Source organism: Leptosomus discolor, chromosome 1 (genome assembly GCF_034619465.1).
Source record: "Leptosomus discolor isolate bLepDis1 chromosome 1, bLepDis1.hap2, whole genome shotgun sequence".
NCBI lineage: Eukaryota > Metazoa > Chordata > Aves > Leptosomiformes > Leptosomidae > Leptosomus > Leptosomus discolor.
Window position 1 is genome coordinate 186,280,819 of NC_141391.1, and position 144,179 is coordinate 186,424,997.

At 40.2% G+C, this 144,179-nt stretch overlaps 2 protein-coding genes across 2 annotated transcripts; both read left to right on the forward strand.

Annotated features, from left to right (window-relative positions):
• The first annotated feature begins 327 nt into the window (after positions 1–327).
• YAF2 (YY1 associated factor 2) lies at positions 328–27,974 on the forward strand. Its single transcript, XM_086472475.1, has 4 exons — positions 328–375; positions 550–675; positions 24,432–24,584; positions 27,189–27,974. Exons 1-4 carry the CDS (start codon positions 350–352, stop codon positions 27,424–27,426), a joined length of 543 nt encoding a protein of 180 aa, XP_086328601.1. The 5' UTR covers positions 328–349; the 3' UTR covers positions 27,427–27,974.
• Positions 27,975–43,806: 15,832 nt separating this feature from the next.
• Positions 43,807–77,301, forward strand: GXYLT1 (glucoside xylosyltransferase 1). Its single transcript, XM_086472487.1, has 8 exons — positions 43,807–44,000; positions 53,521–53,613; positions 62,830–63,004; positions 63,985–64,110; positions 65,486–65,737; positions 75,034–75,157; positions 75,459–75,631; positions 77,140–77,301. Exons 1-8 carry the CDS (start codon positions 43,807–43,809, stop codon positions 77,299–77,301), a joined length of 1,299 nt encoding a protein of 432 aa, XP_086328613.1.
• The last annotated feature ends 66,878 nt before the right edge of the window (positions 77,302–144,179 follow it).

Below are 144,179 nucleotides of genomic sequence, written 5' to 3' on the forward strand. Positions count from 1 at the left end.
CGCCCCGCCCCGCCCCTCCCGCCGCCCCCAGCAGCCCCCGCGGCGCCCCGGCCCCGCCGCTGCCCGGCTTGCAGCGCCCGAGCCGCCGGCGGTTGCGAACCTGCCGCCGTGCGCGGCCCGCCGGGCGCCGCGGCCTGCGGGCGGCCGCTGGTTGGCGCCGGGGGGACACGTGAGGGGGGAGGGGGCAGTGGCGGCGGCGGCAGGAGTTTCCCCGACAGCTGGAGGTTGCGGCGGCGGCTCCTCCTCCCTGGGTCCCCGTTAGAGCCGAGAGACCCCCCGCGCTCCTCCTTATTGACAAACACACAAAGGGCCGCGCCGGGGCCGGGCCGGGGACGCGTCTGGAGCCGGCATGGGAGACAAGAAGAGCCCGACCAGGTAGGGGCAGCGGCGGCGGCGGCGGCGCCTTCCTCCTTTCCCCGGGCCCTCTCCGCGGCGGCCGGGTGCGCGGAGCCGGCGGCGATGGCGGCCGGCGGGGCGCCCCCGGGGGGGAGGCGGCGGCGTGAGGGCGTCGCGCCCGGTGTTGCCCCTGGCGCGCGTGTGTCTCCGCAGGCCGAAGCGGCAGCCGAAACCCTCCTCGGACGAGGGCTACTGGGACTGCAGCGTCTGCACCTTCCGCAACAGCGCCGAGGCCTTCAAGTGCATGATGTGCGACGTGAGGAAGGGCACCTCCACACGGTGGGTCGCCGGCGGCGGCTGAAGGGGAAGCGGGGGCGGGGTGGTGGTGGTGATGGGGGAGCCGTAGGGCGGCCTCCCGCCGCCCCGGGGTGTGAGGGAGGGCGGCTGTGACAGGGCTCGGGTCCGGGGGGAGCCGTAGGGCGGCCTCCCGCCGCCCCGGGGTGTGAGGGAGGGCGGCTATGACAGGGCTCGGGTCACGTTTACCGGGGAGCCCCGGTAAACGTGACCCAAGCCGCGGAGCCGTGTGCCGGCCTGTGTGGAAGCAGAAATAATAAATACCAGGAAGGGCATAATTGCCTGCACAGCCTAACCCCGTGCCCCTCGCAGGAAGAAGAGCTGTCCCTTGGGCCGTGCCTGCTAAGACACTCACCCTTTAATGTTTGTTGTTTTTTTTTTTTTTTTCTCTTAAACTCATTTTTGTGATGAGTTTAACTTTGCCTTATAAATGCCCCTGTTTTTAAATTATTATTTTTTTAGTTCACTTTTCATCACAGAGCATCACCGTGCAGGTTTCTGGGGGCTGTAGGGGTGGATAATAACCCTTTGCTGTTTAGGGAGGAATTGTTGATAAGCTGAATTGCGCCGTATGGAAGTGCCACCCTGCGTATCTGTGAGTTCCCCGGAGGACCTTTTCTCTGTGCGCCCATCGGAAAGCCTGCCGTCACTTACCTGTTTGCTGCATCTGTCAGGGTTTTTCCAGTATCGCGGCCGAAATATACGTGCTTGGGGAACGGAGGCTTTTTATAAAACAAACAGGAGAGCACTTGTAGCTGTTGCAGGCTAACCAAAGAGAATACTGCTAAAGAATTCTCTGTTACAGTTATTATACCTGTAGGTTAATCTCCTCAGCACGAGGCGTTTAAGTGGCAATAAAAGTTGCAATCCTATCCAAAGCAGCAATTACATTCTAAATATCGGTCAAGGCAGTGCTGAACATGACTTGCAACCAACGTTGCATCTTTGAAATTGTACAGGCAAGGTTGGGTCCAATTACTTGACAAAAAAGATTCGTCTTTATTTCTAGAGTTGATTTCCTAGATTTCTGAAAACCGGAATGAATGTTCAAAGGACTTCTCGTAACTTCGGTTTGAATACTAGTTGTTTTTTGTTTTGGGTTTTTTTTTAAATTTTTTTAACCGAGGAAATCAGTGAGGTAAATGCGCTGAGAGGAATTGCATCTGCCTTGTATAGTGTGGTTTCCAGTTGTCACAATGGTGTTGTGTTCCCATCACAGATAGATGCGTACAGATCGGTAATATTCAGCAAAGTAGTACTGCGGAAATAATGAATGCACAAATCTTTGAAACAGCAGGAATAAAGCCTCTTTAAACTCGGGTCAGTTTCATAGGCAAAGTCAGTTTAAAATTATGTTTTGTTGCATTGGAAACTCAGTTGGATAAAAGCACTAAAACTTACCAAAAAACCCTAACCAAAACGAAAGAAGAGAGAGTGGAAAAAATAAACAGTCCTGAAAAATAAGTATTATCATTGCCTTCTTTTTTCCCTGCTTGAATATTTTGTAATTTTTTAATGTTTTAGCAACAAAATGTCTCTTTTTGTTGTTGTTTGTTGTTGTTGTTGTTTCCACTTTCCCACAGTGGTCTGGTACGCAGAACTTCAGTTGATACATTGATTTTTGTTTCTCTACTTAAACTCTGGAACAATGTGTAGCTGAGCAGGTTTATGGGTGTTTTTTCCACAAGGTTTAGAGGGGTTGTGTTTTCACATGTTTGCGAAGTCCAGGATTTACACGTGGCATGAGATAAATACAGGTTGAGGTTTTAGGCCAGGCAGTTTTACGCTCCGATTCTGAAATTAAATTTGAGCTAGTAAGTAGACCTTTGTGTCTATGGAGAGAATCATTAGGGTGCTAAAGAGACATAAAAGGCCATTTGGGTGGATTTTTAAAAAAAAAAAATTTAAGGAGCTGGAGTCCAAGTCACCAAATTGGGGCATTTTTAAAACATTTGCTGGTACTGCCTATACAACAAAATGTTTTTCATGAGTGTTGGTCAGAATAACAATACTATGGTGTTTTGGTGACACTGTGAATGCATTATTATTTTATTATTTTCTTTTTAGTCTTCCATTTTGAAGCTTAATGTTAGATTAAGCTGATTCCTCAGCATGGTTCTTGGTGTGCAATGGTTCTTACCTCAAAATTTATACTGTGTTTTTTTTACTGATGAGAGCTTTGTCTGTAAGATGCTGGAAAGCACCAGGGTTTGTTTAGTTCAGAGAAATCTGTTTCTTTGTGGTGGACAGTTTAGCATCTGCTTCTGCATGTTAAAATTCACTAAATGTGACCAGATTTGCAGATGGAAAAACAGGCAATCAAAGTCAGGTTTAGTGGTTTTGAAGGCCACTGGAAATTAGGTGCAAAGTTGATTACAACAGTTGTATTTTTTCTTTTTTTTTATACTAATCATGTAAATTAACTTTACAGAAACATTTTCAGGGTTTATGGGTGTTTTCACTGTTGAATCATTTCTTCTCTCTGAAAGAGTTACCTTTTATGCCAGAGCATAGAGATTGATTATGATCTTTAACAACTGGTGGAATTGTTAAGATGAGTGGAAATAATTCCTATGACTTCTTGATTATATTGTAATATACTTCTAGACTGGATTTTCAAAGTAGATTGCATCATGGAGTTAAATTAACTTTGTCTGTGTCAGTATCGCCTTGAATGGTTAAACTGAGCTGTGCTTGGATAGGAGATGTCCAAGAGAAGTCCTGGATGCTGCAGGAAGTTATGGTACTGATTCCCAAGGTGATGCTTTTCTTTGGGTTAGTACTAAATGGGTGCCTCAGTGTGGTGCCGGTGTGATGTGCCGTGAGTCAGATGTAAACCTAAGATCCTGTCTGCCAGTTGGAAATCCCTGAACTTTTTACTGTAGAACCTGTGCCAGACTTTAACCTGGTAATGTCACTGAGGATCTAAATTCTCCCCATAGACATGGTTTCTTATTTACTGTCTAACCTAAATTGTTCTGTATTGTTGCGTGGGTACTGAGAAATTACTGTGTTCCTCTTGATAGGAGACTGTACTGAATATAGTAATTTTCTATATGTGACCTTTAAAACATTTTGAAATCTTTCTAGATGAAAGACTCTGTATAAATGTAAGGAACCTAGAGCTGTAATAATCATTCCTTACTTGGACAAATCTCCTGCTGAAGTTCATTAGAAGCATGAGTAAGGAATGCTGAACAGAACCCTAACGTGCTGTGTTATAGAGGGAACTGGTAACAAACTCTATATTTAGGTTGCCTAATAGTTTCCATTATAAAGAAATTGTATGATCTCTTTGAGAAGCTCTATTGTTTGCAAAAGCCATTGAAGTTTGGCAAGAGGAAGAGTCCTTAAGCTAAGTAAGTGGTTTGATTTCCTTGCCCCGTGAAATTAAGTTTTGCTGAGACATAAAACTTGAAAGTCATCATTCCCCCTCTGTCACTCGTGTTGTACAGAAAAGTAAAGTAATTGCCCAGACTGGCATCACTGTAAAAGCCACAGTGGCAGCAATACTATGCTGAAAACCTGGAAGAGAATTACTTGGCTCCTGGGGAGGTTACAGTGGGGTTGATGAGTTTGGTCTGGCTCTCACTGCTTTGCCAAAAGAAAGTTGCCTCCATGACCCCACTACCGTTTCTTTTCTTTCTTTCCTTTGGTTCTTCATGGCACTGTGTGAATCAGGAGTGCAGCGACAGTGGTTGACCTTCAAGAATTGGGTTGGATCCTTGGACAGACCTTACTGCAGCAAGTATTTGCTCCCAGTTTGTCTGTCCTCCAATAGGTGTTTGGTTTGGGGTTTTTTAGGGGTTGTTTTTTTGGCAAGAAAAAGATCTTGCCAGCTAACCCAGTCATTGTAATTTAGGCGCATTGTAAAGCTGAACATTAAGAATTCCAGTGTTGCTGGGAAGAAGTATGCAAGAGGATTAGCATTGTCTCTGAAGAGATGTATGTTTGCTATTCCCCTCTGCCTTCTAGGAGGCTGCGTTACTTACTGCTCCATAACCTCTCTGCTCCATCTTCCTCAGATCGTATTAATGCCCTTGTTATTCAGTTAGTGACAGCATCCAGATTTAAAATTACCTGTCACTTTGCTTTTCTTAATGTGGTTTTTATGCATGCGTATGGTGGTCTGGTGTCTAGTTACAGGATCCCGTTCTTTTTTATATGCTGTGACAAACTGCTTCTCTGTTCAGTATGAAGGATGAGCATCCCAGGGAGTGCGGTGAGAGCTACAGGAGGAACTGCACATCCAGCTTTTTAAACTTCGAAATGCTTGGCATGATACTCTGCTGTGTAAATAAAGGAGAAAAGGGGGACAGGGATATGTGATCCATTTCCCCTTTCCAGAGTCAATAGCATTCTGTGATTTTTATATTAGGAAAAAGGGCAGAATTCCAAAGGATATTTTCACTAGTAGTATTCTCTTAGCTAATAGTAGGAGAAGGTTTGTTGTACAAAGATGTAACTACTTTATGCTTGTTATGGTTTTATTTCATGTTATTTTTAGAACTACTTTTATTGCTTACTTTGAATTCGGTAAAAACTTAATCTGACCTACGAGTCTGTGAGACTTGGTGCACACTATTCAACCCCAAAGGATTTTTCTTTTGGCAGGGGAAAGAAGGAGGGAGAATAAGGAGATAAAACAGGTACGAGTGACTTACTGTGAAGTGGTTTGTGTTTTTGTTGGTGGAGTTTGGTGGGGTTTTTTTGGTATTCCTCTTGGTTACACACGTTGGGCGAGCTGCTATCTGCTATACATTTACATAAAATAGCCCCTGAAATTTGTAGCCAGTGAGAAAGTAGTCTCAAGTCAGGATGAATTTCTGTGGATTTTGGATCTATACCCCTTAACATCCTGTACTACTGAAGTAGAGACATATATAACCAGCTGAATGGAGGCATGGCTTCCGTGTCCTATGCTCTATTGATCTCCATTACTGAATTGTTCCTTTTCTCCCAGCCTAAGGTATGAAAAGCCAAGGTTAAATCGTAGCAGATAGAAGAGTCTGAGGTATAAGGAGCTGGGATGGCATCTTTGTACATTTGCTTGATATTTGGTCTGTGCACCTTGATTGTGCCTCAGAGTGTGGCCATTCAATATGTGCATGTATTTTGTCTGACAGTCTCCTAAATATGAGATACAGGTCTCTACTTGAAACTGTTATGGGTTTGTTTTATGCTTTGAGAAGCATAAATAAAATGTTTAATTTTTTAACTTGGATATCAAGGTCACTTTTCTCCAGAAAATATGTGCAATTTGTTTAGTCATATACCATCTGGATGTTTATAAGCACAAATCAGTTACATTTAACCAAATCTGGTATTTGTGTTTCTGTTGAAATGCAGTGCTGCTTGGGACAGAGAGTTGGTACTTACCTTGTATATCTGGTTTAGCATGCCTGTTTTACAACAGCTTGCTAAGGACTCTCTCTTCTGCCTTCCAGTATGCAGCCTCTGTGTGCGCGCATGCGCATGCGTGTGTCAGGGGGAAGGTTGTGAAGGAGAAAAAGAGGAAGAACCGCCTGTCATGCCGATTTTACAAATACGTGACTGAATCAAGCTTAACAGACTGAAGAGCTATTTGTTACTTGTGGTAGTTTGGAGAAGGAAATATTTGCAGGAAAGAAGTCAGTGGAACAGTCGTATATAATCCATATTTTACCAAGCTCTATAATACAAGTTTTATGTTTAAATATTGAATTATGAAGAAGAGAATGAATTAATAGTTCTCTTTTTCTCTGTAGATAGCCATCGGATAATCGTCATTCTGGACTTCCAGTCTGATTTTTAAAAAGAGTTTTTAAAAGTAACCTTTGGAATTATTTAGGAATTTACTTAGGAATTGTTTTCCCTGAAAAATACAGTGAAACTCGAGAATTTTGCACGCATGAACTTGAATGAGGTTTTGTTTTTCCATATAAACCAATGAACTAATTTTTATGGGTTGGGGTGGCTCTGTTAGATGCTGTTGATAGGCGTAGCTTGTATGGGCAATGGAGAATGCAATGGGCAGCCAATCAAAAGAAGATAAAGCTTCTATTTTAGAAAGACTACGTAAGTAGTTGGTTTTGGGGTTTGGATTTTGTTTGTTGGGGTTTTTTTAAGGTTAATTCTGTTTAATTTTTGTAGTTTTGAATCTGACAGATACCGTAATCCATTGCTCTAAACAGCTCATGAAAAAAATTGACTTCTTTTTTAAGCATGAGCTTGGTATTTTTGGTTTCATGTTTGTTTGGGTTTTTTTCTCTAACTCTTTCCTGATGTCTGTTATAGCTTGGGCTTTTTTTTTTTTCCCCTTCCCTTTTTTAATGCAATCTCCCCAGAATGAAATGAACAGTATTTCACTTGATATTGGGCTAAGACCTGTTAGGGCCTGTTTGATCCAACTTTGATAGCTGATTTAAACCTAGTTTAGTGTTTGGGGGTTTTTTTCCGCATCATATTGAAAATAGTAGTTATATCAGCAGTCATTTTTGGGCAGAAATTTAGGTAGCTGTCATTGTGACTTGGCCTTCTATGTGTATATACCTTATGTAATTAAAGAAGCAAAGATGGAGCAGAAAGAAAGCTATCACTTTCTATAAACTTTCTCTTTTCCCCTCCTATAATAACTAATGATGTCAGAGCTGCCGAACAGGAAGAAGAACTTCTTAGCCCTCTGTTTCCAAGATCTCGGATCTGATAATGGATTTAGGAGATATGCTCTCTAGAAGACCAGCTTTGTTAATGGGCACTGCAGGGTCAGAAGTATATTCTGCCAGTCAAGAACAGTTTGTTCAGCTGAATTGTACTAAAGCCAAGCAAAATAGATTAGCATTTGTTTTCCACAGTTACTAAGGTAGTAAAAGCTTTGAATACATTTGGGTTCATTATAGGGTTGGTTCTAAGGAGGCTAACATGTCTTATTTGGCTTATCCATGTTGCCCTAGGAACTCAGGATGGAAAAGGTCTTCCAGTGTTGAAAGAGGATCAGTAAACCTGGGCAACTTCTAACATAATCTTTGTTCTAGCAAGTTGCCAGCGAGGGAGACTGTAACCCCTTTCCACAGCTTGCTTATAGAGCTTTTTACCCTTGATGTTTTTCCAGAAATCGAACCTTTCTGTTCGGTAAGATACATTGATTTATACTCCCCCTATCCCCAGTGAATTACCCACTATATTTGTGGTTCTTTTGTTATTGGGTTATGATTTCCATGTTCACCCATTTTCTCTAAGTCTTTCTTACAGAAGCAAAATTTCAGCAGCCCTTTCTTGTAGGTGACAGTTTTCTTCAGTTTATATCGTGATTCTTTATTCTTGACTCTTCATGTGACACCTCTGTTTCTTACCGTAGTAGCCCAGAATGAGGGCATACCTTCCGCTGAGTCATTTCTAGTGTAAGGTTTAGTGGGACTGTGCCTTTCCAGAATTCTGCTAAACTATGATGTCTGAAGCTGGTACTTCCCTGAATGAGGATTTTCCTTTTGTGCAATGGTATCGTGATGTTGGCTTCTCCATGGCCTGTGATCTACTTGATCCACTACAGTCTGGTGTCCTTTTGTGTCTCATTGTTCTCTAAGTAGGGCTTTTTTATGCAATCATGGGGCCTGTGGTGCTTTATCCTGTCTTCCTTTGATTTCATCATTTTGATTTTTGAGTCATCTTAATTCAGGATGGTATGAGCAGATGGTTCTCACCACCTTTCAGCTTTGTGCTGTTTGCTTGTTCTATTCCTTATTCCTTTGTGCAAAGCATGATTAAGACTATTAAATAGTGCATCTGTAGAACCTCACCATAAATGCTATCCTACATCTACAGCTGGTGGTTGAGAACTATCAAACAAACTCTAATTTTGACCTTCGTTCTGCACAGCTTTGTCCCAGTCATAGTCTAGGTTGAGTAGGAGAATGTGTTTTTGATTGTGCCCCAAGTTAAGACTTGGGATGTGTATTGCTTTTCTCCCAGTCACTAGGACAATTAGTCTATTAGAGAGAGAAAGCAGACTGTGTCAAGCTAATTGGCTTTATCCTTTATTTTTCCCAATTGGTAATAGTTTTGTTCTGAAACTTGATTTAAGCCAAGTCATCTACTATTTTCTGCATCTTTATTTGCCCATCTTATGATTTCTCTTTTACTTTTTGTTTTTTCTCTTCTGCAGTACTTGATTACTTCTTCCCTCTTCCTGTAGTTCTCAAAACAAAATTCCGAGAGTGAATTTCACTAGATGCTGTTGACTGCTATATAACATTGAGTAGCCTGGCCTGTTTCTTTTTCTAACTTGTACTCTTATACCCTTGTTTAGTTTGGTTATAGGGAATTAAACTTTTGTGTTGGAGACTGAAGCAGAGAAGCCTTTATACCATCTGGTATTGGCTTTCTTTCCATGTTTGATAATGGATGTACTTCTTTCTTTCCATTTCCATGATTAAGTACTTTCCTTTAGAGCATAAGTAGTGCATGTTTCAATGTGTTTAGCTTTTTTTTTAGTGGAAATGTCATTTTTCTTTTTAATGCCACCTGTGGTTTTCTTGCTCACTGTGTCTTTTTGAGGGAAAATAATTATCTGTCCTGGACTAAAAGCTACTGGGATTTGGATAAACACCTACGACAAGATTAAGTATGCTGGTAAGAAGAAAGCTCTTGTATCACCTGTGGAGTGATGAGAAGTTGCATTTTTCTGCCCCATGACGTTTTATAGCAATTTTTCCTTTACTGTTGTGACAGCCCACTATGCCTATTCCTGTTTAAAACTTGATAGAAGTGTCTGTACTTTTCATCTTGAAAGTCAGGTTAGGACAGTATGCTTTGCAGAAAATTTTGTCAGTATCAGATGATGTCTTGTCTTGTTGGCTGATACAGTCAACTACAAAATACTTTCAAAGTAGGCTAGTGGAACAAAATACTAAGTGTTCATTTTTTGTGCTGTCATGCAATAGCTTATCCTGGTTTAAGTAGGACAGAGATCCTGAGGGTTGTCTGTTCTCTCTGAAGTGCGTTCCACTTGGTGTGTGGCACATTGATAATGCAGGCTTGAACTTGGCAGAGTTCAGCTGCAGAATGTTGTTGGTAGGCTTTCGGCTGCAAACTTGCCATCAGAAGTCAGATTGAAGACTACAAGATATGACCTTGACATCTGCCACAAGTGGGGTTTGTTTTTTGTTTTCTTAGGAGTTGGGAGGTGGGGAGGAAATGAACAATTGAAAATTTTCACATTCTAACTTAACTGGAAGTTTGGGACTGATCTTTAAACTTTTCCATAATGCTTGAATAGGCTTTATCTGAACTGCAGAGTTCAAATGACGGTGCTTGGTAGAAAAAAAATGTGTGAATGAGTGGGGGGTTTTAAAATTTGCTTTAAAAATAGAGTTCCTAACTCTGAAAGCTGAAAAAAGTTGGTTTGACACGTTCAGCGAAAGGAAAGTTGTTTCTTAGAGATAACATTGAATTCTGTGATTAGGGTCGTGAGCTAGAAGTTCTGCAATTGAATAAGGAGGGAAAAAGAAAAGGTATGGGCTGATGATTGTGCGGTATCTTTTTCTATTAATATTCATCTTTTCTGAAGAGCATTATGGAGACTTGATTTTTATTTTTTTTTTTTAGGGAAAGTGTGTAGTCTTTTCCCCTACTTAAGGTGGACATCTTTGTGGGGCTGGCTCTGAGTGGATGAAGTTTCTAGAATGCTGCAACCTTCTGGGAAGATCACACCCACAGTGCAGAATAAATACGATAGGTCAGAAGCAAGCTCCTTTCTGCTTGGTGGCAAACCTAGGTGTGCCAACTGTTCGCTCTTTTGTGCAACAGTAACTGTGCTGCTGCGTCAGTATGGACCTCATGTCTTGCGTGTGTTTTTTTGCATAGGTGCAAGAAGCATCACAGTTTCTGCAGGAAGGGGACAGAGGAGCAGCCTGGAGGATCCAATCCTTTGTGGGATTGGAAGTTGGGAGAGGTCACTTCCCCATGAATCCCAAGGATCTAGGGGTCTAAAAGACTGTAACCACTGCCTTCTCTGCAGACTCCCAAATACTGCCTCCTCAGGGAATGTTGTTAAGGAAATCGAGCTTCCTGACCCCTGCTCATATGTAGCACATTGTCATCTAGGAAACATAAATTGGTTGATACCCATATGTTTCTCAAACAGGATATTTTCAATATAGCTGTCAAACCGAGCATCGGTGAACCACAGTTTGTGGCATATGGGGAAAAATTTCTTGAACAGTGTGCGTGAGTTTGAAGCCTTAAAATTGGTTGTTGGAAAAGTAACATTTGATGGCTGCTTTAAAAACTATCCATGAAGATGAATTTGGGCTTTCTAAAGGTTCTGATATGGGTTTTTCTTCTTAGGGCAGACTGTTTTGCAACATACCAGTTGTCTTTAGGAGACTTGCTAGCCTCATCTGTTAACTGTCATCTGGAAAATAGGGCATTCCCTTTAAGGGAATGATTAAATAGGGACACTGCCCCAAGGGGTGGTTTTCTGCACATTTATACAGTGACTGATAAAACCATATGGGTCTTGTAAGTCTATTCTAATTGAATCAGCTTTTATTGAAAGACAGAATTGCTAGAAATGCACTGAATGGATGAATTCCAAGTAAACGATTCACGCTGTAAAACAGCTAGCAATATAAAAGCACTAGAAATCAGAGCCGGCTGAAAGTTAGAATTCAAATATACATAGGATGTGTAGAAATTGCGTTGTTACTCTGCAATATGCGTATGGGTCTATATTATGTTTTCCCATACAGACCACTAGCCCCATTGTTTGCGCTGCCATAATTATTCAGTTGTATTATTTGCAGAGGCAGTGTACTGTACTGTTAACACTCTAGGATATGACAAAAGCGATGGTAATGAGAAAAAATAATTTTGAGTATCAGCGTAAATTATCGTGTTGAAGATGCATTTAATCATGAACTGCTTCAATGTAGAAATAAAGACTAGTTTCTCACAAGATGGCTTTGTGTGGTGATTAGTGTGAGCATATTCATGTGACACGGCAAGCTAAACATAGTTTAATCTGATAGTTTTTATTCTATGAATAGCTTAATAGAGTACTGATGTCTGAGGGAGGGTGAGCTGATCTGTGTCAGAATCCAAAGGCTGCTTCTTCTCCTGCCAGTAATTTAATTGCTGGCAACTATTGTACTTGCATTACAAGAACTGGTAATAGGAAATATTTTTTGCTTTTCGTAATGTAACTTCAACTGCTAAAAAGCAGGAGTGGCATTGTTACATGAACTGCTAGCTGCTGTGTAGACCACAGTTTGCAAGATCTAATTGGCCACAGTGTTTGCAATACTACTTAGTATACACAGTGTTCCTGATGATTTCCCATGTGCTTTAAGTAATACCACTGATGTGCTTATGCAGAGATTTTTTTTCTTTTTCTTTTTTTTCTTCCTTTGGTATTAGGAGGTAAGTTCTGGTCTGGTTGTGCTTGATCACAAAAATCGGCAATGGTAATGGAACAAATGTTTGTGCTGGGTTTTTACTGAAGTTGAAAAAGCAGTTTCCTTTGTTCTGAAATATTGTTTCCTCAGTATTTTGGCAGAGCCTAGAAGTTCTTGTTGTACAAGGTGCTGCACAAAGAGCTTGTGGGGTAGATGTGATAGGCCGTTAAAAGAGAACTGTGATTTAAAAAAATGTAAATTCGGCTTATGTATCAAATCTAGAAAAAAAAAAAGTTAAATTAGTTGAAAAATTGCCTGATGAAGAAACTAAAGTCTCAGAACATTGTATCTATTAATCTGCATATATGTGGAAGGATGTGTTAAAAGCTGTTGTGTGTTTTGTGTACAGAAATGTGTGACAATTCTAATTGTTTGGGAATGAGTGTTTTGTATTTGACAAAAATAGTAATCTGCTGTTGAAGTTTGAAAAATATTTAATGCTTTAAATTTTTAGTGTCAAACTAGCACTTGAAAAACTCATTGCCACCTTGAGGCGCAAAGAAAGATCAGTAAAAAAGATAGGGAAATTGATAGGGTAAAGATAGAGAATTTTTTTCTTGGCTGCTGTACAACCAGATTGCATGCACTTATACCTTAATGATACAGGTTTGTGCATGAACTGGAATGAATGGCCTAAAACATAAGACTTAAACCTTTGCCTTCTCACTTAAAGTTTAGTGAGATTTTGCCATTCACTATGTGTTAAATTGGCTGTTGAGTGTCTGCATTATTACATGAGGACAGTTACTGCAGTGACTTAATGTGTGTGTATCAGTTCTGTTGATTTCTTTCTATATCATAAAGAACTTCAATAACAATTTCTTGACTCTTACGGAATTCTTCACCTGTGCATTTGTAAGCTATGATAACAGGAATATGATGCTAAATTAAATTTGGTTCCATTTTATTTAAAGCTGTCAACACCACTGCAAAGTCTATATAAATACAGGCCTCGACCTTCCAGCATTTTTCATAGATTCCTAGTCTTCAAAACAAAAAAAAAAAAGAGCAGCAATGTCTTTGAAGTTAAGCTCTTTGCAGGCAGAAGTCAGTCAAAACTGGAAGACTGGGGTAGCTGTGTGTACATTTATTTTTTCCCTCTGTTTAGGTGAAGTTCCTTACATTTGGTGTTATTAAAGCCAGTTACAGTGGGAGGGAAAAGAGACTCTGGAAAGGGCATAGATGCAAAATCCACTAGTGTCATTGTAACTTGTTTTGCAGAAAGACTTCTGGAAAAGAGAAAAAACATGCCTCAGGAAGTGGGAATGTTAATTACTTGATATTTGTAAAGTAACTCGTTATCGTATATGAGAGTGGGGGGAGGGATATAACTGTATTAAAAGGAATTGACTAGTGGCTGGGAGTAAAGTTTATTTACTTGGTAGTAACTTCTTCAAGGTACTGTGTTACTTGTTGCAGAAACTGAATTTGAAACATATATTTAATTCTGGAGCCATTTAGACCTTCTGGTGTCTAAATCTACATTGTCAGTCCATCATGGAAATGTCGCATTCCAAAGCTGCTGGTTGTAACCTGTCCTGTGATCTTCAGAGTAAAAAGCTGTCTAAGCTCTATTACAAAGTTACAGTTAGAACTATGTGTAGTTAATGTCTTTTTGAAAACATGCAGGAAGCGTATAGCACTGCAATATTTAACTATAGCTGTACCCTGTAAAAGTTTCTGAAATAAATGCTGTTAAGAATTGCTCAAAACATTCATACCTAAGTGAAGGTATTCTCCTAATAGTATGTGTTACAGGAGTAGCCTTTCACTTAGGAAATACTCTACCTAAACCCACTTTTTTCTGTTTGTTTAAAACGCTGTTTGCTGTAAAATCACTCATCTCTCCAGCTGACTCTCTGTATACATCTGCTTGCTTTGGAAATTAGGAAAACCTTTTTATTTTTAAGTTAATTGCTCTAATTACTGTGTAAAGATATATTTAAGAATGTGGACCTTAGTTGTTAGAGAACTGAGGACATGTGGAGAAGGAGATTTGATTAGGGACTAGCAAGAATATGATGATGAAGTAGAAAGTATGCAAGATAAGCTTTTCTTGAGATTTCAGTAATGACTGTGGACTAGAAAAATGGAGGTTAGAGTATTACTGTGGATATCAGATTTCTATTAGCTTCTTGAGACATTAATATTTAGGATAGACGTGAGTGGAAAATGATCTTCAAATAAATTATAAGATATTTAAAGCCCTGTACATTTGTATTGGGAAATGATCCAGCCTAGTAATGAGAGAACAGAGTAGGGTTTGAATGATTCAACTTTGTTCTTAACAAGATGTTCATGCACTTAACTATATTCTGTTTAGACTTTTAAAAAAGACGTGTATGATACAAACATCAGCAAAACCAGATTTTCAGTAGGGCTTGGTTAAACCTAACCTTATTTCTTCTGATAGTTTTGTTTAGTTCACAATAGCGTATTGTTAATTGAGTTACTTAAAGTGGAATTATTTAAGAAAGAGCTAACAAGTACTGTAGTATTAGATTTACAGGAGTTTGTCTTTTTGGTTTTGGTGACAGTTCCAAGAAGTGTTGAGCAGGGTGGTCTGTGGGCTTGTTAGATGCACGGCTCTGGAATTAGCATGTGTGGTTTTTCTTGGTGAGTTGGTACATCAGGTCTCGTACAGTCTTGCAAATGCATTCTGAAATCACTTGTGGAAGTGTTTTAAACTGTTTCAATTGTTTTTAGTGTAGTTTTGAAGAATTTAAGACTAGCCAATATATGAGTCTTTTAACAGCTTTGTGAAATTATCCAGCCAAATGATATTCATGAAGATACATTTACAAAACTATTTGATTAGGTATCTAATGGTAAGATTAGATACGATTTAGATGAAGAGACAGTCATAATCATCATGGGGTTGGCATTGTTTGTGTTGTCTGGAGGTGAGCAATAGCATGGTAAGACATAAAAATAAAGCAGCAAATGAGTGATACAGAATATAGTGTCACAACAATGTGCATTTCTAAGTAGATATCTGAAATACAGGCGTGTATTCAAGATGCAGTACTGAAATTATGCTATGAATTTTCCACAACATATTGACTTGTCTGAAGTAAAATACACTTTTGCTGTTAGCAAATGAGTAGCATGCTTTAAAAAATGGTTGTTGGAAATGGCCCCCATCCTGTTATTTTCTGCATAAAGGCTGAAGCTATAAGGAGGAGATGACTAAATTTAATTGATTCCAAGGTCTGTCCTTGTTTATCAGGGATTACTCCTATTTCCAGTGGCAATGCAATAGAAAATACAGACAACTAAAGGCTTTCAGTAACCTTCTGTCACAAGAATTAAATTTGCCACCAAATTCTAAAAGAATTGGAGGTTGAAAAAACTCAGGCATGGTAACAAGGCATTTCTGAAACCTCTCTAGATGAGGGAATAGCAAAAGCTGGTGGAGGAAGAGTACTAGTACAGGACTGAAATTAGAATTCCATTTGACAAAAATGTGGAGTATCTTAGCTCAGTCAGAAACAAACAGAAGCCCCACAGTAGCAGGTGGAAAGGAGAAGCACAAGTCTGCAAGGCACTAGAGAGAGGAATATAATTTTTTTCGTAACTATGTAAATCTGTGGTACCTTCTAGGTGAACAAAATACACACCGCTTTTGTAGGTTTGCTATGAAGTGAGAAATTTTAAATATGGTGCAGAGTAAGCTTAGAAGAGTTTGACAGTGGCTTCTAAAAGCCTGCTTTTCAAAAAGAAGACAGACTCCCCCAAAAGAGAGGTGGGTTGGAGGGAGGCCAACAAGGTGCGATTAAAGTAGAAATTAGTTGTGTCATGGTAATAGTCTTTTTCTAACATGGTATGTGTTACTGTAAGCTCTGTGCTGTTTTCAGGTATCAACACTTTTATCAGTCTTGTAGGCAGTGTAAACCTATATTTGATGTGTCTGAACCTTCTAGCATGGTTGAATACCTTAAAAATTGGATGTTACCATACTGGGGATAGTACAGAAGAACGTATACTTTTGGGCAAAACCAAGGAGACTTTGAGTACTAGTGGACATAGTGGGTTTGTGAAAAACATAGGAAGAGCAATTAATCTTTGAATATAATTACTTGACTAGAAGTAATTAGGCCAACCTGTGTGGAAGGTACTAGTTTTTAATTTGGGAAGAATGTGTTCAATTCTTTCCTTGCATTTGGCAGTGATTTTGAAAAGTGTCTTAAATTTTAATGCTGTTTGAATTGTTACAGTACTAGAACATGTTCCTGTGCATCACCTTGTCAGAACTGCCTGCAGCAAGGCTCCACAGTAAAGCTGTTTTCTGTCCAAAGTTACTGAGCATTTGCAGTGGCTTAAGAGTGCACATAGCTGGTTACTGCATATCAGCTTATCCATGATACTTTGTTTATATTTCTGTAGATCCATGGGACACATTTTGTATGGAAGTCAGGGGACAACAGAGCTGTCAAAAGAAGCAAGCAGTGTAATTATAGGTAAATGAAATAAAAGCTTCTGTAATTAAAGTAATTAAAGGATGAGTGCTTGAACAAAATTTTCTAGCTATCCAAATAGAAACCAGCTGAATTTCTCCATGACTTAAAAGTAGAAGTTGCATAAGCTTGTATATATAGGATAATTATGATAGAAGGAAAACTCAAAGGGGTGTTAATCAGACAGAAAGTGGAGGCATTGTCGTGATGATACTCCCGTAGTTGAATATCTTTGCAACTGTCAGAAGTGTATGATTTTTGAGAAGGTTGCTTTTTCAGCAGTTGTCCTTCATAAGTAGTAAAGGAAGAAGGTGGTGGAATACAGGAAAACTTGCAGTGGTTTGAGGAGCTGGCTGACTTTCTCTGATGATTAGTAATTAGATCTAGGTGTTTTTCCCAGAAGCTGACTGAGCTTGTTCTCTTTTGCTTTGCCTGAAGGTACTTATTTGGGAATGCCCGCTTTTGATTTTAGAGTTTCTACTATGTTAGTCAGAACCATGACAAGCATTCTGGGTTTAATCCATTGTGCATCAACATACCCTGTGTTTATAATGCAGCTTTTGGAATAAACTCCCAAGAGTTTCCCAAGGAGACATCATAAAACAAAAGAACCTGTGTGGATTTTGCAAAGGCCAAAGCATTTTTTTTTTTTTTTGTACTGATCCTTTTCTTTAGCAATCAGCTTTGCAAGTTTGACCAACGATCACTTGTATAAATGGATCAGTACTGCTCGTAAGGCCCTTTGGCAATAGTGATTTTGATAATTTTTGAAAAACCCCAGAGAGTGAAATTCAGGGTACTGATTGACTGGATAACTGGTTTACAAAGAATGAGTTCTGCCGTGCTTTGCTGGTGGGACAGAACAGTTTGCAGAAGTGTGAATGAAGCTGAGGTTCAAAAACGTGCTGGACTCAATACTTGAGTCCTGTGCAGCAAGAGCCTTGAAGCAACAAGGAGTAGAAGACTTGGGAACTTATATTAACTTGGAAGCATTTCTTCTGTCCTCCTGAATCATCTGAAAGGAAAGAATACCTTATATTTAAAGAATAATGTGGATTTTTCATTTTTGAGGAAAGGATTCTCTGACCAAGGGCAAGACAAAATCAGTGATGTTTCTGTTCCAGATGCTTCTAACCTCTCTTTCTTGAGGGATGAATCTACTGTATTGAACAAAAGGTCAGTGTCTCCCTGCAGGGAAGAGAAGTTTAGATAGGTGGTACTGCTTGAGAATTAGGGATGCCTTTGAATAAAACCTCTTTAAGTCACTGAAACCTGGTTGTTGTTTTTTTTTAAGAAGTTACAGTGGTTTTTACAGTGGAGAAAAGGAGAAAATTTGTCTGCAAAGTTGAAATTATGGAATGTATGAGATGCTGTATAGAGATTCTACATAAAAGCAGGTGAAGAATTTTGAAGAAATACCACAGGCTTTGTTTTGCTCAGGAGGTGGTCTTTTCTGGGAATGAAAATGTGATAGGAGACAAGATATTGCTGAGCAGCCTGAAAGATCAAAGTGTTCTGATAAATAAGTGATTCCTGGTATATAATGTTACCTATTCTGTTTGGTAGTACGAACATCTTACCTGTTCCATTGAATCCTTCTGTCATTTCAAAAGGTAGGTTCTTAAACCAAAAATAGATCAAGACCATATTGGGCAGCCACGACATAACATCCCTCTGTAGGAATAGTATTTCACAGGCAATTCCTTCCTGATTTCTAGGATGGGGCAAGATGTGTATAATTTCATAGGAAACTAGGGAGTAAGAGGAATTGGAAAACAGAATTGTATCAGCTCATTGATAGGCAAGTAAATCTGGACCAGTTACTGGAGGAAAAGTGTGGCAGGTAGAGTGACCAGAGCTCAATAGCAGCCTTAAATATCTGGCTTAATACGTGTCTTTAGATACGTTGCACGTGGCACTTTCTTTACAAAATAGATAATTTCTACTCCAGACAGGATAAGCCTCCAGCAAGGCTTTTTGTCTGAGTTGAAGCCAGGAGGTAGATGGACTTGAGAAGAAGAAAGGGAAGGAAAGGTTCATATTAGAATGGAAGCTCTGCTTAGAAGATACTATTCTGGATCCAGGGTGTCTGTTGAAGAACATCTTTCAGCTTGAATGAAAACTGAGGTGACAGCATTTCCTTAGTTTAGACCTGTTCTGTTAAGACTGGGAAATCATCATTTTCACAGAATCACAGAATGGTGGGAGTTGGAAGGGACCTCTGGTGGTCACATAGCCAACTGCCCTGCTAAAGCAGGTTAGCCTAGAGCAGATTGCAGAGGACTGCATCCAGGTGGGTTCTGAATACCTCCGGGGACAGAGACTCCACAACATCAATGGGCAGCCTGTTCCATAATACTCTTAATACTTTTGCAGTAGTGAAATATACCAAGCAGTACTTCGAGGGGGCCTACAGGAAAGGTGAGGAGGGACTCTTTATCAGGAAGTGTAGGGATAGGACGAGGGGTAACAGTTTCAAACTGAAAGAGGGGAGATTTAGATTAGATACTGGGAAGAAATTCTTTACTTTGAGGGTGGTGGGGCACTGGAACAGGTTGCCCAGAGAAGCTGTGGCTGCCCCCTCCCTGGCAGTGTTCAAGGCCAAACTGGATGGGGCTTTGAGCTACCTGCTCTAGTGGAAGGTGTCCCTGCCCATGGCAGGGGGCTTGGAACTAGATGATCTTTTTCAAGTCCCTTCCAACCCAAACGATTCTGTGATTCTATGATTTAGCTTCAAGGAAGAGTGTGCCTTTGAGTATATCGCCTATTCTTCAGAATATCTGAACTCTCTAAACTGCGCATTATAGATGATGATACGCTTTTCCCAGAAAAGGTTGAAAAGGTGTATGTATTCAGCACTGAGATTCAATTAAAGCATCTAGCTTTCTGTATAGAAAAGCATATGTTATGTTCTGAGATCTGTGGATACTGGGAGGATAGGGGTCCTGGTTCTGTGTGGACAAGTCCGAGTCCAGCATGACTCACAATGAGTCAAAGCTAAGGTGTTGGACTGTTGATGTCTCTGCGCTGTGCTTCTCAGCAGTCTTATTTGCTTGGCTGCACTGTGTGCTGCTTGGCAGTCTTACTTGGTTGGCTCTGCGTGTTCAGGATGTGTAGCACCAAATGGATGAATCTTCTCTGAACTCTGCACACAGGGGTGCATTGTGCCGACGCAGAACTCACTTGAGATGTAGGTAGATTTGGGGTTGGTTCATGGGAAAACTGTCACAGTTGCCCACGTCATGCTCTTTGTTTCCAGACTGTAGCAAATGGACCCTAGAGCTCGTTTGACAGATAAGTAGCTCAGGTCTGTCAGAATTTGAGCTTATACTGTGAGTAGCGCAGGAGACATTAGACTGCTCTATGGACTTGTGATGGCTGTAGAAGCAGCACTGTGCAAATGTAGTTGTGCTCGATATAAATTAAATAAATTCAGCCAGATCCCAAGATGCCTCAGAATGAATCCAGTTTGGTTGTCTTCATGTTTGATGTGCGACTTGGGTGACTGAGAGTTCACTGTACTTTTGCTGCATGTGTTGGTTGTTAATATTGTACATGGATTTTTTTTGTTTATTTCTGTTTTCAAAACGGACCTGCTTTGTTGTAGTGAGACCAAGTTATTCACCATATCGATTTGGTCAACATTCTTTGTATGTAGTTTATTGGTGAATACCAGGTGAGGGAAATTAAGGAAGCCTGTACTGCTGCGAGGTGTCCAAAATGAATTACGAGCAGGAAGGTATTGTGTTGAGCTCTGGGAGAGGGAAATCACTTAGGACAGAAGTTCCAGGTACCATTTGGTCTAGTGCACTGTGTGTATTCTTGAATGAGTATTTTTCATGTCTAGGCAGGTAAATTGCTATACCATAAAGCTGTTTTTTTTTTTTTTTTTTTAAGAATGCCAACAACAAAAACTAGTCCATCCTTCTCAGTGTTAAATGTTTGCTTCTTTTGAGAGCATCAGTGTCGAATGAGTTTCTGCACACAAAACCTAACTAGACAAGTCTCTGCAGCTGCTGTAAATACACATCTAAACCCGCAGCTAGATCAAATCCTGTAAGATAAAATATAGTCACATCCTGCCACAAGAAGAATAGAGTTAAAATGGTGACGTCCTTGTTGTTTAGCATTAACAGGAATTGTAGGAAAGAAAAAAACCTGTATCCTTCGACATTTGTATTGCTGTCTGTTGGCTTTTTAAAAACCAAAAATGTTAGTATTCCTCTTTTTTTAAAAATTGTTATGAAGTGTGTATTTCACATGCAGGACCTTGAAAGCATCACTGGAATTAGATAGTTAATAAAACCATAATGAAGGAGGTTGGAGTAGAAATGTAGGTACAAGTATGGCTGATGTTAACTTGGAAGAAAGATAACACTGGCTGAAAAGGAAAACTAAGTGATAGGAGAGAAGTAATACTCAGAACTGTGATGTTCAGTGATCTCTTGGAAGCTCAGTAAATCTGTTGGTACGGCTGCAGTGCTTAGGCCCTAAACCATAAAGTTCGCCTCTGTTGGAAAGAATTGATAGCTCTTATCTTTTGCCATAGTGTCTGCCTCTCGTGATTAGTGTTCCACTTAAAATGACTGAAGTGAAATTATTAGATAAAAATGCATAGTTTTGAGGGGCTAAGCAATATGTATTGTATTTATGAACATTTCTGCCTGTAGTTCTGGATTGTTTGGTTGTAAAGTCACTCCCAGTGGTAGAGGCAAAAATGCTTGTAATCACAAAGCAGAAGTTTATAGAGTTCCTTTCTAAACACCAGTTAGCTCAGGTGCTCTTGGATATGCTCAAAAAGCAAATTACCCTAAATATACTGATGAAATAAAAGGCAGTGTTAATGTTGTCTGTATCTACTTAATCTGTAGCGGACTATTACAAGGAGTCTTTAACTAACAGGTTTTGAAAAACAGTAATTTAAAATGTCGTATTTTGGCAAATCATCAAATCATTTTCCTGTTACGGGAATAGTTATCTTCTCTGTGAGAAAGCCTTCTCTGTGTGAATTGCTTCATGCTTGAATGACATAATTCGGCTACCGCTAAATCACAAATGATTCTATCAGGTTAAAGCTTCATGAGTGGTAAAGTTATCTGCTGAAGCCTGCATGGCTTGCAAAGTGCTTGGTTGCAGTTCAATAGCTCCTTTTGGGTACCTTGGGGAAAAAAAAAATTGAATGCTTGAAAGACACTCTCCGTGTTGAGAGATGTGAATTTTTTTTTTTTTTAATTTTTTTGATACAAAGACATTGAATACCTTACTGAAGAAATATGGAAGGGACAAAACAGATAATAAATTTTGGAATATAGATATAGCTGATAGACAGCTATAGAAATAATTGACAACAAAAAGATGGATGTTTAATTTGGAGGAATAAAATAACTGAGTGGAATTCCTTGTCACAGCGAAACCACATAGAACCTCTTGATTCACTTTTAGTGCATCTTCCCAAACATGATTTCTCTGTGAGCTATTTTTGTCTTAACTGACTTCTGTTCCTTGTGGCAAGGATCTTTTTTGTCAGTCTCATTTGTTTTATGGTACTAGAAAAAGAAGTTCTAAACCTAGGACTTAGAACTAAGCTTAATTTCCCAGCTGTACTCTAATAGAAATTATCTAGTTTGCCCTCAGGAGCTGAGATGGTTGCAAATTGAGAACTCCTAAAATAGTTGGCTAAGAATTTTTTCCCCTCCCTACCCCTTTTTAACAAGTTTCCATGATCATAGTGTTGTCCACAGCCCTGGGCCATAATTAGTTCTGTGTTGAGAAGTTCAGTACTGTCTTACTTCACAAGTAACATCTCAGATTGTTCTCTCAGGTCACTATGTAGTAATGATGGGATTGTCACTTGGCTGTCACTTGGATTATTAACCCCCTGTATCCCTATTCCCTGGAGCAATCTTCAGTTCAAGACGGACTATTAGTTTTGTTTCTATATCACATAGATGCCTGAAATTATAAGCTTGTGCATCTATTACACCTTGTTGGTTCTTGCTTTGTTATGAACTACTATGACAGAAGGTCAAATCAGTTCTGAGACAAGTTTTCTTAAAAATGTCCAATGTACTCTGCTAATGTAATGTAGTGTAAACACACTCTATGCTGTGTGTTTTCCAAGGCCCTAGTTGCAGTGCTCTCTTGAAAAGCTTGTAGTCCTATTTGCCGGTCAATATAAGCTGGGTAGTTTTCACTAAGTGATCTGTTGCTGATCACTTCGTCTCTCTGTGAGTTAGCGTGGGCTTAGTTCATGAATGGGTATGTGGTAGTCTAGTTTTTACCCCAAAGTTCTATTGTGTTGACATTTTAAATAGTCTTTATTTTTACTTTAATTTGTAAGAACTTGCTGTGAAGACTCATGAAATTTCAGCTGGTTTATGTTAACGGCCTTTTCCATGCTTTATGGATTCTTATAACTTGGCTTTCACTCTGTAACATGAGCTATTGCAATCATTACTGAAAATACAACTTGCTAATGGGAGCTGCCTTGAATTTCTGCTTTTGTTAGTTTACTTGTCACTTTACCTAAGCGAGAAGTGCCGGTAGCGTGATCCTGTGGGTTGGAATAAATAAATATGCCTAAGAACTGATAGCTTCTGTTGCTTTGATAACTGCTTTGTATTTTCGGAGTATCGTAGTGCATATAATCTGCGCTTTTTCTATTTTAAAAAAAACCAAACAACCCAACACCACACAATAGCAAAATCCAAGAGCTTGGCAGGGTAAACATTCTTTTGGAGAAGACATTTGCATCTTCAAAGTCGTAATAGAATCACAGAACCTTCCTTTTTATATGTCATGACTTGAAATTTCTTAATTCCACAATCTCAAAATAAAGAAATACCCTTGCATTGGAAAGAGTAAAATCATAGAATCAGAGAATAGTTTGGGCTGGAAGGGACCTTTAAATGTCATCTAGTCCAACCCCCCTGCAGTGAGAAGGGACATCTTCAACTAGGTCACATTGCTTACAGACCTGTCCAACCTGGCCTTGAATGTTTCATTTCACATTAGAATCCTTGTATTCCAATACAAAATAAAATAAAAATGAAGCTCTCTCAAAATAATATTTCCATAAATGTAAAAGTAATAAACTGTTGAAGTTCTTTTGCCTGCTATTCCTCTTCTCACCCTGGTTTTTAGTTTGGATCAAAAGTTGGAAATAAAAACTGCGCTGTGTATACTGATGGAATGTGCTCAGAAGTTTCTGTCGCCAACTCTTAAAGTATATATGTTCTGACAGCTGTATCCTGCTATTATTAGTGCAGTATGTTTTTTTTTTTCCCAGTGAACAACTTGGTAAAAATGATACCAAACTTAACAGGATTTGTCATTGTTTTCAATGAATTTTTTTGAGCTGAAGACGCTAAAGTTTTACTCTATAAGGCCAACAGTAGCTTTAGCTCTGGTACCTGAAAGGTCAGCTTTTTCCTTTCTGTGATGTGGATTGTATACTTAAGTATTGGAGTACACTCAAACCAGACCCCTTCCTCATTTGAAGGGGCTGGGATTGGATGGTAAAGTATTCTGTCTGGAAGCTTCATCTTTTGGAGTTCACTCAGTGTAATTCTCTGTCTGGATATGACAAAACTGGCAGAAAAGAGCACATGGCAAAGTCTTGTCTCTAAATCCTTAAAAAAAAGAAAAAGCTCATTTGTTGATAATACAAGTGAAACAAAAGGCTGTAATGGGTTTAAATTTGATATGCTATTTTAATGAAGTGTTAGCAGCGTGATAAGTTTGAGCTGTTTCTTTTTATGGTGATTGCTAATGTCAATAACTGAAGTGTAGAGTGTTTGAGACTTGTTGTAAAGTCTAAGCATTATGCGTGTCTATATATATGTGCACACAGGAAACCTCGACCTGTCTCTCAGCTGGTTGCACAACAGGTTCCTCAGCAATTCGTGCCCCCTACACAATCAAAGAAAGAGAAAAAAGACAAAGTAGAAAAGGAAAAAAGTGAAAAGGAAGCAACAAGCAAAAAGAACAGTCATAAGAAAACCAGGTAAAAATTTCAGAAACTTTTGCAGTATTGGTAACACATAATTTAGAAAAGCAAATAAGAAAATGTTATGCAGTTTTGCTGCTTTGTAAGTGCTGTGGGCAAACTCTTTCAACAGTAAGGCTAAATACTTGTGCGTGAGGTTTCATTGGTTTAGGATGCCTGTTAAATGTGAAGAAAACCTGCAGTTTGTAGTTTTGACCAGAAGATGGCGACCAGCTGAATATAGAAAGACTTGGGTGTTTTTGTTAAGGGTTACAGATGTATTTCTCACACTGAGAGAAAAAGTGGAAAAGAGAGGGGACAGGAGTGACTAGTTTTCATGCAAAATAATAGGAGACAGAGAGAGAACCAGTACCAGACTGCAGAAGAATGGGAAAGTAACATGGTTATTGCTGTCCTTGCAGAACTGGAATAAATTTTGAAGGGCTGAACTAGGGTATAAATTAATGTCACAGGATAAGGCATGTATATTACCTAGTGATAAAAATCTCTATGCTACATCTGGGATGCTGAAGGAAACCTTGGACTCTTAGAATTGAGAACATGAAATATTACAGTGCAGAGAAGCAGCTGTAAAAGCCTTGATCTTGCTGTAAGACCAGGTGGAAGGAGGGTGCAAACTGCAAAACAAAAGCAGCAAGTTTAACCCCTAAATCATCACAGTCTAAGACTGAAATTATTGTGGCAAGAATGCTGTGCCAAAAAAGCTGAGAAGTATACAAGACGTAGTCTAATCAAACGTGGGAGGAACTATTGATTTTTATTTTTTTTTTGGAAGCACTCCACAGTAGTCCAGCCAAGGAAGATCCTTTGGGATTAGTTGTGCGGAGAAGTAGCAGATGCTTTTCTTGTGCCTGAAATAGGATCATTGGGATCAGAACCAGGGAGAGATTGAGAGTCAGGAGAGAACAGCCATTAAGAAAGTCATGGTTAGGATTAAGGACACAGAGATGTTCCTTCCTCTTCCTCTTTTTTTTTTTTCTTTTTTCTTTAATACACAAATTTCCTCATTTACCTCATGCAGCTGAAGTACTTCAGTTACAAAGTATTTGAAGTTAACATAGTGAGTTTTAATTAAGACAATTAAATATTATAAATTGAAATATTGATGGTTGGATTGCAATAGTACATTAAAAATGCAAAAGAGAAGTAGGGAAAGAGGGAGAACATTTAAAAAAAAATAACTAAAATAAAAATCTTGGACTGAAATACCAGTATTGAGATGTGTATTAAGAATTGCTGTTTGAAATAACTAGACTACTTTTTTTTTTTTTAATGCTTCAAACAGTTCAATTTTTTACAGAATTGATTCACTAGGTAGGATAGCAAGTTAAGAATGCTTTTTTAGTTTAAGCAGATTTCTTCAGTATTCTTTGGGAAAAGGATATCCTTTTCTCTTTGCCTTAGAACTTGCACATTATTGCTGGAAATGACCATAAATATCTGCATGCACACTATATGTGATTAATAAGCTCCAGGCATGGCATTTACGCAGGTTGACAATGCTGAATTTTTCTTTCCATTCCCATGTTACAGAGCAGCAGATTTTCAGTTTTCTCTTAAATTCTTCAGTCATGCTACTTCAGCCTCAGGGGAACAAGATGTCAAAGCCTATCTCTATTCTAGTGGAGCAAAGGCATGAGGTGTTTCAGCTGAAGTGACTGGGAACCAATTCTACTTCAATCAAAGTCGGATGATAGTAAAGGTTAGGGCTTTGCTCTTAGCGCACCTGCTAACATGTGGTGTCATTAACTTATTTTATTGCAACTTGAGCTAGTGAAAGCTGTGGAGTCAGTTACATGGATAAAGCTATGCTGTTCATAACCACTTGTATAAGTTCAGCTGTCTGGTGACAGTTTTTCATGGTAGTCAAAGGCAAGTAGTAAATTCAAAGTACTTTATGCTTGTCACTAGCAGAAATACGATGGCAAAATATAAGTCAAAGTGTTCTTTGGTTCTTTTTGTTGTGAAAATCAAACAATTGAAAGATTAGATGAAGAGACTTACCCTATCAACACTGTGTGTAATACTCAGCCCTGTGCATAATTTAAATCGCAGCGTATGCCAGGAATACCAGAGTATACAGAGAACACAGAAATTCAGTTCAAATAGTATTCTAGCAGTCCTAGTGGGGTTTTCAAAAGAAGTAATACCTGCTGTAAGTTAACACTGTCTGTGCTGTTGAATTCAAGAGACAGACACCAACATCTTCATTATTGAGCATTATTCTCTACTTACAATTATTGCTTAAGGCTGCTGCAGAGATGGATGCTTCTCTAGATCAAATGTATAATTTTCTATAGCCACAATAAAGAAAGACTTTTTTTTTAAATTAAAAACCTTCACATGTCCAACACGTCCATATCACTACATTATTCATAAGATCAACTTTTAATGTGTCATGTTCAGCTATTTAATATAAAACATATTAGGAAACACTCCACCATAAATGCTTGTGGTATGTTATTTTCCTATATGGAAAATAGGTTGCACATAGCAGTCTTATGTACACACATATGTTCTCCGGAGCTCATAAATAGTAGGAGGAAGACAAGATAATAAGATGGTGCGTGTGCTTTTAATATAATTATTTGCTTTATTTAGGCCAAGGTTGAAAAATGTGGATCGAAGTAGCGCTCAGCATTTGGAAGTTACCGTTGGAGATCTGACAGTCATAATTACAGACTTTAAGGAGAAAACTAAGTCACCACCTGCTTCCAGTGCTGCTTCTGCAGATCAACACAGTCAGAGTGGTTCTAGCTCTGACAACACAGAGAGGGGAATGTCCAGGTCGTCTTCACCCAGAGGAGAAGCGTCATCACTGAATGGGGAATCTCATTAAAGTTTATTTCCTCCAGTTTCTTTAGTCTCTCCTCTTCAAAACATGCAAATACAGAACTTCTGTCACCTGTTACCACATTTTCATGACAGATTATTTATGCACAATTGGTATGTTGACTGGAACATAATTTATGCAGTTTCAAAAAAAAAAAAAAAAGAAGAAAGTGCAGTGGTAGAAACAATAATTTAAATGCACTCTACAAATGCTTACAAAGCATTTTCAGACCAACTTTTTAATCTTCATGTGTAAAGGTGCCATGAAAATGTGGTTTGAATGTTCATTATGCAGTGTTATTGGTAAGTCCATGTTCACTTTTAGTTTAGTGAATTCTAACACAACTCTTGGAGTCTCTACTATTGGCATGTACTGAATTTAAATTTTTATAACATAGTTCAAGCTGCCTAAATATGTATTATTTGAGAATTGTGAAACATAGTTATATGTATGCAAGTCAAAGATCAACTTAATCAACTATTGCTGCAACAGAATTTTCATAATAATTATCTTAAAAACACCTGCTGGTACTTGGTGTGGTTAAATAGGAAAAATGTTATTAAATAAAACATTTGTATGAATTTTTGCCAATGTTTGACACATTTTACTAGATTACTGTTACTGAATTATGTTGAAGGTTTTACCAATATTTTTTCACACTTAAAACACTTATTGTAATGTTTACAAGCAAAATAGAAAGCACGTTCTAAGCATTGATTGGTTAACCTTACAATTCAGGTGAAGTACTACGTTGTCACTGTACACTGGTATTCTATGTTTTTAACAAATATTGAACCTGAGATGATGATGCATTTGGCAGAAACTAACATTTGGAAATATGAAAGTTTGGAAAAGCTTTAAAAATAACAGAAGTGCAGTTCTCATTTCTGTTTAGTGCTGTTTCCTTGCCCCAAATTTATCTAGTGTCATATAGTCACTTCATTTCGTTACTGGAATATCAGGTGTTGCACAAGAATAAGGAAATAACAATACGATTATTTTTTTTGTTCCTGAATCAACTTCTTAAATATTGATTTGGCCTATTAGAATATATTATGTCATAAATCATATGAAAAAACTCAGTACCCTACTTTATGGCATAAACTGTCAACATTTACGCACTTAGCAATATACTGATATGGAGCAGAACTATTTACAATCCCATCTGGTATTATGTAAAATTAACAATAAAATATTTTTGTGACTACAGATTTTGCATTTTTGTTTACAACCAATAAGTGTTTTGATACACACGTACAGTCTATGTATAGATTTTAAATTATAGATTCGGGTTCAGTACAAAAGTCCATTTAGCTCGTTTTAGTGAGGTAGTCCACTTACACTCCTGTGAGTCTTTTCTTTTTCATTCAAAGTAAATATATTTTTAAGCCCATGTAACAGTTGGATGGACCTTCTTGGTAGTGAATCCAGCCCCAAATTATTACCAACGTATATGTCTTCTTAACAGCTAAAACAATGGATTTTTGTAGCCCCTAACAATTGTGATGTTTGGTGGTTTCTTGTAGTAATGTATTTTTCTGTTTTAAATGCAGTACTTCTACAGGCACAATGGTACTGTTCTATTTTGTAAGATGCTAGTTGTGAAATACAGTTAGTTGCATAAAATGAAAGTCTGATGTGATATCTGAGAACATACATACCTCATTCCTTGGTGTTGCTGTTGAAACTTTTTAGACATCAAATGTTAATTATAGGCTATTTCAGATGGATAACTACTGACCTGTTTATTATGTATTCTGCTTTATCTTACTAAATAGGATGTCTGTTCATTGCCGTTACCTGGCCAAATCTTAATATCTGTAAAAACAATGCATTTTAAGGTTCTTACATGTTTTTTGGGGCTGGGCTGGTGTTCAGAATAACGTACACTAGTTTTTAAAAGAAAAATACATGCTTCTCAACTTTATTTTTTTATATTTTGTTTTTAGGTGGGACTATTTGCAGAATATACTGATTTAATGGATTACAAGAGAGCTCAAACTCTTTAAAGTAAGCAGTTTAATGATAGCAAATCTCATTGCAAGATGTTTTATGAAATGTGTTTCTAATTTAAAGTGTAATGAATGCTAACACATTTCAGAATTCCTTGCAAACAAATAATAATCTATTACCAGTAGTTCACTAAATGGGAAACGTATTTTCATTTAACCTTATGTGAATAAACCACCCAGCATTGACATACAAAGAGGTCTCTTTGTATCTTCGGAAATAAGTAGCCATTTGGTTTGGAAGGAAGGGAGGATGGAGTGGATTTTACTATGATTCAACTGTCTCTAGAGAATAATCTCAAAAGTGTGGCACAGCTATGGTTATAATCAAAAAGAATGCAGAAAAGTCTCACTGCTCTTTATGGAATGAGACATAGAAAAGCAATCTCTAACTACAGATACAACACAAGTCAGCTAGGATCTAAAAACTGAGCTGTGGTGGTTTTAGCCGAACTATTATGTTGCCAGTGTTTACATTGCAATGATGCCTGTTGGCATTAAATGAAGTTCAGATAATTTTGGCTGTTTGTGGTTAAAGGGATGTGATAATACAGACAGCAGAGTAGACAAATTCTGAGTAGAATATGGCATTTGACTCTGTTCATAATGTTATAATTTCTAAGTAATTTTGACTTGTAGTAATCCTTTTTCTAACTGTAAATATATTTAAAAGCATCTTTACTCCATTTATAAAAAGTGAAAATTTAATGTTGTAATGTGTTTTGATTAGCTATTTTTCTCTGTGACTGCTCTCTGCATAAGAACTGTTATTTGTTAAATCTATATATGCACCAGTCTTCAACAGCCATACATCCTGGGTCGTTCATGAAATGGTGACCCAACAAAAACAAGTGTGATAGTGTTCCATGTAAATGAGTTCCTTAATGTGCTGATTGATTGTCCGGTTTCGGAAAGGCGAAGGGGGGAGAAATGGGGGAAAATGAAGTACAAATAGTTCATTGATAAAGTGTATAGTAATTCAGTCTCTTACCTTCCTAACTTCGCCACTAATATGGTGGTATACGGAAAAGAACAAATACACAGTTGTAGACTATGATCCTTTTTTTTTCCCCTGAATTTAACTCTACATATTGGAGATAAAAACAAAAGTTGTTCTACTTTGTAGCAAGTTAAATTATGCCATATAAAAACCTTGATTCTAACAGAAGTGGTAATAAAAAAAATAATTACATTAAAAAATTTTAAATTCTTGGTATTAAAAGTCTTGAGATTAAGACTATGACTGAAGTTTTAACCCATTACGTGTTTCTCTAGGTATTTGATGTTTTGAGGCGTAGATTGCAAAATCTCGAAAATTATTTGTTTATATAATTTGTGCACTTTTTAAATATTATAGATAGCACATTTTTAAATAGCTGTGTAAGATAGAATACTTTCTATAATTTGTTTCCACCAGTTCACTGTAGTGTTCAGGCAGGTCTTCTAAACTTGACACAAGTGTACGGTGTGGCTCTGCATCTTAGATTCTTTAATTTTTCTCTCCTTTCAAAAGCCTGACAGTTTCCCACATTAGGCTGATTGATTATACTTTTGTTATACAGGATGGATTTGGCATGGAACTGTCTATTGTGTACTTCCTGTGTACATCCAAGGTTCTTTAACTGCTTCTGCTTGTTTTTTTCTGTCACATGCCTTTATTTGACTCTGCTCCCTACTAGGGAGTCTGGGTAATTCTTCCTTTCAAATATCAGAAACTATATGGAAATAGAATGCAATTTAATTTAATTTCTTCAAAGGCAGGAGCAAGTGCTATACTTGCAGTAAATTTGGCCTGTGCTTACTCAGGAATAAGATAGGTAAGATAAAAAGTTAATGCTGGTTTTGGCCAGTGGACCAGTCAAATATGATATTTTGCAGATGGGTACTTCTATCTTAATGTTAAGATTTGGGTGTGCTGGAAATACAGTTTGAGCTTTTGGAGGTTTTTCTTACACAAAATTATGCCCTGACTTATGTCAAAGCAGTCTCAATTTGAAAGGGTGTAATTCACAAACTAGAGAAGCTATACAGTAAAATCAGTCAAACTGAGGAAGCTCAGTTGGTTTTCTTCTGTACTGTCAAAGTTTTAACAAGAGGAGAAACTGTTAAAAGAGGCTTAAGAGATTTGTCTAAGACAGCAATCAGATATTGAGCTTATTTTGACTTCTAAGGGAGAACCTATGTTTTAATAAGAATTAACAGGATTTAACTACTAAATTAAAATTGGAAAAGTACTTCAAGTTAATTACAAATTAATGCTTTACAGAAATTATTCTAACTTCTTGTCTAGAGTGGAGTAAATGGCACGACAGCAATGGATAGCTACACACCTGCTAGTAAATGGTATTAACCAACAGCAAGTGATGTTTAAGTGGCTTTCCTAAGACATTACTCCAGGAGATTGTGACATGACTATGAACAAGGCCTAGGAGTTCAGGTGTCCCCCTCTCTGCCTAAGCTATACCATTGGGTTCAAAAGGCAGCAAACAAATAAATTAGTTTCAGGTCCTAGAGTCTTAGTTATGCCGGAGCTGTTTACAGCTTCTGTTTAACTGTATTGGTGAAAATTAAAGTGAACCACTACTGTATAATACTTAATCCCTCAGATGTTTTCGATGCTAATCTTGCCCCTTTTATTATGGGAAACAGATAAAAGTCGTCTGAAAGAACTTGCTCTGTCCACTGACACAGGGGATTTTAAGAGCGGACAGTTTAATGGGCACAGGAAGTTTTAGCTGTACTTTAAAGGAGTTAAACGTGGAGTATGAAGGGCAAAATCATGTTCCATAGCTCAAATAAGTATTACTAAGAATGATCACGAGAGATTGCTGTACCATGTGAGGTTTGTAAAAGACAAAATGGTACCATTACCTAATCACTCCATGTCCCATATGCTTAAAAAGAAAATTACCACCAGAAAAAATACTGTTCTGGTAACAGTACTTTAAAGAATAGTTCCAAAATGTTAGTTGCTTTGTGGAAAGTATGGTGTATCTTGGCAGAGGTAGGAATATCTGAGCAAGAAGCCCTTCAGGACTACATTTGGAAAAGTGTAATCTTTAATTACTCTGTTCTCTGTGTATAAATATTGATCTTGGTCAAAGTGCTTGCAAAGTGAACAAGCTCCCTTAAAATTTAAGTTTTTAAGAAATGTGGCTTTAGACCAGTGGAGCTCTAATTTCCAATGGAATTATTGAGAAGATAACTGAGGAAAAGAGAGTATTAATCTATTTTATGATAACCTCCTAACTATGTACTTGTAATTTTCCTCTTCTGCATGAAGGAGCAAAAGTATACATAAGAAGGAAATATATGTAACCAGGGCTCATGGAATTTGGCTCTTTACTACCTTCCCAAGCTTGCTAGATTCTACAAACTACAAGTTCTCTTTGATTCAAAGGCAGTTGCAGGTAATTTGTCAGTAGAAAAGGATCATTTAGCATCGTTAAGTTAGTTAAGACGAGTGGTCAGGCTGATTCTACTTTCTGAATACCCACTTTGGGAATACAGAGATCTAATTTTCTGTTTATGCATCTAATATATAACTACCATCTATGAATAATCTTTCAAGTTGATCCTTCTTTGCACAGAATAAATCAAAATGCTTCAATGCCAAGCCCAGTTCCTGACAGTACAGATCTCTGAGCAAGAAAATCTGCCATCTGACTGATCATCTCTTACTGCAACAGCCTTCAGCTATGAATTTAATCTCAGCAAGGGAAATCTCTTAAGGTTACCTGTATTTATTATCTTTGCTTCCATCTCTGAAGGAAACATTCTGATTCCTTCTTCTCTCTTTTTTAAAAGTACATCTATAGTATAAGTGGATGCAGTGAGTTTGAAGTAATTTGTTATGGCAGCTTTTGTAAGCAGGGAGTTTGACTGCTGTTCCCAGTTCTTCAGCTATGTCTTGGTTTCTGTGAGACCAACAGTGGTATGTAGCGCTTAGAGGTCATTATCAATTTTGTCACCGTTGTCCTTGTTTCTGTATAATTGACTTACTGAACAGATTCTTGCTGAGCAAACTTACTTACATTGATCCTGTAGCATTCTGGCTGAGGTAGCTGGCATTCTGGGATGCCAATTTACTGGTCTTTGTATCTGCATTTCTGCAAATGGTCTGATTCTGTTGCTGGGAGGCTTCCAGACGTGGAAAAATAAGCAAAATGCTTTCCAACTGATGGAGGCGTAATGTTGCCAAGTAACTTGCAGTACCTGGAGGGTTTTTGAAAGGCACAAGAAAACGCTCTCTGTGCCAGCTGGAGAAGGAGATGTGAGGAGCATGCACAGATACTGAGCTCTTTCTCAGCTTTCCTACGGAAATTCCAAGTAGGCAGCTTCTGTTTCTAAAGTGTCAAACACCTTCAGAAACCCTCAGTCCAACAAAGAGACAGAGGATAGAGGCAGGGCGAGAAAAAGGAAATGTATTTTCAGAATAATACCTAGAAAAGCCACTATATAATGGCTTCTTTGTGTGTTTAGTGTTCCTTTCTCTGTGTGCTGTATTGGAAGTAGGCAGCGTCCCACGCTTCTTATAGGTGTGTGTTGCTTTATAATTCTTGATGCCTGTTGGTTCAGTGACTTTTGACCTAAAGATAGATGTAGGTTTTTGTGAGTTTAATAGTAAATACCATGAACGCTTCACTCTTGGATACAGGATATTCATTGAAAGGGCAGAACTTTTGATTAAAGAGCTCGTCAGGAACAAAATTAATTCTTCTTGTGCATTTAGACATTACCCAATTTTAAAATGTCTGATTCCTGGACTACTAGAAAAAGGATAACTTTATGCTGAAAGTGTAATAAGAACCTAGACTAGAATGGATGTGGCTTCTGAAGAGTTTTGTGGCCAGGCTGTTTTCAGTGATTATTCCACACCTTAGCCCGTTAATCTCAAAGTGTTGGTAGAGCATCCTCACAAACAAATCAAAACTGCCAACAGCACTGTCAGATGCTCTTAAAGTTTACTAAGTGCCTTATACAGAGCATCACTGAGGCAATGGTTCGATTGAAAGGAAGTCTGATAGAAGATTTACTCCTCTGGATGGAGTCACAGGTTATCAGTTGTAACCAAGGTGATGTACCTGGTTATAACAGGCTAGAATCTTGTATTTTGTTGCTGATACAAGTACCTAATAAGAAACAGTCCAGAAGCTTCTGAGGCTTTCAGTTTGTAAAATGTACATTCTTTAGAGATTTTTTTTCTTCTAGTCAGCCGTGATAGCCTACTGGAATATCACAGAAGTGAATAAAACTTCTGAGTATTTCTGGATGCTTTCACACTTCTCGGTTTCTGAGTCAAGGACGGTATTACCTTTCTTGGGAAGGGGTACATAAGTTTGTTTTATTCGTAGGGTTTATGTTTATCCAACAGTAGTTTTAAAGGATTTTATTGTCAGAAAAAGGGCTTGTTATTTTGAAAAGAAAAATCTTACCTGCCAGGTGTCTTCCCCAAAATGAGTAAGTGCCTTTTCTGTTCTGACTCTTAGAAGTGTATTTACTTTGTCAGATTGATTCTAAATGTCCTAGATAAACCAGCTATGTACTGAGTGTTACCAATGGCTTGAAATCCTATCGCTGAAAGAACAAGAGACAGAATGTAAGCCACTTCAATTATTTTGAGACCTGATGTTATCAGTTTTATGACTGCTATGAGTAGTATACTTCTAAGAACAATGTAACTTTTCAGGAACTTGGTATTGATAGGAAATAAATATTTATTAAAAGAAGTATATGAAATAAATATTTATTTACCAATTTAAGTAAGAGAAAACATTACACCCTGGGGGCAACAGTCTTGCTGTTAGCAGTCCTGACTACTTAATGGAAAGTAAAACTGAGGCCCTGAACTCTGACTGTAGAAGAATGTGTGGTGTTCGGTGAGAGATTGGGACTGTGAATCTTAGGTCCACATTCTAATAAAGTAATTCTTCCTACCTAAGTTTTTACCAATTCTCAAGCAGAAAAGAAAGCATGAGCAGATATCAGTAAGAGGCCCTCTGGTTTTATTGGTGCTGCTTCCTATCTCTAGAGGATTTTTTTTTTTAATTTTTTTTTTTAAACTTTGCTCAGGACTGGTACAGCTGAAAGTATATTTTCCCTTCATTCTTAAGCCTAGACTTTGAATGGAGTTTCTCTGAGACACTTTTGTAGTGAAATCGTATTCCCTACAAACATTGAAGACAAAAATAAACATCTCCGTGAACAAAAGATTGTGTGTGGTTGTAATTCTTTCAATATATACAAAATTATTATAAAAAAATTCTAAAGGTACTCTAATAAAAACATAACCAGTATATTGGTCTACACTTGAAAGGTCTATTAGCGGTCAGAAAATACAGTTTGCATCATAAGATGCTACCGATCTTCTGTCTGATAAACTGTGTTCAATTCCAGCTAAGCACTCCTTTATTTAAAGATGACAATACATTGTATTTAGCCAAGTGTATAGTAACCTGTTAGGACACTGCCTTAAACTGACCTCTTCCTGACCTCAATTCAAAGACATTACTGACAATTTGAAATTCTGACAGCTTGGCAGAAAAGCTGAGGGGAAGTGTCTGGAAAGAAACAGTAGGAATCACAGTGCAAAGATACTTTTGCCAGAATAAATGCTACACAGTTAATGATAATGGAGTTGTTTAAAAATGAACAACCCTATACTTATTTCACATTGTTTGATAACATTAAGTTGGTTTCAGATGAGCATAAATAGATGTGTTTGAAGCCCATAATAGAGACCCGTATTGAAATGCCTTCCCCAGCAATAAATTAATACTTCTTGCCTGTGAACAATCCAACAAAAAAGTGTCTTTGAAAACTATTGTGGGTGCATTATATTCAATCTTGACTGGCAGTGGTGATGTTTAGGGTGTGTTATGACAAAATGGTAAATAAAGTTACTGAATTGTTCAGACCCCTTCTCCGAATGTGTTATTTGTACTGTCTAGGAAAAATTGCAAGAAATACAAGTGGGCAATTTGGGGATAAACAGCAGACTTAGGGAATTTGATCTCAAAATGCCAAGAGGCCTTTGCTGATTTATTGGCACAGGTGATTCGCTGCTGCTTTTGGCTATAATGGAAGTTGAGATACTTCTGGGAGTACTGCTTCTGAGGCAAGAACTATGAAAGTGTCCATGCTTGCAATTTAAAGTAACAACTGAGGTAAGAAGCTCGAGAAGAGGCTTGTCTAAGGCTTCATCTCATTGTATGTACACCTCATTGTATATACAACTACTCTTTGGCACTAAAGCAGGTTCTAAAAAATGATCTGTGTGGGTTGTCTCAAGTTACCTTCGAGCTACACACCATTCCAGTGTTCAGTTCTCTGAATTGTCATTTGTGTTGCTTTGCAGTGTGAGGCTAAGATGCTACAAGGCATTCGTGAAAGAAGCTGCTTCCCTTGTGAAGACCATCAGAGTTTCCCATTTGTGTAGCAGGTGACTGAAGGGTTTGGCCATGAGCACGTAAACTCATTCTTACTCCGAGGAGGCAACGTGTGAGGCTGATGCCTCCTCAGGTGCAGAATGCTTTTAATGCCACCCTGTAAGCTTGGGCATCGCTCCCCAGTGCAGGCAGCGAGTGGGAGCAAGAGATAACTACCAAGCTGGTACTCGCAGAAATACTGACTTGTACAGAGACTAAATTGGCATCAGATAACAGAATGGGGCTATTGTCACTAATTAATGGAGTCTAATTTAGTATACTTGCTCATCTATTTTAGAAGAATAGAAGGAATTCAAAAGAGGAGAGCAAGCTGTAAAGCCCTTCTATCACCCTTCTATTGATTTCTTTCCTCTGTTGACTGTTCAGTAAGCCTGCTACACAATTATGGGTCTGAAGATCAAAACAAATTTCTTAAATTCCACACAAATGTTTTGGCAGCTATGGGAGATCACAGCATTCCACTATGGGCCTGCTGCCTGGAGATAGCTTAGGACAGTGTCCAATTTTATTTTACCCTTTCTTGACCTGAAAAAAAATAGAGTAAAAAAAAAAAAAAAGTCAAGAAAAAATACCCTCTTAAGTTAGAGGTAAAAGATGGGTGAAGGCAGACTAGGTAATGTGTAAGTGCAATCATGAGTTAGCAGCCTTGGAGCTATCGTAGATGTTTCAGGCTCAAAGTTCGGTGCAGCACAATATCCCAGCTACTCACTGGCTCTGCTGCCACTCAGACAGTGGAACAGTTTGAGAAGACAATTCTAATGACACCTTAGATAGACGAGTGTAATGCCTGCATGCTCCAGGGAGTGGCATGGGACTGTGCAAGGTAAGCTGACAGCTCACCATGGTTACTTCTGTGAACATCAGACATGACTAAGGCTGTTGACTAAGTGTAAGGATACTTGGCTACCTCAGCCTGTTGGGTACTTTGGGTGTTTGTCTGTTAATGTGGTGGTTCTATTTTCTGGTGGTTCTATTCAGTTTTAAAAGGAGCAGTCAGTACGAAATAAATTATTAATGCCTTATCTCTTCCTGATAATTCAAGCACTAGACGCTTTAAACAGCTAGCACATTTGACTGCTCTAATCCGGGTTTTGAATTAGTAATTATGGAAATAAAGCAACCCTTAGAGACAATGGTGCGGAGAGACAAACATTAGGACTTTATTTCTCCAATCTTGACATCTCTCTATATCAGTTTACAATGTTAAACCCCACTTGAAGAGGACCAGGGAGCAGAAGCAGGGTGCAGATAAACAAAATAAAAAGGTAAAATAGCATGTGGGCTTGCCAGAAATTGGCAAAGTAAATCAACTCTTCACCTGCTCTGACTGACTGACTGCTCTCCAAAACCTTTCCTTACTGAATGACCGTCTGTCATCTTTTCCATTCCAGACTATACTGCTGTTTGGAAATGGGGGCAACTGGCTACCTGGCTCACTGCTCCAGTGTATCACCTGGCTTGCATCTTGCATTGCTGCATGGCTCTCCGAGTCCCTGACAACTCTCCTAAACCTCTCTTTCCTCTTATGAGGGCAGATGGCAGTTGTCATCTAACTTTTTCTTTTTTTTTTTTTTTAGCTCTCTGCTAGATGCAGTTTCAGTCTCCTAGCCATGGGGGCTTTTTGCACTTGGAAATAATAAATACGTAAGAGGCATAACGCTTTTACATCAAATATTTTAAAAAAAAAAAGCAGTGGTTCTCAGTCAGCAGTCTGACGATCTCATGAGCAAATGCGTTCCTTCTAGGGGTCTCCAAAAAAGTGACTAGGATGAGCATGCTTGTTACAAGTGGCGTTAAATTCACTGCATAGAATCTGCACTGTTACCGTGGAGCAGAAAAGGTAGAAAATACCTTACAGGATTACTTTCAGATTATTTGATGCATTTCATCTTAAAAAAATTGAACTTTCAAGCCATAATGCAAAGTTGCTATTGTGTATGATCAGTGTTAGTATCTATTCCATTGCAGGAAAAAAATGATGTACTGTAGAAATTTAAAAACCCTGATCTGGGTGTTGGGGGACTCAAAGCATTTGATGCTGTAGCAGCCAACAGCAGGACAAGATACGGACTTTTAAACTTTAGTTATATATATACACACAGACAAAAAGCCAGGCCTGCTGGCCTTATTTCTGTTTTTTTGTACATGGTACATATTTGCATAAGTAGATAAGTTTGCTCTGACTCCTTCCAGGAGTGCTTTAAACACAAATACGGTCTTTGGAGAATTTTAGATGAGGCAAACAAACAAAAACCCAACACTGAGAATCCCCTTTGGACTGGTGTTTTGGAGCTCCGTATTTAGAAATCTTTACAGAAAAAAAAAATTGGCACACAAATAAAGAAAAAGAGATAAAAAGAAAATTCTCTCTATGCTCTTAGAAATTATTATTCTGCTTTTTTAGTGTAGTAGAGCACTAAAAATTGTGGAAGTTTATATTTATAGATGCATATTTATTTATTTAGGACATGGAGGTTGAACTTTCTTAACAGAAATGATACAAATGGTTGGAAGCTGGGAGAGGGCAGGTTTAGACTAGATACAAGGAAGAAGTTCTTCACCCTGAGGGTGGTGAGACACTGGCACAGGTTGCCCAGAGAAGCTGTGACTGTCCCCTCCCTGGCAGTGTTCGAGGCCAGGCTGGATGGGGCTTGGAGCAACCTGGTCTGGTGGGAGCTGTCCCTGCCCATGGCTGGAGGGTGGGAACTAGGTGATTGTTGAGGTCCCTTCCAACCCAAACCATTCTGTGATAAGTATTTTGACTCTTTAATGACCTTACAATTGTTCCCAGAGGATCCATAAAATAAATTTTGAAGTAAATTGTACTGTTGATGAAGAAATGATTGATTCAAATGAGAAGAAATTAGGAATTTTGTAAAGTATCACACCACTTCCCAAACTGCTTACAATGCAGCTTACTTAATTTTGTGCATTATTTCCCTTAGATGTGTGTATTGCTGATACCAAGAGAAGTGGAAAAATATTGTAAGCTCCTGCTTATAGTCTGAAGAGTTTAAACACACACTGCAATGCAGAACAATGAGAGCTAAAAAGGGAAGGAACAGGGGAAGGCAATAATATTTTGGTCATCGATAACAATTGATTTGGGGAATTTTTATTGACATTTTTGTACATTGGGGGCAGATGTAGGGAAATCTGAAGAACAGATACAATTCGAGTGGAAGGCAGTTGACCAAACCAAGTCGTTGTCTTAAAACTTAATTAGAAGGAAAGAAAAATTCTGTCTGGCAGCAGCAGAAAAGGGACGTTGCACCAAGAAGTCTGATGATACCATATGCACAACACATGGTAGTAAGCAGTTTCCCCTTGCTCACCCAGCCTTGCAATCCATCATAGCAAAGTGCTGACACTGCAGGTTGTACGAAAGGGCACGTGAACATCAAAGAAAATGTCTTTGCCTTTGAAAAACCCTTAACTGGTCTGCACGCGAGGCAGCACCGACACAAATCTGTCAGCGCAAAATCTTATTGCTTTGCCAACTTAACTAATGGTTTAACTCCCTAAAAGAACAAAACCAGAAGGAATGATACAAATGTGTCTGATTAGGGCTGGGGTTTTTAATTAGCAGAAAGCTGGAGTGGAGATTGATTTCTCCCTTTGTTCTCTCTGTTGCATCAGATAATCCCCTTCCATAATTGTGAACAATTTTTTTTTTTTTTTAAGGTGATCTGATTTATCCCTTGATCTAATGAGTTGTTAGAATTTTGGTTTCATTTTCTGGCACACAGTAACTGCTCTTATGACCCTTTAACACACTCACAGAAGTACAAGATGCTGATTCTTTTTAAAAAATCAGTTGTCCCAACTACTTATTTAACGTCTGTCATTCACTAAGATTACTGGTTTCTGGATTTCACCTATTTTCTGGACATAGTAAATAGAATTGAATCCTAAAGATACAAAACTTCCCAAAGGCTAAGTAACTGAATTCCAGTCAAGAAAAGGATTTCAAGATTTAAAATTGGTAATAAATGGAGAGAACTTTGCATCTGATTGTACCTCTTCATGTTTTAAGTTTATTAAAGGCTAGCAAACGTTACAGCATAAAGCGGTATATGTTGTTCATTGACTGTTTATGGTGAGTAATAAAGATACATAATTTTTTCCCTGTAAAGAATTTTTAAAAGCTGAGTTACCTAACTGGATACCATCTGATACTGGTTTTTTCTCAGTGATACAACTTAGGTATGACATTTCAGTCACTTTTGCTTATCTCTGTTATTCGGAAGGCCGAGTTTGTAGTGAGAAGCATTTTACCTTTTATCAGACCAACTGATATTTGCACTAAATGGACAGATTTTACAGTGTGAAAAAAGGCTGGGGTGTGTGTAAGTTTTTCCCAGTTTTTTATCCCCAATAGCATCAGATACCTTAACAAAAGATACTAACTTTCTTTCTGACCTTGCCTCAGTTATATTTTTAGAGCACTGCAGATACATTCTTGCTCATTAATTATTCAGGCATTATTGGACAGCCATGAATGAAGAGAATCCTGTAAATTCCTACTTGGGAAATGATATGATTGATAATAAAAAAAAAAAATTTCTCCCTTTGTCATCTCTTTAGCGCTCCTTGTTTCTTCTTTTCTCATCTAAGAATATACCTTCTTCTTCTGAAGCATGAAAGCGTTATTGCTGCCCAGCTGCCACATTCATTCTCGGTCCCTCTGTGACACCCTTCAGATCTCATTCTCCCTGACTGGAACACTCTTCAGTACAAAAGGCAAGCGTCACACCTCAGCAGGGACTAACTGGCCTTCGCTGCTGTGCTCACTGTCAGCAAATATTCCGTTGTACCTCTCCACTCCGACTCTCGCATTGCGATGTTCCTTGTTCCCTGCCATATCGACGTCGCAGTATATGTGAGGGGTTGCGAAACGGGACAGTGAGCGAGCTCATGCCGCGGGCAGACATGCCGTGAGAGCCGCGAGCCAGGTTGTAAGCGCAAACACGAATTCAGCAGAGCTGAATGACGGGCTCACACGTTGTGGCAGAAAGCACGGAGGAACAGAGAACAGGGGGGGCAGAAAGCCCAGATAAGACTTTGAGTGGCGCTTTGGGAGCTGGTTCTGCCTGTGACATGTGCCAGCACATGGGTCTCACTGACATAAATTTCCTTTACTTCATTAAGCAAACACTTTCTAGAGAGTCCTTTTTACAAATTCTCCCCCATTTCATCTGTGACTCTCCCATCATCGCCCTGCCATCTTTGGCCCTGAATTCTCATCCCTAGTTCCTTACTTCTCTTGAATTCTACTTCTTTTCTCAGCCCCAGTTTCCCCACTTGTATCTCTTAGCAATCATCCTGGTATCTGCACTGCAAACATAGCTGAGTATCTAGTATTTTCTGAGGGCCACTTTTTTTCTTCATTTCTACTTTTGTTTGGAGGAAGAGGCGATGAACAATTTTGGCAGGACAATTTTGGCATTACTTCTCTTCCAGCTACTGGAGTTGCCAGCTGGCATTCTGCTTTCCTCCTTCTTTTAAACACGGCCAAGAGCTGAAGTAAGCTACGGCTCAGGTTTTGTGGGCGTTCACATATGACAGACACCCACAGGCCCCAGAACCTACAATTGAACTATGCCTTTAAGCTTTATTGTAAATCATACTGGCATTTTTCTTAAAATGCAGGGTCCTGGATTTATGCGATTAGGTGGCGATATCATCGCTTATTTTAAAAAAAAATGTTTCCAGTCCGTAGAGAAAATGCAAGCCAAATGCACTGTAAGGACGAAAAAGAAAGCAGAATTCTTTCAAATTTGTCTTTCAACTGACTGATGGCTTTCGAACACCTTGGCAGTAGTGGGTTAGGCTGCTAGGCACTTGCTCAGCAGACTGGGCCAGAGAGATGGGGTGTGATACTGTACTGGATTCAGCTGAAACACAGCCAACATCCCCCTGCCTAGCAGGATGCACACCTATCATTTCTCCTTCTCCAGCGTGCTGCTTCCCAGACCTACCTCCTGCTCGCCAGAAGGCCAGAAGTGTGACTTGGTGAGACAAGATAACCCTTTCTTTGCTGGTGACCACAAACCAATCCTTCAGGCCCAGTTCACCAAGCTCCTCCAGCCCAATGCCCAGCTGGGACCTGCTCCCCGCGCCAGGGTGCTGTGCAGTCACCTGCGTGCCAAGGCCGGAGGAGGGACGGGAGCTGGAGTCCAGAACGGTTTGCACGCTCAGGTGGTGTCTGTACAAGGAGAAAGGTCGCGTGTGTAACCCCAGCTGCCTAACCAAGGCGAGGGAATGTCCTCTTGAAGAGGCAGCTGTGAAGCTTTTACAGAAAGATACCACAGCAGAAGCCCTGAGCGGGGGAAAAGGGTCGTTTTCAGGGGGCTTGGGCCTCACTTTTGCCCTTAACAAGGTGAGACACGAGCCCGTGATCTGGGCCTGCGGACGCTGTGAAGGCTGGTTGCTGCCGCCGCCCGGGACATTTCTTCTCTCAGCTGCTTCCCAGGGACGAGGTCCCGGAGGTCTCACGCTGCCCACGGGGAGCCCCGGCGGAGGCAAGCGGATTCTCCCGAGCTCTCCGCAGGGGACGGGGCCCAGCCGGCACCCCTGAGGGGAGCAGGGCGGCGGCGACCCCCCGGGCCCCCTGCCCGCCCCCGGGCCACTTGCAGCAGGGCAAGGCGACTTCCAGCATTTTTCACGTTCGGGGCAATCAAACGGTGACCTGTGGCCGCCACGGCGGTGCGGCCCCGCCCCCTTAGCTCCGCCCCCTGCGCCCCGCCCCGCCCCGCCGGCGGCACCTGGCTCCCGCCGGGCGCCGCAGGGCTCGCCCGCCCCGTCCCGCCCCCGCTCAGCCCCGCCCCTCGCATGCCGGCGCTCGCGCCGCCGCGTCCGTTGGGGCTCGCGCTGCCGGTTGGGCCCCGGCCGCCACCGGGCGCCGCTGCCGGGGCCGGCGCGGGAGGATGCGGCGGTTCGCGCGGGTGGCGCTGCTGTGCCTGGGCTGCGGCGTCTGCTCGCTGCTGTACGGCTTCAGCCAGCTGGCCCTCTCCCTGGAGCAGGAGCCCGCCGGCAGCCGGGAGCGGCAGGCCCCAGACCCCGCCGCGCCCGGCGCCCGGGCGGCGGGGAGCGCGGGCCGAGGCGAGGCGGGGGCCGGCAGGTACGGGGCGCGGGGGCCGGGGCCCGGCCCGGGCCGGGCGGGGGAGGCGGGGGCGCGGGCGCGGGCGGGCGGTGGTTTCCCCCGCATTCCTACGGGGAGGGCCGGGGAGCCGCGGGAGCGCGCTGGCCGCCCTCCGGCGGGCGGAGCGGGGCTCGGCGCCCGCCCTAACCCCCCCGCCGGTGCCGCGGGCGCCGCCGGGTGCTCGGTGCCGGCCGGCAGCGCTCCGGCGGCCGCTCCGCTTGGGCGGTGGGGCGGAGGCCAGGCTGCAGCCGCGGCGCGGGGCCGGGAAAGCGCTTCGGGAGGGGGCGGTGGCGGTGGTGGTGGTGTGGCCGTGTGCCCCCCTCTCGAGCCGCTCCGGCGTCCAGCGGGCCGGTCACTGCGAAAAGGAGGTTGAAAAAGTCTTAAAACCAAACAAAACTCGGAAAGTTTAAGAAGTGGTGTTGCAGGCCAAGCCGGCGGCCGAAGCCGGCCCCGCCGCGGGAGGGGCTGCGGTGCCCGCGGGCCGTGCCCCGCCTGCGTGCGCCTCGGCCGCGGGGCGGGGTGACATCCAAGCTGGGGGACAGGGAGCGGGCCCGCGGCTTCGCGGCCGTCCCGCGTCAAAACCAGGCTCCTTCCTTGTCGCAACGGGGTGGATGAAGCGAGGAGGGTGCATTTTCTTCTTCCGAGCTGAGCAACTTTCAGGGTGCTACTCAGTTCTGAAACTTGGTAACTTTATGTTTATCAAATATGACCTTATTTAAGCAAAAATACTCATTATGGGATACTTTAATAAAGCCACTCTTCTCACAGGGAACTGTGAGTTCAGCTCTGCAGTTAAAGTGGTGTAAATCTGAACAGCTCGCACTCTGCATAGCTGCATATTTCTGTTGCCTGCCTCCCATCAGCAGGAATTTTGATGTGGTCAAGCGGTGAGTGAGATTATGGAATGAAAAAATGCTAGTTTTCCTTTAGATTATGGTTTCATGATCCTGTTCAGCTGCAGCTACCAGAATGCTAATGTCAGGAAGAGAGGAGTGACAAGAAATCTGTTACTAAAGCTGGAGGAGAAGTTAGGACCAGGCCTTTCTGGGCCAGCCTACCTCTAACTCTTGCTTAGATTGCACGGCAGTTTAAAGCAATGTAAGTTTGATGGTTTGGTGACTGTCCCTCCTTCCCAGTGCTGCACACGCTCTGGCACCCCCCACTTCTTACGCTGCTTGTGCTCCTCCGATCACACGAGTGAGTTGCACTGGCACGCTGACCTGCCTGAAAACTACCCAGTGTGTGGCCAGCTCAGTGCTCTGAATTGGCTCATCATGTAATTACAAAAGTGTGAGTGTCTGGTGCAAAGGAGTTATGGAGGACAGCAGGATGATAGAAGCTCTGACATAAACATCTTAAAATATCATGAAACAGCATTCTGAGTTGCTAGGGGTGGAGTCAGCTGAAATGTGAAACCCAGCTTTTGACTGGAGTAACTACTTCAGAGAATGGTTTTTCCCCCCCCTATGTTTTTGCTGTAGTTGAGATTAGTACAGATTCTGATTTGAAAAAAATGTGGGGATGCTTGTTCCTCACTTCTAGTTCATGATTAAAAACTCATTGTGAGAAGCTGAAATCTACTAGTTCTAAAGAAATAACTGGAATAAGAGTTAATTTTAACACTTACAAAGATTTCGTTGGTTTAATAAATCAGTTTTAAATAGAAATGTGAGCAAAAAAAAATTGTATGTATGATACTCGTTTTACTAGAGAAAATATGCAATTTACTTGAAGAAAACTTTTGTTGGGTAAAAGATGATAACCTAAATAATTTGTATTAGTAAGCATTGAAATTACTTTCAGGTGCATCATGCTCCTGGTTAGCGAAAGAACCACCAAGCTTTTTTTTAAAGCTGTACTTTTTTATTTTCTAGTATTCAAGTTGAAGATACTGGTGGGGGAGAGCCCCAACAAGGTGCAAGATGCTCCTTGCTTGGTGGAATGAGATACAAATCTGCCTTCTGTTGCCATGTGGAAAAGCTTTAAAAAATGAGAAAGTTATTTTCCAAAGGTCTTAAGTGCCATAAATAATTCCTTATGCACACAGTTTTATGGGGGCATATCTCCTTGCAAAATCAGTGTCTGTTTAACAGCTGGGTGTGGGAATTCCTTACCTATAAACTACTATCAGACTGAAAGCTCAGGATGAATAGCATCCTGTTGTAAATCATTGAAGTTTTATGTGCTGTTTGTACAAACAGCATGTGTAAAACTCGGGTGCGAGTCAGTCCCTTAAAACAGTCCCTAAAAGGCTTTCGTTTGGTTAAGGAAAAAAAATCTGTGCTGGGGCGGTTAAAAAATGCCCCCCCCAATGTTCCTTTAGATATGTGCTTCAATTATTCTCAAGTATTAAATCGTGTTACGTTCACTTGTAACTGGTGCACTCATCTTGGTGAATGTGTTGGTGTTTCTCAGTTTCTGTACTTTAGCTGTTTCTTTAGGGGAGACTGAACATGATGGCCACATGGCTGTTTTATGCCCACTTCTGACTATCTTGTGGCCGTGTAATAGCCTGAAGGGTTCAAAACCTTATAGAGTAAGCTGTGTTCAGATAACCTTCTAATCCCCCTTGGACTTTAACGTTTCATATGCATTAATAGTAACTTGCAGTAATGTTTTCACTGATGGCTTTAAAATACAGTTTTGCAAAGCAAATATAATTGCCATCTGAAGGCATTTACACACTCGGCAGTGATGTCCATTCTCTTTAGCCAAGAAGGGTTTTCTTTGCCTCAGTAGTTTGGTATATGACATAAGGGCAGAAAGAGCTCAGTCATACTCTGATGAGGGGCGGGGGGGAAGTTGAGATCTTTGGTAGTTTTCAGAAGCATGCAAACATGAAAACTGCAAGCTTTGAATAAAGCTTAAGCATACCACACCTGGAAGAATTTTGCAATAGTGATGATGCTTTTAAGTAGAAATCTTTAATTAAAAAGGAAGTACCATATTGAAACTAGAATTACAGGTTGAGACAAGGTCCTCCAATAAACATCATAATTCAGGGGAGCTTGTTGGGTAATCGCTTTGGTAAGGAGTTGTTTGTTTCAAAGGCTGCAGTAGCCTGAGGAATGAGATGACTGGAAACTAAAGGCTTGTATCTTGAAACTTGATGTAAATAGCTGAAAAACATTTCAAGAATTAGCTAAATCCTAAGGTTCTGTTTTAGCTGTGAAGAAGGATTAATGTTAAAGGTAAATTGTCCTCCTGATTATTCAGTGAGAAAAGTAGTAGTGAATAGACAGTACTGTCATATATAATAGCTAAATGAAGAACAGATCTGAACTTGGAAAAAAAAAAAAGAAAATATTGAAATATCTACTTCCAGAAGATACAGTCAGGCAAAAGCCAGTCTATGTAGTCAGCCTTTTTTCCTTTGCTAGTGTGATTTATGGATGAAGAAGGCGGCTGTGAAAAAAAAAAATGGAAAAACCAGAGTGAATCTATGCATATTTGCTACATATGTCATTTAATAGTGCTATAATCTGCTGTCTGTGGAGTATCCTTTCAAGTCAGTCTTTCTCCACATGCTTTCAGATCAGATAATTATCAGACTGTGCTTATATGAAGTGAATCTTTAGTTAATTTTACCAACATTGCCACTTCGATTAGGCAGATAATGTTCATCTTTCCATTCCGGTCCACAAAAAATGCTATCCTAATGGCAAGTTTGAGAAGTAGAGCAGGAATCAGTCTGTTGTCAGTTCTGTGAATTCAGTGAGATCAATGAATTTGACCCAATTAAAATGGAAGATTTTTCCTTTATGCTGTAGTTTAGCATTTTTGTGCAGCCAGCCATACTGTTTTGTTACGTGTGACACTGATAGCTGGCTGTATCTGTCTCTTGTGCTCTAACTATCCTGTCAAAGGGAGAGTTAAGTGGATTGTAGTGCATGGAAGAGGGTAGGGAGAATACCCACAAATTTAAGCAGCAGAGGAGGGTGGTTGTAATAGGTAGTTTGTTCTCTCCTTGCATGGTGCGCAGCTGGTTTTGTCTGTGTCAGAACTTAATCAGCAGTTTCATCAAGTATGCTTCTGAGCTACTCTTGTGCCTTAAGCAATTGGTCTAGAAGCTGTCTAAGCATTTCAAAATATGAGTAGAACTTTTAAAAGGATGAAACATTGAACAATTTGAAGTTCAAATTTCGTTTAAAAAAAATCTTCTGAATTTGTCAAGCAGTTGACTAGTGAATGTTATTTTACATAGAAATGTTGTAAATTAATGAAACATTATCAAGATTTTTCCAGTTAAAAAGTTTGTCCTGTGTCAGACATTTAGCATTACATCTGCTGTCTCCTATCTAATAAAGCCATTGCTTCTCTGACAGAATACATCATAACGAATTTGTGATATTGCTGCAAATATTCAGGAAAAGCTATTCAGAAGAATCAGACATTCTCAGTGCATTTGGGAGTTGAATTGAGCATCTCTTATCTTCCCAAATTTTTACTCCTGTGATTATGAGCAGGAAGGAACTAAAAAATACATCCTTCCTATTTTGCTGCATGCTGTGGGTTTTGCTGTAGGAGAGACACCAGCCTGTCTGTCAGTTGATGCTTGCAGTTGACTCAGGTTGTTAATGCAAAACTGACAGGAAGGCAATAGCCATGACTGCAGCCCTTGCCATTTGGACATACTGCTAAATTTGCTGTGAAGTTACTGTAGTAGAAAAGATGGCCACATGGACTGAAAAAGTGTGCTTGAAAACTGTCCTCTCCATCAATTGAGCCCACCAGTGCACTTAACAAAAGGAAGGGGTTTTTTGTTACCACTGGTAGTTGGGTGATTCCTTATGGTTAAAACTTACTTGCCTGAGCACAGGGCCTCAGTCTTCATGAATGTTTTGCATACAAATCTGAAATTGTCCTTAAATTCTGAAAAGTATTCTTCTTTTCAGTCACAGTATAGATACCTTTCCTATGTCTGCAAGACTAAAATTTTTACTGTCCAGTGGCGTTGAAGCTAAATTACCTGATAAAGGTAATTATGAAATGACTGGTTGCCTAAGGGAGAGGAGACCTTGAACTGGCAAACAGATCTTTGAGAATGCTTGTCTGTGATACCAGTGGTTTTTAAAACTGTATTTCTTTGGTTTTATATTTTTGACAGTGGTTGGCATTAGGAGTTGTCCAACCCAGTAGTGTGACAGAGGCAAGGCTGCTGTAGCTCCATGTCCCTGGGTCCAGCCAGTAGCAAAGCTGAGCATTTATTCCCAATGGGCACATATGCCCACAGTGCATACATACATGGCTGGCCACAGAGATCAAGACAGAGAGAACAGCACTTGCACAACCACAAACAATGCAAGTGGCCTGATCCTGTTCCCTTCTCTGGCTGATCAGGGTGAAAGGCTTTTAGTGAAAAATATATTAATGTGTACAGTGTAGATTCCTCCAGTAACTGGCCTTAGACACTTGGTTGATCCAGGAACTGTCTCCTCATCCTCTGGTCTCCTCTGTTGCTGACCTGGCCATGCAAACCTGCGAGGCTTGCAGCCCCAATTCAGCTGCTGGCACTCGGACCCTCTTGGACATGCACACGCATGCACAGATGAATACACTATTGATCCTTCCAGTTACTGGCCTTAGCCTTGTGGCAGTTGGCCATGGGATTGCCTCATGCAAATGGGTCTCTTGAATAGCTGGTCCAGACCTGTGGCCTTAACATTAGCCAAACCTCAAATGCCAAGGCCTCTCTGGTGTCTGGCTTAGACCTTCTGGTCCTTCCACTAGCCATCCCTCAGACCCTAGTCTCTTGTGGCTGGGTTGAGAGCGAATCTTTCAGTAGCTTAGACCGTCTGATCTTGGCAGAGTCTGGCCCAGTCTTATGGCCTGTCTGATACCTGGCTTCCAAGCCTGCTGCTCTACTCGTGGGCTAGTCTGGCTTGATACTTACTAGTGATTAGGTGCACCAACATGCACACCCACACGCTACGTGCACACACGTTTAGTTTCTGGCACTGCAGGCTCATGGGCCCCTATGGTCTTTGGCCATCTTTGGCTGGCAATTTGACCTCTGTGCATGCACACGGAATGGAGCCCCCCATCACCCAGGAAAACAGAAATTGAGTTGAATAAGGAGGCTGGTGATCAGGCACGCAACATGGCCAGCTGTACTGACTGGCAACGTGTTTACATGTGACTGGACCCTCTTATCTTCTCTCATTTTTGCATTCTCATTGCTCCCCAGTCCACCTTGATCCCACAGTGAGCCCCACACCCCAGTAGGCAATCGGTAAGGTGGTCTGGAGACCCTCTCCTCTTGTCTCATCTGCCTGGCCCATGGGCTGACTGCTGTCCTATATTGGGGCTGGGTCAGGGTGCTCCATGTGCCTGGGTTAGGTTGCTGGGTTTCCTTCACCTGACATTATTTTCTGCTTTCTGTTTGTGGAGACTGGCCTTTGATCACATAACCTATAATATAGGTGAGCAAAGTATCCCTCCCTAATGCTGAAGGTGACTGTTCCTGTCTGACTAGTAACCTTGCCCAGTTAACAGTGACTGTGCCTGTTTGATGAACAGCCACAATGCATCTCCCTAGCTTTGAAAAGCGCTTGTGGTACTGTCATTGTTTAGCCCAGCCAGCAACTAAGCACCATGTAGCTGCTTGCTCACTCACTTCTCCCCCCTGCAGTGGGAGGGGAAGGAGAATCAGAAAAAAAAAAGTAAAACTCTTGGGTTGAGATAGGAACAGCTTAATAACTATAACAACATATAATAATAATTGTAATGAAAATGAATATAGCACAAAGAGAGAGAAATAAAAGCGAAGAAAAGACGAGTGATGCTCAGTGCAAATGCCCAGCCAGTCCATGAGCAGCCATCTGGGGCTCCTGGTGGCCAACTCCCCCTAGTTTATATACTGAGTGTGACATTCTGTAGTATGGACTATCCCTTTGGATAGTTTGGGTCAGCTGTCCTGGCCATGCTCCCTCCCAGTTGCTTGTTCACCTCCTTGCTGGCAGAGCATGGGAAACTGAAAAATTCTTAACTTAGGATAAGTGCTACTTAGCAACAGCTAAGACATCAGTGTGTTATCAACATTATTCTCTCACTAAATCCAAAACACACTGCTGTACCAGGTACTAGGGAGAAAATTAACTCTATCCCGTCTGAAACCAGGACAGGTACTTATTTGTGGTCTAAGCTTCCCTGAAGTTGTATTTCAAGTAAAAAAAATACCTTCATGAGCAGCATTTTGAATGATCTTATTGTGAATAACAAGAAGAAAATGCTGTCCAATGATACCAGTCTCTTAATCGTTTGTATGTGAAAGCTTTATGGAATATGGTAGCATTTGGTCAGTTGATAGAGATTTCTGTTGGCAGGAAAAAAAACTTAGTCTAACATTAGGTAAATTACATATGTATGTATCCTAGTAACATTTTTGTTTCAAATATGAAATTTGTGAATGAAATACAAGGCTGACAACGTTGTCATCATGCTAAAACGGATATTGGAAAGGCCTAATGTATCGGAGAAATGACTTGGGCAGTAGTTCAAGCTTTCCTCTTGCCTTGGTAGTCTGGATAGGATAGTGGCTCAAGGCAGCTAAGAAAACACAGCTCTTGACAGACATTACAGGAATGCCCTGTAATAATAGCAAGACAATACTCTTCCAAACTAGAAAACTGTTTTTGAGAGATAGTGTATGAATTTATCCTGAAAGTAATGAGAGACAGTTACTTCAAAAAGGTACACAGTGGAGACTGTAAAGATTGTTCTTCAGATAAGCACAAGGCCTTAATGTGCCTTGAAGTTTTTAAGAAACTTCAAAAGCCACAAAGATTGATGTAAGAGAGTCTGGCAGAGAGAACTTGTGGTTTTATACCATTTACTTTCACAGAATCACAAAATGTTAGGGGTTGGAAGGGATCTCAAAAGATCATCTAGTCCAACCCCCCTGCCAGAGCAGGACCACCTAGAGTAGGTCACACAGGAACGCGTCCAGGTGGGTTTTGAATGTCTCCAGAGAAGGAGACTCCACAACCTCTCTGGGCAGCCTGTTCCAGTGCTCTGTCACCCTCACAGTGAAAAAGTTTTTCCTTATGCTAATGTGGAATTTTCAGCGCTCCAGCTTGCACCCTTTGCCCCCTGTCCTGTCACTGGCCATCACTGAGAAGAGCCCGGCCCCATCCTCCTGACACTTGCCCGTTACATATTTCCTTAGAGGAATGCAGGTATCCCAGTCACAATCTACATTATCCTTTTTTGTTCTTGAATATTTAATTGTGGAGACCATTCTTAAGTCATGAGAGAGAATTACTTGACTAATTCCTGCAAGCATGTGTATCTACAGGATACGAAGATTTCCTGCCATCTCTACCAAAGAGCTGCTCCACCCCCCCAACACTTAATGAGGCTTTGTGAAAAACTGTGTTTATCAGGTCATTTTTCTAAAGTGTTGAAAAAAGAAGAAATTCTAGAGCTTGCCACTTTTGATGCTACATTAATCTATTAAATCTGGTATTTGTGAAACATTGGCCTTTACGGGTACCAGATAACCCTACCAAGATGGTGCTGATTAATTTCAAACTTGCAAAGCCATCTTCCAGTAGAGTTCTGAGCTGTAGTCCTTAAATATCTTTTCATCATCAAGCTTTTGGGTGTGTTTTCTTCTTGCACGTGTCTTTCATTCACAGACCCCAACTTTCAAAGGAGGATAAACAGTTTCTATTGGCATTGTGTCACCAGAGGAAGTCGCTCAGGAGTATACCCCTTGCTTTGCAATATTCTACTTGCTCATTTAAGATTTTAAATCTTGATGTTGATTTTCTCACCAGAACCTTTGAAAATACACTTCTGTTGCTTTTTAAAAATATTTCCTGTATTAATCTTGTATAAAATGTAGTGGTGGGCTAGTAAAACCTGCTTTTTTAGTTGTTAGTGTAGCACAAATCAATAAATTATTAGTCTTGTCATTAGTATAGAGAAGGAAAACTTGCCAGATGTGGTGGTTATTTCTGTATTGCATTAACCTTTTGTTATTAAACAATGGAATTCGTTGGTGCTGCAAAGTCCTTTTGTTAAAACTAATTTTTGCAGGTTTGCACTGAATAGTCATGGATGAATAGGGATTGTATTTAAATGGACCATGTAACTTTTAAAATGCAATGTTCTACTTGCCTCTCTGCTTGAAGTAGACAAAGTTATTGCAAAGGTGAAGGAGTTCTTTCCAGCAGTAAGTGTTGCCATTCACTCTATTTGCTATATTATACTAAGCCAAGAACATAGAATGACCCTAAAAAATCCCAGCCCCTCTGTTTTTCTCACTCTGAAAATACATGGAGAGGAAAGGCTAAAGGATGGGGACCATTCTTCCTTAAAAGAGTCCTGGTTAGCACTTAATACTCCTTTTTGTATTATTTGAGTTCGATTACATAGCCAGTCTTCTGCCAGGTTACTAACTAGTCAAGTTATGTTTGAGCTAGAAACTAATCCATTTAACTTTGCCATAAAATCAGTAACATTTATATAGGTTATTTTTGTCTTATCCTGTTAGGTGTAAGAATTTGTCTGTATCTTTCTGGAATTCCTATTGGATGCTGCCCTCTGATGTTTGTGGAATGAACTGCTTTTGGGAAGCTGCTTTTAGGTAGGATCTATTATTAAATAGTACTTTATTATTTGAATGCAGATAGGTGTAGCTGATAAGTATTTTTTGCTATTTAGCAAGGTGACAAAGCAAAATATTTCAATTGCTTTACATGCATTTCACCTGCTTATATTGTGGTTGCCTTTAGCTGGGCTTTCTCCTGTTCTATTACGCTTTTAAAAATGCAGACTCAAGTGTTATTAGGAAGAGTAGATTTTTTTCAGTTATGTTGCTTCATTAAATAGAGACTTGCTAACGTTGGTAAAAAGTCTATCTGAATATATTCTGAAAAGTTACTGATGAATTAATTAGTTTTGATAAAAAAAACTTGCTGCACAGTAAGACCTGTGATGTAACTCACAGTAAAAATATGCTTAGTACTTTAAGTTTGGAGGTTTTTTTATTCAAGTTATGTGTTTTATAGAATTTGAGGAGGGTACTTCATCCAAAAGCATTGAAACAGCCATTTTAGAATGTGCTTCAAGATGCAGTATGTTAAAGCATAGACAGTGTCCTTAAAGTTGCATCTTTAAAAATAAGTTTAAATGCTTTGATGTGGTTGTTCACATGCTTTAGGCTGTCAGATTACAGAAGTAGTTTGAAAAGAAATGGAAGAAACCTGAAGTTACTTGACAGATATGTTCTCTAATGTGCATAGTTCTCTTCAGTATATAACAAAAGTTGTAAGTCAATTTTTCTTATATTTAAGATTTTACTGACAATCCTTCGATATGGTTATCCCTTCCTCTTAGTCTGAAGTTTGAGTATTTCTAGAGAAGCAAAGGGGGAAAAAAAAAAGTTTAGCTTTACAAGACTTAACGTATTTTTGAAAATTATGGTTGTGGGAAAGACTTTAGATCTGTCCCCTATTCCTCTCACCTTGTGTGCTGGCAGTGCTTTTTAAGCTCATCAGTTGCCAAGAAGTTACTTAAAGAAATGGCTTAGATTGATTTTTAGTCTATTAGTGAAGTGCACCTGTAATTTGGGACTGCTGAGTCTTTCCTGTTGCCCTTGGTAGCTGGGATGTCAATCCATAGGGATTTGTCTGACTTTCTCTTTGGCAGATATAGCTGTCTGAATGGACTCAATTCACTTTATTTTCTTCTTAAAGGTTAGCTTTTGGGAGTTAGGATTTATGAAGTCTAGCACAGGGGGATAAACCAAATGTCACTGCTGTTGTGGTGGGGGGCATAGGGGCTTAGCCTATGCTTGGTGGAGGGACGGGATGTGATTGTAAACTTCATTCACCCACGGACATGTGAGCCATTCTAACAGTCCTGCAGTGCTGAGAGAGGAGAGGGTCTCACTGTCTTCTGACCCCATTCACTGTGATGATGTCCGTGAACTCCCCACAAAACAATGTAATGCACTGAAATCGCAGAAAACTTCCTTTCTGGGCTTTCTGCCAGGCTTAAGGCAAGTGGGACCTTGGAACCAGAAGGAGAGAAACCCCATGCAGTTCCTTTGCACTGCAGTTCCTTAAGCTGTAACTGGTATTATTCTATTAAGAATGCCATATGGGCTGTGAAGACAGGTCTGTTGAAGTATGCATTGATTGTGATGTTACTGGGTGAGAGCAGTTTCTTTCATGGTGAACCCCTGACGTTTGCAAAATTTCATGTTGAAATGAAAAATTACATTTTGAAACTGAAAGAAAAAAAGTTGCTTAAATGTGTAAAGGGGTTGTGGTGTTCAGATAAATAATTTCAGATAGAGTTTGATTATTTTATCGAGATATTATTATAAAATTAATCCCCATATGTTGTGCTGACTCTGGTGCTTGTTGAATTCCTCATTGAGATGCTCTAACTTCAAAGGGGACCGCTTGTCTCGCCCAAACTTTGTTTATTTCTTGCTCTGTTTAGTAACTTCAGTTCGTTTCAGAGAGGTGCAGTTTGTGTTAAGAGGTGGGGAAGACGGCAGAGAGGAGGAGAAAGTGCTCCCTCTTTGGAGAGCAGCAAGCAATTACCATGGCTCAGCATCTGAACCTGCTGCCTAAGCCTCATTTCCTTGTATGTGCTGAAACACAGAAGATAGTTGCAGTTCGGTTTCAGCTTTGGATATGAGTTATAACTTTGTTTAACTCTCAGACCAAGTATGTGCATTGTACTAGGTGCAGTAAGAAGCTGAAGGGTTTAGACCTTTGATATCTTACGCTTGAGACGTGATACTTAGTGGTTGTTCTCAAGTTTGCAGTCAGATTTTTGGAGGAAGAGGTATGAACTTAATTCCATGCAAGTTTATTAACCACAGCAAATGAAGTCTAGCAGTCGTCTTTTCTGAGATCGTATGCATAGCGCCACTCCAAGATTCTTCATGAAGACAAAGCTTCTTGAAAGCTTTTTCTGTGAAGAGGCAACATTGTGGTTCTAAATTTGGTATCTTTTGAAATAGAAGGGAATGAGAGTTCTGCCTAGTGTCCTATTCCAAATAATTTGTTCCTAGGTTGACTAAGCCTTTGTGTTCTTGTTCAGTGCAGTTGTTGTAGTGAGGTGCAGAATAAAGCTGGACTCTGAAGAGACTGGGGTAGGGAGAGGGATATGAGAAAAACCTAAGAGTTGAAATCTTAGGATAGCTAAGTCCACTGCCTATAGATGTGCCAACAAAATAATGGTAATTCCAATGAGTTTGCTTTTAATAGACATCTTGAATCTTCTATTTGTCCTGGTTTAATCCATAAAAAGAGAACAACACTATTTATCCAGAGCGTAAATTAGTTTGTGAATGGAGATTCTGGTGTTCTATTCTTGCTGTTTCAATAAACTAACCAGTTTTTCAGAGGAGCAAATCATATATAGCCAAATTTCTTTGCCAATAGTAGATTTGTAAAGTTTATCTCAATGTTAGAATGTCTCCTTTCCCTTTACCAGTGAAGTTTTTCAAACAGTGGAAGGTAGTCCTTCAGCTTTTGGGTTTTTTAATATTTTCTTCGAAAAAACCCTTGTTTTCTCTCAGTTTCTAACTTGAAATTCCAGTTGGCTTTTTTCTCCTGGATATCAGACCTACAGAGATTTTTTTATCCATGAGAGAAAGAACTTGGCATGGACATTTTTGAAATGCAGCTTGTTACATCATTTCCTCTGAGTAGCTGGAAGTATATAAAGTGTGAAGTGACAACTGATGTTCTGTGGATTTGTAAGACTTGAGTTAGTGTAACAGAAGTGTTGGAGACCTACAGAGGAATCTGGAAATTTTTTAGGAGAGGTGTGTATGTAGACTTCAGTATGACTCATGCTGAGCTAATTCAACATCATTTGAAATCAATCAGCTCTGAGCAGCTGCTGATTCTAATAATGAATAATAAGGATCTTGTTGCTTTAAGTTAATCAGTGTAAGATCTATTGTCTATGCTGTATAAGGGAAGGGTTTTGGAGCTATTCTGCCCTCACATTTTTTGTCACCAGTCTGATTATCGACATTATTGAGGCAGAATGTTATATGTTGTGCTTTTGGTACAGAGTACTTGTTAGCTTTCATGTTGATAAAGGAAGCATGAGATCACTTTTACATACAGCAGTATAGATTTCATCAACAATTTTTAAAATGCTGATAAGGGCTCAGGTTTACTTGCTGACGTGAGTTTCAGGCTTCACGTGATCTAGATGATGTGTATCTTTCCTAGTACACCTTTCAAGATCCTCAAATGTCATCTAGCTTGTGTGGCTGCTTATTTCCTACTGACACTAAGAAGAAATTCTTAGAGGTCATTACTATGGCTATCTGACTTGCCAGATTCCAGTTGTTGGATGTTGCTTCTAAGTGGGTTTTAACTTGCATTGCCTATTAATTAAGTTTCACTACTTTTTGAGTATATTGAGATTCTGGTAGTGTGGATATATTGAGATGAATTGTGACAGTCCTGAAAAACAGGAATTCTTCTCTAAACTGGCTAGCTCACTGGAGGATGGGACTTCAGACATTTATAGTCAATTTTTAAATGACTGATATATTGTAACTTCAAACCTAATCTACTATTTGAGTTTGTAATTGGATAAATGACATTTGAACGTCATACACACTGGTCATTGGCATACTTTTACAAAATAACTCTTATGACCTATTTTTAATTCAGTGCAGTAGTAGAAAGTTAAGAAGCTGAATAAAAACTAGAATTTTCATCACTTCAAAATCCAGATAATTTCTGTAGTCATCTTGATCCTACTTCTAATAAGTGTGGGAATGATTTAACAGTTGCATTTTAATCAGCATAGGCTTTGTTGCCTTCTCACTCTGCCTATTTCCTTTTCTTTTTCTAGTGACCAAAGGCTGCTTGGTTAGGCTCCCTAATGATCGATTGATTTAGATCAAACACAAAGCATTAAAAGAAAAAAGGATGGGATAAGTAAGCCATCTGTATTGTATTTACATATCTACCATTTGGTTTTCTGAGGCACATCATGGTGCCAGGTTTGAAATAATACACGTTGATTATATGAAAATATTTTCCCTCCATATTCTAATGAATATAATTTTCATTTTCCATGCTAATTGTCAAAAAACTTGTATGGGTAAAATATTTGCACTGATAATGTTGTTAGCTTTTTATACTGAAGAAAACACATTTGCAGTAGGCTTCTGTTTGTTCTTTTTGTAAGTGTAAACAACTTTAATGTATCTGAGCCTGGCAACCTAGTCCATTTGGCTATAATATCAAGGAAAGTTAGTTTCATGATGTTGTGACAGGACTGAGAGACTTTATTAAGCAACCTTGTTTAGGAAGCTGAATGTTGCATGCCTCGTACGATACAGACCGTATGGAGAAAAGATCAAAGAAAAGCAAGGCTGTGGCTCAATCAGAACCAGCGTAGGAAAACTTGTTTTGATGTAGAATAATTTTAAAAATGTTTTTTGTAACCTACAAAATAATTCTTGCATCCTTGTGTTACCATTATATAATACAGTGGTGGTTGTGCATAAAAACTAGTGGTGCAAGTTAGGATGACATCAGTTTTCTCAGAAAATTACAAATATTTTTACATTGCTCAAAACTCTTACTGTTTTTTAATATAATTGTATCTCCTCAGTGGGCCAGAGTAAAATTTGAAAGGACAATTGAGGTCAATTTATTGCTTCAGTTATTTGTACCACTCTGTGCTCTCAGTATCTGAATGCTAATCTTTCCTTCCTTGACTTCACCAACCATGTTAAGGCAATAGGAGAGGACGGCTTGATTGTCAGTGAAGTTGAGCACTAGGCATCTTCTTAGTATAGATCAACTCGACTGCACAAAGTTTGTAACACAGAGTTAAGCCTGACAGTGGTTCCTTCATGACTTTCCATAATAACAGTGCCACTATACTTGAATGTGGTGTAAAATAAGGAGAAAAATAAAATTGCCCTTGGTCACACTGACAACTCTTTGGACGGTACCCAGGTCACACTAGATGCTGTAACACTGTGGCCACTCTGGAAGGTTTGGAGCTCGGAAGGCAGTGGTGTGTGCATGCAGCAGAAGAAGCTGTTGTACTGTGACCTCAATGAAGCAGGCTAAGATTGGGACAGGCTTAATGATCACAAATTAGATGGAGTTGTATATGGGATTCCTTATGTCTGTCTGGGTGTTCCTGAGGGTTTGGTACCCTCTCACATGTGCTTTTAATGTGTTATGTAAGAAAAAGGAGAACCCTACCTTAAATGCATGCAGGAGACCCCCCCTGCTGCAGTACCTTGTGCCAAGTTTAGAGGAGGGAGCTAAGATTTTCGTGGAGCTGATGAGTATTTTAGCGACAATATCATTTGGGTTTTGGGTTTTTTGCAAGGAGTTCAACTGGGATGCAGTAGTGGTTCTAGAAGAGTACAACCTGTCAAAACATACCTCTGTAGCTTACTGTCATATTCTTACTTCATAATTTTAATTGACCTAGAAATGCTGATTTTTATATACAGTGTGTCATGGTATAAATCTTTAAACAGAAGGCAGTGTTTTGACAGACAGGCTCTGGAAAATCTTGTTGTAGGAGATTCATTGAGCATATCCAGCTATGTTCCTCTGTACAAGAAATCTGTACTGCTGAAAAATCTTGAGTCATTTGGTCGTGCCAGACCCAGGGCTGTCTAAATGAACAAGGTTTTCCTTTCCCTGCCTTCTGGTGAGGTAGCTGCATGAGTTAACTGCAGTGGAGGAAAGATGGAGAAAAGCATTACAAAGGCTGGAAAATTCAGGAAGGAGAAGTAGAGAGGGGGGGAGCCGTTGAGGGCAGATAATTTTGAAAGGAATTAGAGGAAGGACCAAAGTCATGTAGATATAATATTGAAGAAGGGAGTGAGACAAGTCGTGGCATAGATAACTGACTTGGGGGAGAGGGTGGGCATGTTAGTTTTGAAGGTACTGCAGAGCTCAAGCTGATAAGCTCTGCTGGACAACTTAAACTTTATGCTGCTTCTAGTGGGAGGAGGAGGAAAAAGTGATGAAAGGTTCTGGCAGTGAAGGATTAGCACAAGAGGTGTCCCTGGATGAAAATGGGGCAGTGATTTCCCTCTGGGAGAGGAGAGAGATGTATATGAGGGAAAGGAGCAGCACTGAGGCCTGATAATTAAAAAGGAGGCTGTAATTGCCAGTGGTCTGTATGCAGGGCAGTTAAATGCAGCTTATAATCACTAAATAATGTCTCTTCATAGAGTCTGGAGTAAGAACCACAGTTCTGGAGTCTCATGACTTCTCCTGCCGTAATATGCCGTAATATGAGACCTAATACGTCTCATACTCTTCTTAGTGGATAGTCCACAGAGGGAATGGTGGCCTCTTCTCTCCAATGGCTTCTTGCTCCATCTGCTTTAGGGATAAAGCTTTGTGTTGTGGACCTAATGGATATGAGTCCAGCTGTTTCCCCATAATGTCCAAGCTGAAATTCAATTGTTACTAGCTTTTTCTAAATATTTTTTTGCCTTTTCAAAAAACTGGTTTTAAGCATAGATTTAAAAAAATTGAACTCATGAACTCAGAAACTCATAGAACAGAGATTGTTTGAACAAAGTGACTGTAAAAGCATGGTATGATCAGTCTATTTGTTGTTGTGTGTCTTGAAATGTTCTTTATTCACAGGTGTCACTAGATGTAGAAGTAATAAAATACAGTCTTTAAATGTCAGTGCAATTTAGAGTTGCTTTGGCATAATTTTTGTCATACTTAATTCATGGAAAGCCATGTGTTACATGTGGTTCAGGAACTTGGCTTTCACCTATGCAGTTTGTGTAGGTTGTGCCCTTATTTATCACATGACCTTGCAATATCACTGTAGGCTCTCATGACTTCAGGGCTTAATTATTGTAATTCCTTTTTCAGTGGATTAGTGATGAGGCTAATCTGCTGCTTGCAGCTTGTTCAGACTACAGCAGCGTACGTGTGTGTGGGTTTGAGCTACCCTCATCATATTCAGCTTGCTTTGTTTTTTACGTGAGCGACTTGCTACATAGCTTAATGTTTAAATTAGCTTTATGTATAAAGGTCTGAATGGGCATGCCTTGGTTACATTTAAAGATCCTGTTTTCTATTTTTTTCCTTTTAACCTGAACTAATTTTTCAGGTTTTGCTGCAAGACTTCTGAAAGGTTTTACTCTGTGGATTAGATCATGTCTGCGGATAGGTGTCTATGTCAAGTAGGTCTTAAGCGGTCATTAAAATTGAAAAAGCGTAGAGAATCATCCAGGTGACTAGTCATTAAGTTGCTGAGAAGTAAATGCCTGGTGTTAACTGAAAAGCACTTGGGTATCCTAGTGTCTCCTTAGGACTAGTAGATACAACATGATCTTGGAGACACTCAGTCCTTTTGGACTGGCACCTGGAGGTGGGATATTCTAAAGCTTATTAAATGGCACTATACCTATGTTAAAAAATTGAATCAAGCCCTAGGTATTTACTTTGAAATAAGATGAATTGCTGTCTACGCTCCATACCATGCACACTAGATCTCTATTGGCTTTAGTGAGACTTTGGATACAATCTCGTGTGTCAGCATTCTCATTTAGGTGTCCTATTTTGGATCCAAATCCTACCTATAAGGTCTTTCATCCATTTTTAATAATGCCTCAAACCTTGACTTAAGACTGACTGGATGTTCTAATTAAAATTTTATTAATCTTAAATCCCTGTGATGCTGGAGTTTTTTAGTTCCAGGGCATTAAACTCTTCAAAAACTCAGAATGTTTTTTTTAAATACAGCCGTTATTTATGGCATTAAACTTCAGCAGTTTTACAGTGATATCTTTGCTTGTATTTTGCCTTCTGGAACTCAAAATTACGTGTGTTCCTCTTCCATGCCTTAAAGAAAAAAAGGCATATTTGCATAGTATCTTTTGTCAATTTAAAGGAAAACTTGTATGCATCTAAATGTTTTAGTTACATAAATTGGGTGGAGATTGTGTGCTAAGAATCACATCTGTTAATTTCTGTTTTGAAGTTTTGCTCTGTTTGGCAAGTTTCTAAGAATGGGTGGTATGTTTGCCAAGCATTTCTCTGCTGTTAGCAGTCTGGGAAAGTCTTTTCTAACATCAGATTTATTTTTTTTTTGTCTGCATAACTTGGAATTAAACTTGTAATTTAAACCTTCAGATACTTAGTTCTGTTAGTCCCCCTCCTCCCATAGTCTGTGCGAATAGCTCAAGCGCAGAATATTGTTTTGAAGATTGGCTTTGGGTTGACATATGTTTAAAACCTTTGAAAGCTTTTCTGATTAATTAAATATGTGGAATCTAGGAGAACATGGTTTTAGGTTTAGTATGCCCACTGTGTTTGCCACCAAGCTACTGATATGTACCCAATGATAATTTTAGCCTAATGTATTAGAATAATGAAATAACTTTTATACGTACCCTGTGTAATATGTATCAGGCACTTCTCACCATAACTGTTGGACAGCTGTCTTTAGGAAGGAAGGACTTCCCAGTCTTTGAACATAGCTACTTTGATGGAATTCCTTGCTAGTAATGGATAGTAAGATTACTAAGAAAATAAATGTTTATTTAGTTTCTGTACAGCTCTTCTGAACCTTATTTTTCCCTTATATGCTGGGATGGTGGGAGTGAATATGAGTTCAGGTTAAATGTAAGCCTACATATGAGGTGTAATGCTGTAGTTTGTATGTTCTGTTTGAGTTACCCTTTGCTGGTGCAAGTATGATAAAGGATATTTTGTTAAATTACATGCTGCAGTAAATATTAGAGCTTTTCTTTAAGCCTGTGCTAGAAATAATATCAAATGAAAAAATATTTTTGTATCAGATATGATTATATGAAAACACATCCTTCTGAGAAAATGCATCTAGCAGTGGTTGCCTGTGGTGAAAGACTGGAGGAGACTGTTACTATGTTGAGATCAGCCATTATTTTCAGCATCAAACCTCTCCAGTTTCATATTTTTGCTGAGGACCAATTGCATGACAGTTTCAAAGACATAGTAAGTACCCGAATAATTAATTTAATCAATTTGTAGTACAACTTGAGTAATACATAGAAATTTCTCTGCTTCTTGGGTAGGATTTGTTGGATAGAGTGGCAGAAATGCATGGGTCTAAAAATAAGGTAATATACAAGTCTTAATGTTGGATGGGGATTTTTGAATATTTCTCCTGCGGAAAAATGCCAGCTGCTGCTATCAAAGCTCTTTGCAGAGACAGACAGTGACTTCCTGATTTGTTGCCTTGAATCTGTTAAACACAAATCTGATGTTCTGAACACAAACCATTTATCTTGTGTGAGTTTATTTAAAGTTGGTTTTATAAGAGGAAATAGAGAGCTGTCCTTTTTTGTCCCTGTACTTACAGTATGAGTCAGCCTTATATTGTCTAAACAAAGTGAAACATCAGTCTTTGAAAATGGTACATATGGTTATGTCTAATTTTAGAAAATTCCAGTTAATGAATATAACATTATGACTGGAGTAGAAGTATTATAAGCTGACTAGTATATAGCTCTGGAAGGTTTTACTGGTTTTGTGCTTGAAATGTCATACTAAGTATGACATTAGTGTGTTATATATACTAATATATATACACTAATGTCATGTGAACAGTAACTGTGGCAAAAATTGGGTAAGATTATTTTAAATTGAGAAAGACTTCTTTGGTATTTCTCCCATGGAAGCTAGTTAAGAGGGGAAGAAGTTTTATGTATTTATTTTTTGTAAATACTAATTTATTTTACTTGCTTTTACTTTTGTATATAATCTGATAGGATGTGTTCATAGTGGCCTGCAGGTGCCACTTTTTGTTCCAGTATTTTGAATAGTTGACAGATTCTGGTAGTTCAGGAAGCATTTCTGTTAGGGAAGAGAGGTGTTGCAATTGTGTTCAATTATAAATTTGAATGGGGAATTGATTTCTTTTTTGTAATAGAATTGAACTGAAGAAATTTTTGTGATCTCTTCTTTTCACATAGCTTGATGACTTCCCCTATGGAGGAAAAGTTAATTACACATTATATCCAATAACATTTCCAACTGAGAGTGCAACCGAATGGAAGAAATTGTTTAAACCATGTGCTTCACAAAGGCTGTTCTTGCCAGTAAGTTATTCTGTAATAGGACAATACAGAAGTCTGTTTATGAAGCATCAAGCTGTCCATTTTAATCTAATTTCTGCTTAGTTTTAAATTAAGAACTGCTACAACTTCTAAAAGTTACTTTTATGACATCCTAAAAAACCCTCTGAATTTAACCTTCTTCTGAGGCACTAATACACTATGGAATAAAAGTCCTTTTCTGTCTTGCTACATTATGGCACAGTTTCCTCAGTGAGAGGTACAGGTCATGTCATCCTCTCAGAGGTAAGAAGCATTTATCACAGAATCACAGAATGTTAGGGGTTGGAAGGGACCCCAAAAGATTATCTAGTCCAACCCCCCTGCCAGAGCAGGACCACCTAGAGTAGGTCACACAGGAACGCATCCAGGCGGGTTTTGAATGTCTCCAGAGAAGGAGACTCCACAACCTCTCTGGGCAGCCTGTTCCAGTGCTCTGTCACCCTCACAGTGAAAAAGTTTTTCCTTATGTTAATGTGGAACCTCCTGTGCTCCAGCTTGCCCCTGTTGCCCCCTGTCCTGTCATTGGACATCACTGAGAAGAGCCCGGCTCCATCCTCCTGACACTTGCCCTTTACTTATTTATGAACATTGATGAGGTCACCCCTCAGTCTCATCTTCTCCAAGCTAAAGAGACCCAGCTCCCTCAGCCTTTCATTGTAAGGGAGATTCTCCACCCCCTTGATCATCTTTGTGGCTCTTTCAAGCAGTTCCCCGCCCTTCTTGAACTGAGGGGCCCGGAACTGGACACAATATTCCAGATGCGGTCTCACAGCTCATCTCCTCATTTAGCTGGAAAGTTTCCTGCATGTTTGGGTCTGAGAAGCATTAAGAGAAAATGAAACAAGAAACGGGCTATTGTTGCCAGTGTTTTGTTCAGCCTTTTCTTTGCTCATCTAAGATGCTTCAGAAATCATACTTCAGGTTAGGTGAATTATAGCAGTGGCAGCTATCACCCAAATACTGTGTCTTCTGGGGGTTCCTTTACACCTCTCCCTTGTGTGATTAGATGCATAGGAAAGCAAAGGAACAGGAGGAGCATAGGGGCTCTTGTTATGGCAATGTTTCACCTGCCTTGCAGCCTGCTCCTGAGAAGCCCTGGGATACAAAATGTAGACTGAGTGCCTTTGCATTACTATTCTATATAAAACCTCTGTTTCACTCTTCAAAAATTCTCCAAAATGAGAGAAGAGGGAGTAATGACAAATTTATTGACTGCAAACTGTCAGTCTAAAGTGAATTTATTTGCATATGACACAAATGTATTAAACTTTAATGTGTAATGGCAGCAAATTCTGTTTTATGAAGGGAAACTCAATAAAACTTAAAAAGTTCAGTTTTAAATTTCTTTCCCTCACAGTTGATCCTCAAAAATGTGGATTCGCTACTGTATGTTGATACTGACATCCTGTTTTTAAGACCTGTTGATGATATTTGGTCTTTTCTGGGAAAGTTCAACTCCACACAAATTGCTGCAATGGCACCAGAACATGAAGAGCCTCGTATTGGGTGGTATAATCGCTTTGCTAGACATCCCTATTATGGAGTAACTGGAATAAATTCTGGAGTCATGTTAATGAATATGACACGTATCAGAAGAAAGTATTTCAAGGTATGTGTGTTGCCTTTATTTCATTTTCTGTTTTACATATCTTAATTCTAATCCTGTTTCAAATTCATGTGGGACAATATTTTTCAAAATGTTTTTCTTGTCATTGGAATAAAGCTCTAAAAATATGCTGTGTTTAAAATGGTATCTAAGTTGTGTTTCTTAAATGTCATTCATAGTAAGACTTGGAATTCCTGAATTTCAAATGTGCTTGCTTGTTTGGCTTTTTCTTAGTTCTGAGAGATCCTGTGACTTGATACAGTCTGTTGTAAATTACATTTGTCAGTAGATATTCTGGTATTTTTTTCCTCATTGTACAGATCCCAGAAAACAGTCATGTATACTGTAAACTAACTTTAGAAATGTGTGTAGTAGTATGACCAGGAGGTGGTGCTAAAACATTTAGTAAGTTATTTTAACTGTACGGCTTCCAAATTTTGATCTCTTACATTGTAACCAGGTGATTATCACCTTAAGTATCTTTTGATTTACTCTGAAGTCATAGTTTTTGTGGAGAAATAAGTTCATCATGAAAGTACTTAACTAAAGCAGTGCGTGCAGCAGCAGAAGTGGCTGTTGCTTCGCAGATGGGAAGTTTTTTCTTCTGTACTTGAAACACAAGTACAAAAGCAGTTGCTATGTGATTACGCTAGGGGAAAAAGTACTTCTCTGTTTAAGAGAAGTTTGATGAGGGAAAAATAATCATGCAGTCAAACACTGTTGGAAGGTGCATCCATAAGAGGGGCAATATAAACTTGCAGTAGACATTACTTCTCCCCCATTTCCAATTTAAGAAAGATTTAGCTTTCATCTTAACATTCTTCTATTGTGTTTTTGTTATGGAAATGCGGAGAATTTGAAAAGAATGGAGAGTGGATTATCTTGGTGGTAGTTAAAGTAGAAAGTTCTATAGAAAAGCTATAGTGTGTATATATTTATTTGTAATTTCCTCAAGAAAATAACTTCTCTGTATGTATCACCAGTGGAATCTTGCATTGTCTACTTCGTTATTTCTTTGTTTTCCTGATTATAGCATCCTGAGAAATGAAAATATTGAGAAGTATAAGAAAAATATGGGACTGAAAACTGCATGTATCTGAACTTCTGAAAATGCATTTCTGTGCAGTGAATTATTTTTAGTAGGGTAAACTCTGAGATAAGGTTGCTCTTTTATTCATACTGTCACAGAATTCTGATTGGGCCTCTCAGTACAACTTAGGTTATCAATTTCTTGGAAATTTATGCATTTTTACTAAAATCGGAGTTAAAATTTTCAAAAGTATACAGATTATGTAGGATGCTAAATTTGTCTTTCAAATTAACGGCAGTTTTCTAGAGGACAAAATAAAGACCTTTCTGCTTAACACCTAAAATCGGTGGCTTCTTAAAATTTAAGTCTATATATACAGATTTAAGTACATGAAATCATTCATGAATATTTTGAAATTGAAAATGGAATATTGTAGCTTTCCCTTGGTACGAGAGGGCTGGAGTATTTTTCAGGTCCTGAAAATATTTGCTACATATTCCTGTTGTTGCTGTGTTGTATATTTATTATGCAATGAAACATGTCAGATGAAAACCAGCCTGGGAGGAAGTGATTTTTTTTTTTATAATTGCTGTTTATTACGAGGTTGAATACCTGTGATTTATAAGATGTCAGCTGTAACACAAGGCACAAATCCATGCGTTTTTCTCGTGATCCTGCTGGCAAACCTCAGTATATGTCACATGATATACAGTTTCTGGCTAAGTGGGCCACTGAACTTCTTTCTGTATGAGGAAGATGGTGTGTCATAAATGGTATGGGGAATCAGAACAACAACAACAAAAAAAAGTCTTGAATTGTCCTGAAAACATTCATCTTGATGCTCTTTCTCAAATTTTTCAGTATGTAATGTACTAAGCAAATCTGCTTGATGAGTTGCAGTCTTAGCATTCATACAATTCAGGGAAAGGAACTGAGATTCGAGTGAGAGCTACCCATTGCTATGCAAGTATATTAAATATTCAGAATTATGAAATGGCACTTGAGAAAGGGAGGCAGAAACAGAGTAAAGCTTCCCAGTAGCAAAGCAGATGATTTGAAGCCCTTTTTGATGGCTTTAGTTAACAAAATTTAAAAAAAAGGCAATTAACCTATTCCCCTGCTCCACTTCAGTTGTTTTAAATGTTAGAAACACGGCATTTTCTGCCCTTAATCATTAGTCATGATTCTTTGGCATCATTCCCAGGGCTTTACTGGCACTTCAAACTTAGACTTCCCCTTCCATGTCTGATGCACGTATACTTCTAGCCCTTGCTTTCACATGTCTTCTGAACTTCATACTTGTCCAGGAATGCTTGTGTGTGCTCTGTGGCTGTTTATCAAACATTTGAGACTGGTGGTGCACATGAAGAAATGTTCTTTCACCCCTGCTTGATAGTAAGAACTAAAAAAGATGATGTGTTCTGTGTACCTGGGGTTTTTGGGGGTTGTTTTGGGCGTTTTTTGGGTTGGTTTTTCTTGGTTTTTTGTGTGTGCAGCTTTTAACATGGTTGCTGAGAACTTATTTCTTGTGCATGAATTTAATCTTTTTCCTTCTATTGCTATACCTTTTTTGCTCCCCTGCTTTCATCATCCCATATGTCTTTCCTGGAGTCTTAGTCTGATTATCTTGAGCAAGAAACACAGATATGATGTTCAGATGGATGGTGTTTTTGACACATGGATTTTCTGGTTCAATTGAATCACTCTGAAGTGCCTTCTTTGGATACCCTTCTTGATTTAACCTTGCCCCAGTATCTTTCAGGGCTGATGCACATCTGGCTGAGCATCCCAAGGTTTTGCTTCTCTTTCTATGTTTCTGGCAAGTGTAACGTTTGTTACTTGTTCAAGCTTTGAATTTGTGGAAACAAATACTTTCTCCAGTGTGACTGGCTTGCTAAGACTCTGCATTAGACCTTATTGCCAGCGACGAACATACTTATCAGTGGAAACTTTTTGGTATTGGAAAGTTCAGAATTGTTTCTGATGGGAAACTGCCTCGTGGTTTCTAACACATGCTTCTGACTTAGTCCTTCCAACTACTGGACACACTGGAGAGGTGTCCTATATAGTATGAGGCTTGTGGTAGCATGCTTAGCCCAGTCAGAACAGTTTGAGGATGTCTAATCAGAGAGCTATGAGGTTACCTGAAACTTAGGAATGGTAGTGCTTGATCGTTCTCTCATATTGTAGCTAGATAGTGCAACCTGGGTAATGACTGAGCTGGAAACCAGTTTCTGTTATACAATATTGATTATTGAGATCTTGGCTTAGAGAGCACTCAGCAGGGAAACCATTTAGTTTATGCTCCCCTAGTACCTGGAGTGCAGTCCCACAACCTTGCGGAGCATCACAGGGCCCTAAGATGCACAAGCTTTATTACAAAAACTCTGCTGTTTGTGGAGACACTTGCAGAGACTGTTTTCATCTTCAGGTTCCTTGAGTGTCTTAAAAGGAGGATTGGTTGATACAAAAAATTGCAAGCCTCACAGCAAAACTTTGAAAAGGGTTTAGTGTAGTTGAGACTGTACATGGTAGGCCTGAGAGCATATGGCTTTTTTTATCACTGACAGTGAGGGAGCTACTAGTCTCAAGCCTTTAGAAGAGAGGTAAACTAAATTCAGGGGTAGGGACTGTCCTAATACCCCTTGCCAGCAACACTGTAGAATGCTTTTGGACCTTTCAGATACCCATGTCCCATGTTGTGTCCCATTAACTATTACAGTCTGTGGTGGTTTGGTGTCTGGCGGGCTTTTGGTGGCAGGGGAGGGGACTACAGAGGTGGCTCCTGTAAGAGGCTTCCAGAAGCTCCCCTGGCTCCAATTTCGGACCCGCCTGTGAGCAAGGCCAGACCAATGGCGCCTCTACGAATAACTAAGAGTGAAAGAACCACTTGATTGTCTGCTTTTGTTTGTCTGTGTTGGTGAGCTGGAGAGAGCCAGCCCTGCGGACACCGCGGTCAGTGAGGCAGGAGAGGGGGAGCTGTGCCGGGGCGAAGGTTCCCCCGCGGCCCGCGGTGGGGTGGCGGCTGAGCCCCTGCAGCCCCTGGAGCCCAGCGGTGGCCCAGAGGTCGCCCTGCAGCCCGCGGAGGGCCCCGGGCCGGAGGAGCAGGGACCGGGCCCGGAGCAGAGCGCGACTGCGGCCGCGCTGGAGCCGCCCGTCGGCGGGAGGGCGGCAGCCCCGGGAGGGACCCGGCTGGGGGGTTCTGGGGAGCTGCGGCCCCGCGGGAAGGACTCGCGTTGGGGCGGCGGGAGGAGGAATGTCTGCCGGGAGAGGGACCCCGCGGTGGGGCAGGGGAGGGCTGCGAGGGCCCCTCTCCCTGAGGGGGAAGGAGCAGCGGGGACACCTTGTGCCGGAGGGGCTGTGACCCCCATTCCCTGCCCCCTGCGGTGCTGGGGTGGGGAGGGAGCAGAGCTGAGCCCGGGAAGACTGGAGGGGTGGCGAGGAGAAGGTGTGTTGTGTAAGACCTGGTTGTATCTCTCATTCTCTTTGATGGTGGTGGTGGTTTGTATTAAATTTATGTTGTTATCCCCAAGTTGAGTCTGTCTTTTGCCCGTCACCATAACTGGTGAGTGAGCCCTCCCTGTCCTTTGTCTCGACCTCGACCCTCAAGCCCTTTTGGTTGTATTTTCTCCTCCCCATCCCTCAGGGGACGGGGTAGGGCTGAGCGAGCAGCTGCGTGGGGCTTTTGTTGCCAGCCGGGCAGGCTCAAACCACGCTACAGTCAGATATAGTAGAACTAGAAAATGCCTCATTGTCTTATAGGAAGGTCCAAATTTGTTTATATTAATTCAGGAGACCAAATGAACTCCTCAAGGTGTATATAAGTTCTGGGAATTTTTGTATCTTTAAAAAGCTGCCTGTAGACCTTTTTGTATTATTATCTAGTGGCTAGAGCACTTGTCTAAACAGTGGAAGTTTTGGATCAGGATATTTCTCCATTATGATAGATTTAAAACTGTAGATTCTTTGTCTATTGTAGTTTCTTCAGCCCAAAATTGCAGGCCGAAATTCTTGAGGTCTTTATCTTGGAGAAGAGAAGACTCTGGGGGGATCTTACAGCTGCCTTCCAATACCTGAAGGGAACCTACAGGAAGGCTGGTGAGGGACTTTTTACAAGAGCGTCCAGCGATAGGACAAGAGGAAATGGTTTTAAACTAAAGGAGAGTAGGTTTAGACTGGCTCTTAGGAAGAAGTTCTTCAGTACGAGGGTGGTGAGACTCTGGAATAGATTGCCCAGAGAGGTTGTGGATGCCCCCTCCCTGGAGGTGTTCAAGGTCAGGTTAGATGAGGCCTTGAGCAACCTGGTCTAGTTGAGAGATGCCCCTGCCCATGGATTAGATGATCTCTAGGGTCCCTTCCAACCTAAGCCATTCTATGATCTTTCCTCTGTTGTCACACTGATTTGTAAGAGTCGGGAGGAACCAGAAAATGAATAAATAAAAAGGAGAACCAGAGTCTTTAGCCAATGGTTATAGTGCTCACCTAGTAGCAGAAAACCTGTAGTTCCATGTATTGCTCCAGGATTAAGTCTTTTTATCCACTTGTTTATTCAAGCCTCAGTCTTCTTAGGACTGTCTACTTGGCTATGCATGGTGCCTAATGGAATCTGTCACTCCTGGTGTTAACTATCTTGTTTGTCTTGTGTGTTTTGAGACTCTGTATATATGTAGTATAAATAGGTGCACTGTATGTATACATATATATGCACACATGTGTGTTCATATATGCAGATACATATGCATGCACACATATGCTGTTGAATATAGTGTGGTCATTAAACAGTGCGTAACTGGACATAAGACTAGAATCGATAGTGAAGCTTCTGGTGGTTAGTGCCTGCCTGTTGTCTTTGCGAAGCAGCAATTAGAAAATGGGAATGTAAAACATGCAAGAGTATTTGGGAGACGGAAGAACGGAAGAGGTAATAGTAAGTATTTTTTCTGTTTGTATACATGTAGATACACTTAAACTGGAAGAGATGTAGCACATACCACAGATACGTTTTTTTAACAAGAAGTCCTAGACCATTGAGGCTCTGTGAATAGAGAACAATGACTCTTATCAAATTTAAGAAACTTAGTTTTTGTGAAGCCTGAGACATGGGCAGCTGTGGAAAGGAACATGGTCTTAGAAAATCAAACAAGCCCCAAACAAAATAACTCCAGGTAGTGTGTGCGCAAAGGAGAGGTTCATGGCTATGCTTTAGACAAAAAAAGAACAAAGTTCAGAGAGTTTCTATGACTGAAGCCATTACATGCTTTTTTTTTTTTTTTTTACCACTCAGCATTGCTTAAGGCTATAGTTCCAAGAAATATGGTGAACCTCTGCAAAAGCTAATTGTTTCTAAAAGGACAGTTCCCATCTACTTACCAGCTGCTTTTCCCTGCTTTTCTCATTTACTTTGTCCTAGCCTCTGGTGTTTGTTGGTCCTTTCTATGATTCAATTAAATTTGGTAACAGTAGAAAAAAGAAATCCTTCTGCTGGGTTAGTGAGGTAAATCAGCTCACAAAAACATCTAGTAAGTGTTAGCACTACTGTTAATGCAAGAGGGTAGAGTCATGTAACCAGAACAAAGAGGGCTTGCTGTCATTTGGCATTAAGGAAATTTAAATTGGTCAGCTGTTTGTGGGACACAGCTGCAGTTTGTTTAGGTATTGCTGTATGATTTGAATATTTTCCTTCAACTTTATATTTTTTTACTAGTATTAACAGAAAGGTAATACTGAGTTGCTACAGGCTAAATTTGACAGCTCTTGTAAGTCTGACTTCAGCCTTGTCCCAGAAGTCTTCTGGGACAGAACTCAGTAATGACCAAACTAATTAAAGCACAGCATCTGAACCAAAAAACACGTAGGAGAATATCTTAATGTCTTTATATTTTTTTTTCTTAAACATTTTCTTCCACTCAAAAAACCTAGAATTTTGGGTGTTCATGGAGCCTGTCTGTATCAGCTTGATGGCATCACAGAAATGCTCACTGCCATTGTGGGTTTTTTCTTAAACCTCTTTAACCTTCTTTGCAACTTATTGAATATTGGAGAGGAAGTTTTTATTCTGGAAATCCTTAAGTTATCATAGAGTTATTTTTCTCATATTTACTTGAGTAACTTTTGAAAAGCAGTTCTTCATGAATTTTCATTGAACTTGAGCATTCTACTTCTTACACTATTTGACCTCACTACAAGTTGCAGTAGGATTTTAAGGAAGGAGGTTGTATAACTATTCATATAGTTTCTCTCCCTCTGTGATTCCTCCACTGGTTTCATTATACATCACTAAATAAATTAATATATATTTCTTTTCTATTTATGCAAAGGTTACTGAGTATTACAATTTCCAGTTCTTAAGTCTTATAGCACTATTTGTCAAGTAGTACTGCTTCTAGACATCTGACAATGTGATGTATGCTGTTACCTGCTTTGCATCTCCTTGGGATATACTCTGGATTTCACTGCTACTAGAACTGTACGAGTTAAATTAAAATTATATTAAATAATGACTTTAACAATTTAAAGTAATATTTCTGTGTTGCTCTAGAACTTTTATTTACTACTGTATATTCTCTTACTGTGATTATCCTGGTATCAGTGAGCTAATGTAGTTCTGGTTTTAACTCTTAGCATTGAGTCTGAATTTAAACCTTAGGTCAGTATTCTATGGATGGCACAGTTCAGGTGAGGGAGTAGTCTTCACCCACTGTGATTCAGTCCGATTGATTTGCTTTTTGGAAGGTTTTAGCTTGGTGTTAAGCCTGTGTTTTCTTTTGTTTAGTTACATTGCACTGAGCCTAATGATAATTCGTGCTAGAGGAGAATTCTCTTGTGCATTTCTTATGCCTGCTCTCATCGAATACTTGCAAGCAATCATAGTCATAAATTTTTTAGGACAGAAGGGACTGTAATATTCCGTTTGGCTTCTTACATAATATAAGCTATAGATCTTTTTTGTATTAATTCTTGTCTGAAATCTGATAGTATTTCTTTATTTAGTTTTCAATTCTGAAAGCATTTCATATTTGGTGGCTGAAAAGATTTGAGGAAAGACTAAAAACTGAACTGCTAATTTTTGCACTTTCTAGTTTGTCAGTGGAAAGCTCAGAGAAGAAAGTCTTTGATACTATAAGTCTAAAACTGAATATTTTGCTCCTGGTAATCTTTTCCATTTCTTAACATTGTGTTTCTGTATACCAATCCCAAACTGCACTGGAACGCTAATTTGATATCCCCCCTGCCCCCCCCCCCCCCCCCAACTTGGTTAAAAAGAATCAAGGATACAGTCCTGTACTTGTTCAGGAATTTTCTGTCTTTGAGACTTATTGTTATTCCATCCTCACTCTCCCAACTGAAGTAGAAGGTACATAGCGAGCAGCCTTGTTCCTTTTGTGTTCTGGTTGAGCTTAAATGTGGTGTACACATAAGAAATTAGCTTTAGAGTATGTAACCTGTTACACTGCAGATGGGCGCCCCCTTGGTAGTCTGGAGTTCAGCTTTCTCCAAGTGGCTCCTCTTCACCCAAAACCTTAGAACTCCTCCTCCTTTTCCTTTGAAGTGATTTTTGCTAAATCAAGAATTTGGGAATTAAGTAACAGCTCTTGATTTAGAGTCTTACTGCCTTTTGCTAGTGGAAAAATTGCAGCTTTGCTGTGGAAGTTCAGGTTCAGTAGCTAAAACAATTAGTTCAACTCAATGAAAATACTTTTGAAAACCTTTGAATTCTGTGAGTTTGTACACTGCTTTGTAGCCAATATTTTTTTAGCTGTATGTGTTTGGAACTATTTAATAATTAATTTTATATTGATCTATTTTGAATTTTTGGAGTGAACTTTAAAACCTGTGTATATTATCACTCTGTGATAAAGAAATGGCATGAGGTGTGGATATTTAAATAGTGCCAGTCTACTTGTATACATCACTTAAATGCAATTTTTGTGATAGATCCTACTGCTGTATAAAACCGCCTTCCTATTTCTCAGAACTCTTCATTTAAGATGTTAAAGGGAAATCTTGAACACCAGATTTTAATATGGCAGTTAAAATAGGAGATGCATGTAATTTTCCTTATGAGGTAATAATTGAAAAATAAAGCATATTGGAAATGTCTGTAACTATTTTCCTTAGATGTGCTTGCTTGTTTAAAAGGAAGAAATCATCTATACATTTGAGATTCGTAACTTTGAAAGGCAAATTACTGCAATTCTGTAGGGCATTTACTTCCTTATAGGTATAATTGTACTGAATGTGTGTGGTTTTGCTTTGTTATGTTTAACAGAATGATATGACACCAGTCCGGTTACAGTGGGGAGAAATTCTTATGCCACTGCTGAAGAAGTACAAGTTGAACATAACATGGGGTGATCAGGATCTATTGAACATTATGTTTTTTCATAATCCAGGTAAATCCACATTGATTCTAAGTCTAACATGACAAAGTTGATCTTTTCTATGATCTTTAAAAGTCTGGGAAAATAATCCTTTAGCAGACTTTTCAGTGAAAATATCCAAGGGACTTCTCACTTTTGGTTTTCTGAAAGTGTTTACTTTGAGAGACAACATTGGAGTTTGTTAGAGTGTAATTAGCTGTTAGGTTCCAAAACAACTGTAATTTATGAAGCAGCCTTAAGAAAAAAAAAAAAATTAGTCTATTTCCTGAAACGATTTTGATACTTAATCCAGAGTTCTTATTTGTCTGCACAGAAAGTCTCTATGTCTTTCCTTGCCAATGGAATTATCGGCCTGACCACTGCATCTATGGAAGCAATTGTAAGGAAGCTGAAGAAGAAGGTATATTTATTCTTCACGGAAACAGAGGTGTTTACCATGACGATAAACAACCGACTTTTAGGGCTGTCTATGAAGCAATAAAAAATGTAAGTGTTTTCAGCATGGTACTTGTGCAGTTCTTTTTTGAGGTATTTTCATCTACAGCGTTGGATGTATTTTATAACTTTTGTTGATACTTACCTTGATTGCAGCAAAGTAATTTTTTTTCTTTTAAATGATGTTAGGTGTTTCACCAATTTTTGGTTTACTGCTTGGATAGAATTCCAGTGTGAATTCCTTTTGTGATGAGCATCTTTTGAAACTTAGTGTAGACTATGTCTAGGTTAGGATTTTAAAACATTGGCTATTGTTATCAACATCTGTTTAAAAGGATTTATTCCTATTCCTATGATAAGTACATCTAGTAAACTGCTTGTATGAGCATTTGGAGACCACCAGAAGCTTCATTTTTCTGGAGATTTTAAAATGCAGAAAAAAACCTTTCTTCCCAAAGTTTGTGTTTGTTTACTGCAACATTTTTGCATTTAATTCTGGCTAGATTTGGACTGTAGAAAACATTTTTATACTGTTTTTTGACCTTTTCTAGAGATTCAGTGTATTAATGTGTTGCTGTTCCTTTAAGTACTAAGCACAGTGACTTCTTTTCATTCTGCAAATAAGTCATCTAATAAACTATTTATCACTACATCAGTATACTCGCTGAAGAGCTGTAAAATTTAGCACTGATGCACATTTTAATGTAGCAGGCTATTGTGTGTGTATAACCTTCAAAAATCAATAGTATATTTTAATGGTGCTTTATTACATGTTGTCATATGGATATAAAAATGAAGAAAAGTACTTTTGGGGTCTGAGAATACATTGCAGGGAAAGTGAATGTGTTTCCATAAAAATATGATTTCTTTGTTTCCTTTGAGCATTGTCAAAAACAGAAGAAAAAATTATTTCTTTTTATTTATGACCCCATTTGTTTTATGAATATGTCAGAGAAAGTATGTAAAACATTGCTGATTCAGTGGTAATAAGATCAACAAAATTATGTTACTTTGAATTGCTGTTTTAGCTTATCATTTGTTTATAAAAAATATTGCACTATTGAGTTAATGACTTCTTTATTTCATGTTGATGTTAAACATAGTATGTGTTTGACCATCATTCAGTTTAATGAAACGTCAGTAGTACCACTTTTCATACTGTTTCATTATAATTTGATAAGAATTGTATTCCTTAAAAGTTATATGTCATTCAAGAAAGTTACTGTTCAACAAACAAATAACCAGAAATAATTTTGGATCTGTAAATTTTTAATTTAATAAGGTAATTTTAAATTTCCTCCATGCCTGTCTGGATATGTTAATTTGTTCACTTTAAAAAAAAAATAATCTCACTTGTTAGGCTTGTTGAAAGCATTAGAGAATATTTCTGTAATTCAGAGATATTTTTCAAATGTTGCGTTCATAAGCTGAATTCTTAAAAACGTTTAATAAACTTATAGAAAGCAAATACGATGTCCAAAGGCATTTTTATTAAAATCTTCTGAATATGACAGTCTTCTGTATTGACCTTATATCTTCTTTTCTTAACCTCTTTACAGTATTCATTTGGAGATGATCTGGTTCATTCCCTGTTGCAGCCTCTAGAACTGGAATTACAGAAGACCATGCATACATACTGTGGAAGAGTATACAAAGTGTTCATAAAGCAGCTAACAAAAAGCATAAGAGACTTGTATGTCAGAAGATCAAGGGGAAGGTGACTTTTACTCCGAGGTGTTAAATCAAGAGACTGAATTAACATACTGCAAACATTCTAATAGGGCTTGAATCAGCTCTTAATGTGCCCAGATAAAAGTTTACTAGCATACTTAAAAATGAAGAAAATATTCATGTAATGAAGAACAGGAACTTTTTTCTGCAAAGGTGACCTTTTGCTCTTTTGAAGTTTAATCACTGCTAATGTTTATCTTGGATCCGGTGATTTGGGTGTTACTGGCTTCTGTGGTCAGTAGTTTTAGTCTGCATAATTCAGTTATCGAATGAACAAGGAAGAAATGAAGATGGCTCTATTTGGAGTGTACCTCATGTTGTCTAAAATTCTGTTAAGCTGTGAATGTAGCAATAACTGAGTCAGCAGCACTAACCTCACTTTAAAGGTGTGAGCCTTTATGTAAACAAACTTGTGTCAAGTGCAGAAAATACTCTGTTTTCAAAGAAATGTGATATAATCATTGACAATCTGTATGTGCCTTTATATGTTCATCTCGTACATGTTGAAGTACTGTTTTGACAATCTTATTTTGCTTATCTTAGGTGTAAACTGCACACTATAAATACGATTTTCTGAGAAATGAATAACTAGTATGTGATACTAGTTTAATCTGTCAGTAGATATGGAGACTTTTTAATATACAGCATTTGTTTCAACATTGTGACCCATCAGGCCGAAAGACAGGCCAGAGTTGAGGGGTGTTTTAGCAAAAAAATTCCCTTTGAAGTTGTCTGTCTTAGAATACTTTTTCAAAACTACATGGTTTTGCAGCTTTATAGGGCATTTTGGAAGCAGAAAAATCCCCCACAAACAGTGGAAAGCTGTTGCTGTTGTATTTCCTTACTACAAATTATTACCTGATGATTATTATAGAGTATTTAGTACCTGAAAGTGAAGAGCTGTAATAAGAGTGCTGATGCTTCATCAGACTGTATATTAGATGGGTTTCTTAGAGAATATATTCTGTTACCGTATTTTTTTAATAACATGGCTTTAAAATAGTTTAGGGGCGGACCCTCAACTATGTGAGTGAATTACTGTCAATAAGGTGATAGTGATTTACAACAGGTAAGGATTAGGCTTTCTTTAGTTATCTTAGTGAAAAAAAAAAAGTTCTGTTTATGTAATAGACTATTTTTCAGAGAAAAAACTGAAGAAAAAGGTGAATTTTAGTGTTACAGTAAAATATTATTTAAACTTGCATGTTATGAAATGTATTTGTAAGGTATTTGAACTTCGATAACTTGCGTAACTGAGATGAAGTCTTCATAAAGTGAGCTTTTGGATTCCAGAAAAGTTCCTGTGTGTTGAACACTGAGGATCCACTCACTGACTTGCACCTTCATCCCAGCCCCATTTTAGAAGCTTAATTTTTGTGCCTGTTTCTTTGTCAAAGGCAGGCTGGCTCTGACTCCCAGATCCACGTGAGCTGGACGAATGATTTAGCAGTTCAAAACCACACTCCATTGTAAGCAGAGTTTATATTCTGCTCCTAATCTCCCTGCTGGTTCAGGGTGTAAATTTGCGGGATGGAAACAAGGGAGCAGTCTGCCTTGCATGTAGTTACGGTCTCTTTTCCTTGCAATGAAACCTTTTGAAGTATGAAATTCTAGAAATCTGTGTGAAGGTGAATACTGTTATTGACTGATTTTACAATATGCAGTGCATTATTTTTTTACATAAATACTGATTTTTATATCAATTTGTCATCAGTCTTTTTTTCACTTGTGCCGTGTGTTTATATTTAAAAATTACTCCTTTCTGTTGGTGTTTTGTGTTTATCTTTGCAGAAACTTTCAGTTTTGAATTGATTTTTAGTATGTTGTGTGCATGTGAAGATACTGCTTAAAACCCAATGAGCCATTTTAGGAAAGAAGTGGAATGTGAATGTTAGCAGCAACCTTTCCACTTAAATTTCAGTTTTTGTGGGGTATTAGAACAAAAAGCGTTAATATTGGAGCTTATCCTAAGATAAAAATTCTTACTTAATGCTTAATTCAAGAGGTGTTTACTTAGCATGTTACAAATAGAATATACTGCCTTATGTCATAGGTTTTGTTTAATTTTTATAAATACAAACTTAAGCAGCTCATCTCAACTATCCGTTCCCAAGTAACACTCAAGAACACTTCAGAAAACTTAAAAAACATCAAGTGCGTAGGAGCTTCCGTTCAGTAACTCTCCAGAGTATTTGTCGGTTTTGAATAAATTTTTAGTTCTGTAATCCCTATGTCTTAAATTTAGAAAGATGACCTACCTTTAAAAACAAATCTGACTTACCAAAAAAAGCATTTGGAGACAAGACTCGAAAACCAGGTAGCGTGACAGAAACCAGTTATACTCCCAAACATTTCAATACCCGATTTGTAAGGTTATGGGCATGTAAGCGTAGAAACTTACATCTAGCCTGTGAATCCTCATTGCTGTCTAGTTTTAGAAACGTTGCTTTTTCTGTAGCTGTAGTAAGCGACCAACAAAATAGGACTTGACAAATTATAGAACTTTATAAATCCGATTTTTACTGATTTACTGTAAAATTATTTAATGCTCATAGATATATGTAAAGTGTCATAGAAAAATGTAAGCATCAGGAAATGTATGTTCAGGTTAAATTGAGATAAATCTGTCTTGATCATTCTTAGCTTATCTCTATATCATGATACCATTATTCTGTCCCTGTTTTAAGGGACCACAGTCCCATGGTAAAGAGATTTATTTGAAGATATGTTATCTCATTTGTATGAAATGCTGTCTCTCTTTGTAGGTAGCATGAAAGGCCAGCTATCCCTTAGTGAGACCTATAGTCCTATTGTGGTTGGATATTTTTTTTTTTTTTTCCTTCAGATTGCTATTTTCAGAGGATGTTTGGGTAGGAGGAAATTTTCAGCATTTAGTAAAGTCATTCTGTTTCTTGAGCGATCAAGTGGTAGTTTCTTCACTGAATCAATTAATATTATCCCTGTTCTCTCTTATGACAGATTTTTGGCTGCTGTCTGCCTACTTGATCTATATGGTTGCAAGTTCCTTTTATCAAAGCAGTGACTGTCACTTCTTCTAGATCTGTATTTTAAACACTCATCCCATATCTGTGTGCCTCCTTAGTTACATAAGCCAGGGACCTAAGCTGTTTCCACCTTTAGATGTCCATCTTTGATTTAATATCCTGGGTTTAGTTTCCAGCTGGACCTGTAGGGATAAAATACTGAGATAATAAGGAATGCAGAATTTTTCACAACAGCTTAGAGAACTACAGAGTTCTGAAAAATAATTACTTATTTTGAAATAGTATTCTGTCCTTGAGTGTAATTTCTGATTTGGTAGATCTAAGGGTTAGCATCCTTGGTTCAGTCAAATTGTTTGACTTTTTCTGTGTCAGCCCCTTATGTGGAGGGATGGCCAGGTGTCTCTTGAAAGACTGATTCCTTCTTTGCTTTGAACTCCAAGGATAGGAACAGAAGCTCTTTAACTCTAAGCCATTGTTGTAGATCCTCTGTATCCCCTCATTTAAACTCTTTGAAACAGGTAATAGCTGTCCCCTTGCTGCTATTTAGTGGTACTGTGTTTAGTGGTTTTCCTCATGGTCATGCTGAAAGGGGAGGGAAAAGGTGCAGTTATTCAGATCTTCTTGTTAGTTCCTGTCCTGCTGTCTTTGGAATTCCATGTGACACTTGAAAAACCCAACCAAATCCCAACTTTCTGCATCTGGATCAAAGCCAGAGGAGAATAAACCTGATAGTTTCTCCTGACATGCTAACACCTTCATTTAGGAACATGCTTTCACTGGTCGTGGGCCTTACTCATAGATTAAAAGTCAGGACAGTTTTCTTACACCGTTTATCAAAACAGGTCTGCAAGGACTCGTCAGGTTTGATATAGTTTATTGCTGTTTTAAGAGTGCCAAGCTTGTGAGATACAGGTACATTGTGTTCCCAAAGTGAGTCCGTTAGAAGCTTGTAAGAATATAATCAATCTTAAGTCTACAGTCTTTAAGACTTGTGGCTGCTTTTAGAGGTACCCATTGAACTGATACTCTCACTCAAATTCCCCTTTCTTCCCTCTGTGCTATTTTCCACAGATAATTTATTGATCTATTTGTCTTCTTAGAGCAAAGCAAAATTTTGTAAGTTTGCTTTAATAAATGTCCCCTTGAAACCAAACAGAACTTTGCTAGGGAAGGGAAGGGTCTGTGAAGTTTGTTTGCAAGTGAATTGTTTCTGTGCTTCAAACTTCTGTAAGGTGATGGAGTGCAAACATGGAACTTAACCCGTGGCTTCCTCACCGCTTGGAGAAGTGCTGCTAGATTGCGCTGTCTTTAATTTCCTCACTTATTTCTAGCATCAAACACTGATTTCTAAAAATGCTTTTTGTTCCTAAAGGGCCTTTCTATTTTATCTAGTTCGTATTAAATTATTAAACCAACTGAGATGAACAATTTATTAGAAGAGCCTAATGTATTTTCTGCTACCTTCATATTCTGGGAGGTGACTTTGTCTCCTGTTCTTTCTTTGAGTGATTTAATATCATAGCCTTATTCTCAGAATTATACTCTGAGTACAACAGGTTCATTCTATGTTTTATGAATCTTAATGTTCTGCTGTCATTTGTATACACATTTTACTAGTGCAATTCACATTGAATCAGTCTGTAATATTCATATGAATTACTCTGAAATGCAAGAGTAGATGTAGAAGCTATCCTAAACTGCAAATCTTTGTGGTTGAAGTAATGAGTATTTAGGGCATGGGTTTTTTTAGGCTTCCAAGAAAATGAAAGCAATGTAATCAGTTTTAACTCCTGATTTAAGACTAGGAAATTAAATTTAATTAAAGCTGATGTTTCAGCCTTATAATGCTAACCTACTGTGTCTCACTGAGTAGCTGGTGCCTAGGAGACACTCCACTTGCCTGTTCGATACTGTGAAGCTTCAGAAGTATGGCATCACGCAGTTTCTGACTAGTCACTGGTACTCTTGATTTTTTTCATTTTAGAATACTCTGCTATGTTTTATTTTATTGTTTTGTTTTGTGTTTTTATGCCATGGTTAATGTTATCCAAGGTGAATCAGGGTTGCAGATCTAAACCCAAGAAATAAAACCCATTTTTGCGGCCCAGGGTGTGTTATATACAGTATTTGTCTTTTGATTTGGTGTTTTTCACTAGTCTGGTCATTATTGTATTGGGCACTCATCTTTCCTGCCTGCTGTTCCTGGCTTTCCTCCTTTCTCCACTACCCCTCCAGTCTTCTTGCTACCTGTCTCTTCCAGGCATTGGTGTCACTCCATCTGTTCTTCTCACGATGCTCTTTCTGGATCTCGGTGGCTGGGTTGCCCATTAGCCAATATTGCTCCTGCCGCCAGGTGCATGCTTTCAGAACCGGGCGGTTTGCTGTGATAAACTAACTTGACCATTTCAAGCCAAAAGGGCACCCTGGAGTGGGCATGCTGCTTTCTCCACAGCGCTAATGGATGAGCACATCAGCATGGTGTTGACCTCAAGCAGGTCCTAAGCAGTCCCGTGTGTTTCTTACCTATAGCTCAGGGAATAAACTTCGTTTTCCTTTCAGCTTTGTGTAGACTACTACAAAATCTTCCTCTTTGTTTTTCTGTAGAGATAAAGGCTTTTTACTAGAGGCATGCTTTTAGGAAGAAAGCTTGGCCGATGGAGCCGTTACAATTAAACAGAGGTGATCTGAGCCATTCTGCTTGCCTGTGGCGGACAGGTTTGGCAGGGCTCTGGAGAACAGGGTGAACAAACGACAAGTGCTAGGGTACCTGGTGTGCAGAGAGGGGTTTGGTCTCTGCCCTGTTCCTATAGGTGCTGGGCAATCCCTGAGGGAAAAGCGATCTCCAGTCGGCTCTTCTTTCTCCGCATGTACAAAGAGAGAAAATGGTTATGACTTCAAAAAGCCTAAACAAAGTTTTAGAGGGATTACAGAATGCAATAGAGGGTGCACAGTATGTAAAATTGTTCTAGCTGGAAAATTAACAGCTGCAAATGGCCCGTTGAAACACACAGGGTTTGAGAAGTACCTTCTTCACTGGTCCATAAAAACAATGAATAAACCAGCAAAAATAAGTAATGGTAGGATATTGCTTAAAAACTAGATCAATATCTTATTTTTGCAGTAATCCTGTTTGCCTGCCTTGATCTTTCTTTGGCCAGAAGGATAGGGTGTAATTAATGAAAATTGATTTAGCTTGAAGAATAAAGCGTTACAGTTTGTTATTGTAAGAAAAATGAAACATCTAGAAAATTCATTCTATTTTTGGTGTGTTAGACCTCAAGCAGTCTCTAAATTAATTAGAAGCTGCTTTGTTAATGTACATTTGTCAAATAGTACATTGGGAAGAACTTTTGCGCTTTTGTACAAAAATACGTTTGTATTTTTATCATTTTTAGAATCTAACATTGAGCCTACTGCCAATCTTCATTTTCGTCTAAATTGTGACTGTCTGAGGATGCGAATGTTTTTTCTTGGTATCAGCAAAGCAAGTGTCCATTACCCTAAAAAACACTGGAAAGTGGAGCTCTGAGACAGTTCAGTTGTGATACCCACTGGCACGTTTGCAAGTGTTAGAGGAGACAAACGTAACTGTGTTTCTTAAACCTTTAGCAGTACTGTGCCTGACTGAAATCACTAGCTCACTGCTTCAAAATACTGTAAGCACAAAGGAAATATATATATAACAAGAAGTATAAATACAGACCTTCTGACCTCCTCTGGAAAACCTCAAAAATCCTCCCCTAATTAATTTTACTCCTAAAAGCAACGGATCCAGAAGCTCCCTGAAGGCTGCGCAGGATTTCGCTGTTGCCTCTGATTTAATATGAAGGTGCTCAGATCCTGTAGCAATGGATGGCAGCATAAAGCACTGATAAATTGATTAATAGAGTTTAGCCTTGGTGTGTGTGTTAGTTCATCTGGTCTCATCTGTTGTATATCACAATTTCTTCCTCTTACCTCTGTACTGAACCCAAGAATTTGTTTGACTAAAGCATAACTTGTGTCCAGCTAAATCATAGCTTTCAGAGAAATGTCCAGTCCTGATTTGAAGGCATGGAGAGGGAAAATACTTCCCTTTGCCAGTTTGTTGCAATGGTTCATCATTCTCATGGTCATGAGTGTGTGCCTCCCATCTCATTTGAATTTTTCTGTCATTAGTTTCCAGCCATTGATTCTTTTTATGCCTCTCTCCACTAGGGTAAAGAGCTCCTTAATCTCATGCAGTTTCTCCTCGTGGAGATACTTAGATGTCATCAAATCACTTCTCAGTTTCCTTTTGGGTAAACCAAACAAACTGAGTTCATGAACTCTCTCTCACTTAAAACTTACGTGCCGTTTAAGTTTTATGGCTCTCTTTTTCCTACCTTCATCAATTTTCCAAAGTTATCCTTAAAATATGGGCACCGGGATGGTATACAGGATCTCAGTACAGTTAAGGACTTGGTAATTTTAACACACAGGTAAAATTTTCATAGTTGTTTCTGAATTTATACATTGAATGCTGGTGTTCCCTTACTTTCCATTCCTGGGATAAGAGCTACATTCCTTATGTGGGGGCATTTGTCTGTTAAAAGCTCAGCCAAGTGCCATTTCACCACAGTAATGCAGATTTGTCTGCAAAACTGATGTCATTACCACTGTTTATCATCTTGCCAGGTATTGTTGTCGGCAAACTTCATCAGCCATGATTTCGTATTTACTTCCAAATTACTGATTAAAGCTTTTAATAACGTTATGACCTGTATAACATCACTGGAAACAGCTCTCTGATAACAGGTTTCTATCAGATCTTATTTGTTGAGAATGGCTGGTTAATCTTGCAAGATTTTGATGTTCCTGGTTTTTCTCTGCATAGCGTAATTTCAGCTTCACGGAACAAAAAAAAATATGTTCAGAATGTAATGGATCTGCGTGGCAAGGTTTTGGTAGCGGGAAGGTTACAGGGGTGGCTTCTGTATGAAGTTGCTAGCAAGTTTCCCCTATGTCAGATGCAGCCAATGTCAGCCGCTTTAAGACGGACCCGCCGCTGGCCAAGGCCGAGCCAACCAGCGACAGCGTTTTTCGCCTCTGGGATAACGTATTTAAGAGAGTGAAAAAGTTATTGCGCAGCAGTAATTGCTGCGAGTGAGAGGAGTGAGAATATGTGAGAGAAACATCCTGCAGACACCAAGGTCAGTGCAGAAGGAGGGGGAGGAGATGCTCCAGGCGCTGGAGCAGTGATTCCCATGCAGCCTGTGGTGAAGACCATGGTGAGGCAGGCTGTCCCCCTGCAGCCCATGGGCGGTGGAGCAGATGGCTGCCTACACCCCATGGAGGGCCCCCACACCGGAGTAGGTGGATACCTGAAGGAAGCTGTGACCCCGTGGGAAGCCTGCACTGGAGCAGGCTCCTGGCAGGACCTGTGGCCCGTGGAGAGAGAGAAGCCCACGCTGGAGCAGGTTTGCTGCTAGTGACCCCATGAGGGGGGCTCACGCTGGAGCAGTCGGTTCCTAAAGGACTGCACACCATGAAGAAGACCCATGTTGGAGCAGTTCATGAAGAACTGAACCCATGGGAAGACTCACGCTGGAGAAGTCATGGAGGACTTTTTCTCGTGAGGGGGACCCCACATGGGGGCAGGGGAAACGTGTGAGGAGTCTTCCCCCTGAGGAGGGAGAAGAGGCAGAAAACATCAGTGTGATGAACTGACCCCAACCCCCATTCCCTGTTTTCCCCCCTGTGCCACTGGCAGGGGGGAGGAGGGAGAAAAAATCTGGGTCAAAGTTAAGCCCGGGAAAGGAGGGAGGGGTGGGGGGAAGGTGTTTTAAGATTTGGTTTTATTTCTCATTGCTCCTCTTTAAGTTAATTGGTAATTGCATTTTCCTTTTGTTGAGTCTGTTTTGCCCGTGACGGTAAATGCCGAGTGATCTCCCTGTCTTTATCTCAACCCCACAAGCCTGTTGTTATTTTTTTTCTCTCTTCTGACCAGTTAAGGAGGGGGAGTGATAGAGTGGCTTTGGTGGGCACCTGGCATTTTGGCCAGGGTCAACCCACCACACAGGAATAAATATCAGCTTTGTTTGACAAGCCTCATTTTCATGAAAACCACATTGACTACTTCTGATTGTAATATTTTCTTTTAATTCTCTTCCAGTTATTATTGCAACTCTTGTAATAATTTTTATGTGGGAATGTTCTCATAATAGTCTGACTACAAGTAACTTAGTATTTTGAATAATACTAAAATTATTTAGTTCATCTTCTGGAATGTTCTGGGAATGCTAAGATTTATTGGAACTATTAACAGCAGCATTCTTCAGGAAATTCTTTCATGGTTTCCTACTGTAAATTGTCTAGATCTGCTGATTTTGAAATATTTACACCTGGTCAATGTTTGTTTAACTTTCTTCCAGTTTGCTAATGGACAAGAAAGTATTTCTACATCCTTATGTGATGCAAATGTATTTTATTTCTGAATGCAGAAAACTTGAATGCTTTTGCACTATCATTAGTAATGAAACCAGTTTTCTTTCTTTGGTTCTTAATTTATTCCAAAAATTACAGCATTGTATTCTTATTCCTTTATTCTGTCAGCTCGAGGGATTTCCATCCTCGCCCCCCCCCCCCCCCAATGTAATACTTCTCAATTTTGCAATATAGACTTTATGGTAATTCCTACATCATTTAGTCATTTCTAATTTTTACCATTTGTTATTTTTATCTTCTGAAACTTCACTTATCTTCATATTCGTGTTGCTCTCTAAGATGCTTGTCTGCCAGATGGAGTACTGGAAAAAGCTGGCATATCTGCAGTTGCTCTGCATATTTTCACCTCCAAGTTTGGTGAAACTTTGATGAACTGTTCCAGGAGATTGTGCCTTTGCTTCCAGTCTTCGACCTCGTGTGTTCCCACACAGAATATGAAGGAGGCTAACCAACGTAGTATAGGAGCTTTCCCCCAGGAGAATCAACAGATTGCAAGTCTGCTGTAGTCAGTGGGCAGGAGGAAGGGAGATGTGAAGTGCAGGGAGGGGGGGAAGAAGTATTGCTTTTCATGTCAGCTCATATTGGTAAGCACAAATGCCATAATATCATCTTGGAGCTAACACCTTGGAGATGTCTTGGAGTCTGGCATCTTGCCAAAAAAAGAAGATACCTCAGTCCTTTATTCCGTTTGGGGTCATGCTACAAGGTTCAGAGAGGTTGTGATATGGTATTAAATCAAACAAAAAAATGAACGCCTCCTACCCCTATTGACATTCTTCATTTTGTGCAAAAAGTTGCCTGTACATCTGTAGGATGATCAGTACAAAGACACAAGGAAGAAAAACACTCTTCCCCAGCTTCTTATGTTTTAATATCCTGCTTGAACATAGGCGTGATAGAGAAAAAGTAACTTCTGAGGTGTGAATGACTGGTGCTGGCAGATGCTGCACCCACTTTTCATGGGTCTAAAACAGCTGGTAAACTGAATAAAAGGAAATATATCTGAAAGCCTAAGCAGCAGAGGCCAAATGCAGGTTAGGAGTAGTAACAAGCAAAGTAGCTCCTAGAACTTCTAAAATATCACAGAATTACAGAAGGCTTGATGTTGGAAGGGACTTCTGCAGATCATCTGGTCCAACCCACCTGCTCAGGCAGGTCCACCTAGAGCTGATTGCCCAGGACCATGTCCAGAAGGCTTCTGAATATCTCCAAGGATGGAGACTCCAACAATCTCCAAGGGCATCCTGTGCCAGTGCTCAGTCACCTTCATGTAAAAAAAGTGTTTCCTGATGTTCAGAGGGAACCTCCCGTGTTTCAAGTTGTGCCCATTGTCTCTTGTTAGAACTGTTGAAAACCAAACCCTTCCGAGAGCGAACATGATGCCCTTTGCCTTCAGTCTGCAACAAGGAGAAACCTTGCTGGCCAGGCTAGCACCTGCTTCAGAACAGAGTTTGTGTCTTGCAGTTTGTTTTCTACTTAAAGTTAACAGTTATGATATCTCAGTGAATTACGAGGAAATAAACAGATCATGAGCTTTGGAGGAGGAATGGAGATGTTCTTTCATGCAAATGTTTCTGCTGCAGAGAAGAAAAATTCCTAATGATGGTACAGTCGTAGTTATTTCCATCAGAGTGCCCTAGCTTTTGTCTGTGGTGTCCTTGAACTGGCCTGTAGAAGATTACTTTTTATGTGTCAATCCTTTAAGTTCCAATCTTGTATTGACACAGAAATATGTAATTATTTCTAATGGTTTTATGTATAGTTGTGTTGGATAACCTGTTATGAAGCAGCCTATAGTTATTTCTGCTTTCCATGTAAAATTTAGCTACCACTCAATATTTTTTTTCTCAATTCAGTAATACTGACGCTCATAACTTTGTAATGGAAGAGAAGATTTTTTTGGCTGTTATTTCTACAATATGCCAGGTACTGCTTTTCAGATATTCCTTGGTGCTACATAACAAAGGAGTCCATGCTTGAGGAAATGTTATAGTTCCTTTACTGACTGAACTAATGTTGGTAGACCACCAGTTAAATTAAAGGAGGAAAATAGGTATTTCCAGAATTCTGCAACGTGATTCATCTCATCCTAAGGTAGACATATAACATAAATCAAAGAAATTGTACTCTAAAAGTAGGGTTTTTTCCTTACTGGTAGCAACCAGCAAGATAGCTCAGAAGCAAGCGCCACAATGCAGACTCACGAGCTAAGGTGAATCCCAGCCAAAGCTGGATCCATTTAAGATTTATTTCTTGCCGTTCTAACAACCTATGACTATGTCCAAGAAAGGATGGTGATTTTTCTGAAACTTATTTCTTTGAGATTATTGCTTGAATAATTTAATCCCTAAGTGTTCGTCTGTGGTTAGTCTAAGAGAAATCACTAGATAGTAAGTGATAGGTACTCTGTTTCCTGGCTGAGCAGGAAAACATCCTGTAGTTTTTTTTTTTTTTCTTAGCTAATATATCTTAAACATCCACTCTGTGTTAGTTACCCTTGTTAATAACCTCTAAGGTGATCTAACAATGATCAAAGAGGTTCAGATTGGACATTAGGAAAAAACTCTTCACTGATAGGGTGGTCAGTCACTGGAACAGGTTCCCTAGGAAAGTGATCATGGCACCAAGCCTGTCAGAGTTCAAGGGGCGTCTGGACAATGCTCTTAGTCATATGGTTTAATTTTAGGTAGTCCTGTGAGGAGCAGGGAGTTGGACTCGCTGATCCATATGAGTCCCTTCCAACTGAGATATTCTGCAATTCTAAAGCAAGTTAACTTCAGTCAACTGTTAGACCATCTGCATGTTGCATGTGTAGGGTACTGTCAGTTTGCAAGTTTTGGCTGATATGTGAATTATGGTTACCTCTACTGCTCCTCAATAAGCATTTCTAATTCTGGCTGCCAGTTTCAGTTTGCCAATATCATTTTGATCAGAAAAGGCAGCCTTTATGTAGGTATTGTGTGGTTGAAATAAAAAAGTTTGAACTTCCGAGACTGGTATAAGGCCTTTCTGTCTTTCATTTCTGGGAAGAAATCTAACTAGCCCAACAAAATCAGTTAGGAAGTTTCCAAAAGTTATTGCCTTTTCACTTGTGCTCTCTGTGTGCTTGTAAGTACTGGCAGACAGCAGCTTGAACAACTGTCTGCCAAATTGTCATATTCAAGATCTGCATTAATTTTCAGTATTGTGGAAACAGTATTTCACTACTTTCCACCTCCTATCTTGTGATCCAGGGTTGAGTAGGAGCTTGTATTAAATAAGCTGTGGAAATAAACGTTGTGTCTCTTTTTCAGCTTATTGAAAGAGAGTAAATGTCAAGGCATATAAGGGATTTATTGAGTAAGTGGTTGAACAAACTTTAAATGAAAAATGACAACAATGAAGTTAATGACTCGAAGTCATCCTTATCCTGAAAAATTCTTGATGATGCAAAACCCAGTAAAACTAGTGTCATTAGACTGAGTCTTGCTCTTCTGGTCCACTGAGCTGTTTAAAATTAGCCCAATTCAGTCACCTAAAAGGCCAGCGTGTTTGCTTATACATCAATGTGTGCATATAAACATCCTGAAAATACAAGCAGAGTGGAAGACTGTCCCTTATGCTTATGATAAATTCAACTCAACAGTGACTCTGGAGTATTTTCTTTGAGACAGTGCATCTCTGGATGCCACGTGGCTGGATCCAAGCTGTCCTGTCAGTCATTACCTTCTGGGCAACCTTATGTTTTATACCGTCAGATCATCAATGGGTGGTGACATAATATTCTAAAGATGATTTTCCACATGGTGATAGCTTCATATCAGTTTCTCTGTAAACTGGAAGGTTAAGGTCTTTTTGCCTGTGCTTGTCTTTGAGACCTCTCAGACACTTCCCTGATTCCAGGTTGAGGCTATCTGACACAAGCTTCCATCTAGTCCCTCAGCCTGAGGGCATTACAGAAGGTGAGGAATTAAGTATCCTAATTACCCTGTGTGCCCACAACATTCTCTTTCCTCTACCTCCTTTCTTGTATGCAGTCACCACAATTTCTACCTTTTCATCCCTAAGGTCTTGTCCCTGAAACTCAAGCATCTTCATATTGTGCAAAGGTAATAGGATGGTCCAGGAAATTACAGTGGGTGTGTTCACTCACAGTGAGAAGTATCTGTGTCAGTAGCAAGACAGACACTGATGCACATAGATGAAGCATGATCTAAGTTTTGGGCTTAGCATGTGGATAGGGATCTGTTGTCCCCAGGGAAACTTTCACCATGTCTATTTAGGATATATGGAAAATCTAAAAAATTATAACATTTCCATAAATTTAGTAAAAGTTATTTTGGCCGTCATTTTTGTCTTGATGCCTGCTCGTAGAAACAGTTTTGGTTTTCTCCTGTGCTTCTGTAGCACGTTTGCTTAAATGCATCTGCTTGCATCTAGAAATCCTGTACGACTGTGAAATCTGAATTCAGGGTTTGAGTTAAAAAGCTTAACGGACTCTTGTGTCTAATCTTTCGTATGCTGGATTTTTCTAGGATAAGGTTTCAGGATGAAGTCTCCACCCATGGATATATGAATACTGTTTGTCCTGAAGGATAGTCCTTCTGTTTCTTCCCAAACTCTATTCATCAACAGCAGAGGACATTTTGTGCACTGAATATTAAAAGTTCCTTGGTTAGGGCACTTCCCTCCTGTAAAGTGAGTTGTCATTGCTTCTGCCACAGAAAGGGCTTTGATTTTAGCAGGTTGTGTCTAAGGCCATCCTCCTGAATCACACATGGCATGAAGATTTGCAATGATACCTCAGAGGTGGAACCTGCTTGTGTAATTTGTGTTTATTACCTGGCATAGGTACTGTACATAAAATTACTTCCAGATTTGTAAAGCTGATAGATGGAGTGCTGTTTGGGCACAGTCTTTCAGCTGAAAATTTTTAGACAGGAAGTTGGTCCAATCTTGCTTTCCCCAGTTTTCTGGGTGAGGGCCCTCCTGACCATAGGACCATTGTTCTCAGTACGAACCTGCGTGTGGACAGTTGATGGAGGCCGAGAGAAAGGTTTCTTGGAAGTAACTGTATAATCTTCATAGCGCACGTTGCATAATTACCTTCAACATCTGCCTGCTCCCCTCTCTGACCTTGCTTTCAGTGTTGTTTATGTTTGGGCCAATGTTGGCTGGTTCTCCCACCAGTTTATACCATGTGGGACAGAATTACACCATATGCAGGGAGAATGAGATGTTTGAAGGTCTCTGAGTTTAAGCATGGCTGTAGTCGTGGTACAGTGTGAAGGTGAATATAAACAGCAAATAGACTGTGAAGAACATCCATTTAGGGATAAACTATCTCCCTTTTCCATCATTTAAAGGACTCTAATGAAAGAGAGGGAAACTTGAAGGAAAGGCACTTTTTGACAAGAGATTACCACTCTACATCAGGCTGCTTTTCTCCTGGTCGTTTTTCTTCTTGTCACAAATTCCCTTTGCAGCTGAAATCTGGAACTTCTTTCTGACATCAAAATGTGCCTAAAAAAAGGAAACTGTTGACAAAAGCAAGACTCAAGGAAACTGAACAAGCCTACGTGTGTTGTGTTTCGTGGTAAGGTTTTGATAGTGAGGGGGGCTACAGGGTTTCTGCTAGAAGCTTCCACTATGTCTGATAGAGCCAATGCCAGACAGCTCAAGATGAACCTGCTACTGACCAAGGCTGAGCCCATCGGCAATGGTGATAGCACCTCTGGGATAATGTTTTTAAGAAGGAGGGAAAAAACTGCACAAGGGCAACTGCAGCCAGAGAGAGGAGTGAGAATATGTGAGAGAACCAACTTGGCAGACACCAAGGTCACTGAAGAAGGAGAAGGAGGAGGTGCTCCAGATGCCAGACTCCCCTGCAGCCCACAGAGGTCCACGGTTGAGCAGCTATCGACCTGCAGCCCATGGAGCACCCCACACCACAGCAGGTGGATGCCCAAAGGCAGCTGTGACCCCATGGGAAGCCCACACTGGAGCTGGCTCCTGCCAGAACCTGTGGCCCCACAGAGAGGAGCCCGTGCTGGAGCAGGTGTGCTGTCAGGACTTGTGACCCCATGGGGGGCACCCACGCTGGAGCAGTCAGTTCCTGAAGGACTGCACCCCGTGGAAGGGATGTATGCTGGAGCAGCTCATGAAGAACTGCAGCCTGTGGGAAGGACTCATGCTGGAGAAGTTTGTGGAGGACTGTGTGCTGTGGGAGGGACCCCACGCTGGAGCAGGGGAAGAGGATGAGGAGTCCTCCCCCTGAGGAGGAAGGAGCGGCAGAGACAACGTGTGATGAACTGACTGCAACCCCCAATCCCTATTCCCCCTGTGCTACAGGTGAGGAGAAAATCGGGACTAAACTTAAGCCCGGGAAGAAGGGAGGGGTGAGGGAAAGGTGTTTTTAAGTCTTGGTTTCATTTCTCGTTATCCTACTCCGATTTGATTAGTAATAAATTAAGTTAATTTCCCCAAGTTGAGTCTGTTTTACCTGTGACAGTAATTGCTGAGTGATCTCCCTGTCCTTGTCTTGATCCATGAGCCTTTTGTTTTATTTTATCTCCCCTGTTCAGCTGAGGAGGGGAGCAATAGAGCAGCTTTGGCGGGCACCTGGTGTCCAGCCAGGGTCAACCCACCACACTGTGTTAAAGAATAACACGAGGTCTAGTTACGGTAGCCCTCCCTCACTGTTTCTAGTCCTGAGTTTTATAAGGAGGTTGTGGAAGTAGTTTATGGGTGGATTAACTGTTGTTTCTTCTTCAGTACCATCAGCCATTTTGTCTTCCCCAGCGCTGGCTCCAGTGAGGGCAGAGCTGTGTGCTTGCACCCGGTGCCTGCCCCTGCAGAGCTGCTGCCTGCAGGCAGTCCCCTGCTGCATGGCCACGCGTCCCCGTGCAGCTCTGCACACCCAACATGCCTTCTGCCTCCGCTCCTCTCCCCATTATATGCAGGACGACCCTGCGGTATCACCCAGTCAGCCTGGCTCTGTCAGCAGTGCCTGGCCGTGCCAGTGTGAAGCAGGGTACCAGCACCAGCCCTGGATTTAGAGGCTTGGTGTGGAACCCCAGCAAATCATAGCTGCGGGTACTGAGGGTCCCTGGCTCCTAGTGACTTTGGAAAGAGGCAGCGATGCCCACTTGACTGCAGCCCAATGGTCCTATTTATCTGGTTCATCATATGCTTGAAGACGTCCTTGTGGGATCGAACCTCACAACGGAATTTTGTTCTGTGCTGTTCCTTTCTCATCTAGAGATTACAATAAAACACTGAGGGTGTATTTTTTTTTCTCTTTTCTCTGGAAGATGTAGCATTTATGTTTTATCACTATAAATGTTGCTGGTGATGCCTGTTTGGGTCTATTTCTATTGGTCTGTTGTGTGTCAAACTGGCTTGCTTTGTAACAGCTTCTGCATTGGTATCTTGCTGCTTTGATTAGCAGGGTTTATTTGCTTTGTGTTTTTCAATAATGAAGTAGCTGAAAGTCACCTTTAGTACTTCCCTTAAAAGTAACTAATCTTTTGATACCCTAGGGCTTTGAATCAATAGTTTTAAATCAATATTTTCTATATAAAGTTATTGTTTATCTTCACCCTGCACTCTTCAGACTGAAAATCAATGGGGTACGTTTGTGAATTGTACAGATTGTGGGATAGACAAAGAATTAGATGCTACGCTCTTTTGGGAAATGCACGAAATTAAGGAAATTAAGGGGCACTCTTCTCGATAAAACCTCTAGTATCTGTCACTATTTTCATGCAGTTTTGTTCTTAAATATCTCTTGGGCACTAATTGAAAAGGAAACACCATTTTATTTTTCAGGACAAAGTGAAATCTTGAGCAGCAGTTAAAATACAGAATGTTTTGATAGCCTTTAATAATGTAATTGGTTCCGCGGACAGGATGAGTTCACGAACTGCTTTGCATTTCTTTCACATTTGGTCTTAATTTTAAGAGACCATTAGTGCTTACAGTCATCTAGGAGCCCTAGATTCAGCAGAATCTCAGGGGAAAGAGAGCACAGCATTGTAACTTTAATAGCATCAGATGTGTTTTTATCTCAGGCTTTTTGTTTTGCTTTCTAAATTTGTTGTATTAAGAGTACTACTACAAGCTGTGTTCTTTGAACTCCTTTTTCATCTATGTTTCTGAGAAAGGTTACTTGGTCTGAAACTGAATTTTCTAAGAAAACACGTGTTAATTTTACATAACATTAGTTTCTGTTATTTCATGAAATTAACACATTCCTATGGTCTGGAGTAAAACAGAAGGAGCATGGGCATGTTTTTGATGCCCAAAGCCTTCCTTTTGTTAAAGAAGGTTTTCACAGTGTTTTTGTTCTGCAAATGTTTGGTAAAATGGTGTACAGTTTCAACTGGCCAGTCGCTCCAGTGAAGTGGTACGAACTATGAAAAATGAAAACAATGGTAATTCAACAGCTATGAGAAACAAGTTTCTAGCCTTTTCTAGCCCCTATAGCTGCCAAATGAGCTGAATGATAATATTTTGATTTGGTTACCTGAACAAAAGAAAAAAAAATTTTGTCCAGATGTTTTCATCCCAGACTGGTGTGAAAGGTCACAATGCTGCATTTCACTGGGGAAGGAGGCTGGCTTTTCCTGTATTTCCTCTTGGGCTTAATGAACCCCGTAAAGATGCCCTATGAAGAGTAAGCGACAGAAGGGTGCTGAAATGTTTTGCTTTCTTCATATCTTGGGGTCTCAGTTTTAGGGTGAAATCTGCCTGCTTTTGGTAGTTTTCCTTTTTTACCTGTTGTCTTCACTATGACCACTGGCAGTTTAGCAGTTAAAGTAAAATCCAGCTGTTAGTCTTCCCTTGACTCTGTACCTTAGGCTGTCATTCATTTTAATCTCCTCTCTGGATTTAACTGCATAGTCCCTTGTCCCTTCTGACTGACTTGGGGTTTTGCTGACCGAGCCACTTCCATGGTGGCCTGCTCCTCTTGGGACTTTCAGAGACGGTCCCTCCCCTGCCAGCATTGTCAGTGCTCTCCACCTGCCTGACCCCTTCACCCCACACCCAGCATGGTCTGTGTGTGGCTGCAGCCCCAGACCTGGTGTCCTGTCCCTTGGGTTGCCCCAATGGGAACGTTTCCGCTGCGACCCAACCTACACACTCAGAGGATGGAAGGCTGCGATGGAGGCTGCAAACCTGCCTGGCTGCTGCCATCGCCTCTGCTCCTTGTTTATTTCAGCCTCTCCTTGTGTGTTGCTGTCAACCTAGCTTACCAGTTCTTCATGGCAAAAGACAGCTCTTTACTGCTTTATACAATTTCAGCTGCTGCGCATCAATTCTGAGTAAAACCAACCGTCATGTAAATAGTATCTTGACACGGCAGCAGCCACGAAGTCTAAATGAAATGGTAATGACAGAAAAGCGGCTCCATCTGAATCAGGATGGTGATCACAGCTCCATCCTCTGAAGGGTTCCCTCCAGACCAGATTGCGAGTACGTTTTCGTTCTGGGGTCTTATCCAGATGCTTTTGTAAACTGGACCAAATTTTGGGTTGTATATCTCTTTGTGCTATTACTAGAGCCTCCTGCCTTGGTAATGATTGATATGATATAAGTTATGCAAGGAACTCTGATTTGTTATTTACAGAGGCCTGTAGAATGTCAGAGACAGTGACAAAGTACAGCCTTTTCCTCTGAGAGTAGGAGTCAGAAATGCCTTGTGTTTCTTCTGGCTGGTCAATGCAATAAACTACCCTTACCCATCAAGGATGTGATTTAGTGCTCGGTGAAAACAATCAAAACATTTCTACCGCCCTTAAGAGTAGGAAAATGTTGAATCAGCCTTTCTCATAGGATCGCTGAAACCACACTAAGTGAGCTGCAGGGCTGAAGTGAGCAGAATATCACCTGCCTTTTCTGCCAGGTCACAGAGATGTGAAAGAGGTGGAGCAGTGTTGCTATGAAACTTATATACAAGCGTGTATATTGACTTATATATAAAAGCTACCATGTTCACTGGTTCCGTGACACAGGTGACTTGTGCGGTGAAAACGGGCAGCACACCTGGCTGCCCACTGCTAGCAGCATGGCTGCATGTTTGCTACAGCTCTGAGAAGCAGAAGGCTGGAAATTCCCCCCACTGTGAAATTTAGTTCAAGGCAGGATGTTTGCAATCAATTTCTTCAGCTTTTCACAGGCAATTTAAATTTCTTAATCCTAAGAGCAAAATAGTAATAGTTAAGCAAATTGGCTTGGTGTAGGCTGTCTTTTCAGGGAGATTCCATGCCTGCCATTGAAGTCACATTTCTGCTCTGCCAGATGATGAAGTCAGGCAAGTGTAGGGTCAGGTGGTGCCAGGGCTGCTGGACATCAGCCCAGATGTATTGTACGTTGGCTTCTTCTGCAGCGTGGGTGGACAAATGACATTCTACAATCAGGACTGCAGTTCTGGTTCTGGAGCTTTCCTCACTCAAATTGATGGATTAATAATTGCTCAGAGCTAATACTCTAGATGCCTGTCTGAGTAGCCTGTGCATTTATGATTTATCTCTGGATTCATCTGCTAATAAGAGACCTATAATTTTTGGTCTTACTGTTTCTTGATCTCTCTAAAAATGTAACAATCTTCTGGTTCATTTTTTGAAAGCATGACCTGCCTGGGCCAACCACAAGCTGTGGGCACCAATACTGAATTGTTGCTCTTCTAGCCTGAAGGTCCTCAGCTGCTGCCAGCAAGTAAGAGCCATCTGAAGTTCCCTGGTGAGGCTAAGAAGTTCCTGCCTGTGCACTAATACTGAGTCCTTTCACTGCCTCAGTCAGAAAAACTGAGCCACTGCTGGCTACTCTCCTCTTTCCAACACTTCATATCCCCAAGCGAATGTCAGCTCAATGTTTTAGGAGCTCTGACAATGTGCTCTGATAATTTTGCAAGCATCTGTACTAATGTCAGCCCTAACCAGTATCACTGGTACTGCCATGTATGCTTTTTCTGGTGGACCAGTGCTAAATTAGAGAGCAGTAAGACAAGTGCACATGGGAGACTGAGATTCGCTGTATTAATTCCCTAAGAAATTGGTGTTTAAAATCTGATCTCAAGCTGTAAAAGTCTTGGACTGAAGTCCATGCCTGTCTGGCTGCAGCTGTACTGGCTGTATGTCTACACAAATTAAAGAGGATTTAATTACCAAGCCTGTGAACACCCACACAGCGTCCCCCCGCTTGGTTTGAGCCTGTTCCCACAGCGCTTCCCTGGGTGACATGCAGTGGAGCAGTCTTCACCTCTGCCGTTTCAGTTAGTCCCAGGAACAGAGGAAGGGTCTGGTCCCTTCTATTTTTCAGAATAGCTTTAACCTCTGATGGATTTACTACTGATTTGCTGGCATTAAGATTTCCCTTAAGGCCAGGATCCCAAAGGTTCAGTCAAATAAAAGGCCACACGGTAAAATGATGAGTCATTTAAAAAAGACAGAACTTTTTGTGCCATGTTCTTAGTACTGGTTATTTACAGTTTGGCATTCTGCTTTACAAGGGAGTTTTTCCTGGCTTGTGCTGGGATAAAACAAAAGATTTTCATCTCGAACCTGTTAGAGCACTGGGAGGGTCAGTTCACTAACCTAGACTGAGGGACAACTGTGCAGACACCCGTTATCACACCCCATGCACATTCCCAGTAACCCTTGACATGGTGAGGGAGAAAAGGTTTTTCTTTCTTTTGTTTAAAACCACAAAGATCACGTTCAGCTGCCCTGGTATGGTTTTAAGCCTTAATTGTGTGTGGATAAGTTAGCTGCGAGTTTTGCAGCTGAACCCAACCTGCAAGCTCTTTGGCATCAGTGTTGTGTCACCTGGGTGACCTTTCAAGTGAAGAATGAAATAAAAAAAAGCGTTCGATATTTAATCTTTCTCAGCACTACTCATTAGCCTTTCTTCTTCCCTTCTGGCTGAGGTATTTCTGTAGACAGCTTTCTTGTTGTTTATAATGCTTCTTGTTTTGCGACTTTATCCTTTTCTGATTTAGTTGTTACATTTTTGTTGTTTTCTTTCACATTCTGTTATTGCTAATAATTTGACCTGGTTTCCACTGTTTGTACGCTTATTTGAGTTTGAGTTCATTGAGGAAGGCATGACTGGACCAAATTGACTCTTATTATACTTCATGTCTTTACCTTACATTAGGGTATTTTGTACTTGTGTGTAATATCCTGACTTTCTTCTGCAACTTATTTCCCAAGGGACCTTCCTGATCGGTTACCGAGTTCTTTCTGTGCTTTCTCAAAATTCAGTCATTTTTTGCTGCCTGACACAGAACTGTGGAGAACAAAAGTCAATTTCCCTTTTGCTGACTGGAGAGAGTGTGCAGGGCAAAAGAGAGAGCGTGTGTGGAGAAATTGGGGTGTGTGATTGCTCTGTTTCCAGCTTCTACTTATGCAACTTATTTAATTTATTGATAACTGTCCACCTGAGAGGCTCCTCAGATTGTCTTCTTTTCATTCTTGCTCCTCTTGTGATGCTATAATGAATAATTAGCCCCTCTTTATTTGTATCACACTGTCAGGTTGGAGGGTTGTTTTTTTTTGTGCAGGTCTGCAACAGCTCCTGGTAATCCCAATCCTGTTTCCTAAGGAAGCATTTGTTCATAGAGTCATTTAGGTTGGAAAAGACTCCTAAGATTGAGTCCAACTGCTAACTTAACACTGCCAAGCACACCACTAAACCATGTCCCTAAGCTCCACGTCTACACGTATTTTAAATACCTCCAGGGATGGTGACACACCACTTCCCTGGGCAGCCTGTTCCAGTGCTTGACAACTCTTTTGGTGAAGAAATTTTTCCTAATGTCCAATCTAAACCTCCCCTGGCACAACTTGAGGCCATTTCCTCTTGTCCTAGTGCTTGTTACTTGGGAGAAGAGACCAACACTCACCTCACTACAACCTCCTTTCAGGTAGTCGCAGAGAGCAATAAGGTCTCCCCTCAGCCTCCTCTACTCCAGACTAAACAACCCCAGTTCCCTCAGCCGCTTCTCATCAGACCTGTTCTCCAGACTCTTCACCAGCTTTGTTGCCCTTCTCTGGACACGCTCCAGCACCTCAATGTCTTTCTTGTAGTGAGGGGCCCAAAACTGCACACAGTATTCGAGGTGCAGCCTCACCAGTGCCAAGTAGAGGGGCACAATCACCTCCCTACTCCTGCTGGCCACACTATTCCTGATACAGGCCAGGATGCTGTTGGCCTTCTTGGCCACCTGGGCACACTGCTGGCTCATGTTCAGCCAGCTGTCAATCAGTACCCCCAGGTCCTTTTCCACCTGACAGCTTTCCAGTCACTCATCCCCAGGCCTGTAGCGCTGCATGGAGTTGTTGTGACCCAAGTGCAGGACTCGGCACTTGACCTTGTTAAACCTCACACAGTTGACCTCAGCCCATCAATCCAGCCTGTTCAGCTCCCTCTGCAGAGACTTCCTACCCTTGAGCAGATCAACACTCCTGCCCGACTTGGTATTGTCTGCAAAAACTTACTGAGGATGCACTTGATCCCCTCATGCAAGGACATTAAGCAGAACTGGCCCCAAAACCTGAGCCCTGGGGAACACCACTTGTGACCAACCACCAACTGGGTTTAACTCCATTCACCACAGCTCTTTAGTGAGTCATCCAGCCAGTGTTTTACCCAGAGAAAAGTGCAACCATCCATGCCATAAGCAGCCACTTTCTCCGGGAGATTGCTGTGGGAAACAGTGTCAAAGGCTTTACTAAGGTCTAGGTAGACAACACTCGCACAGCCTTTCCGTCATCAACTAGGCAGGTCACCTGGTCATAGAAGGAGCTCAGGTGACTGGGCCTGATCACCTGCTTGCCCTGTACATACTGTGTGATGGCACTCAAGATGATCTGCTCCATAACCTTCCCTGGCACTGAGGTCAGGCTGACAGGCCTGTGGTTCCCCGGTTCTCTCCTTCTGGCCCTTCTTGTAGATGGATGTCACATTTGCTAACCTCCAGTCAACAGGGACCTCCCCAGTTAGCCAGGGCTGGTGTAAATGATGGAAAGTGGCTTGGTGAGCACTTCCACCAGCTCCCTCAGTACCCTTGGGTGGATCCATCCAGCCCCATAGAATTGTATGTGTCAAAGTTGTGTAGCTGGTTGCTAATCATTTCCCCTTGGGTTATGGGGGCTTCATTCTGCTCCCCATCCCTGCCTTCCAGCTCAGGGAAGACTGTGTGCACAATCATGTGCTAATCTCCAGGGTGCTTTTGTTCTCATTAGGGCCTTTTCTTGCAAATACGAAGGCTGCAACACCTGCTAAGCTCGTGACTCAGTTCCACTATCAGTTCTTGGTCTTAGAGCTGTTGTGGATGGCATCATCAGTGCTCATTTGGATTGCCCATTATTCAGTGGATAAGCCTCAGTGGCTCTTCTGACTAACAGATAAAGGCAGACGGTGCTCTGGGATGTCAGGCTTATGGACAGTCCCTCATCCTCTTCAGGACTGAGAAGGAGCCACTCCACTCCTTATTTGCTCTTTGGGTTGGTGGCTTTGAACTCTGTAGTCCTTAGAAGAAGTAGCTTTTCCTGATAGGAGTGATGGTCTTGATTTTCATTTAGGCAGCTGATTGTCTGAAAAGTGAATTTTCTTTTCTATTCACGGGACAGAAATCAATCTCTTTCCCCTGCGCTTGTACTCATCAACAGCTCACGTTGGGTGTGTCAGATGGCAGGTTACCCCCGGGCTTGCTGGGTGTTTCTGGGGTCACTGACATCTCTTTTCCTAAGTCTTGCATCCTCTGCAGAGCATGACAAGCACGCCCAAGCCTGATCTGCTTTTTGAGATCTCCACAAAGAACTTAAATTTTCCTAAATAAAAGCTCCCCAAAAGTCATTTGTCATCTTCAAATGGCTACCAGTACCTTATAAATATTGAGGAATTGCACAAAGATGCTGACAGTGGCCTCTAAGCACAATCATTTTACTTTTTCCTGAGGTGCAGGCATACTAATACAATACATACTGATACAACTTCTGTTTCACACAGTGTTTTAGCCCGAACTAGGGAGTCTGCCAAATGGGACGTCAGTATAGTAGCACACACATATATATAGGTTGTCAAATTCTCTGCTTTTAAAAATCACAGCCATTCCTGTCCCTCCAAAGAAATAACACTTCTTACTTTGTTCCTCCCTGTAGCTTTTGATGGCTAACTATGAACCCTGGCTCTTCATGTCTCTCTCTAATTTTAGTCTGTGTCTGTCTGAAGATCCTGGTTGTGCAATGTTGCATGATGATGGCCTTCTATATGTCCTAACTCTTTGAAAAGCTTAAGGTAGGGTAGGTTTTTTTTTGCAGTTTTTGTTCTGAAACATTTGCACGGCTGTACAGCAGATGGTGCTCTGCTTCCCTTTCTTCTCACACAGACTACTGTCATTAACTCAACTTTTCAAACCAAGGCTGAGGATTATTAATAGCCTTTTCTGCACTGGCTGAGCAATTGGAGCTACATATTTTCAGAGATGGTTTATTTAGCCATGCACTGATTTTGTTTTAAGGAGCAAGAAAGCTTAAAGTCTGTTTGTGGGTTAATTTACAACACTCATCTATCTTCCCTGTGGTTAGAGCAGAACACTGACTTACATTTATGAAGGGATACTTTTCACGGGTGCAACACCAGTATTTGTTTTAAATGGGTAATTCTTTACTAAAATGAATGAATTGTGAAAGAAAATACAGGTTGGGTTTAAGCAATGAACCTCTAAATCAAGGAAACAGTTTCACAGCTTAATTAACCAAAATGTTTATCCAGCTATCTGAAGTTGGATGAAATAAAAGAGCATTCTCTGGTTTTATGCTGAGTAGTTGAATTCCTGCTTTAGCTCTTTTGGAAGACTAAATGCTGTTTTTTGACACTTACGCAGTCAGCCCAGGCTTTCAGGGGCTTGTTTCACAAGTGATAGTGCTTAGACAACTAGAAGTGGTGCTGAAAAAGTCAAATCCGTTTCAAGGATTTGGTGAGAAACAGTGCTGTAAGCTTTGAAATATTGCAGACTGCAGTAATACCATAGTAATCTTCAACAGTATTAACAGCTTAAACAGACAAGCCTATATAAATTGGCTTAAAACCAATCAGGTAGGAGAACTTCACTAATTCAAACTAATAACTCTGTGGGCTGTATTGTGGATTATTGGATGTTGCAAATTAGGAAGTAAAGACTTCATTGATGTTACCATGCTTGCATTATCCCCTTACATGGATTTCCATAACAAAGATACCAAGGATACTGAAGCACAATAGGTAACTTACTTATTGTGACAATTTTGCTCTATTTGCTGTCATTTATAATACTACCTGTTTCACTCTGTGGCATTGTACTTGATAAAAATATATTGCTGTTTATGTGATAGTAGATCTGAAAACACCAGCCATTGATCTGAGCCCATGGTAGGTGCTGTACAAACACAAACCAAAAGGACAGTTCCTGACCTTAGTGCTCAGCATTTTGCCAGCGTGAGGCTATCTTGTGAACAGTCTGTCAATAGCATTTTTTTTCTCTGAAGTTCTTTGAGTCTATATATAGTATTTCAGATACGTATCTCCACATTTGTAATTCAAACTGAAAAAAACCCTACTAAATTAGTTAATGGTTTTCTTCATTCATGGATTCAGTCTACCTATGAAAAGATAAAGTAAAATTCTATTTCTGCAAGTTCATATCTGTTCTTTAGCAGAGTATATATATCTTTCAAATAGATCCAAAATGACTATTTCCCATAGAACATTATATTTTCTAAAAATAAATTGATGCTTTTTGTTCTTTTTAGGTGGGGCTAAGGGTGGTATGAAGATTATCAATGAGAAAATCTATTTTTATCTTTTCAAGACTAAGAAAAAAATGAATAAATTTGTTTTTCTGGCTTGGAAAACATTTTTCCCAAGATATTACGTAAGAAATGTATCTTCAGATTGATAGAAATTAAACTATTAAATATATACATACGGCGCCGTGTGATGTCCAAGTGGAGACCAGCGACAAGTGGCATTCCTCAAGGGCTGGTATGGGGACCGGTGCTGTTTAACATCTTTGTCAGTGACATGGACAGTGGCATTGAGTGCGCCCTCAGCAAGTTTGCTGACGACACCAAGCTGTGTGGTGCAGTGGACACGCTGGAGGGAAGGGAGGCCATCCAGAGGGACCTTGACAGGCTGGAGAGGTGGGCCCGTGCAAACCTCAAGAAGTTCAACAAGGCCAAGGGCAAGGTCCTGCACCTGGGTTGGGGTAATCCCAAGCACAGATACAGGCTGGGCGATGAGTAGATCGAGAGCAGCCCTGTGGAAAACAACTTGTGGGTGCTGGTGGATGAAAAGCTGAATACGAGCCAGCACTGTGCTCTTGCAGTCCAGAAAGCCAATTGCATCCTCGGCTGCATCAAAAGCAGCGTAGCAGCAGGTGGAGGGAGGTGATTCTCCCCCTCTACTCTGCTCTGGTGAGACCCCACCTGCAGTGCTGTGTCCAGCTCTGGGGCCTCCAGCACAAGACAGACATGGACCTACTTGAGTGGATCCAGAGGAAGACAGCGAATAATTTCCGTGCACTGGGGAGCCTGGGCAGCAGCAGGGAGAGCCTGGGCCCCAGTTTCGAACCCCATGCAGTCACCCTGATGCCTGATTCATTTCTGCCACCTCCCTCACTTTGAAATGCCACGTTTCTTTCCCCATATTCCCTCTGTTTCCAATCCAGATTGATTTTACCTTAACCTGAGCTGCCTAAGTCAGCTGTCCAGGCTCCCCAGTGCATGGAAATCACATACAGGTGTTACTCGTTGCCTCATCATTATAAGTATACACATGAAACCATGTGAAAATAGCAAAGCAATTTATCTGCCTCTTTTTTTCTTGTTCCATATCGTTTGCTCCTTTTAGCTCTAATTCAGAACCACAGAGTGATTTGGGTTGGAAGGGACCTTAAAGATCATCTAGTTCCAAGCCACCTGCCATGCACAGGGACACCTTCTACTAGACCATGTTGCTCAAAACCCCATTCAACCAGCTGAAATAGAATAAATGTTACATATTACATATATAAGCTGTTCCATTGCCCTCAAAGAAAATGCTAAATGAATGGATTGCCTTTGTCACCCACAAAAGAAATTTTGTGGACACAGAGAAATCTGACTCCCTTTGAGGCCCCACTGAATTCAGTGCCTATATGTTTTAATCTGGTGCAAAGTGCTGATAACTCTATTCCTCCTTCCTCAGTTGATTTGATGAAAATTAACTTTCAACATTCACATCTGATCAAATCACAAGCTAGAATTATGTGCAAGCATGAAAAAAGATGACACCTTATTCTATAAATACACACTTGGTAGTAACTTTCAAATTATGTTAACAGAGTTCACACAGTGTTAGTCAAATCCCTGTCATTAAGAAATGGTATTTCATAAGAAAGCTGATAATAGGATACAAAGATCCTAATATGATTAGATGATGACTTGTTAATGGGAATTCTTTTTTGTCATAACCAGTGATTTTCAGTTTACTCTGACAAAGACGGTCTCTCTGATGGGAGATGGTAGTATAATAAAAGTCTGGGAATGGTGTAAAAAAATTAAACTGAAGATTCAACAGTACAGGATTTTGTAGATCCAGGATGATTAGATTTTTAAAGACATTGTTGGGGAAAACAAGGCAATTCTAAGGCGGAGCCAATACCTCTACCCGTGAAAGCCCCACTCCTCTGGGCATATGACGTCTCTTTCAAAGCACAGCTACAGTCAAAACAGAGCTTTATACGAGAAGCTTTCTGCCCCCAGAGCAAGAGCTGTGGCGATCCAACCACACTTCAGGCAGTGGCAAAGTTTTCAGAGACTTAACTGCAGAGAGTTTTACATTTAATGAGAAAAATATTGAACTGTTAAAATTTTTTTCCGGGGATTGGAAGACCATTTTTCACCAAGTCCAATTTTTTTAGCTGACCAACATATCAGCATAACCTTCTCATCAACTTTTTCACCTTAGCTTTGTAAGAATAACTCAAAATTTCTGGGTAGTGCCTATCTTTGTTTTGGGTATACTAAATCAAGTAAATATCGAAAGGCCAGGGTTTGTTAGCAACTTTCATGTGTATTTGTGCATTGGTAGCATAACATAATGTTTGTGAGAGCAAAAGAAATGTACTTTCAGACTGCTGTAGGAATGCTTGCCAGTCTCTCTCATTTCCCATTACACCACCAACTAGGGCTCAAGCTATGGGTTAAAAAAGGACTTTTCTTTACAGACTGCGCACACAAATAATGTTGGTACATCAGTCTTCATCAATGGAAGTCAGCTGCACTAAGGATACTCCTTTCATTAATTGGCTATAATTAGGAAAAGGAAAGTAATCTAAATGATTTGGGCTCCTGAGTGAAGACCTATATGATTTTTTAAAGAAAAACACTGCAGTCACTGAATGTCAAAGCTGTGATTAAAAAGCAAAAAGCTGACACGGATACTACTGTAATAGGGTACGTCTCAGTGGGAACCCACTGCCACCATCAGCTTTTTACAATTTTTGTATTGCTAATATGATACGAAATGCACCACTAGGAATACTGTTGCATATCAGACTCTCTCATTTCATAAATTATTAGTATATTACCCTTTAAATGTCCCAATGAGTATAACAGCATCAAAATACGATGTAAAAACAATAAAACCATGCAAACAGCAGTTATTGAACTGTTAGATGTGTACAACATTTTTTTTCTTTCTTTTTCCTTATTTTTATCCTGAATAAATAAACAGTTTGCAACTGATAAGGTCATTCAACCACCTCTGAGATACCATTGCTTCTGAATTGGAACAGGGTAGCTAATTACTGCTGGGAATGTGATGTGACAGGTTTTAAGAGTGGGTAAACCAGAGAATGACTTTTGATATTCAAATTTGCTCTCATCTTGTTTCCATATTCTGCTGCTGGCACTAATGAAGGAAGATGTGAAATGTGTCTCATCGCGCACTTGGAAGGGTTGAGAACTCACACACCTCCTTCCTTCTCAGCACTCCATCTATGAGCCAGTTGGAGCAAACAGAACTTTGTCCAAGAAAGATTAAAAAAATATATAGGGAAGGCCATATTCTCTCGTGTTTTCAGGAAATCATGGAGAATGGTACTGCAGTAGCCATCTCCTCTGTGGCAGGGAGAAGGTTCATCAGTCAGTGCTTGTGTCCTTAGCCAACCAGCATTTGCCAATGGAGAAATACTTTATCGTAAGATTTGTGACTGTTTCATTCATTCAGAATAATTTTAATAAAAACAGGAAGGTTAAGATTTATATGATTTTTCTGAAGGTGAGAAGTTCTATTTAAAAGTGTGTCAAAGTTCGTTTGGGAGATAATGACTCATCTTTATAGGTAGCCCAGAATATAAATAATGTCCTGGCAAACAGTATTAATCATAGAATCATAGAATCATTAGGTTGGACTAGACCTCTGAGATCATGAAGTCCAACCATTGACCTAATACCACCGTGCTCACTAAACCACCTCCTGAAGTGCCACATCAACAGGTTTTTTTAACACCTTCAGGGACTGTGACTCCGCCACTTCCCTGGGCAGCCTGGTCTGATGTTTGACCACTCTTTCAGTAAAGAAATTTTTCCTAATGTCCAATCTAAACCTCCCCTGGTACAAGTTGAGGCCATTTCCTCTTGTCCTATCGCTTGTTACTTGGGAAAAGAGATCGACCCCCACCTCACTACAACCTCCTTTCAGGAATAATGTCTTTCACAGAGATAACATTAATAATTATATGGCTACAACTCCAAGAAAAGGTTCTCATGGTGCAATAAACCAAAGAAGTAAGCTCAACTAGTTTATGACTTCATTAAAATGGTGAGCTATAATTGCAACCTTGCAATCAATAAATGCAAATGCTTTATTTGTAGTACTTCCAGTTTTATGTTATATGTAACTTTCTCTTCAGAGAAGGGGAGGTCATCCTATTTTTCTTGGATTTCAGTGCACTGAAAGATTATTCTTTGGAAATACACTAATAGCAAAGAAACAGTATTGGAATTACGAAGTATCTGATGCCCTTTTCGCACATTTATGATGTGCCTTGAGCAATAGCACTGGTTGTAAAATACAAAAGGGCTAAAAAGAATGTAGTTGTCATGACAGTATATGTGTCCAGATTGCAAGCCAGAAAACTGTCACTGATAGTTGGGGTATAATTGACCACAGTGTATGATAAGCACATTATTGATTGATTAACGTGACCTAGTTGTATTTGAAATGTCAAAGAGGAAAATTGAGTTGTCATTTTATATCATGTTCTTTTTTGAGTAACAGATAAATATTATAATTAATGACTTTTCACTAAGGTTATCTAAAAAATTTAGGGAATATTAAACATCACATTATTCACAGTCCTCACAGGTGAATATATTATTGATGAGTATTGATAAATCTTTGCTTATATGAAACAGGCCCCAAAAGAAGTTCATATACTTAAATAATGCTTTTTAATAAGATATCTTTTCTGATTACTTTTTTTATCATTTAGCTTAGTGAATTGACTAAATTCACTAAATTCCTTTTACAATTTAGTAAAGTTTTATTTGTACTTAGTCCATGGCAAACTGGGATATTGATTTAGAAGGTTTAAGTTTGCTTCTATTGAAGTCAACTGTAAAACTCCTGTTGACTAGGAAAGGACTGAGAATTGACCCACGCAATGCCTTGCCATTTTCCACTATCAAAAGAAAAGAACTTTGAATTTTCTAAGGTAGTTGAAAAAATGTGCTTTAACAAATGAATTTCCAAAAAATGTTCTCAGCCTTGAAGTAAATCTCAAAGAATCCTGCAAACTGTTATGGATAAAAAGAAGCCAAAATCATCTACTGCAAGATACTGGAATGTTATCACTCATCATTTGTCTGAAGTATGCCTGCAAAGGGGTCTGACTGTCAGTATGAGACTTTTCCTCCAGAAAATGCTGTCCCATCTAAGTCTCTAGCATTTTGTAGGGAAAGGAAAAATTTTCAATAGTAAAAAGTTTAACTAACTGAATTGTTTCAACCTTCATATTTAGTTTTGTCAAATTTTCAATTTGTGTCATGTCTACCAGGTCAGATATTATTTGGACTTCGTAGTAATGTAATGAACTGAGTCTGTGGTGATATCTTACAGTGTCCTATGAAGTCCCTGAGTGTCCAAAGTTATTTCAATGTTTTGACTTGATACCAATTCAGCTGCATAAGTGCAGGATTCTTGTGCTACTTCAAGTGCCCCAGACTTGGACATGGCGCTACAGTGTGATATTTGAGCCCTGGCAGGTACGCACCCTCCAGGATCAACACCCAAAACCCAGCTGGGACCCCCCAGGGCTGCTCAGATAGCACTGAGTGCCTACATTCAGGTACAGGGCTGAGCCCTAAAGTGTCTATATTAGAGTGGGCTGAATCCTCCTAGTGATCATTTGAGTGTATTCACTAAAACTACAGAGATATGACGGAAGCTTGGCCACCTAGTTCATGTGTTAATATGTTTATGTAAGCATCCAATTTCTCATGCTTTAATCTGGGGCTGAATCCCTCCCTTTGTTACATGAGCAAACATTTTTCAGAGTTGTATGAATCAGTGGAAGAGTATTCTGGTTTATCTGTAATAATTTTAAAAACATATTTGAATTTTTAACTTAAGCCTTTTTGAAAAACTATGCATAGGATGCCTTTTCTGAAGAGAGAAACACCCCTAAAGAATGCTGTGGAGGGCCTGAATGGCTGGGAAAAAAAACCCCAACAAACAGTAAAAATGCTGGCAATAAGATCCACCTGCTCTCTCAAGTGCTGAATTAGAGTGGAAGGCAAAACGTTCATGTGGCATGTATCCATTTTGCGTGGAAAGTGGTTCCAATAACAGAGCAGAATATTACTGGGAGTGAATGTCTTCCTGAAAGCCAAGAAAGGACAGTGCAAATGATAATGTCAGCTCTCATGGTTTTGCCTTTAATTTAATCCAGGAAAATTATTGCTACTTCAAGCAACAACATTTGTGCTGAAGCTAACCAACTCCCACTTTCTCAGCAAAGCAGGTAATAGTAAGACCAGCTTTCACCACTGAGGCTCGTCTCCCTCGGCACTAGCCATTGGAGAGGGGTGGGCTTCTTCAGAAGGGTGAGTGATTCAGAGAATGGGGCAAATTTACCATAATACATTTTAAGCTTTCTTAGATTATCCATTTTCCAAAGGAAAAAATACCAACTAGAGACTTGCTAACTTGTTCTCTAAACAACAAAGCCCAAGCAGTCTGCCTTCTCAAATCCTTCCTGAGTTTCACATACTAGGTCACACTGCATCCTCAAGTCTGATATTGTACAATTAACATAGTCTTGAGACTTGTGTCTGGGAGAAGCTTCATTTTTTTACCTGAGACTAGATGAGGAAGGACTGAGCAAAACTTCATCCTCTCTCAATGAGTTAATGCAGCAAACATGGCATGCAGGCACCAGTCAGTAGGCAGGAATCAGTGGTCGATTGATTAATTGCTGTTCTTATCCCTTATCCCCCACTGGGGCAGGAGATAAGTGAGGAAGGCATGATTATGGTCCAGGAATTATGTTGTCTGGTAGGATAAGGCAACACACCTTTCCTTAATCAAAGTGGTGCCTAAAATACAACCTAGCCTACAGGGTATGGTGAAGAACGTGAGGATCATGGATATTGTTGCACTGGAGTAGCAGATGCCACCAACAGAAAACAGGGAAAAGCACAAAGGCCAGGTCTGTTACTCTTAACCCTGAATCACCTCATCATCGCCCCTCAATCACCCTTGGCAAAGTGAAAGGAACTGCCCCAGGATATCCTTCGAAATACCTGACTGCATTTTTACGTCTGTTTTTTTCCCCGGTAGTGGGATGTTTGCATGTAAGTACACATATGCAGGGGTGATCAGAAAATGGAACACAGAATCTCTCGAGTGGGAGGGGGCATCAGGAGGACACCTTATGCAGTCTCCTCCTGCTTGGGCTGGTGAAATGACTGGAGGGAGCAAATAGATGCTGACCCTGCCTCTGAACTCAGTCATCAGGAGCTTCTTGATCTTCCAAAGAGCTGGAAAACAAAATCATATCTTTCTAAATAAAGGGCAACCAGTTGTCTGACACAGTTGTGCACTCTGGGTAATGTTTTGAGCAAATGTTTAATTACAAAAGGATGGTGCCTAAATTGTCATAATTAATCTGAACCTGTGCTAGAGTTCACAGCAGCCAAGACTTTTTACACTGGTGAATCACTCTCATTGAAATACTCTGTGCTTAAATAGCAGGAAAAGCTGCTATTAGAAATCTCTGTAATAGCTTTTATGAAAGCTCTGGCTAATTTAGAGCCCAATTAAACCCAGAAATCCAATTATTTCTGAATAACATAATTGCGAGAAAGTAACTAGCATTGTAAGTATGCACTAGCTATTATGGAAGATGCTTTAATAAAAGAAAATCAGTTCTTAGCCGCTGAAAAGATGTATTCTTAGTTATCATAAAGATGATCTGCAAATTTCAGAATTCTTCTATTTTCACTTCTCTCCATCTGGGACAAGTAAACCCTCTTGGTGCTCTGTAACTGTTATAACGTGCTTTTCATGGGTCCAACTGGAAAGCAGATAAGACGCTAGAGCAGAGCCATTTATACAGATGCTTGAATAATCTCTGTTGAATGAGACCCCCTACCTGTCAGTAAAATCAACACACCTCCAATATCTTCTTCACTTCCCACCACAAAAAAAACCAAAATAAGATTGCTGTAACTTTAGCATTAAAAAAACCCAACCTTATGATAGAAAACTGACCAAATAATTTTGGATGTAACCTAACAATGAGGATCATGCTGGAAATGGAAAGCTTCAATGTAAATAAGAAGCAGTTTGCTAATATGGGCTTGGACAGAGAGGGATGGGGAACCACATTCGGCTAGTAGCTATAAAGACTGATGTTCAGTAATTATTAGTTAACTGTGGGTGTAATTGTGAGCTTGGCGACCTACATACATAAAAAAGTTAGAGAAAATAAGGCAGACCAAGCTCCTACCACAGACTGACAAGTTTGCTACTGGTGGGAAGGGGAATCACTTATAGGCTGCCCGTGGTTTTGCTGCTGTCCTGGTGGGCAGTGGTGGAAACCCACCACTGACCCTGGAGCTCTGCGACTGCTGACAGTGGACTCATGGAACCAGTAACCTTGCAGTATGTTTGCCTAAGCTCTGCAGTGCCTTAGTGAGGGTGGCACTGTAACATCCTGCTGCTGGGAAGCTGTCCTCCAAAGCCCTGATAGTAAGGCAGAATGGAGAATTACTGCTCATCTTTCTCTGCGTTGCAGGAGGCACTGCCTACAGTTTTGTGCATTAGGGACTTTACGTGGCTAGAAGTATGGCTGAGTGAGGAGGAATTGTGATGGCATTGTAAAATACTTCATAAATCCAGGGGCAGACCTGGCTTCTACATTTCCACAGAAGTAAGTGAAGTGGAGGCAGAAACTTCACTTAACCTAGCTATTTTCAGTAGCTGTACATTTTTTTACGCCAAAAGCTACAGTTCAACTTTGAATTCCTATTTAGGAGAAACTCCCCTCTTGAATCAACTGGAGTTTTGCTTGAGTGAAGATTTACCATGTCAAAATTTAGCTTACTGATTTCATCATGATCTGTGTCCTGAAAGACAACATGAATAGAGTGCTGACCCTAAGGGAAGGTGGGAGGAAGATAAAGAATGACCTACTGAGGGAATAAGGATTTTCAACTTGTTATATATGTTAATCAACTCATCTGCTCACACGTATACAAACAAAAAAATATTTCATGAAATAGTTTGGTTCCATTTCACAAGTACTTCCTAAACAAACCCCTTCAAATGGGTAGAGGGCTGGTGCAACAAGGTTATCAGCTCAGCACATCTCCGCTGTATTTAAAGCTTTGTGCACAGTAACTCCCAATTTGATGAAGCCCAAGGTCATTCAAGCTAAAAGACTTTGTTTTTTTAGACATTTGAATTATGAGCACTTAGAAAACTATCCGTACAGAGTTGACAGAAGGAATTTATGATTTCAATTCTGGAAACACGATAGAAGAAATGAAATAAAGTCTAACTCTACAGTGTAAATTAAGAAAAGAAAGTGCTCATCTTCCAGTAGCATATAAGCTCCTGTCTATTTGGCATGCTTAGACACAGTAACTTTGTTTAATATGTGTTGGGAAATAATTGCTCTGAAGAGAATCAGATATATAAAATGTAAGGCGTTGGTTTTGCATTTTGATTTTAGAAGGTTAGTAGACCTTTAGGATTTACAAGAATAACCTACTATGTACTGTTTAGGAACAGAGTTCACAATCCCAATTTGAGACCATTTCAGTGCTAGAAAAATATTTTTTTGTTAATGATGCTTTTAGCATGAGGGAATATTTGAAAACTGCATCTGCGGATATCAAGGCTAGATGAAGGATTTCTCCAAGAATGAACAAATTAATGATTAGGAAAAGGTTACACAATTAGAGTACATTGTCTCCTCAGTAAAACAAGCTAAAGAAATCACCTCAGAGAAATCGAATTATTTTACTAGTGCAAAGCATAATGCTTTGTACAGTTGGAAGAACTCAGCCAGAATCCAGTTTCGGTGAATTATAGGTCTTTATAGCCAAGTATTTTGTTGAATTTTATTTGGTTTTTTTTTAATTTGGGGTTGGCATCATGTCAAATTTACATGTTTGAGGTATAATTAGCCAGTCTGATTACAAAAAAATCGACTGATTTAAAAATATAAATTAACATAAAATGACAAGCATTAGAAGTGAATATCAACACAATGTTCATTGTTTTGCATTCAAATGAGTCTTATTAAGTTATTAAGTCCATCTAAATATCGGTATAATTTTCAACTGATACACAATGAGTTCCGTAATCTGCCTCTCTCCCTAACCCTCCATTAGCTCGATTGTTTCTCTACAGTTTGTTACTCCAATAAAGCATTTTAGAATGTTACATTTTTCATGTAAGGTGCATAACTTGAGTTTAGAAAGACAATTTTGATGCAAGTGAGAGCTTTGGTGACCATGTGCTATATTGATTTTAAATACACTGTTACAGCCCATGGCCTTTCTTTGAAATGCACAGAAAGAAGCAATATCTGAATTTAAACAAGCAAATCAAGCCAATTGGCTTAGAATTATGATGCTTGGTTTACTAATGCATATTCAGAGTGGTAGAAAAGAAAGTATGAAATTTAATTGTACCATAAAACTGTCAGGAGAAAATATATACTGAATATCAAGCAAGATGATTACATTTCTTCAGTAGTGATAATCTGTGGAAAACTTTTTCTTTAAAGAGCTGCTACATTTTTAAATGTTACATTTCTGGACAGAGAGCAGTTCAAAAAGCCTTGTCACTGAAAAAAAAGTTACAAAATATGATGCATTTTCTTTGTTCTCTAGAGTAGGACACAGAATGTTTCTGCACATTGCGTTACTAATGTCCGTTCTAGTACAAAAGACAAAATAGTGAAAAGGGTAAAGCAGCTCCTGTAGTGTTTTCTGCTTTTGCAAGAGTAGCACAAAACCAATAGCAGTCTGCAAGCTACAAAACCAGAGAAGTATCAGCTGATATCTGCAAGGGCCCTTTGGAGAATTTGTATTATTTATGTGCCAGACAGCATAATCATGAAATTTATACTATAACCCATTACATGTGGAAACACACCTTATCATAATTTCTATTACACTGCCAGTGATTCGTTTTATGCACACACATGAACTCAGCCATTGAAACTATTTTTTAGCTTCATACCTCTTTAAAAAAGTAAAATTAATTTCTGATTCACACAAAATACAATTCTTGTACATACGCAATAACACGTGTACACATATGTATCCACCAAGACATCTCTGAGAAATGGGTTTTCATTTTTAAGTAAAAGGTTTTTGCATCTCTAAATGGATATGCTGTATGGATCTGACTCAAATTTCATGGAGAAAGAAGGAAAGAATCCTGAGGTGACTTGCATGGGCTTTAAACAGAGTCCTGCCTGTTACTACTGATTTCACCAAGCTGACGACATAAATGAACGCATTAGGGAATCAGTAAGTTAAATTTACTGATCATGCTTCCAGTCACATACATTTAAGTGCATAGCTAGTTACTGTAATCAACTATGATGACAACTAATGATCCAAAACCGTTAAAGGGAAATAATATTAATGATATTGCATCTTGTCACTGCACCAGCACTAAGTTTAGAGGAAAGAAGACACTGTACTCCTCACTATTTCTCCAGGCACTTTTTTTACCAAACAAGAGACTCTATTGTGGAGTCAATATTTCTAGGTTACTTTTTTTTTTCTTTTTTTTTTTTTTTTTTAAAGAGATAGGTATCATTCCTGTACCATTTTTGTGTATGGCAGTATTGAGAAGAGTTTCTTTACTACCAGCACCTTAATCTCAAAAGCACAGGACTCAATTTGAAAATCTGCTCATATTTGTCTCAGCTGTCATTATGTGACACATTCCTTCTCTTCCCAATACAGAGAGATGGCAGTGGAGAAGTTGTGTTCACTATGTTCATATCTGCTTCCAGGGCTGATTGAAAATGGGAAGTGCAGGAGTGCATGAAAGTGGCCTCCGTGCTGTTGTCACAAATTAAAAAAATCTGAGTGGAAGACTTTGGTCCAGGTGGTGCTGGCATGGTGCAGTTTTCCTCAAGCGTGAACAAAAATCCCTCATGAAAAATTCGGTGCCTGAATTTGGAGGAAGAGACTTATGAGGAACTCTGGCATCTGTGTTCACCTCCCTCTCTCCTAGCCAAGAAGTCTTCCCATCATCTGCCAGTGACATTATGGACGACCCCTGTGAGTGGTGGGGGATGTAGTGAATATACCTGAAGAAGTAAAACTGATTGACAAAAAAAAGAACAATTTAATCAGTGATGATCTGGAACACTCTGACAGAGGTAAATGTCTTCATAATAAGGGACTTACTAGTTTGCATAGCTTTCTCCTTGTGATGATTTGTGTTACTAGACCTTGCTTGCAAGCCATACCTAATCAAGTGCCTTGGGTCTTTAGACTTCTGTGGGGTGTATTCAAGGGTTAAATTTTTAGTGTAGTCTTTGCTTTTTAGTATGCCAGAATCGAGAGCAGTCTCCCTGTCAAACCAATGAGAAATAACACCTAATACTAGGGCACACAGGTGCTTCTGCCCTCAGGCCACTGGTTAAAATCCAGCAGAGTATCCAGTCCAATCCCGCTCCAAAGGCTGTTACTAAGTGACAGGTGTCTGGTGGCCTGGGTTTAACCAGCGAGTTGTGCCCGCTCTTTTCTAGTGGAAAGGTGCTCACGTGGCTGCTGACTGATCGCCTTCCCACAGCAGAATTGCAGAGTACCTAAATGCCTCTGGAGAGTAAACTGCTGTTTCGGCCCCAAAGCGAGTCCTTCCATAGCATGTTTTCTTTGAGGCACAGGCCTTTGTGCCCAAACCTTGGTTATCTTATGCCTTTTCTAAAGGACAGTAGGATCCTCAACTGAGCATTTAATGATCGCACTGAATAGATTTTGAAAGAAAATATTTGCATTTTTCCATCACATACTAAGGAAACAATATCTTATTATTTTTATGCAAATCACCCTGTATATTTCTGGTATCTTTTTGCCAATGAGCAGTCTTAGGGTTTTTGAGAGGACTCATGGTCATATGTTTGTTCACTAGAGCCACTTACTCCTCCCAAGGAGGTGAGAATCTGAGAGAAACAAAAGGCACCGTGAGAGAGATGAGGAGAGGTGGGAGCTGGGGAAAGACCAAAGTGAAATAATCAAGTCATGGTGAATTGTGTTTTGATCATATATCATGTTTCCTATGGTGCACATGAATTTGAGGGTTTTTCTTAAAATATGTAGACCATTAGGAAAAGTGTCCCTCATCTGACAGGTGGCGGCTGAAGCAGGGAGATTGCAGAAAAGGATATATAGATAAAAGGCTGAAATCTGGTTGTGTGACATAGGAGCACACAGAGCATTTGTGCTAATGAGGGAGTTTGAGAACCTGTTTAGGATACCTCCCCAGAGAAATCCATTCTTGCACACTATTTCCAGACAATCCTCCACTGCCCATGTCTATGAGAGAGGATACACACAAATACTTGTTTTTCTTCCAATAGTGGAGCTGGATGCCTTTTTTCAGAGCTAATCCACCCAATGAGTTTCAGCAGACTCAGTACAATGTAGTACACTAGTGAACCAACACCCTTGTTAGCTGGGAAAAGACTTCCCTTAGCTTCTTTAAGAGTAAACCACAGATCACTCCCAGCACAATGGAGATACAGAAGCTGCCTTATTTATTAAAAGTGTGGTAGTGTGCTTGATTACATTTACATTCATAGTTAATTCCTGGCACTGCTGAACATATGAAAAGATAATTATGACAATGGTGCCAGTTATTTTTAAATGGCTATATGAATATACATTTTTTAAATGACAACATTAAGTGCATGTCTTTATCAAATGAAAAATGTATGTCTGCTATTCATTCATTAGCAAAAATTTGCATCCACAGTAAAATATTTGGCTTTGACTGAAAGAAGGTTCATTACACCTCCAAAGCAAAAGTGCAGAATGAAGTGGAAATATTTTCTGATTATTTGTTGGCAGAGTGCTAAAACTGTGAGTAACGCAGCTGGGAGTGCTGAGGACTCTGAAGATTCCTAGTGCCTACAACCCAGATGTTGTTCATGCCTCTGCTACTCCCATTAGCAGAAGGTAAATGTGCCTGTGTAAGGAAAGGGCAAACAGACCACTCCATGTTATTGAATTTTAAAAAATATGTAATTGAAAATGTACACCAAGATCTGTTTCAAAGCATACTAGCGGGGCACAGAAAGTTATGTTCTGAGACTCTCTAGTTAAGCTTCTTACCACTTAATCCGCTGTCAAAAAGATTGCTGACCATCCTGTTGGTGCAATGCAAAAGTTAGAAGGTTGAATGATAAGATTTCTGACCTCTCTGTCACACATGAGGACACTTACCCAGAGGGAAAAGGCTTGTGTGTACTTAGCTTAGGAAGAGAGCTTAATTGTCCAGCAAGAAGAAATCTGTGTATGCACATGTTTCAAAAGAGTGTAATTGAAATTTTTGTGGCTCTCAGGCTGGCAGGCAAATTAGCAGAAGAGAAGAGATGAATAGTAAGTGTGTAGGGTGGGGGAACATCATGCTGGAAGGCATGATGGGAATGATCTCCAGCAGTGTGGTCTCTATTTGCAGTGCTAGTTTCCTACTCCGGAGCCTCTGAGAAGCAGTAGCTTAAAAAATATTCTTCAAAAATCTCTTTCTTCGTGTACAGTGAACCAAAACGGGGCAGGGAAAGTCATAAAACAGTTGCTTTAACACACTGACTGCCAGCATGCAATGCACCAGCACCATTGTCCACGAACACATACCCTTCAAACCTTCAGTAATTTGTTGGTTTTGAGTGATTCTATGAAGAATTTTAATGCTGGGGGAATTTTTGGCAAATTCCAATTAAATATTTTTCTTTGTGATTTTTTCCCCAGTTGGTCCTATGATTTACTTGGTGCCGCAGCAAGACCATAGCATTGAAAATATAGGTTTAATTAGTAAGGGTGAACTCCTACGTGCTGTCACTAAGCTGTCTCCATGGTTTTTTAGTGGTGTAGGACCGGTTTTGCCACCAGAAGGATAAGCCTGTTGAAGTCAGGGAGTATCAACAGGCACACTGAAGGCAAAAATTGTGTCCCTTAAAATGGGAGCTAGTAAGACACTTCTGAAGTTGTCATGATGTGTTTTGCTGAAAGCTGGAACTTCTTTAGGTTAGGTGACAGTACAGAGAAAACACATCTTTTTCAAGAAGGTCTTCGGAATTCATTTCTATATAGTGTAATAATAACAATAATAACCTTCCGGTGTGTTCTGGCTTACAATTCACTTGCAGTTTTGCTAGTGACATTCAATGGCAATTGGATCAGCCTCACAGAGAAGGAAACCTTTACAATAGCAGCTAAGGGAAATGAGAGGAATGAACCATTCTGGTCCCTAAAGACTTTAAATCCTCCAAACATTTGCTTTATCTTTGTTCTTTTTTGGGGGTGAGTGGAATTCATCCTTGTTCCTGGACTTGCAGTAGAGCTCAGCTGCCTAGGTGATTGCACAAGGGATTTGGAGATCAATCAGGATCCAAACCCAAGCCTCAGTATCTCAGTTCCTCTCTGCAGTAAGTGATTCTTTTATATGAAAAGGCAGAAAGCTATACTGTTGAAATCAATGACAAAACCACTGCCTTCAGAGAGGCTGAATTTCATTCTAAAAACAGCTGGTACGTTTAATGCTGCTGAAACAAAGAGTTTCAGTAGGAAACTCCTAGTAAACTACATTTTGACTGATCCTGGAGAGCATCTTGAGTAAAAACTAATTTCATGATTCAGATCACAAAGAAAATGAGATGGGCTTAAAGATTCTGGGAGCTATAAAAGTGAAGAAATACATGCCTTAAAAGCAGTCACCTTCTGGCACTGGAGCTATTCAGGCTCTCTTTGTTACCTACTCAGGATATCCCCCTTACCCAAGAGCGCTATACACTTTTTTAGCCACAAATCCAAAATTCAGCACCAGACGGGCTGCTATGAAGAAAGTTAACTTCGTTCAGAGCAGACCTATTACAATATGGCGTGATGCTTAATTGAATTATGCTGGGAATGAGAAAGCCTTACTGAATCCTTATTAATTATAATAGCAATAATTAATTATAATAGAATAAATAGCAAAAATTGATCTTGGTTTTTTTTTGTGGAATAAATAGAGGAGACAATATTGTTCTACCCCAGAGCCCAATGCTATCTTCAAACGTGGCACAGCTGTTGAGCCAGGGGATCTCAGGTGAGGCTGCTGTATGTCTGTGGGATTTCATGGACTAAATCTGTGCATAGCTACTCTGACACTTCCAGTTCACATCATACTTGCTGCATGTGCATGAACCATCTGTGTAACGCACATGCCATTAATCTGGCAGACCCTGGGGTTGCCAGATTTCTGGCTAGTCAGATGAAGCTACTGTGTAGGTGTTCCCATAAGTTGCCACATGCCTGGAGGTCCTCTAAATGCAACAATCTCTTTCCTCCCTCAAATTCTTCCCAGCTAAAATTTCCTGAAAATAACCACCATCTACAGCTGACAGTCTGATACATGGTAGCCATGCTTTCAAGAACATTTTCAGTTTTACAGTTTACTGTTTCAGAGAAATGGGTGTATGAGAGAAGGGGGAAAACCCATGTATTTTTTAGTTGATATGCCCAGTTTTCTCAACAGAAAATTTTGTCGAGATTTTTGTGAATGTGTGTGTGTGTGTAATGGAAGCTTGAGAGAACAACCCAACATGAGAACAGTACAGAGATAATACTGAGGAGATGAGACCTTTTAGTTGTTGTATGTTCAAAACCAGAACAAATGGCCATTATGTTGTGAAAAGCCTTTTGATTTTCTCTCATGTGCTGCTTCTCAGGTGCTCTGTGACCATCTCTGTGAGCTTAGGTAGCTAGTGAAACCACCCCTGGGGTCTACTGCCCAGACATGCAAGTGCACAACAGCTCTGTGACACATTTACCTAGCTTGTTGATCAATATGAAAGATCTGCTTCATTCAGCTTTAGTGCGAAGAAGGGTGGGAGCACACAATTGTACAATAAATTCCCACTGCTTGCTTCACCAGCGCAAACACAGGACAGTCAAGGCACTGGGACTTTCTTACTTTCTCCCATGCACCACTTTTCCTGGCTGAGTTGCCTTGTGCCTGTCTAAGTAACTTTGAGAACAGTAGGAAAGTCCTCATACGGAGATACTGTGTGCTTCCAGATCCTGTGGGCTGCGGCAGGGGCTGTCCCTGCTCAGTGCCAGGAGGAAGTGAGACACAGAAAGAGTTTACAAGGTTGTGTCAGGGACAGGGATGGATGGACTCAGTGTAAGAAGTGCCCCTGCATAGTAAAAAGGACAAGTTGGAGACAGCTGGTAATACACTACATGACCCTGGTACAAAATTGACAGTGATACTTAGGGGAAAGATTGCAGAGTGGAAAGAGGGATGGAACAGATATTTGATCCTGCATGTATTCATGGAAACAGGACAATGTTTTTGTTTTTTTCCTGCTAGCAAGACTTAGACCAAATATCTGTTTCCCTCATTAATTTCCTCTGCTTCTAACAGAAACAACCCACCAAACCCTTGAAAATTGGCTAATGGCTTAGTGTAACAATGACATTGTCAGAAGCAGGTTTTTTTTTCCAGAGGACCCTGGGTCCATGCAGTGCCGAGAATAATAGTGAATCAAGGCAAGAAAGAATATACAGTTTGCCTAAAAGGGATGTAGTTCATTCGTTAGTCTGGTCATGCTAGACATCCTGTGATGCAGGTATGATCCTTGCCATCAGCTTCAACACCTTGTCTGCACTTGCTGGTTGATTGGTCTGTAAAACCCCTTCCTCTTGGCTGCCAGAAGTTGGAGAGGTTTCGTGAAAAATCAAAGTGCAGTCTTGCAATCAAAGCTTGTGTCATGAGGCACAGGCAGGAGGAAGGAGAAAATGAGGTTGCACAGAAGTACCGTAAATCTCTTATTTTCTATTTCTTACTATTATTTTATTAGCATTTTTGTAATGTTTTAACACAATTAAGGGGATGGCTGAGAAAGGGAGAAATGAGAGGCTAAGAGGATCCAAAAGTTTGGGAAGGCCGGCTAGGAAAACTCTTTTCCAAACAGAGTTGAACATTGTTGGGAGCAGGATGAGGGGCAGCAAGTGACAGTGTTTTTCTTTGTGGGTGAAAGTAAATAAACACTGCTCACGCAGATAACGAGTGTTTTACTAGCTCTGCTGTACCTTCATTTGTTTGCATGTATTTTTCATACTGCTGCTGAAAGTCCCATTTGGAAGCATTTTTCAAAAGGATTAAAGCTCATGGCCATGGATTACTACTGTCTCATACGCAGAGAGAGTGAGTTATTGATTCAGAAAAATAAGGCTTTTGATTTCATTGAATGTGAATGTGCGTTTATTAATATTTACACACTCCTCTGGAGGTGCATGGTGCTGTGCGGACCGCTGAGATGACAGGGTCCCTGCCCTAGGATGCTTACAAGACAGACAACACAATGAATTACATCGGCTAAAAAGGGTCACAGAGGGGGTGAAAGAGGAAAGCAAACACAGAAAAACAAAAGAAAGGGAATTTGTTTCATGAAAGAGACATTATTTACAAAGCATGGCCATCAGGTAATTTGATTCCCTTTGGCTTTTATTTTGGATTTGTTTTTCGCTTTGTTTTATTATGTTTAATAATCAGTCATGGGTGAGATAGTGCATAACACTAGAGCTGAGATTAATGATGAAAGGCTAAGAGAAAGCTGTGGCTCTCAAGGAGGGATTTGAGGAAGAAAAGCATTTGGTTTTTCACTCATTAGAAGCAGGCAGGCTCAGGCACAGAAGAGTTTCACACTTGCGTTAAACTTTAAATTAACCACATGTGTAAGTCTGTGTGGGAATAGGGGACTAATTGGGTAGATTAAAATACAATTAACTGTGAAGTCTGGCTAGCACTAACTGACAGTGTTTAAAGAGTGGAAAAGCTGACAAAATCCTGCCTAGTTAAAGAAATAGCTATGAAGACATTTGGGGAGGGGAGGGAAGGGACCCTTTGCCATTACAGCATGAATGCCAGCAACAGAAGTACAGGTGAATTTGGTGCTCTGCATTGTTGCTATAATTTTACTCAACTGTACTGATTTTTCATTCAAGATCCATTTCAATTACCTCCTCTCAACTAAGCCCGTTGCTGACCTATAGAAACCTTTATCATCCTCAGGCTTCACAAACAGGAGGATGCTGTGCTGCCCTGAGGTCAGCAGGGCAGCGTCAGCTAACGCACACCTTCTCCAAAATGTAGCACCATTTAATCACAATATCTCCTGAAAGGTCTTAAATGCTTTTAACTAGTTTGGGAAATGACGACAGCTATCCAAGTGTTTTGTGGGCATGCTTCCCAACCTATTGAATGAAACATAGCTGAAGAGTTATGCCAGAACTTTCTAAGAGATACCAGAGAGTTTATTCATACATAAAATTTAGTAATACATTAAAGAGCAGCCTCTTACCAAAGTATGTATCTTCCACCTGTCAAAGATGTAAACCCCCTTCTTCTTCATATTTTTGGAATTTTATCAAATTTTATGAGTTCTTGAAAGAATGCTTAGCTTCCCTAGGATTATCTATCAGAGAAGGCAGTTTATAAATAGAGATTTTATGCCTGCTATCTGCAGAAACCTGAACTTTGTGTTGTAAAGTCTTACACCATTTGCGAAGCAGTTAGTGGTGAAAAGTGTCTAAACATTTTGTCTCTTGGAGGGATGACATGGAAAAGTTGGACACTGTGTGTGAATCTGTTTGTCCTTCAGTGGTTAACTGTCCTTCACAATGCAGTGTGTAAAGCCCCCGTCTAAGGAAAATCTCTGACTGAAGGGGTATAATGGATTTGTGTGGCCAGATTTTGGTAGCACGGGGGCTATGGGTGTGGCTTCTGTGAGAAGCTGCTAGAAGCTTCCCTCATGTCTGATAGAGCCAATGCCAGCTGGCTCCAAGTTGGACCCTCCACCAGCCAAAGTCAAGCCCGTCAGCGACAGGATAACGTATTTAAGAAGGGGAAAATACCTGCCTTGCATTATTGCAGCTGGAGAGAGGAGTGAGGATATGTGATAGAAACAACTCTGCAGACACCAAGGTCAGTGATGAAGGAGAGGCAGGATGTGCTCCAGGTGCTGGAGCAGAGATTCCCCTGCAGCCTATAGTGAAGACCATGCTAAGGCAGGCTGTCCCCCTACAGCCCATGGAGGACCTCACGCTGAAGTAAGTGAGTGCCCAAAGGAGGCTGTGACTGTAGGGGAAGCCCGTGCTGGAGCAGGCTCCTGCCAGGACCTGTGGACCCATGAAGAGAGAGAAGCCCACACTGGAGCAGGTTTGCTGGCAGGACTTGTGACCCCATAGGGCACTCACACTGGAGCTGTCTGTTCCTGAAGGACTGCACCCCATGGATGGGACCCATGCTGGAGCAGTTCATGAAGAGCTGCAGCCTGTGGGAAGGACTCACACTGGAGAAGTTCGTGGAGGACTGTGTGCTGTGGGAGGGACCCCACACTGATAAAGCTTTAGAAGCTTGGTGTTGAGAAAGAATAGTGTATGTGGAATTTACTTTGAGCACTATATGTTAATGACAATTTTGGTTTTATTTCCAAGATAATAAAAATAAAGTAGTGCATTTAAATGTCTGACCAACTCTTACACTTCTTATAGACAGATAATTATGCCCTGTCTCTCTTTTGCTTTTCTTCTTAAATATGCGCTCAGCATCATATATGACCATACAGATAGTCACATACACAGGCATGTATACAGGCATAATCAAAGGCCACCATCTTCCATTCTTACATCCCAAGTCAAGGTCATAATTACCATGAGTCTGAAGAGAGGAATATTTTCACCTGCATAGAAAAAAAAAAATCACATTGAAAACAATAGTTATGGCATGCTTTAAGAGAGCACAAAAATTACATTATCTGAGTGAAAGAGTGAAAATTACTTCTGTTATCTCCTCTGGCCTCACAGACTTGCCTTATCACTGGAAAACTGACCAGTCCAAACAGGCATTTGCAAATTAGTCACTCCATTTTCACAGCGATTTTAGGAAAAATAATTTGAAATAAATAAAGTATTTCCAACACAGTTTCAATTTTTTTTTCAGATTTTTGATAGACTGTTAAAAATTTGACTTTGTCAAACTCCCTGTTTGACAACATAATCTTTTGTAAAAGTGGAGCCCTGAAAGTTGTGTATTAATGGTGCTCCACACTTACCTTATTGCATATTGTCAGATGAAGGGTCAATTTCAAGAACATCTTCGCCCTGTCAAGTACTTACCCATCTAAGAAGTGCTGGTGAAACCAAGATGTAAGGGTCGGTCCAGAAAACAGCATTGTCTCAACCTTGTCATCAGGGATATGGACAGTAAGGTACCCCAAAAATTAGGCTAACATCTTGGCATGAGTCTACAGCGGCCTGCCTGAGACGCAGTTGCTGATCCTGGGAATGGAATGCGGTACGAACACCCCGGGAGAGAGAGCTGCATGGTACGAAGAGTGCTGTGCTGTTCTCTGGTACTGGACAAACCAGACTAATAAGATGGACCACATAACTGCCGTCAGGGAAGACTGATCAGCATCAATAGAGCCAAGAAGAGGAAGAGATATTGAGGAGTAGCAAGGTGTGTTACTTGGCTTAAAAGATGGCTCCTCAGCACCTGAACTTTGGAAGCTTTCCCCACCAAGGATCACGACGATCGTTAGGACCGGCGGGACGCTGCCTGGACCTGGGACCATAGGGATGCCTTGGACCTGTGGTGGTAGCTATCAATCTCTTTCCTCTTTTCACTTTACTTTTCCTTTTCCTTTCACCCTCTTTACCTATCGCACACCGCTTTATGGTCAAACAATAAAGTTTCACTGTTTGATTGAAGCAAACCCCTTTGGCGTGGTTCGCCTTAATTTTACACTTCGAGATCACAGCAAACGAACCATCACAAGTCCACCGAGTGGACCGTGACACATCTCCTGCTTCAGTACAGGCTGAACAATAAAGGTGAGGGCTCCACTGCCTGCTCCTGAAGACTAGTTAACAAATGGAGAGGAAGCAGTCTCCAGATATGTTTTTCTTATGTTTTCTCTGAATTCTATGGCAGTTAAAATTCACTTAAGCATCACCTCTGATTTTTATGTACAAGTTATAAAGAAATCCAGCAGCGTGATGTTCGTATAACATAATCTCAACACGTTCATGAATGCAATGTCCACAAATGTAAGCTGCTCTTGCAGTGAATGCTCTTATTTTAGTGTACCTGTGTTGCTGTGTGTATTATGTTCCCTTACTCCTATTTGTGCTTGCTAGTCTCAATGCTCTATACTTTCCAAATTAAAATAACTTCTCCCTTTTGCGAGAATCTCTATTAACTACTTCTCATTAGTCTGCTTGGTATTGTATTGCTTTAAAAAATCTCATGCAAAAGATTAATCTGAGATGACTTTGAACTATACTAATGGCAATGAAAGGCCTGAGTATAACCAGTTGTGGATGTATAGAATATAAATTCCTATGTGCAAAGTCTTTCACCACTGCATTCAGCTATAGTAGGTGAAATCTTGTTACATACAGCCTGGGTGTGTTCTCATTATAAACAGGGCATTTCCATTGCTGTCAACAAAGGAGAAGACTTTTACAGCTAAAGGAAGAATATAATTCTTGTCCCTCAGTTTTTCAGTGATTTAAAGTATACTGAAACTTTTTTTTTAAATTACGCCTTTTCACAATAGGCATTAAAGAAAACCCCAACCTCTGACAGTCTTAAATAGAACTCTTTTTTTTTTTTTTTTTTTTTTTTTTTTTCTGAGATAAACATCAGTTCTTAATGCAGATCTGAGCATTTGGCTAATTTAAAATTTATTTTTAAAGTGCTGAGAGGTTTATATTTGGAAACAGCTGCTGAGCTTGGCCCTGTAGCTACCTTTAGCAATGTTTTATTATCTTGACTAAGCTCATAATGGTGATTCTCTGCGCTACCACTGACATCTTAATGGCTGCCTCACCAATACTGATGTTGTAGGAAGTATATGGGACTGACTTTTACATCTATAATGATATGGTAATGTGAGCCATTACAATGTCAGTGGTGGTTTATTGGCATTATGGTTTAAGATTATGAGGGTATTACAATGCCATTGCAAACAAATACTGCTGTTTTTGAAATAAGCAGATGAAACACAGAAAAGCTCCAAAATAGTTGTGATATTCAATTCACAATAGCAAGATAGTGTTTGCTTAAGGCAGACAGTACCTTAAAATTCATCTGTTATCTGCATAATTCAGCAATGCACACTGTGCAGTCATCTGCTGGAGATTCCACAGCATCAGGCAGAAATAACAAACGACCCAGGGTAAATACATTTGCCCATTTTGTGCTTTATATAGGATTCAGACTAATTTTAGACCCTGTCAGCTGGAGGATCAGAGCCTGCAGTCACAAACTGTCTGATACCAGGGATAATATCTCTGAATTTCCAAAGCCAACAGTGTATAAAACTATTTGTTTTGGTTTTTTTTTTTTCTTTTTCTTTTCTTTTTTTTTTTTTTTTTTTCTCCCTGGTTTTCCAGTTCCAAAAGGGGGACGGTTAGAAGCAGAAATAGGAAACAGCAGAAATCAGACAACATTGTCTGGTAAGAGTTTTTGTAGATCAAAACAGCAGATCTGTGAACATGAACTCAGGCTAGACTGCAAACTGACCTGAAACTCACATATGACCTTGAGGTTTCCGGAGGAGGATTTCGAAAAGCATTTAAGAAAAGTCTGTTCCCATGCAATCCCTGTTTACATGCTGCATCAGGCTTTCTTATCTAAACTCTTCCCAGGAGAGAAAATGAAAAAGAACAATTTTCAGTTGACCTGATACTAAGTGCTTTGATTAACACTTCGAAGGAAATTTGGAGCAGCCATAGCAAAGAACTCCTAAGAAAAGGACAAAGAAATGAGTTTTACATTAACTTCATGTGTTCTGAAGGACATGGTCATTGTTGTCTCACAAGAATATAGCGACTTCACCTATGTAAGCAAATACTGTGGCCCAACAGGAACAGATCTATAAAGCAAACCAGTTGGTGCTGTGGAACCTGCGTCCACACTATTCACATGTTGGAGCTTTGCTGCAGATTACCTTGGATCAGACTCATCTGGTCTCGAGGACTGAACACTGGTTAGTGGTTGGAGAGCATCATGTGTACTTCTGGAGTGCATCCTCTGGTTTAGTTTCATCTGAAATAAAGCCAGTCCATGTTTTTGTGTGATACCTCTGCACAGTCAAGCACACTTCAGTGGGGGCAATTGGGAGATTCACTTCAAAAATGTGTTACTAAGCTGAGCTAAACACAAATGAAGATGAAGCAAGTGAGTTCCGTGCTCCTGATCCAGTCCTACAAAAGCTCATTTTTTTTGTGGCTCTGACTCTTCTTCTCTCAGTGGCTTCATATCTCTGGTGGAACATAGCTGTTGCGGGAAATCAGAGATGATTAAACTATCTCAGCCCTGAATTTGAGGACAGTTTAGTTCTGCAGAGTGCTTCAAGTGCAACAGGAGTGAAGGCAGCAGGAGACAGCAAGCATTATCATGTACAACGATGTGCAGAACAAGGGGCAGAGGATTCAGATGAACATTCGGTGTTGAGCCTAACCCCTTGTTATCACCGACCTTATAGAGCTCTGAATAATCCTGCCATAGAACTGATCATTGCATCTTAAAAATAGCTGAGATGTTTATTATGTCTGTTACTTTTACTCAGAGGGGATTCCAGAAATCTAATCCCCTCATATTTAGAAGCCTTTTAATTTCTGTACGAAGTTTATTCAGTCCACTCTATACCCATTGTCCCTGAGTCAGCTTTGTGTCTGTGGAAATAGTTCCTGTTTCTTGCAGAGGGATTTACAGAGAGGAGTCGTGTTGTCTCTCAGACTAAACAGCACACTGCCATGGCCAGGCTTCTTCACAACCTATCAGAAGACGGGACTTCTGTCCTTTGATCACCTTTGCACTGATGAGCCCATCAGGACAAATTTTCGTTCCTGGAGCTTGACTGTGCTGGAAATACTGATATATCCTCAGATTCCTCTAGTGTCTTTTTATTGCCATAATATGCTGGCACTTCACAGTCACCATGCATTTACCTAGTATAGCCAGGTCTTTCTCCTCCTCTCTTATTTCTAATAGGGGTGCTCCCAACTTTTAACAGAAACTTTTCCTGTAATAGAATATCTTTACAGACGTGACCTTTCATGTCTATTACTAAATTCCCTCTATTACTAAATTCCCTCTATTACTTAAATCTTCAAGGTTACACAGTCCCTGCACTGCACTCTGGACCTTTTCTGCAAAGGATGCCTCAGCAAATATTATCAGTGTGCACTTTTTTTTTCTGTGCCTTGTTCATGCATAAAATTCCCTCCAGCCCATGAGTTCATTCTCCTTTATCATCCAGTATCATCTCTCCTTCAGCTAGTTAGGTATGCAATAGAGAAATCTCATATTGATGTCCATCTTTTAATTTTCCATTTGACATTGGAGCTTATACTTTTCTGAAGACTCTTGCTAACTGTGTTTAATCTGCCTGGAAAATAATATACAATATCTGAGAGTTTAACGTGTAAACTGCTAAGCAGACCATAGTAACAAGTTGAACTATTTTCGGCTAAGTGAAGTCAAGTGCCATATGGAAACATGAGGCCCATGCATGGATCATCGGCTCTAGCCGTGTGTCTGTTAGGAAATATATAGTCTTCCAGTTAATCAAGGCAGCAGTGGAGATTTTACCACTGAAATATTTTGAGTATCCAAAATGTTTGAAGAATCTGGAGGCCCCAAAGATCAGAAGCACTTTGTGGGAAGCCTGATCTGAGGATGAAGGAGGTGGTAAAGAAGCTTTTTGCATCATTCACCTGTGCTGTCAGAGTCACCTCAGGTTTTGCTTATCTTTTATATTAGATATGCTTTTTCCAGTTTTAGATTTGGGATATTGAAGATATTCCCAAATAACTTATTACAGAGAAAGTAACATCAACAACAAAACCCCAAAAGAATACATAACATTACTTTTATATTAAGCTCACCCTTATTGTATTAAAGGTGTAACAGTTCTTCCAATGTCCAGAATTACAGCATGGAAAATAATCACAGAATTTGGAGAGTTCTGTTCAGCCTGAAAAACAGAGCAGGTCAGCAGCTATTTGTTGATCTCTGTTAATACACTCAGCTGTTCACTATTTTCAGGTAAAAGTCTCTAAAAATAGTTTACCACCATCAGAAAGGTTTTGTTAGTAAAAAAGAAACAGTAGTGGTTCATTGCGGCTTTGTCCAAAGGAGAGTTAACTGTGTGTATTGACTGAATCATGGTAGAGAATACTGACCTGGGTAAAAGGATGTTCCACCCAAAGCACAAGATATTTTCATGGTGGCTTGAGTGTGATCTGAGGATGGTGGCTGCAAGATTGCTCTGGAGATTTTCTTCTTGAGTCTTTGCAGTCTTGTTTAAAAAGGAGTTAAATCCTAGATGGGAGTTTATGAGACAGCACTGAGTAGTCAATTTTCATTATTAAATCCTGGACAGACTACGATATGATTAGGAATTAATCCTCAACACAGGAGATATTGAAAATGTCTGTGAGCAGGCATCACTCTTCCCTGTGTGTCTTGTTCTTCCCTTTGTCCTGCAGTGATTTTCAGTTCTTTAGAGGTGTAAACTCAGTAGAGGTCTGGAACTTTTTAGACATTTTACATATACAGCTCCTTCTACAGCATGTAGAAATTAGTTTTTCTTGATCACCTTTTGCAAAGTCCTTGGAAGCTGTGCACAGACTCCTAGAGGGTCTTCTAATCACTGGCTGAGCTAACTGTGATTAGTAATGCAGATCAGTTAAGTTATGGGATCCTATTTTTATAGGTAGAAGGACACAATCCCACCACAGGCTGAACATGTCTGTAATAATAATAATAATAATAATAATAATAATAATAATAACAAAAATAATAATAATGAGGATTGTGGTAGGAAACGAAGACTTTTCATTTATACTTCTCTGGAGGCAAGAAAAGATTGGACTTGTGAAGCCAGCAGAACTGGATGGATTCCTGCTTTCTGAGGATGGCACAAGCTTTTTTTCAGACTGATGGGGACAGAAGTGCTGTTACAGTTACCACAAATCCAAGGAAGGAAAGTTCAGGACAACATCAAATTCTGCAAAGTGGTAATAGTAGTTATGAGGAGGAATTAGGCTAAAGGAGCACTGTGGAAAGGAGCAAAAGGAGAATGTGCATCGCTGTTCAGCAACGTGAGAATACAAGGGTCTTTTTTTCTGGTCAAGAGGTGGAAAATATACACTCAACAAAATGCCTGTTGCCACTTCGTAGTGTTAGATTAGCAATTGTAGCATTTCTAACACCGCGTTTGTAAAAACATTTTTGCAGCAAACCTCCAGGCAAGATGTATGGAAATGACAGAGGGAGATGCCAGCAAAACCAAAAAGAGATGCTCAGAGGCTAGAATAGGAAACCTACAGAGTGGCATAATATGCCTGGGATGTAGCTACATATGCATAGCTCCTCATCAGATCTTTCTCTTTCCCTCCACCTCAGCAAGGGGTAACTAGTTATCTCACCCACTGACCTGTGTCTGTCAGCAGGCTGCTCAGCACAGGCAGCCGGGAAACTAATTCTTCTCTGCAATGTGAGAGGTGGAAATGCTACGAGGGACTGCATGACACAATCAAATAAAATGCACAAGCAGAGGTAAGAGCCTGTCTGCAATGCCTAGAAAAACCTTCACCTGTTTTTTCAGTCCTTGTATCCAGCTGAGAGCAAACAGCCTGAGCTCTGTCAGCTCAGCTGGGAGCAGTGATCAACAGAAATTGCCAAACAAAGAGCAAGGGACACGGAGGAGGGTGCCAGCGGGCTCTAATGTGGCATGTGCTTCTAGGGTGCCAGAACCCTACCACCCTACTCATTTCTCAATGAAACAAAACTCTGAGCTTGGGAGCTTACAATCTCTTCTCAAAGCCCCAAGTTCTCACGAGCGTGCAACCACATTTTCACAAGCATCATTTATATTTGGATGTGTGGTTAAGTTGCTCTGCAAACCCATCGACAAGATATTGCAGCTAGCTTTTTCAAGAAAATTAAATTTCCCTGAAAAAGCCAGCTAGCACGTCTTTTTTTCCAGAGTGAGTTGGAGAAGTTCAGTAATTTTGAACTTCTGCTGTTTTAGCAGGTTTGGTCAGACTGCCATTGGCAAAGCTACTTCAAGGGTTCTAGAGGCCTCACCAACAGGATCTAGCCCGGGAAACGATCAGCTCATTTCACATACCAGCAGGCCACAGCAAAGCCATTGGACACAATTTTCAATAACTACCAGATTGGATCAAATTCCAACCAGTGATCTGCAGGTCAAATGCCTTAGCACTCCTCAAGAGGACCCTTGTTCTTATTGATTCAACGGAGATTGTATACATAACTATACTCCCACATGGATAAGCAGGCACAAATAAATCAAGAGCTAAAAGTACAGGGTCAGCATCCTACTTCATCCAGGAGAGGAAACATCTCTCTATCAGAGAGCCTGCTACCTGGGGCTGCTGCTTTCGATGACCAAAGGCGAGATGCAGAGGTCAGGCTGTGACGGTAGGTTCTTTTCTTGGGCGTAGCCACTACCTCTCCATTGATTAAATAGGAAAATGAGGATTTTCAGTGTGGGTCTTTCAAAGCCTTCCAGAGGGTAGAATGCCTAATTCTATATAATTCTAATATAAAGTGACTTTCCAAATCCCTCAAAATTAGCAGTTTTGCCAGTCTTCAAAGAAAAATCCCTTTATATTTGACTCCTGAAAGCCTTTGAGAGAGCATTTTGAGGTGGAGTTGTTGTTACCATAAAAGCATTCAGAAAGAAATTATCGGCTTGGTTGCGATAGCTAGCAATTTGTCTTATGCTTTTCACAGTCTTCTACTCATCAGCTGCAGTCTGCTTCATTGGATGATTAGCAAATCTCCATTTGGGACTTTGGATATTTCTTGTTTCATTGATCTTTCCTTGCATTTACCTTTGGTGCACTCAGACACCTCTGGTCTTTTAGTCTTTAGTTTGATACAGAGTGCTGAGAAATAATTTGTTGTCACTGGTGAGCAGTGCTTTGTAAGACAGATGTTCCAGGAACAGCAGACCTAGAAGGACCTGAGCTTTCTGTAGTTCTACACATTTTTTACAGACTAAACAGCTATTCCATATTGTCTTTTATTGTTGGTGACTTGACTCATCTATGTGATCTCTTGCAGACCTGTGCTCCAATATTCACAGAAACACGATGCTTTTAAACATCTGCTTCATGCCTCAAACAGCAAGTGCTTCCTGTCTCTCTCATTTTAACCTATTAATTATGAGTTTATCAAATACACCAGTCCCATAAGTCAAACGGCTAAAAATTCAAGTTCCATATTTCAGTAACAATATTAATCATGAAGATGGTGGTTAGTCTGGATAATGGCTGGCTAGTGAGAGCATTAACAGGCTGTGGCAAATCTTGTTAGCTCTAAATACCTTGAGAAAAGACACTAGACTGCTGATAATGACTGCTTTGTCAAGAATTATCGATAAAATGATTTTTAAGGAATAAGAAAATCACTCATGTGAAAGAAAAGGGTTTTTTTCCTCCTTAGAGCTTTCAGGATGGTTGGAGATGATACTGAAAACTTGGGAAGTAGAAAGCTGACAGTCACAGTTGTTTAGTTTTAAGGATACTGAGTAGGGCAGCTGGTGTGTAATCAGGATGGAAGGTGATCTGTGCTGCATCAAAATTCATAGCTACACGATCCTCATCCTCTCTTTCTTCTTTTCGCTAAGACAAAAATAAATACAACAAATTTTTGAAATGAGAAGTTCAAATATTGAATGTGTTGAACTGCTTGAAGAGTTATGTTTCTCTTTATTGTGGATACATATATCAAGAAGACATGTTACCAGAGTATATCTGTGCTGACACCCAGAGAAGTCTGATTGCTGATACACAGCAGTGTTTTTGCTCCCTGGCACTTTCAAGAAGAATAATTAACTCCGAAATGCTCAGAATATAAAAGCTGTGTCTAGAATGCAGCTAAAGGGAGCAGAATAGGCAGCAGTCTCAGACCTTTATCTTACAGACTTTTCCAACACTTCATGTATATTTTACTCTTCTAGACAATTGTGATCAGATGGTTTTCACGCAGAAACAAATAAATACTGTCATGAACAACATCACACTGTGCCCCAGAACTCAGATGAATCCTTTATCCCTCAAACTGAAGGTAGTGCGGGCTTTTGACAGAAACCATTTGGAGAGGGAAGAGGAGAAGAAGAGCAAAACTCCTGTCTGAAAGCCTCTTTTGATGACCAAGGGATTACAGGGACAGATATTTGCAGGAGGCTGTAAGCAGACCTCTGCTGCCAGTTCAGTGGCCCAACACATCAAAGAGCAGGGACATATTAGGGTTTGGCAAAATACTTTTTCCAAGGAATCAAAACAGAGATACCTCTTCTGTTTGATGTCTGTAGTTTTTTCTCCACCAGTGAGTTTTCACATAGGTACTGGGCCAGATTGCATTATGGATAAATCACATTATGTTACAAAAATCAAGGCTGCCTAAATCCATAGTTAGGATTTGTATTCAGGTGAAATTATTACATAAAGTTTAAATCTAGCAAAGGCCCAAGGAGTGGAGTTAGGCAGCTGCTATTCACCATGGGAAGTCCTTGCCATTTGAGAAGTTAAGTTTGCATTCCTAATTTTATTTCTCCTTTGACGAGGCGCTCTCACTGACTGGACAGCAGTACTAGTGGAGATGCATCTGTCAAGATGTTTGTTCAGGATCTGGCAGCTGTAACAAGCAAGTCCAGTGATTTAATGGGGCAGGGGAGCTGTGCTAAATGTTTAAATCTCTCTCATGTCTGGATGCCACTTGGCAAACACTTCCACATTCTCTTATTGGTGTGCTTACTAACTTCCTTGCATTTTATTGGAAAAGATACATGCTCACTGCGGAATGAAAGGAGACATACCTCATTTAAAGCAGATCTCTTGTTCTTGTTGCACATGTTGTAACACATTTCTTCTTGCAGCCAAGAGCCACAGGCTGGCCCATGTCTTCTGTACTCATTGACTGTGACTGAGTTTCTCAAGTAACGTGTTGCTTAAAGTTGTATCCTGCTGTTTTTCCTCACTTCTTCTTTTCCTGTGCCATAGATTAAATATTACAACTTTCATTTGGCTTCAGTGCTATTTTCATGAGAGGAGGCAGAGATTTCTGTGTAATGTTCTCTAGCAATATGTATGAGCAAGGACTGACTGGATTGAGGAACTGGAAGGGAAATGGGAAGGCTTTCTTTGCTTTCAAAATGTTTAATTGTAGCCATGTTCTTTCGTATTACCTTTAATTTTGCTGCTAACGGTTTGCTATGCTGAGGCACCAGGCTACATTATAAAATGACAACTTATTAATTGGAGGCCCATTTTGCTCACCATCACATAGTCCCTGTCTCCTCTGAGACAGCCTGTGAGCTCTCTCCCACTCTCAGATCTGATGAACAAAATGACCATGCCCCTTGGTACCATGGTTTGTGAAGTATCTGTGATTTGTGAGCCCAGTAGGCTCATGTAAGTTGCAGGATCTGAAATGAGCTGCCCCTCTGGCAGCTACAGCACCTGCTGTCCTTGGGACTGCCTTCTCCCCTCCCACAGCTGGCAGGCAGGAGGAAAGCTCCACTGCCTGTGGTGGAGGGAGGATGTGAGAACTGCCATCATTTGCTGCTGTTCACCACAGACAGGGGAGAGAGGTGTGGGGAGGCTGGGCAAGGTGGTGCCATGCCAGAGATCATGGTCTCCCACCAGGCAGGGCAGCTCTGGGTACCAAAGCTTGCTCCAAGCTGTGCAGAGCAACATGGGACAGGCACATTCCCAAACTCCAAGTATCTGAATGCAAATTTTCAGCCTAAAAATGGACTCAGACGAGGTTGGTAGAAATAAATAGAAGAAGTACACAGGTGAGCATTGTCTTAGACCATTGTTGGGAACCTGTGTTCCTGAAGAGCTAATTCCTCTTTCTAATATTAAAGGTCCCAAGTCTTGTTCGTATATTGACTTATTCATTAATAGTTTGTGTGTATGAATAATTCACCATCTACATACTATATCTCTACTTTAAATGCATTACAAAGCATATATTAGACAGAGATTGACCTCTACTGTGGTTAACATCAAGATTTATTGTTCCAGGAAGCTCCAGATATATTGACTTGAATCAAAGCCTGGAGGTTCAATTAAAGTTGATACTGTATTAACAAAAGGCCACAAGTCACATTTCTTCTGTACTCTGCTTTGTGAAGGATGTCAGTTCTCTTTCTTTATTTTTTTTTTTCTCACTGAGGCTGGAGTGTAACTGTAATCATGAGCTGCTTGCCATGCTCTGCCTAGCCTTCCTGTTTTATTTAGCTGCCTTTGGGATCAATGCTAAATCATTATTAATGGGATGCCTCGCTCTAGCCTGAAAATAATATTTGTGTTTTCTTCTACACTAATAAATGTTTTTCTTTCTAAATCCATTATATTGGTGTAATGTGCCAGATTCTTTGTCTTTTCCCTTTAATCCAGGAGCAAGCCTACTTTGAAAAAACCCAGAAGCTTCTGTTCCAGTGCAATAAAATGGAATGGGATTGCTAACAGTAAGGCAGGAGTGGGGACAAAACACTTTGAATTTGCCTCTTCTTTTGTCCCTCAGTATTGAAAATAAATGAGGAAAGAGGATTTCAGAGACAGTCTCGGGGAGTATAACTTCCTTTCTAGCTGCTGCATCTGATAATGTTCCCATTTCTCTAGTGATTATTAGTGTGACCTTCTTATCCCTTTTCTTTTTCCTTTTAAAGAAAATGCTGTGGTATCTTTGCACCATCACCATGTGCTGCACATTTCATTGCTAAGCAACAATCAGCAGTGCACAGCCTGGGCACCACGTATGAACTTTCATCTCCAAAGCAGAACAACTTTCAGTCTGTATTGCTGAAGCTGAGCCTTGAAGGACGTGCTCCCACAGTAAGGGAGCATGGGGAGCTAACACTCAGGCTTGTGTGTGTGTGCGTACTCCAGCTCCGTGATGGTGCTTTCACAAGGAAGCCTTCCTTAATTAGACAGGCACACACATGCTCCCACCCATGCAGCATGTGGAAGGAATATTAAGGACTAAAGTCACATCCAAAGAACCAAGATAATTCTGATATGAGGATGGGAACTGTCGTGGAAAGAACAATTATGAAAACCAGGGAAGAGAGGAAAGTGAGGCTGTTTCATTTCTTTCAATCCAAAGCCCTGCTAAGTACACCAACCCGGAGTTTGCATGAGACCTTCCTATACTTCCAGCAGCACAGAGCTAAAACAGGAAATGGAAACCAAGGCATGGTCAATAGGAAATGGACTGAGCATGATCTTTAAATTCTGGATGGTAGCAGGGAGGTTATTATGAAATTTACAGTTGCTAAGGAAAACAGATGTTTCTTAGTGCATGAATATAAATTTCATCAGACAAAATTTAGTCCTAGCCACAAAACACACAAAAACTAGGGTAAGGAGTACTGGTTTTATGGCAAGTTCTTGAAGAATCTACTGAAAAAACCCCAAACTACAGGTCACTCGATGTCTTGAACCTTCTCAGCTTTAGTCCTGGTACAATACTATTTCCTCTGATTTAGATTCTGAATATTTACATTTATTACACCCCAGAGAGGTCACACAGAAGAAAAATCAAACTGACTCTCCAGAGAGATTGTCACAGCTTCGGACTCTGCCACCTGATTTTGGACAGAGATTCCAACATAAAGGGGGACCAAGTGCTGTGTTGGAAGTAATGTGGGGGAGACCAAAGTAAAGCAAACATGATACAAATATTTTGTTGACCACGCTGATGGCTTCTTACAGTGCTGTGAATCCAAGGATAAGGGTGTTAACAATATAGTCCAGGTAAAAGGAAAACAGAAGTTGATACTACCTAACAGAAATGGTAGAGCTGCTGTAAGCAGTAGTTAGTTATCCCCATGAGATCACTCACCATTACACTTAGCTAGAGTGCCTGAACTATTAATAAATCTTACTCAAAGTTCAGTTTCTGGTCTCTTGGCGTATGCTTATGACTCTCAGTGGGAACCAGTATAAGGTTCTCTGTATGGGACTACAGGGAAAAATTCAGCTTCTTGCCCAATGTAAAGCAAGCAGGAGAAATTCCAGTACCTGCAGGACAGATTCCTGATAATGAAGGGTGTCTGATATATTGCTTGTTGTAATGGACGGCTCCAAGCAAAGTATACTCAGACTGCTTTTAAGGATCTGGTTTAATTGCTTCATCTTACACTCAGCTTGTGGTATATGTGGCATTCCCCTGATTGTAAAGAACTAGGAGTAGATAACTGCAAACCACAGGCCATTATCTACAGCTTTTCTTCATGATAAGACTCTGCTGGGCAGATGGGGACTTTCAAACCCATTCCTTCTCTTCTGGCCATGATGAGTCCTCAGGGAGCACGCACTTGCACTGTCTCAGCTAGGATCTAAAGGTGTGCTACAGTTCTTGCTAACTATGCCTAAATAACATGTTCTAAAAACCTGCCCTTCAGAAGGCAATGCCCTTCTACACAGGTGAAACTGGTGCATACTCTTGCTAACAGGAGAGGCTGCACAGTAACTGTCCTGCTCCTGTCCTTGAAAGATGTGAATGCTTTAGTATTTGACTTATTCTTTAAAATATGCATTCTCATAATTTAATTGGATGTACCAGTACTTTAGATCTGATCATCAATATCCCAGAAAACATGGCTTTTGAGCAGCACGATGCTGGATCTGCAAGAACAGTGAATTTGGTTTTACTTCAATGGCGAGAGAATGTTTTACAAACCACTATTCTCTCAGTAGAGCAACAGTATTTTTTCTATTCCTAGTAACAATTTGGGTTAACATTTTAGGAGGAAAGCAGGAAGGTAAATGATAGAATCCTGATTAGTTCCTTCCAACAGCAGGGTGCCACAGCATTTTCAAAGTCATCACCAGGGTCATGTCTGGCTTAAGTACACCGTAAGGCTCTTATGTGTTCAGTTTTTAGATGGAAATAACAGATTATTCTCACTTAAATCAAGGCATGGGTATAATCGCAGGTATCTGTTACCTTTGGTGCAAGCAGCACACACCAAAAATTGTTCTTTCATCATGAACAAACAGTTGTGCTTTGTAAGCCCTGCTTCTAACAAGCCTTTGACACAGCACACACTGGAGGCTGCCTGACGAGTAACTAACATTGCTCCATGCCCCTGTACAGGGCTCTGGTTGGGTTGCTGACACCAACACAGGGTCTGACATGCTGAGGTGGGCCTGAAGCCATGGTGGCTCCCAGAGGGCATGTTGATTTTATTAGAAGCAGCCAAGGACATTAATATTCACTTGCCCATGGCTGGGTGGGCTTGCCATGACGTTGCACAATCTCAGTTTAAAATGAGTTCGATAGGGAGGTAGCTTGCTGATCTGTGAAGGCAAAATAAAGTTTGTCTAGCAGGACTTGTCTAGCAGGTGTATTAACCTTTGCCAGTCCCGTTACAGAATGTGCGAGCCATAACCTCCCACTCTAAATGTGTGGCTATGTTTTGAGATTCCTGTGTAAAAAGAGGACCCCAAGGGCAGAGATTGTAATGATGCGCTAACTGTACATGGGCCAAATCCACAGATAAAAAAACACGCCACTACCTGCAGAATTGCTGGCAAACTAAAAGCTTCAAAAAACAATATTACAGGCTATTTTTTTTTTCCAGGCTCTGGAAAAGGGGTTGGAAGATCTCTGAACTAAAATTGTCTGATAACACTTTTTGTCAGGCTTTTCTCTACATCTTTTTTGCAATTCTTTACTGAGACTTTTGAAACAAGCAAGCCATTAGAGCCTTAACTTCTTTGTTTATAATGGAAATGCTCACTGACCCTTGACTATAGAGGTGCTCTTGCACCGTTGTAATAAATGCCAGACACATCTAACATATGTGCAATCCAGGAATGCTCTGGCTTCTTGCCAGCACACTACTTTATGCCTGGTATCTAATCTTGCTCTGGCAAAATCAATTGGGGAATCAGATATATTGTGAGCAACTTCTTTTTTTTAGTACATATGAAATGCTACTTGTGTCTACATTTTAATTGTTCCAAAGAACTGAGAGTAATATGTTTACTTAGCTCTTGTTTTTTATTTGTCTTTCTAAAGCTTTTTAGTACTCTTCAGTTCTCCCTTAGAAATTAGCAGGAAATCTGTGCAAGATGTGGCAAAGAACATCTGTGAGCTTCTGTCTCCAATGAAACCGGTGGGAATTTTGCCATTGTCTTTCCCTGGGCCAGACTTCTCTGTGGGACTTTTCTGCCCTGTTTGATAAGCTTTTCAAATCTCTGTGGTTTAGTACTTCTTTCTGACTGTGGGGAATGGTGTATCGCTTACGGTGAGCCAATCTAAATGGCTGGTGTCCCTCTGTCCCCATTTCCTGTGTGCAGGCTGTGCTCTCCCACTGATTCCCAGACAAAGAGATAAGAGGCAATCCCCCCTGACCTCCAGGTTTCTGTCAGTTTAGTGAGTCGAATGGGCTTATTGAGGCGCCAGGAAGGGACAGGACCACAAAGACAGGGGGTAGAGGGAAAGCAAGCATGCCCTCTGAGGGGCATATAGCCATTACAGCAGTTCCATTGACATATGAAATGGCACCCTTGGATACTTCCTACAAGTTGAGGCATTTTCATCTCCCTTAACTCATTCATTTGTGTAAGGAGCGTCTGGATGTCCTCAGCTATGCGTGCTTTTTGCACTGGGTGCTTGAGCCCTGAGCTTTGTGCTCAGGATACCCTGCTCCTCTTGGGTCTCCTCTGATCTGCAGCATCCCATGAGGTGGGCAACCCTCAAGCTGGTGACAACGCTGCAACTTGGCAGCACATCGAGTCCTGACCCTTCCTCTGACGTGTGTAGCAATGCTGTGCATCACCAGAAATGCACAGACTGTGTAAACTAGATATCTGTGTAGAGTCTGGGAAGTGGCCTGTGCATTTAGTACCATCAAGATACATCTGAGACATCAAGAGGAGCTAGATCCTGGATTTGAGTGAATTTTACCCCTTTTGCTATCTGTATCCAGCTCACCTTGCTTCCCCTGCCTTGTATCCAGGCTTACATGTACAAGGGTCTGCAGCCCTAAGGGAGCAGTCTGGATCGATTCTCAAGGGTTTATTTAATGAAAATTTTCAAACTATCTGCCTGCCTTTGTGAATGTTTTACAAAAACTGAAAACGTTTCCAACCTGGCTGGGAATTTTCTGATGTGCTGATATTTGCAGTCTTTTCCATCGAGTTGAAGAAGGGTTGGTGGCTGTTAGCAGCATCTAGAGATCTGCAGTTTCTTTAGCCTATCTGTAGCTTTGATCTACAACAGTACAGATAAAATAGTGCTAAATCAACAGATATAAATGTACCTTCCCCTCTAGAATTCATAACTGTCATAATGACCTCAGCCTTGGACCTCTCCTGAAGTTTAATGACCAGTTGGGGTTAATGGCCCGAAGTTCCACCTCAGGCTATTAACACTCTCAGGCAGTCATTAATTCTCACAAAATGCTCAGGGTCTTTATTGCTGTTGCCTAAGTGATGCTCAAATGCCTGTGAATATTTACACCCCTGCTGTGGATGTAAGAAATAGGACCTGTGCACAGTATTTCAGATGTCTCACTGTTCAAAATGGTCTAGGTACCTGGTAGTAATCACTACCACATCTGAGGTTAATGAAGTAACTTCAACTGGCCACCACCAGTAGTAACCTAAAATTGTCGTTACTTGTATAGATGTGTACTTTTCTTTAAAAATAATGAGTGTAGAGGCAGCTCCCTGAGGAGCTTAAACCCTGAAGTTCATCTAAATATACGCGTAAGTTTATTTAGAATAGTTGCAAGGGGTAACAGGCATGTGCTTGCTGTTATACAGATACTTCTGAATATAATTCAATGCTACATTTTTTTTTCATCATAACACCTTATGTTTAATGCTTTCCACGAGATCAGATGCAGGGCTGAGTTGCTCAAACTCCTTGCCACAGCACATCCTCTTCCAAGAAGGCATAGCATCGGTTGACAGGTTACTTAAGCAGTCAGTTTTTGAAAAGACAATGTAGTTTAATTACTAGGTATTATTATTCAGGAAGGAACATAGGACTGGGACTGACTTTGTGGGGCATTGAGTCAAGTTTCGGTTCTCTTGAACAGTGATGTTAGATCACTGTTAATAAACTGACCGATCTCAGCTTGAAGAGGCTTAGGGGTTTTCATCACAATAGCCTTCTCAGGAGCTGTTTCAGAACCTTGCTGCTCTTGGGACTGGAAACCTTCTTCTAATTCCCAATGTGAATGTATTCATGGTCAGCTAGGGTCTATTTGTACTCGTGCCGGTGTTGGCCTTTAGACTAAATAGCTCTTCCTTTCCCTGGTCTGTTTCACAGGCTTACCAGACATGCACTTGGCTTGCTGTTCCCCTGATCATGATCTGCACCTGCTCCTGTCTGAGAGCCCCGAAAGGGCACACAACAGTCTGGGGAGATCTTCCCAATGCTCTGTGTAGTGAAACTCATGCTGCTTTGTCTCTACCGATATATTTGTTTGGTCTATCTAGAATTGCATTTCCTTTCCTACAGTGTCAGCTCTTACCAATTCGCTGATAAACTTGGACTTTCTTCTGTGTTATTTCCGGCTTGTATGTTCATGTTATTACTGTAATTCTTGTAATTAGCCATTATATGCGTCAGTTATATACACTATCTTGAACTTAATGCTATGAGGCATCATCCCATTTCCATCACCCTGCAAGGCTGTTTAATTCTTAGATCAAAACTGCATGCTGCTTACCACAGGTGGAATGGGAGATTCTGACCATCCCCTTGACTACTTGTGAACAGCTTGAGGAACGTTTACACTGGCAGCTATTTAGGCCAGGGCCTTGCTTCTGTTGTTATCCTCTGTGTCCCCTCTGCTGTTCATAGGGTTCTTTGTTGCCATTCTGCTTTCAAAAGTTGTATTCAGTGTGTGGTTATGCACCACGTTTGGAGATGACATCTGGGTGTGTATCTGTGTTCATTCTTTCCATTTTGTTCTGGAAGCACTTTGGATTACATTACTCCTTTTTTTGACATGTTTTTTTTTTTAAATCATGGATGTCTATACAACAGTGGGTAGACATTCTAGAGTGTTTTCTTACAGCAACTGTTCATACTATTTAATTGATTTTCTGTAGTGAGTCATGTTTCTTCATTTTGTTCTTTACAGATATCATTAATAACATCATCAAGAATGGCATGTATTTTAGGCCCAAATCACTTGATTCTGGTTCTAAATCTACTACAGAGACTTTCTAGTGACTCAGTCGAGTCACTTAAACACTAAATATAAGTGGAAGATAGTATTTCTATACCTTCAAGGGCCATTTAGACACTAAGATCTATTAACATTTTTAAAGGTTCAGACGCCAAGTGACCCTAAGATGTGCTTTCATGCTGAAAGGCTTGATTAATTTTGCCAACTGTATCAGCTGGTGTAATAAAAATATTATCTCAACCTGCAAACTTGTTCTGCATGTGTCTTTAGACAACCCCAGCTACAGCAAAACTACCTGTATCTGTAGTGTAAGTGAAATAGGTATTTACTATGGAAATATAAAGACATACACCAAGTAGTAAGGAGCACCCAGAAAATGCACTCTATTTTTGTCTGAGATGAGGGCCCTATAGAAAAGTATTTTGCCATGTTGTTAATATTCTGACAAAACACTTCAGTTGCCTAAATAAAGCCAGATCCTAAGATGATGAGCATGGTATCAACACTCAGCTAGAAAGAAGAGAAAGGAAAATGGAGTGTTTAATGTACTATCAAATAAAGTTTTAAAGGAAAAAACACCCCACAATGGAAAAGAGAGTAATAGTAGTGGAAGCAGTAATTTACTGCCAAGGGACAAAATGAATGTTACAGAAAGGGGCCTTCCCACGAAGAAGAGTCTTTTCTAGGGATTTGTTCCACTTGAATCCTTGTAGCATGACTCTCCTAGGACAAAGTCTGCCATGATAGATAGGAAGAGCTTTAAACTGTGGAACACAGTGCATGGAAAGATGAAGGGAAACTGGGGAGACAGCTATACTACTATCACCTTCTCATAATACAAAGAAAGTAAAATCAAGTCAGTGAGGATGTACCAAAGGTAAAGGAATATCAGATAGCAGGAAACACAGGGGAAAAAACCTTCTCCAGACCCCAATGGCTGGATAGACAATAAATCAGTGCAAATACTGTACTTAACCTAGCTAGGAAACCAGGTGAAGTGAGGCGGCAACAACAGATGCAACAAAGCAACCTGCACATGCAGACGAAAGAATTAGGCTTATTGGTGCATGACACGAAACAGGATATTAGAGGGATAAAAGGAACATAATAGAATACTAATTGCAATTGGAGTGCAAGTACTGCACGGTGCACACTGTGAAAGGAAGTTAGAAGGAATTGTTGAGATAATGTGGTAGCATTATATATTAAGAAAATGTCTGGCAGTAAAGAAATGTTAATTAATAGTATGGATAACAAAGGATCAGTTTGTGACAGAATGTGTTAGAAAAGTATTCTGAAAGAGGCTGTAGTGGGAATGGGATAGGGCTCTACGATGAACATTGGACTTGAGATTGCTTTAGTATCA

Coding starts and splice junctions, on each gene's coding strand:
- YAF2 (XM_086472475.1), top strand. CDS start 350: ATGGGAGACAAGAAGAGCCCGACCAG. Junction 676..24,431: donor AGGAAGGGCACCTCCACACG/GTGGGTCGCCGG, acceptor ATGTGCACACAG/GAAACCTCGACCTGTCTCTC. Junction 24,585..27,188: donor AACAGTCATAAGAAAACCAG/GTAAAAATTTCA, acceptor TGCTTTATTTAG/GCCAAGGTTGAAAAATGTGG.
- GXYLT1 (XM_086472487.1), top strand. CDS start 43,807: ATGCGGCGGTTCGCGCGGGTGGCGCTGCTGTGCCTGGGCTGCGGCGTC. Junction 44,001..53,520: donor GGCGAGGCGGGGGCCGGCAG/GTACGGGGCGCG, acceptor TTATCCTGTTAG/GTGTAAGAATTTGTCTGTAT. Junction 75,632..77,139: donor TCTATGAAGCAATAAAAAAT/GTAAGTGTTTTC, acceptor ACCTCTTTACAG/TATTCATTTGGAGATGATCT.